The sequence below is a fragment of the Centroberyx affinis genome, unplaced genomic scaffold (genome assembly GCF_046629955.1).
Source record: "Centroberyx affinis isolate AG114_WGS23_722 - 3 ecotype Tasmania unplaced genomic scaffold, CSIRO-AGI_Caff_v1 ptg002042l_1, whole genome shotgun sequence".
Taxonomy (NCBI): domain Eukaryota; kingdom Metazoa; phylum Chordata; class Actinopteri; order Beryciformes; family Berycidae; genus Centroberyx; species Centroberyx affinis.
The window spans coordinates 47,620-169,780 of record NW_027280377.1 but is presented as its reverse complement, the minus strand read 5'-3'; the positions used below and the strand labels follow the sequence as shown (position 1 = coordinate 169,780).

The window sequence follows — 122,161 nt, the reverse complement described above, 5'->3', positions numbered from 1 at the left end:
AGTAGTATTTTTGCTAGCAACAAGCTAAACACTTCAGCACATATAATTTGCATCACCCGCTGGCAGTGGGCTTCTACTCTGAGTCTATAAGTTGCTTAGCAACCCTCACTGCTTCCACATGTTTAGCTAGCTAGCAAAAAATACTTGATTGACTAGAATTGAAGAAACTAACAACGAACAACAATTAACAACAATGATATATATATACATTATATATATATATATATATATACAACTATAATTTAATAGAAATATTTACAGTATAAAACATGGAAATCAAAGATATGCAATCGATTCAGCAAACCCATGTTTGCTGAATCGATTGCATATCTTTGATTTCCATGTTTTATACTGTAAATATTTCTATTAAATTATAGTTGTATATATATATATATATATGGTGTAGGTGCTCAGATGAGAGAGAAAGAGAAAGAGAACGTTGAGAAAGAGGGAGAAGGTCTGCCGGGGGGAGACCTACGCTACTGCCACCAGCAGGTGACGCAAATTACATGCGCTGAAATGTTTAGCTTGTTGCTAGCAAAAATACTACTTGGACTAGAAAACGGTTACAGAAATCAACGGACTCAGTGCCATTAGAGACATAAATATACAAAGATAAAAACGGACCGACTTTGAAAATCCTGCATTAAACGTAGACTGTGACAGAGATGATTATGTGAAACCCCATTCATTTTCCCTACAGAGAAATCGCTATGGAACCGTGAGCCATATATGGGCAAGGCTGACATCATTCGGGTGTCAGACTTATGAGGTCTATACATGTCATTGGTCAAAATTTGGCATCATAGAGGTATATTTTTTTACTCATGAAACTGTCAAGTGAAGAAATCATGGTGAAATCATCCATTTTAAAATCCCTACTATATCAATGCAAATATATGTCACAGGGTTTTTCTCAGGATATGAAGTATTGATCGTAGGAGGTCCAGAGAGCTGAGGCATATTCAAGCACTTTCAACGCCACCCATTCATTTTGAAAAACTTTTTAAGGCCTCATTATATTTTTCTCAAATCCACAAACTCTCAAGGACTTTCAAGGCCCATGGGAACCCTGATGAAATGCAATACAAAAGCAGCAAAAAAATACATGATTTGACTGTTCAAAAATTTGTAGCTGCAGACCACTACATAGATGCAATTAGGGCCCCTTGCCCTGCCCATAATCGGTTAGAATAGAGTGATATATCAACCATGTTACTCACAATGTGAACAGTTGGTGTCTGCTAATGTTGCCTATATTTAATTTAAATCTGATGAAAACAAAGAATTGCATTTGACAGTATTCTAATGTAGCAACTAATATCGATGATGGGAAACTTATACAATACCAGTGGGTATGACATTGCTGGGAAATGATGGTTATAGCCAACATTATTTGCACCTTTTTCATAACTAAATGCACACTAGGAAAGGCTTATGGCCCAGGATCAGTATCAGCAGTCGTAGGATTAGGGGTTAGGATTAGTTGAGGATAGTATGTACTTCTTGAGACCTAGACCAGGTCAATGTCGTTTACACTGCTGACGTTAAGGTTAGGGTTAGTATTAGTGGTCGCAGTAAAACTTAAAGGTTAGGTGAAGGGTTAAGGTGAGGTGGACTTACTTCTAGAGACCTGGACCAGCTCAGTGACGTTGAAAACTCCTGACGTCACAAAACTCTCCTGGAACTCTGGACCATCTATAGAAACACAGCAGAAGTTTATGTATGGTTTGCCCTACTTGCCCAATTCTGGTGTTGGTATGTTTACTGGTAGGAAATCGTCTCCACACAGGAAGTGACAAATCAAAACATAAGAGTAAAATCCAAAAGAGCTGTCCAGAGAAGGCTGGACTAACCAATGATGGCTTCACTACCTCCAACCCCAGCACACACTAAGAAGACATTTAGCTTGCTGACATCACAGGAATTCTGGGTAATGGGTGCAGAACTTGGTCTATTCCAATAACTATCATCAACGTGCCATTAAGCAAGGCACTGAAGCTTCAAATGCTCCAGTGGAGCTGTTCAGTGGCCAACAGTAGGTTTTACTGGGCAACTCCCAGAAGCCAAAGTTAGAAGACTGTAAGTACCAAAATGTGGTTGTACTGGGCAACCCCTGGTGTGAGTGTGTGGAACAGTATGAATGTGAAGCAGGACAATGCTGTAAAAGTTCATGGAGCTCAGTCGACTTCCTCTGGATAAATAAATATTAAACACAGTTTCTGGTTCATTAGGAACCAAAACACTATTGCTTGCGTGGCTGCCATGTTGACGCTCTACTGAAACCCAGCACCTAGGACAGCACCCACCCCCAGCTAGAAACCAGTGGGTGAGTTGATTAAAGGAAAAATCCACCCTCAGATCTTCTCACACTGTTATTTATCATCATTTTGCCATGTTCAATGCATTTCTGATGTTATTTTGTGATGAAGTGTTGTAAGTTACCTTTTTGGTATACCCACTTTCCTTCAACCTGCCTCATCTACCTCTACTTCAGTTAGTGATTTCCCAGAATGCCTTTTGACAACTCCCAGAGAAGGGGTGTGAACTTGTTGCTTTCAATCAAAGGTGGGGATATATAGCTAGCTAACCGACTAATTCATTGGGCGCATGTCTATGATCGTACTCAAAATGCAACAGCAACATGTTTTGTGGCTGTATTTCATTCGGGTCTATTGAGTTTACTATTGGTGGAGAAATGGGTATTCCTGTCTCTTCTACAATGGATTTCTCCCTGCATGACTGTTGAATGTAGGCGCATAATGGTGGGTCTAGAAAGAAGCCCTTGCTCTTTGATTCTGAGGGGCTGACACCAAAACCTGATGTTTGTCGTTTACAATTTTAGTAATATGCTGCTGCCTCCCTTTAAATAGCCAGAGGACGAGTACATGAACCAGAACAGTTCATAGTTTTGGACCAAGGAATGAGACAACGAACAGGACTGAAAAATCCCACAACTGTCGCACCTCCTCACCAATGGCCGAGATAAGGTTCCTTCACACGGTGGCTGGCCTCACTCTGCATGATAGGGTGAAGATTTCAGCAATCCAAGAGAACCTTGGTATCGAGCAGCTGCTCCTCCACATTGAAAGGGGCCAGTTGAGGTGGCTCAGGCACCTGGTAAGGATGCCTCCTGGGCACCTCCCCCTGGAGATGTTCTGGGCACGACTGGGAGGAGACCTCAGTGTAGACCCAGGACATGTTGGAGGGACTACACCTCCCAGCTGGCCTGGGAGCACTTGGGGATCACCCAGGAAGAGCTGGAGGAAGTTTCTGGGGAAAAGGACATCTGAGCTGCTTTGCTCACTCTGTTGCCTCCGCAACCCTGAACTGCATAAGGCACTCGAAAATGGATGGATGGATGGACGTTGTCCTGAAATGCTAATCCCATCTGGACAGGGCTATGTTATGTGGTCCTGAGATAAAAATGACCAATCACCAGACCTCTCCTGGTAATACTGATACCATCCAGAGAGGGGGAAATCTAGGGAAAGGGATGTCTGGTCACCCCAAACTAGCATAGTAATGAGCATAGTAATTGCTACACTATTGTATAGTGTAGCAAGAATGTAGCTAGCTCTTCTGTGTGCCGTTTCTTAGTTATAGATGTAGGATCAATAGATGTAGAGTCTGACAGTCCTGGGTTACAAATCATTACCACTAACTAATCTTAATAGATTAGGTCAGTTTCCAACTTTAGTCTTCTTCAATCCAGCTCCACTCCTTGTCAACACAGGCGTCCTGCCCTCACCTTACTTATAGGCGCGCCTGGAGGCGGAGCTGCTGCACTTCACTCCACCACCCATAATGTTTACAAAACAAGCAGAATGGGGCAATGCAGTGGGGATGAAGATCCATCAACTGAGGATTGCACTTTATAGACCCCATGAAATGGCATCTTTACTTCCTTCATTTGATGCATTTCCTGTTGAAACATGATGTTGGGGCAGGTCATAATGCAGTGAGGGATCATTCAAAAGTCTAAACCAATGGAATATGAGTCAGGGAGAGAAAGGCAATTTTATTTGATGGGAGGAATGTGGAGGGGCGGGACTGTCCAAAAATCAACGGTTTTATTGGTTAGAAATGTATATTTACGTCTAATAGAGCAGCATGAAGTCACCATGAAAGATACTCTGTTTTCCAAGAAGTAAAAGTAATGGGAGTTCATGGGGACTTTAATTGTTTATGGTATTGAGAATGCTTGTTTATTTATTGGATATATATTTATATTAATACTGGTTGATAGTTCTATGGCAAAATGTTTTCTGTTGAAACCAACACCTACAACAACCACAATAACTACAACAAGCGAAGGTTATACGCAAGTTCAATAGATGAGTTTCCCGTTTACAGTGGAGGATGCGCGTGCAGCTCAGGGGCAGAAAAGCCGCTGTGGCTATCGTAGCTATAGCAACTTATATAGCTATAGTAGCTGTCATTTTCACACTGATAACAACAAACAAACGGACAACAATGGTGTACCTGGCTAGTTTATCAGACTCTGATTGTGCAGATTATTTAGAACAACGTCTTTTTAAGAACGGGTGAACGACTGCCGCACCTTTATTCAATCCCAGCTGATGAATGGCTAGTAGACATGGGCAAGTGGCCACCCATCCAATGGCCAGACATTGAAAAGCCTAGCGTATACATACAAGTCTCTCGATGCTGTAAATTACATAGTATGTGGGCATGTGCAACAAATTAGACATTACATCTCTGGTGAGTTTTGTGTGTTAAGAGCAGAGGTCTTACCCAGCCAGAATCAAAGTGTGAAGGCAAAGTTAAAAGTTTGTTACTAAGTGTCAACCAGGGGGTATACTATGAAGCTAGCTAACTGAGTTAGCTGGATTGCTACTCCAGTAGCACCCAGCTGCAAACCCGGAGAAGCACTTGGCTAGGCAAGGCGAGGTTAGCGAGGGGCTGCAGCTGGACCCTACTGTAACTGCTGATTTTGGGGGTTGCTTTTATTCTTTCCAGTCTAGGGTGCAACTAGCAACTAGCAACTGCGATGCATGATGTTAAAATATATGGCCACTTACTAAACTAAAATCTTTGCTATCGCTTCTGGGATTACTAACTAACGTGAACTGAGTGGGTACACTTTATGTGACGTTGCTCGGAAACTCATCTAAAAGGAAGACTACCTAAAACCACCTACCTCTCTCTAGCTTCATTCATGCGTTCTTTTTTCCCAATCAGAGTTGGTGAACAGTTTCCCTCATTTTCCAGAGAACCGATCAGAGTTAGCCATCACTTTCCCTCTCTTTTTCAGACAGCCAATCATCTAAGTGGCCGGGAGTATATACACATCACCTACTGTGCTATTATGCTAATCACAGAACTATGCTGTATGCTGCTGTCACTCCAGTCGCTTCACCCCTCCTCCACCCCAACACCACCGACGTCAAGGCTCCAGACGAACTCCCCAGGGGGGCATTCTAATTCCTACATCCATCCACGGATGTACTCTAAACTTCATGAATGGGAGGATAATTTGAGCATTCAACCTAGTCTCTCCTGATTGAACTACACCAATAGCATCCTAAAGCCAATTGCAAAATTTTTATGTGGAGTAATCTTCTAAAGAAAATTACAGAAATGAGTGACATTTTACGTGCTGGTAAAACATCTCTTCTTTGCAACACAGAGCTCTTTTAGGTTGTCTCTGCCACCAACACTTCCAACTCCACTGGAGAGAAATCTGCGCTCCATTTGCCCATCATTACGTTGCCGCAAATGGGCTATTGTGTGCATTGTTTGGCCCTTATATTTGCGCAGTCGCAGTCTAATTAATTATCTGCGCCTCCACTCATTTGTGTGTCCTACTTTAGTCAATACCTTGTGCTTGCGGTACAAATTTCACAAGTAATTGCTTTTGCTTTTGTCGATCCGGGCCCTAGTGTCTCACACCCTGCCCCAGAAACCATGTTGACGTCTCTGCATCCAGAGAAGATCACCCCATCATGGAAAAACTAGAGTCGGTGTTCATCCTCCACCCTTTTCTCCACCATTATATAATAGACTGTTTGTTTGGCAGTGAGCATCGCCTGAGCTTCCACACTTTTTACCAACAGGACACATGTCCATCACAAATGACACAGTCCCACTCCAGTAACAAATATGTCTACTGTAATGGCTTATAAATACCACTTCAAGGAAAGTATTACAGATTATTTTTTGTCAAATAAAATGTCCAGGCAAATTCAAGGTTGTTGGAATTTTTTGAAATTTGAATTTTTTTATAATTCCAGCTGTATTAACCATATATTAACAACCAAATTCTGGATTTAGTATGTTTTTTTTCTACAAGCAAGTAGAGTTGTGTGGATTGACATTTTTTGTACTTTCATAATGTTTCCCACAAAGTGGTAATTATGAGCTAAGGCAAACGCTGGTGTGTGTGTGTGTGTGTCATCCTTTATCTTACCCATGGTGGCGGTTCGACTGTCCTCCTGATCAGAACCCACCCCTGTACGACTGGGACTGCTGGTCTGCTCTGCCTCTGGAGAGAGAGAGAGAGAGAGAGAGAGAGAGAGAGACGGATAAACAGACAGAGTGACAGAGACATAGAGAGACAAGAGAGACAAAGAAAGACAGAGAGAGAGACAGAGGAAGAGAAATTTCATAATTTTAGCATATAGATACAAAGAGGTGGGGCGAGGCAAAGAAAACCCAGAACAACACACCAGTGACACCACAGATTGTCAGATTGTCTGTGAACTACTACTTTCTAAATACTAACAATAATAAAGAGAAGACTTGTAGCTGTCCGCCACAATTATCTGGATGGCCCATGGTTTATCAATAGGACATTATCCAGTAGTTAGGTGAGAAAACTTACAAAACCTTAATTATTGCCCCTTTAAATATAACATGGTACTTTGAAAGATTTCTTTCTCTTTCACATCACTAACTAAATGCTCAAAATTGTAAACACTACTATACTCCACTGGACTTAACTCAACTCAGAAACCTGATCTGTACCTTGGGTTACACTTACATCATTTAGGACAAAAAATGAGTAATTGTAATACTGTGATTGTTACTGTTGCTAAGTTGTTCCTGTTGTTTCTGAGGAAGATGTGTGTTTATAGAGGTAATTTTTTTGGACTTGTGTTTTTTGGCAGGAGTTTTGTGTGCAGAGGAGTGAGCTGCTGGCAGACAGTCCTGTTTTCTTACATAGTCTCTCTGTCACTCTCTCTCTCTTCTGTTTGTCTGCATGCCAAGAAGGAAAGACTGACCCATAGAAAGAGAGACACTGACAGACTGAGAGACAGAGGGAGAGGGAATGAGGTTTGTCTGTTGAGTAAACATTCTGCTGTAGTAATACTTTGCTACATTTTCAAATAAATGTCCATTTTGCTACTCTCTATCACTGATTGCTAAAACATAATAGTGATTCAACCTACAGCCAGTTCATGAAAGCTTTAACATTTGCTGTTCTAAACACCCGGTGTCTGGTAGGTCTTTCCTGGGAAAATCATCTGGTGCACAGGAAGTGATGCATCTTACATTTCTGGTTTGTTTGTAATACATCATCAACAGAAAATCCAAGGAAAAAAATGTCACAGCACTGGCCGCAATATTTTATTGAAATCACCACAGCAATGAGAGACAAAATAAAATAAAAAAAACACCACAGCAATGACTGCTTAGCACAAAAGATGGAGACAAAATAAAAAAAGCACCACACCACTGACTGCTTAGCACCAAAGATGGAGACAGTAAGTAAGTAAGTAAGCCCAAGGACACTAGGGCTGCAACTAACGATTATTTTCATTGTCGATTCATCTTTCGATTATTTTCTCGATTAATCTATTAGTTGTTTGGTCTATAAAATGTCAGAAAATGGTGAAAAATGTGGATCAGTGTTTCCCAAAGCCCAAGATGACGTCCTCAAATGTCTTGTTTTGTCCACAACCCAAAGATATTCAGTTTACTGTCATAGAGGAGGAAAGAAACCAGAAAATATTCACATTTAAGAAGCTGGAATCAGAGAATTTTGACTTATTTTTCTTAAAAAATTACTCAAACCGATTAATCGATTATCAAAATAGTTGGCGATTAATTTAATAGTTGACAACTAATCGATTAATCGATTAATCGTTGCAGCTCTTCTTGATAACGGTGAGTTGGATAAAGATCTTTGGGATGCTAGTAATGGCATAGCCTTCTAGCGTGCCTTTGGGGCTAAGAGTAAACATGGCACAATTCAAGCTTTGACTAATCAGGACTAATGCAGACAATCACAGAACAATGTTTCTCTACCTCAGTACAGACTGCTGTGGGGTGAAAATGCATTACTGGCCGCGTGATCTAGTTTCATGGACTGGTCAGGTCAGACTGTAAACAATTGCACATGGTGCCAGGTAGAGTTTGGGAGAAGACTAGTTTGCATGTTCTCCCCGTGCTCACCTGGGGTTTCCTCCATATAACACCGGTAAGAACCCCCCCCACTAAAAACATGGAAGAAGTTCGTCGCCTGACCAGTGATGGTCATGGAGCCAGGATGGGATAAATGCGGAGGACATATTTCACGGCATTGGAAAGAAGCATGTGTGTGTGCGCAAAGCCGCCGTGCACGTGTGTGTGTGAAAAATGGTTGCTCGTGACAGTAATAAAGACGGGTTTGTCCGTCCTGTTTATATATAGGTCCAAAATTGCCGACCTTATCCTTTAATGCGTGGCTGTTTTGCAGCTACAGGCTGTGTGAATTAAGATCTGACATGCACAACTCTCTGTCGGACCACAGATCTCCCCATGCCACCTTGTTTGAGGACACACGCTGGCTTGAAAAGCTGTCCTATCTTGCAGATATACTCAGCAAACAGAATGAACTGAATGTGACACTTAATCTGTATGGGTGGGTGAAGCATGTGGAGAGGGGGATTTCACCTGCATTCCACCTGAGGAAAGCAGGTGAAACCCAGTGACGATGTGGAGAGAGCTCCACTGAAGTCAGTAATAGAGGAACATTTGGCCAACTTGGTTTTCATTCTTACTTCACTAATATTTAAGACAAATCTGCACAGCTGGGCTGGGTGAGAAACTCATTTCTGTTGTCGGAAAGCAAAAGAAAGGAGGAAGGAACACCCTGAGCTGGGAAATAAAGCTTTGGAGGAGATACTGCCCTTTAGATCCACTTATATGTGCAAGAAATCCTTTTCTGCAATGACCCAGATCAAAATGAAGCAAAGAAGCAAATTATACCTGGAAAAGAGCCTGATCACTGCAGCTGCCTCCCTGCCACCCAGAATGACCAAAAACTCATAAGTGAAACACAAGCCCATGTGTCTCACTAAATTGTTCACTAAACATGTTCATGTTTCCACTGCCAAATAACACACACATCAATTATTTATGTTCATTTTCCTTTTTTTTTCTCCCTAAAATGTGTCGTGCTGGTGAAAGGGGTACTCGGCTGAAAACATATCTAGGGGTAGTGGAAATAGTTTGAGAACCACTGCTCTAAATGATAGATCCTGTCTAATGAGAGTAGCACACCCTCCTCCACCTCCTTCCTCCCTATCACAGTCAATTGCAACATAGCCATGTACACTAAAATCCACATTTGACCTCTTGCAACACATGCAATGTCAGGTTTGCTTGGTGTATCATCAATAAACTTAATAACCTGGATTAAATTCTTGTCCATTAGCCAATGAACGTCTAGCATTCCACTGTAAAATTAACACCATAGTCCATATTAATAAAACCCATGACTGACTGACCTCAGTAGTGGCATTTATTACCCCAGCAATGAAAGTCATTCTAATGTCTCCAACCTGATTTCTCAACGCAGTCTTCAACTTCACAGTCTTCTCATCAATCATCCTCATCCTCACTTTCTCCCCCTATGCTCCCCACACTCGTTCCCAGTTCTTCTTCTTGTGGATTCATCTCTCCTTTTTGTCCTTTATTCTCTCATTGCCCTGGATTGCTACCTTTTAACAGAAAAATTAAAACGGCAATCTTATGGGCTTCATGTATGAAAGGGGCTTATGGTTCTCACTCCTTATTTTGTTCTAATAGGCCCTTTTTTACAGAAACCGCCCTAAAAAACAAAGAAGCTATATATGGAAAATAGCTATTGATTATATGATTTTCATTACGGCCCTCTTACCCGTTCCCAAAGTAACAACGGAACATAATCTGGTTAGATTCGTCAAACACAGCTTCTAATACTTTGCAAGACCACATGAATGTGTTCTGTTATTAGCAACATGTTGGCACACCATGTGCTGTTGAATATTTGCTGTCCAAAACTTGTTGCAGATGTGTTGAAAGTAACACATCATTTCTATGACTATAAAATATGCCTAAACACCAAGAATATTTAATTTTCTGTCAGATTACAGGTCATTCAGATTATGCCAATAGATGTTAGATGGGAAACTGGATATCACTCATTCTCCATACTAAATGATGGCGTAATCTGATGCAGCAAATGTTAAAATATTACAACTTTTTTTGCTGTCCTCCAAGGTGGATTTCCAAACTAGGTGTTTAGCCTGTCAAAACTCACTTTCTGGCCTGTATTCTTTTTGGAACAACCCCCCCGCTATCCCTAAAAAGCCTTGTTCTCAAGCCAAATAAGCAAATGACAAAGCTGTATTATTACAGTATAGAGTATTTTACCAGTATTCAGCAGTATATTACCTCTTCACTAGACATTTCTGTTGCATCTCTGCTCTAATTAGCTATCTTACTCCTCTACATTGGGAAAATGTGACTTTATTTGTTGTGTCAATTACAGGCCACTGTAGGCAGCACCAGAGACCTATTGATATTACAATTTCTTGGCTGCCGATAGAGGTTGAGAAAAATTATAGATAACTTCAACCAGGACAGCAGAACTGGAACCACCTAGGACATCCAGTTTGTCAGATGAGTTTCAATCTCATCATCTAGTCAATCATCTAGTTATCTCATCATCTAGTTTACTGTATCTAATTTGATTGCACCAACAATAACTGTGAGCACTACTAGCACCATATTATGTGTGATCAAAATGATCAAAGATACTTGTCAAAAAAATAATAAAGATTTAAAGTGGATACAGACAACTTTTCAACTTTCCCCCCGTTGTCCCCCTCTAGTGTTTCCAAGTGGTATTTTTGTTTGCGCCGCTGTCGCAAAGACAACTGGATTGCTTTCTGTTAGAGCCTAGCTCTGTGCAATAGAACAAGCCATATGTCTGCTTATCAATTCCTTGATCATAACACAATATAGTAACTATAGTAACATAGATGTTTGTTTCTGGCTGGTCCTGGCTTCCTTGTAGCTCCTGGTTCGTTTTCTGGCTGCTAACGGTAGCGGCTACCAATAGCTACTGGGGAAAACCTATCCTATTCCTCTTTTGGTTGCGCAGTGGATGACGCACTTCCTTTGTGCCGTAAATCGAGCCTTCATTCTCCCGGGAGATCGTACCCGGTGGCAGACAGAGTTGCATAGTGAAAGCGAGGCTTATAGGGAACCAATCTAAACGCCGATGGTGTCATTATTCTATAGCCATTACACTGTGCAATCAACATTTACTTCATAATGATAAGTTAAAGCAAAAAAGTTGTCTATAGGGTCTTTAAAGCTACACTAAGCGATTTTCCGACCACTAGAGGGTGACAGAAACAGCAACACATTTGTAAAGACGCAGCAAAACTACTGAGCTACAGAAGCCCATAAGGACAAACCGTGCATAAAGGCTAATGGCTAACATAAACGTACCTACGGAGAAGTCTCACCGGTTACCAGTCTCGCTTTGCCAGATTTTTCTCCCACTGAAGGCTACATGTCCCACAATGACAAGTGAAGAAGTAGGTAGCGATTTACTATGTAGCTGAACAAGGTTACTCGCTCGCTTCATCGATTCCGCCATTACAGCAATTCTTTTAAGGGATGGGAGGGGGTGAGAGGCACTTTAAAACAGCGAGGGAGGAGACCAGCTGGTTTTTAAAAAAAGGAAAAGCTACTGCTCGGTCCGAACATGACAACAAGCTTTAGAAAAAAGGTGAAAACAGCAACACATCATCACGTCTCACGGGAATCTCCACATAGCACCACAGTTAAGTTTTAGGATTGGTTACAGGGTCTGAAGTCGCTTAGTGCAAGAGAAATGTGTTATAAGCATTAAGACAGAAATATTGAAATTTCAAGCATTTAGTGTGAAAACAGTTTAAAAAATATGAAAACCCAAATGGAATAAAACTCCAAAAATAGGAAAAATAAAAGGGACATATTAAAACAGATTCATATGTCCTTATGATGATTATAATTAATTCTATAAGTACATTCTGATTTCTTTGTTGCACAGAAAGCTTTCCAAAACAAATCTAATGCTAATTTATATCTTGATTCTGACTGTGTTAAATTACACTGGTCTTGTGTGGATTTAAATCTGGATGTTTGAACTATTCAGACTAATCAGTGTTGGCACTGAGGATTTTGGGTGTCTTCACTTGCCTAAAGGTATATTCTAAACCTTGGCTTCTTTGTCTTTCCCATCATTGTAGTGTAAAATCATAGACTTTTCTCCTTTTGAAGTCTTTCTGCTTAGGCATTGCCTTTAAATGGCATGTGCATTTGATTTAGTTTATGTCAGCTGGAGTAACATGTTATTTAGAGCAGTGGTTCTCAAAGTGGGGTCCTTGAGGGGGTTCCAGGGGGTCCCCAGCAAAAAGGGGAATAATTTATTTTCACTATAATTCCATCCATAAGTAACACAATGACAGAATGTATGACTATTTTGGTCATGGGTTCCATACACTTTTTTGTAATAAAACATCTAAAAGCAAAGATCTCATCAGATGGGGGACCCTGGGACAACATCTTATCAAATGGGGGTCCATGGTCTAATTTGTGTCAGTTTAGGGGTCCTTGACGTGAAAAGGTTTGAGAACCAGATTTAGAGCAACATGGAGGGATGTGGGCTGGAGTAACATGTCACCTGCAGTATGCATGCTGGAGTAACATGTTCACTGGAGTAACATGGAGGGATGTGGGGTGGAGTAGCATGTTACCTGGAGTAACAAGGAGGGATGTGGGGTGGAGTAGCATGTTACCTGGAGTAACATGGATAATGAGGCAAATAATGAGGTAAATATTGGACTTTTGGACTCACAGTCCAATTGTATGTTTTGACTTTTTGGAACTCCAAAGAACCAGTTCCCGGCCACTTCTGTTGTTTTGGAGAAAGCTGACATGGAGCTGTGCTAGCTAACTCGCTGTGTGTTACGCGGACATACAAACAGTATTTCGACTGACATTAGGGTGTGTAGATAATGACAAAATGTCCTATTCCTTTAAGTGTTCCCATCCCCCTGCAAAGAAAAGCATCGCTCAATAACATAGCCTAGACTTCCTTGTCTCTACCTGCAAAATCAGGTAAAGACACTACTATTGGCACGACTATTAACACATCTTTAACATGTCATGGTGAAAAAAAAGGTTCTACGTGGGGCATTTTGTGTTTCTCAAAATAAAGACCACATTTCCAATAAACCCCACGGCTTCCTGTCGTGAAGAGAGTGATGCCCTCAATATTTACATTGAAAGCAAATAGCAGAGAAATGGCGCTATCAATATTGCCAAGATTCTGACATGTTAGCTCACTCATCAACACTGAGGTTGCTTTTGCTGAATTCAAGCAAAATCTCATCTAATAAAACGTATCTACAACGGCTTTAAGTGAAACCGGTTAGATTTGTGTCAAAGGATTATGAATGCTTATTTTCTTATGTACAATTTACTTTGAACAGTCACTTTGTTTGCGTGTTTCTGTAATCTGAGCCATGCCTTCAATAAAATAACAAACAGAAAAACTAAAGTGCACATTTTCTGGAGAACAACTGAGAGCTCAGCAATTATGAAAATTACGAGTCACACACTTTTACAAGAATGTTACAGTCACTCTGATCTTTTCCTCTCCCAGTCAGAGAAAGGAGCTTTTATTTGTCCTATCAATATTTTGATCCCCAGCAAAAATGGAGTTAAGGACAATTCTCTGCCGCCTGTGCAGGTGGTCACTGGTAAGACTAGTAAGGTACTTGCAGCTGTGTAGCTCTGCTGCATAACGTAATTTGCATAAAAGCAGTGATTGGACAAGAGGGGTCTGCCAAAGTGGCATAGCTACACTGAGATCATTTGAAACCACTCTGGAATAAATAACTTTGGCATTTATAAAAAGGAACACTCTTTGGTCTGTACAGACACTTTGCTGGGTCTCGATCTGGACCATGGTCCACTAATTGAATATGCGGGTCCTAGAATATAATCTGCGGTGAAAACTGATTATCTGCCGAGGAAAAGTAATAAATTACTGAAACTATAAAGTAACCAGTTCCATATTTAATACCACGATAACTTCCAGGTACTTAAAAGAGGTAGAGATCAACACTTCAGTCAGTTATAGGGGTGCAGAATCCAACAAGGTGTTCGGTTCACTTTCAGTTGAAGAAGTGGATTTACTTCATTTACATGCTGAATGTCTAATAACCACATCACAAGTAGCATATTCAGCCTATTAGAAAAAAAATAGAACCAATTCTCTATCAATAGCAAATTAAATACAATTTCTATTCACATTTTGAATTGATTGCATTGGAAATGAATAGTCCAAGGTCCTTTTTAGAAACAATGACTTTGAAGAAAATGGCAGTATGTCCTTTTAAAGCTCTCATCTTGACTCTGTGTTGCTGAGTTACAGCTGCCTCTACAACCACAATATTAAAACCACAGTCTTCACTCTGTGATGCCAGAGTCGGAGCTCCGTCTCAACAGATCCTGGTATAAGAACCTTTACGTCCCCCAAGCTGACCGTTGATCATGTTTATTCTGTAGTCAATTCATACTCTATTTACTGCTGAAGGGACCTCATTGTGGGTCTTGCCACATCCCATCATGGGTGCCGTTGTAGTTGCACTGCCTTTTCCCTCCATGTTGCTGCCTCTGTGTTGCTGAGCTAGAGTTCTACAGCTCCTAAAACCACAATATAAAAACCAGATGTGAACACTGCGTTCTCTTCCAGTTGTTTTTGGACTGAACTCTGAGTCGCATTAAATATGTTTATACAAAAGGTTTCGACCAACCAATGAGAAAGAAGCACTCTCAGAGAACCTCCTGTAGCACCAACAGCAGCTCTGACTCTACCCTTTAACAACATCAGCGGCTCTGTAAGTATCCTCTATAACAATGCGTCATGGACAAAAGAAAAGCTGTTAATTAGAAAAAGGCATTCTCTACATACAGTATCTTTTCAAGAACCAAGAGAAGCTTTTTCTGAGTATCCTCGCTCGGTAGTTTAAGACAAATATGGCAACAAATTAGGCCAGAGATGCATTGGCACATCACTGCAGTCACGGAAAAGCCTCTTATTTAGATGTTTTCCATATTCTTGCTTGAAGTGAAAATTAACATGGCCATTTATATAGGAAGTCATTTTCATTACATTGGAGTTCATGTATTGCTGTAGCTTACTTGAATTTGCCTTTTTACCATTGAATTTGAACATGATAAAGAAACAGTTTTCTAAAGATTTAGAGTGATTGCCTACTATGTCATTGCCTATTCCATGTATGCGTTTGATTTATTGAAAAATCAATAAATATATTGTTAAAAAAAACAGTCTCATCTTCACTTTTTTTAAAAATCTAGTCTAATCTAGCTAATCTAACTCAATCTACATCAAGGGAAACCTGGAGAGTATCCCCGTTACAGAGTTCAAAAGGTATAAAATATAAAGATTACTTTTTTAAAATTGCTGTCTGTAACATAATTTGCCACAATAGTCAACCTCAGTAATGTAATCTGATCACTTTCAGTTACTTTTGAGCTAGTTTGCTACCAAAATCCCTTCAAACAACTGTGTGTTATACCTATTGCATTATCTTCATAACTATAGTCATAGTAAAGAACACCCTCTTGGGTATTATGGCTGTTTTGCAATGGTAACCAACACATGAGTACTGTCTGAAAGGTTTTCTACAAAGTAGAGTACATACATAACAATAAAAAAGAGTTGGAAAAACAGCCGATAATATTTGACAAAACCCCTTGTCAGATTGAACTTACAGTATGGAAAGTTATCATCATCTAAAACCAATATCAACCATTAATGTGTAACCATTAATGTGCAAAACTACTTGAGATCTATAACCTTACAATCGAAATGCCTTGTCACACGTTTTTGAGTATTCAGTTTCAAAAGCCTTACTATGTTTTTTGGGTTTTTTTTTACACTGAATGTTGCTATTCCCTATAAATGTTAGTTAAAGCAATGCTTTCAGTTACTTTCAAAGTTAAACTGAACCATCCCCCTCCAGCAGCATGACCAGTTCTCCACCCCTCTCTCCTCAGGTCAGAGAAGCTTCATCAAAGAGGAGAAACTTTGTCTTAAAAAGGTCTCCTCCTCCCTACTTCCCTCTCCTCTCCACTCTTCCTCCCTCCTTCCCTCTCCTCCTCCCCTTTGCCTCTCATCTCCTGTGATGTGGAATAGAGTATTAAGTAGTATTGTACACAGTGTTTTCCTCAAACGCCCCTTGGTTCAATACTTACAGTATAAACAGTGTGACATCACACTCTCTCACCCTGTTGTTACAGTATGGTTCAGTCATGTGGTAAACATTAACTTTAAGTTGAAGCCATCTGGACTCTGTCTGAAAAGCTTTTTGAAAAGCTATCCGTCTGAAAAGCTATGATATTTGCCTTGTTTTTTCTTCTCTTTCTCTCTTTTCCTCATCCTCTCCTCCTTCCTCTTCAGGGAATCAGACTACCAGGCTTAGATAGCCTTCTGAAGGGCCTGGGGTTAAAACTAGCCTGGTTAGCTCAGTATCCTCAGAAAATAAGGTCAGATTCTGTACAGTCTAGCAGTGCATTTGTGACAAAAACATATCTAATTAGTGATGTAGTGGTAAATAAAAAGGTCACTACATAACCCCAATCTGTGATTATCATATCATAAGGCATACAACCACCAACATAAACAAAAAACCATCATATTTTAAGAAAACATGAATTTATAATTTTTTTCCTTAAAAAGAAGACATTTTCATATAACTTACATCAGTTTGAACCGACTTACTATGATGTATGCTATAAATGAACTTTTATTAGCCTTCGTAGCTGAAATGTGTTGTGACACAGGTCTCACTTGTAGCACTGTCCAATGTTGAGCAGTTGAAAATGATGGGGGTGGGGGTGGGGGTGGGATTGGGAGTGTCTTGAAACTCTAACGGGTAGGGAGTTTTTGTTCCAAAATGAGTATGGGCCAGAAAGTGGATTTTGGAAGCCCAAAATCTCAGCAGCTAGCTAAGCAATACTTGAGTCATTGGTATTGATCAACAGCCCTATCACCCCCCCCGCAGATACACAATGGCCATTTTTTGCTATGAGGCAGTAAAAATCTTATTGCACTTTTCATTAGATACTGCTGATAATTGAATGATTTTAGGTATAGAGGAAGGATGTAGGATTGATCTAGTTTGATGGTGTCCCGGTATAAAGGAGTGATGTAGTTTTATAGCATCCGGGTATAGAGGAGTGATGTAGCTTGGTAGTGTCCAGTTACAGAGGAGTGGTGTAGTTTGACAGTGTACGGCTATAGGGGAATTATATAGTGTGATAGTGTATGGGTATAGAGTGATATAGTTTGATAATGTACAGCTGTAGATGAGTGATGTAATTTGATAGTGTACATGTATAGAGGAGAGATGTTGTTTGATACTGTACAGGTGTGACATAGTTTGATAGTGTACAGCTATAGAGGAGTGATGTAGTTTGAGTTTGAGTGACAGACCTGAGTTTAGTGCTGAAATGATTAGTCGATTAATCGATAAGTCAATCGACTGATTAATTGATTATAATGTTGATTGATTAATCATTTTAGTAATGTATCAAGTAAAAATACCAAACATTTGCTGGTTCCAGCTTCACAAATGCTAAGATTTACTTGTGTTTCTCTGTTTTATATCATCATAAAATGAATACTTTGTCATTTATTTTTTTGATTAGTGTGACCAGCAGCCAAAAAAAACCCAGATTAAAATTAAAACTGCAAGCAGTGATGAGCGGGCCCTCGCCTCCGTGTGCAAGTCGGGGTGTGTTGCAGCCGCGGGACATGTAGATGTCCTCAGGCCTGGACTCTCGTCCCTCATGTGAAATCCGGTGCAGATCGGACAACGTACGCTCAAGTTCACATAACTTCCTGTCGCCAGTAGACGGCGCTATGGCTATAACCGAATATCGGCACGTAGACGCGTTCAGGCCGGGACTCGCATCCGACATGTGAAGTTTGGGCCAGATTTGACCACGTACAGTCGCGTTACAACCCACTTCCTGTTTGGTGTCGCCAGTAGGTGGCGCAATGCCTATGACTCCCAATTGGCCTGTAGATGTCCTCAGGCCTGGACTCTGGACCAGCATGTGAAATCCGGTGCTGATCGGACGACGTACACTCAAGTTAACGCAGCTTCCTGTGTCACGGCGAAGCATCGAAATTCGCCGCGCCGCCATGGCAACGCCGTGTGACGAACGCTCCCGATCTTCACCATGCAGCGTCATCAAGGTCCTACGGCTTTTCTGACCACATTTGAGGTGGATCTGGTCAACCCGTTAGTAGTAGCACACCCCAGTATAAAACATGTCATTTCCTGTCGCCAGTAGGTGGCGCTATGACTATGACAGAATATCGGCACGTAGACGCGTTCAGGCCGGGACTCTCATCCAACGTGTGAAGTTTCGGCCAGATGTGACCATGTACAGTGGTGTTACAAGCCACTTCCTGTTTCGTGGCGAAACACGGAAATTCCACGCCACGCCACGCCCACGCCGTGTGACGAAAACTCAAGCTTTTGATAACTTTTCATCGTCCAGGTCTTTTATACACGCTGACCAAGTTTGACGTGGATCCGATCATTCGCCTAGGACGAGTTCGTTAAAGTACAACCCCCGCAAATGGCAAAATATGCCCCAAAATGTCGCAATCAATTAAAAATGGCCGACTTCCTGTTGGGTTTAGGCCAGGGCACCAAGAGACTTTTTTTTAAGTGTGGACATGATACATGTGCATACCAAGTTTCGTACGTCTAGGGGAAACAGAAAGGTGGGGGCTTTGGTTTTGAAATTTTGTAGGGGGCGCTATCGAGCCATTTTGCCACGCCCATGTCCAAGACCCATAAAAGACTTGAATTTTCACCAGTTCTGACGCGTGTGCAAAGTTTGGTCCGTTTTCGAGCACCTTTAGGCCCTCAAAAATGCGATCAAACAATAAGAATAAGAATCATAATAATAATTAAAACTGCAAGCAGTGATGAGCGGGCCCTCGCCTCTGTGTGCAAGTCGGGGCGTGTCGCAGCCGCGGGACGTGTAGATGTCCTCAGGCCTGGACTCTTGTCCCTCATGTGAAATCCGGTGCAGATCGGACAACGTACGCTCAAGTTCACACAACTTCCTGTCGCCAGTAGGCGGCGCTATGGCTATAACCGAATATCGCCACGTAGACGCGTTCAGGCCGGGACTCTCATCCGACATGTGAAGTTTGGGCCAGATTTGACCACGTAGAGTCGCGTTACAACCCACTTCCTGTTTGGTGTCGCCAGTAGGTGGCGCAATGCCTATGACTCCCAATCGGCCTGTAGATGTCCTCAGGCCTGGACTCTGGACCAGCATGTGAAATTTGGTGCTGATCAGACGACGTACACTCAAGTTAACGCAGCTTCCTGTTTCTAGGCGAAACATCGAAATTCGCAGCGCCGCCATGGCAACGCCGTTCGACGAACGCTCCCGATCTTCATCACGAAGTGTCATCAAGGTCCTACGGCTTTTCTGACCACATTTGAGGTGGATCTGGTCAACCCGCTAGTAGTAGCACACCCCAGTATAAAACATGTCATTTCCCGTCGCCAGTAGGTGGCGCTATGACTATGACAGAATATCGACACGTAGATGTGTTCAGGCCGGGACTCTCATGCAGCGTGTGAAGTTTGGTCCAGATGTGACCATGTACTGGCCAGTTACAAGCCACTTCCTGTTTCGTGGCGAAACGTGGAAATTCGCCGCCTCACCACGCCCACGCCCTGTGACGAAAACTCAAGCTTTTGATAACTTTTCATCGTCGAGGTCTTTTATTCACGCTGACCAAGTTTGACGCGGATCCGATCATTTGCCTAGGAGGAGTTCGTTAAAGTACGACCCCTGCAAACGGCCTAAAACGCCCAAAAATGACACAATCAATTCAAAATGGCGGACTTCCTGTCGGGTTTAGGCGCATGGTACCTACAGACTTTTTTTTAAGTCTGGACATGATACACGTGCCTACCGAGTTTCGTATGTCTAGGACAAACGTACGGCGTGGAGTATTTCGTTGAAATTTTGTAGGGGGCGCTATCGAGCCATTCTGCCACACCCATGCGCGAGACCCATAAAATATATAATTTTTTGCCACTTCTGACGCGTGTGCGAAGTTCGGTGAGTTTTCGAGCACGTTTAGGCCCTCAAAAGCCCGATTTATTTGAGCGAAGAAAAATAATAATAATTAAAACTGCAAGCAGTGATGAGCGGGCCCTCGCCTCCGTGTGCAAGTCGGGGCGTGTCGCAGCCGCGGGACATGTAGACGTCCTCAGGCCTGGACTCTTGTCCCTCATGTGAAATCCGGTGCATATCGGACAACGTACGCTCAAATTCACACAACTTCCTGTTGCCAGTAGGTGGCGCTATGACCATAACCGAATATCGGCATGTAGATGCGTTCAGGCCGGGACCGTTATCAAACCTGTGAAGTTTGGGGCAGATTTGACCATGTACAGTGGCGTTACAACCCACTTCCTGTTTCCTCTCGCCAGTAGGTGGCGCAATGCCTATGACTCCCAATCGGCCTGTAGATGTCCTCGGGCCTGGACTCTGGACCAGCATGTGAAATCTGGTGCCGATCGGACGACGTAAACTCAAGTTAACGTAGCTTCCTGTTTCACGGCGAAGCATCGTAATTCACCGCGCCGCCATGGCAACGCCGTGCGACGAACGCTCCCGATCTTCATCACGAAGCGTCATCAAGGTCCTACGGCTTTTCTGACCACATTTGAGGTGGATCTGGTAAACCCGCTAGTAGTAGCACACCCCAGTATAAAACATGTCATTTCCTCTCGCCAGTAGGTGGCGCTATGACTATAACCGAATATCGGCACGTCGATGCGTTCAGACCAGGACTCTCAGCCAACGTGTGAAGTTTCGGCCAGATGTGACCATGTACAGGCCAGTTACAAGCCACTTCCTGTTTCGTGGCGAAACGTGGAAATTCGTCGCCTCTCCACGCCCACGCCCTGTGACGAAAACTCAAGCTTTTGATAACTTTTCATCGTCCAGGTCTTTTATACACGCTGACCGAGTTTGACGCGGATCCGATCATTCGCCTAGGACGAGTTCGTTAAAGTACGACCCCTGCAAACGGCCAAAAACGTCCAAAAATGTCAAAATGGCCGACTTCCTGTTGGGTTTAGGCGCATGGTACCAATAGACTTTTTTTTAAGTCTGGACATGATACACGTGCCTACCAAATTTCGTACGTCTAGGGGAAACGTACGGCGAGGTATCGTCTGTAGGGGGCGCTATCGAGCCATTTTGCCACACCCATGCGCGAGACCCATAAAATATATAATTTTTCGCCACTTCTGACGCGTGTGCAAAGTTTCGCAACTTTCCGAGCACGTTTAGGCCCTCAAAAGTCCGATTTTTTTTAGCGAAGGAGAAAAATAATAATAATAATAATAATAATTCCTTCAGTTTCAATAGGGCTTCGCACGAAGTCGTGCTCGGGCCCTAATTAAAACTGCAAGCAGTGATGAGCGGGCCCTCGCCTCTGTGTGCAAGTCGGGGTGTGCCGCAGTCGGGGTGTGTTGCAGCCGCGGGACATGTACATGTCCTCAGGCCTGGAGTCTTGTCCCTCATGTGAAATCTGGTGCAGATCGGACAATGTACGCTCAAGTTCACACAACTTCCTGTCGCCAGTAGGTGGCGCCATGACTATAACCGAATATCAGCATGTAGATGTGTTCAGGCCGGGACTCGCATCCAACATGTGAAGTTTGGGGCAGATTTGACCATGTACAGTGGTGTTACAACCCACTTCCTGTTTCCTCTCACCAGTAGGTGGCGCAATGACTATAACTGAATATCGGCACGTAGATGCGTTCAGGCCGGGACTCTCATCCAACGTGTGAAGTTTGGGGCAGATTTGACCATGTACAGTCGCGTTACAACCCACTTCCTGTTTCATGTCGCCAGTAGGTGGCGCAATAACAATTACTCCTAATCGGCGTGTAGATGTCCTCAGGCCTGTACTCTGGTCCAGCATGTGAAATCTGGTGCAGATCGGACAATGTAAACTCAAGTTAACGCAGCTTCCTGTTTCACGGCGAAGCATCGAAATTCGCCGCGCCGCCATGGCAACGGCGTGCGACGAACGCTCCCGATCTTCATCACGAAGCGTCATCAAGGTCCTACGGCTTTTCTGACCACATTTGAGGTGGATCTGGTCAACTCGCTAGTAGTAGCACACCCCAGTATAAAACATGTCATTTCCTCTCGCCAGTAGGTGGCGCTATGACTATAACCGAATATCAACATGTAGATGTGTTCAGGCCGGGACTCTCATGCAGCGTGTGAAGTTTGGTCCAGATGTGACCATGTACAGGCCAGTTACAAGCCACTTCGTGTTTCGTGGCGAAACGTGGAAATTCGCCGCCTCACCACGCCCACGCCGTGTGACGAAAACGCAAGCTTTTGATAACTTTTCATCGGCCAGCTCTTTTATACACGCTGACCGAGTTTGACGCGGATCCGATCATTCGCCTAGGACGAGTTCGTTAAAGTACGACCCCTGCAAACGGCCAAAAACGCCCCAAAATGTCGCACTCAATTCAAAATGGCGGACTTCCTGTCGGGTTTAGGCGCATGGTACCTATGGACTTTTTTTTAAGTCTGGACACGATACACGTGCCTACCAAGTTTTGTACGTCTAGGGGAAACGTACGGCCGTGAGTATTTTTTTGAAATTTTGTAGGGGGCGCTATCGAGCCATTTTGCCACACCCATGCGCGAGACCCATAAAATATCAAATTTTTCGCCACTTCTGGTGCGTGTGCAAAGTTGCGCAACTTTTTGAGTACGTTTAGGCCCTCAAAAGTCCGATTTTCATTAGCGACTAAGAAAAAAAAGAATAATAATAATAATTAAAACTGCAAGCAGTGATGAGCGGGCCCTCGCCTCCGTGTGCAAGTCGGGGTGTGCTGCAGCTGCGGGACATGTAGATGTCCTCAGGCCTGGACTCTCGTCCAGCATGTGAAATGCGGTGCAGATCGGACAACGTACGCTCAAGTTCACACAACTTCCTGTCGCCAGTAGGTGGCGCTATGACTATGACTGCTAATCGGCCTGTAGATGTCCTCAGACCTGGACTCTGGTCCAGCACGTGAAATCCGGTGCAGATCGGACAACGTACGCTCAAGTTCTCACAACTTCCTGTCGCCAGTAGGTGGCGCTATGACTATAACTGAATATCGGCCTGTAGATGTATTCAGGGCTGGACTCTAGTCAAACGTGTCAAATTTGGGCCAGATGTGACCACGTACAGTCGCGTTACAACCCACTTCCTGTTTCGTGTCGCCAGTAGGTGGCGCAATGCCTATGACTCCCAATCGGCCTGTAGATGTCCTCAGGCCTGGACTCTGGACCAGCAGGTGAAATCTGGTGCTGATCGGACGACGTAAACTCAAGTTAACGCAGCTTCCTGTTTCACGGCGAAACATCGAAATTTGCCGTGCCGCCATAGCAACGCCGTGCGACGAATGCTCCCGATCTTCACCACTGAGCGTCATCATGGTCCTACGGCTTTTCTGACCACATTTGAGGTGGATCTGGCCAACCCGCTGGGAGTAGTACACCACAGTATAAAACATGTCATTTCCTGTCGCCAGTAGGTGGCGCTATGACTATGACCGAATATCGGCACGTAGACGTGTTCAGGCCGGGACTCTCATGCAACGTGTGAAGTTTGGTCCAGATGTGACCATGTACAGTGGTGTTACAACCCACTTCCTGTTTCGTGGCGAAACGTGGAAATTCGCCGCCTCACCACGCCCACGCCGTGTGACGAAAACTCAAGCTTTTGATAACTTTTCATCGTCCAGCTCTTTTATACACGCTGACCGAGTTTGACGCGGATCCGATCATTCGCCTAGGACGAGTTCGTTAAAGTACGACCCCTGCAAACGCCCCAAAACGCCCCAAAATGTGGCACTCAATTCAAAATGGCGGACTTCCTGTCGGGTTTAGGCGCATGGTACCTACGGACTTTTTTTTAAGTCTGGACACGATACACGTGCCTACCAAGTTTCGTACGTCTAGGACAAACGTACGGCCGTGAGTATTTTTTTGAAATTTGTAGGGGGCGCTATCGAGCCGTTTTGTCACACCCATGCGCGAGACCCATAAAATATCAAATTTTTCGCCACTTCTGACGCGTGTGCAAAGTTTCGCAACTTTCCGAGCACGTTTAGGCCCTCAAAAGTCCGATTTTTTTTAGCGAAGGAGAAAAATAATAATAATAATAATAATAATAATAATAATTCCTTCAGTTTCAATAGGGCTTCGCACGAAGTCGTGCTCGGGCCCTAATTAAAACTGCAAGCAGTGATGAGCGGGCCCTCGCCTCCGTGTGCAAGTCGGGGCGTGTCGCAGCCGCGGGACATGTAGACGTCCTCAGGCCTGGACTCTCGTCCCTCATGTGAAATCCGGTGCAGATCGGACAACGTACGCTCAAGTTCACACAACTTCCTGTCGCCAGTAGGCGGCGCTATGGCTATAACCGAATAACTCAAGCTTTTGATAACTTTTCATCATCGAGGGCTTTTATACACGCTGACTAAGTTTGACGCGGATCCGATCAACCGCCTAGGAGGAGTTCGTTAAAGTACGACCCCTGCAAATTCACACAGCTTCCTGTCGCCAGTAGGTGGCGCTATGACTATAACTGAATATCGGCACGTAGACGCGTTCAGGCCGGGACTCTCATCAAACGTGTGAAGTTTGGTCCAGATGTGACCATGTACAGTGGTGTTACAACCCACTTCCTGTTTCGTGGCGAAACACGGAAATTCGACGCCACGCCACGCCCACGCCGCGTGACGAAAACTCAAGCTTTTGATAACTTTTCATCGTCAGACTCTTTTATACACGCTGACCAAGTTTGACGCGGATCCGATCATTCGCCTAGGACGAGTTCGTTAAAGTACAACCCCTGCAAACGGCCAAAAACGCCCCAAAATGTCGCACTCAATTCAAAATGGCGGACTTCCTGTTGGGTTTAGGGCATGGCACCAAGAGACTTTTTTTTAAGTCTGGACATTATACATGAGCATACCAAGTTTCGTACGTCTAGCTGAAACCGAAAGGTGGGGGCTTTTGTTTTGAAATATTGTAGGGGGCGCTATTGAGCCATTTTGCCACTCCCATGTCCGAGACCCATAAAAGACTTCAATTTTCACCAGTTCTGACGCGTTTGCAAAGTTTGGTCCGTTTTCGAGCACCTTTAGCCCCTCAAAAATGCAATCAAACACGCGGAATAAAAATCATAATAATAATAATAATAATAATAATTCCTTCAGTTTCAATAGGGCTTCGCACGAAGTCGTGCTCGGGCCCTAATAATAATAATTCCTTCAATTTCAATAGGGCTTCGCACGAAGTCGTGCTCGGGCCCTAATTAAAACTGCAAGCAGTGATGAGCGGGCCCTCGCCTCCGTGTGCAAGTCGGGGCGTGCTGCAGCCGCGGGGCATGTAGATGTCCTCAGGCCTGGACTCTCGTCCAGCACGTGAAATCCGGTGCAGATCGGACAACGTACGCTCAAGTTCACACAACTTCCTGTCGCCAGTAGGCGGCGCTATGGCTATAACCGAATATCGGCACGTAGACGCGTTCAGGCCGGGACTCTCATCCGACATGTGAAGTTTGGGCCAGATTTGACCACGTAGAGTCGCGTTACAACCCACTTCCTGTTTGGTGTCGCCAGTAGGTGGCGCAATGCCTATGACTCCCAATTGGCCTGTAGATGTCCTCAGGCCTGGACTCTGGACCAGCATGTGAAATTTGGTGCTGATCGGACGACGTAAAGTCAAGTTAACGCAGCTTCCTGTTTCACGGCGAAGCATCGAAATTCGCCGCGCCGCCATGGCAACGCCGTGCGACGAACGCTCCCGATCTTCATCACGAAGCGTCATCAAGGTCCTACGGCTTTTCTGACCACATTTGAGGTGGATCTGGTCAACCCGCTAGTAGTAGCACACCCCAGTATAAAACATGTCGTTTCCTCTCGCCAGTAGGTGGCGCTATGACTATAACCGAATATCGGCACGTAGACGCGTTCAGGCCGGGACTCTCATCAAACGTGTGAAGTTTGGTCCAGATATGACCATGTACAGGCCAGTTACAAGCCACTTCCTGTTTCGTGGCGAAACACGGAAATTCGACACCACGCCACGCCCACGCCGTGTGACGAAAACTCAAGCTTTTGATAACTTTTCATCGTCCAGCTCTTTTATACACGCTGACCGAGTTTGATGCGGATCCGATGAACCGCCTAGGAGGAGTTCGTTAAAGTACGACACCTGCAAACGCCCAAAAACGCCCAAAAATGTCGCAATCAATACAAAATGGCCGACTTCCTGTCGGGTTTAGGCGCATGGTACCTACGGACTTTTTTTTAAGTCTGGACATGATACACGTGCCTACCAAGTTTCGTACGTCTAGGACAAACGTACGGCCGTGAGTATTTTTTTGAAATTTTGTAGGGGGCGCTATCGAGCCGTTTTGCCACACCCATGCGCGAGACCCATAAAATATATAATTTTTCGCCACTTCTGACGCGTGTGCAAAGTTTGGTGAGTTTTGGAGCACGTTTAGCCCCTCAAAAGTCCGATTTTTTTGTCCGAGTAAGAAGAAGAAGAAAAATAATAATAATAATTAAAACTGCAAGCAGTGATGAGCGGGCCCTCGCCTCCGTGTGCAAGTCGGGGTGTGTTGCAGCCGCGGGACATGTAGAAGTCCTCAGGCCTGGACTCTCGTCCCTCATGTGAAATCCGGTGCAGATCGGACAACGTACGCTCAAGTTCACACAACTTCCTGTCGCCAGTAGGCGGCGCAATGGCTATAACCGAATATCGGCACGTAGACGCGTGCAGGCCGGGACTCTCATCCGACCTGTGAAGTTTGGGCCAGATTTGACCACGTAGAGTCGCGTTACAACCCACTTCCTGTTTGGTGTCGCCAGTAGGTGGCGCAATGCCTATGACTCCCAATCGGCCTGTAGATGTCCTCAGGCCTGGACTCTGGACCAGCATGTGAAATCCGGTGCTGATCGGACGACGTAAACTCAAGTTAACGCAGCTTCCTGTGTCACGGCGAAACATCGAAATTCGCCGCGCCGCCAGGGCAATGCCGTGCGACGAACGCTCCCGATCTTGACCACGAAGCGTCATCAAGGTCCTACGGCTTTTCTGACCACATTTGAGGTGGCTCTGGTCAACCCGCTAGGAGTAGCACACCCCAGTATAAAACATGTCATTTCCTGTCGCCAGTAGGTGGCGCTATGACTATAACCGAATATCGGAACGTAGATGTGTTCAGGCCGGGACTCTCATGCAGCGTGTGAAGTTTGGTCCAGATTTGACCATGTACAGGCCAGTTACAAGCCACTTCCTGTTTCGTGGCGAAACGGGGAAATTCGACGCCATGCCACGCCCACGCCCTGTGACGAAAACTCAAGCTTTTGATAACTTTTCATCGTCCAGCTCTTTTATACACGCTGACCGAGTTTGACGTGGATCCGATCATTTGCCCAGGACAAGTTCGTTAAAGTACGACCCCTGCAAACGGCCAAAAACGCCCCAAAATGTCGCAATCAATTCAAAATGGCCGACTTCCTGTCGGGTTTAGGCCAGGGCACCAAGAGGCTTTTTTTTAAGTCTGGACATGATACATGTGCATACCAAGTTTCGTACGTGTAGGTGAAACAGAAAGGTGGGGGCTTTGGTTTTGAAATTTTGTAGGGGGCGCTATCGAGCCATTTTGCCACGCCCATGTCCGAGACCCATAAAATATCAAATTTTTCGCCACTTCTGACTGGTGTGCAAAGTTTGGTCCGTTTTCGAGCACTTTTAGCCCCTCAAAAATGCGATTTAAGAGTCAGAATAAAGATAATAATAATAATAATAATAATAATAATAATTCCTTCAGTTTCAATAGGGCTTCGCACGATGTCGTGCTCGGGCCCTAATTAAAACTGCAAGCAGTGATGAGCGGGCCCTCGCCTCCGTGTGCAAGTCGGGGCGTGTTGCAGCCGCGGGGCATGTAGACGTCGTCAGACCTGGACTCTGGTCCAGCACGTGAAATCCGGTGCAGATCGGACAACGTACGCTCAAGTTCTCACAACTTCCTGTCGCCAGTAGGTGGCGCTATGACTATAACCGAATATCGGCCTGTAGATGTATTCAGGCCTGGACTCTAGTCAAACGTGTGAAGTTTGGGCCAGATTTGACCATGTACAGTCGCATTACAACCCACTTCCTGTTTCGTGTCACCAGTAGGTGGCGCTATGACTATAACCGAATATCGGCCTGTAGATGTCCTCAGGCCTGGACTCTGGTCCAGCATGTGAAATCTGGTGCAGGTCAGACAATGTACACTCAAGTTATCGCATCTTCCTGTTTCACGGCGAAACATCGAAATTCGCCGCGCCGGCAGGGCAACGCCGTTTGGCGAAAGCTCTCGATCTTCACCACGAAGCGTCATCAAGGTCCTACGGCTTTTCTGACCACATTTGAGGTGGCTCTGGTCAACCCGCTAGGAGTAGCACATCCCAGTATAAAACATGTCATTTCCTGTCGCCAGTAGGTGGCGCTATGACTATAACCGAATATCGGCACGTAGATGCGTTCAGGCCGGGACTCTCATGCAGCGTGTGAAGTTTGGTCCAGATTTGACCATGTACAGGCCAGTTACAACCCACTTCCTGTTTCGTGGCGAAACGTGGAAATTCGCCGCCTCACCACGCCCACGCCGTGTGACGAAAACTCAAGCTTTTGATAACTTTTCATCGTCCAGGTCTTTTAAACACGCTGACCGAGTTTGACGCGGATCCGATCATTCGCCTAGGACGAGTTCGTTAAAGTACGACCCCTGCAAACGGCCAAAAACGCCCCAAAATGTGGCACTCAATTCAAAATGGCGGACTTCCTGTCGGGTTTAGGCACATGGTACCTACGGACTTTTTTTTAAGTCTGGACACGATACACGTGCCTACCAAGTTTCGTAGGTCTAGGACAAACGTACGGCCGTGAGTATTTTTTTGAAATTTGTAGGGGGCGCTATCGAGCCATTTTGCCACACCCATGCGCGAGACCCATAAAATATCAAATTTTTCGCCACTTCTGACGCGTGTGCAAAGTTTCGCAACTTTCCGAGCACGTTTAGGCCCTCAAAAGTCCGATTTTTTTGTCCGGCGAATAATAATAATAATAATAATAATTCCTTCAGTTTCAATAGGGCTTCGCACGAAGTCGTGCTCGGGCCCTAATAATTCCTTCAGTTTCAATAGGGCTTCGCACGAAGTCGTGCTCGGGCCCTAATTAAAACTGCAAGCAGTGATGAGCGGGCCCTCGCCTCTGTGCGCAAGTCGGGGTGTGTCGCAGCCGCGGGACATGTAGATGTCCTCAGGCCTGGACTCTTGTCCCTCATGTGAATCCGGTGCAGATCGGACAACGTTCGCTCAAGTTCACACAACTTCCTGTCGCCAGTAGGCGGCGCTATGGCTATAACCGAATATCGGCACGTAGACGCGTTCAGGCCGGGACTCTCATCTGACATGTGAAGTTTGGGCCAGATTTGACCACGTAAAGTCGCGTTACAACCCACTTCCTGTTTGGTGTCGCCAGTAGGTGGCGCAATGACTATTGCTCCTAATCAGCCTGTAGATGTCCTCAGGCCTGGACTGTGGACCAGCATGTGAAATCCGGTGCAGATCGGACGATGTAAACTCAAGTCAACGCAGCTTCCTGTTTCACGGCGAAACATCGAAATTCGCCGCGCCGCCATGGCAACGCCGTGCGACGAATGCTCCTGATCTTCACCACTGAGCGTCATCAAGGTCCTACGGCTTTTCTGACCACATTTGAGGTGGATCTGGTCAACCCGCTCGGAGTAGCACACCACAGTATAAAACGTGTCATTTCCCGTCGCCAGTAGGTGGCGCTATGACTGTAACCGTATATCGGCACGTAGATGTGTTCAGGCCTGGACTCTCATCCAACGTGTGAAGTTTGGGCCAGATTTGACCACGTACAGTGGCGTTACAACCCACTTCCTGATTCATGTCACCAGTAGGTGGCGCAATGCCTATTACTCCTAATCAGCCTGTAGATGTCCTCAGGCCTGGACTCTTGTCCAGCATGTGAAATCTGGTGCAAATCGGACGACGGACACTCAAGTTATGGCAGCTTCCTGTTTCACGGCGAAACATCGAAATTCGCGGCGCCGCCAGGGCAACGCCGTGTGACGAAAACTCAAGCTTTTGATAACTTTTCATCGTCGAGGGCTTTTATACACGCTGACTAAGTTTGACGTGGATCCGATGAACCGCCTAGGAGGAGTTCGTTGAAGTACGACCCCTGCAAATTCACACAGCTTCCTGTCGCCAGTAGGTGGCGCTATGACTATAACCGAATATCGGCACGTAGACGTGTTCAGGCCGGGACTCTCATCAAACGTGTGAAGTTTCGGCCAGATGTGACCATGTACAGTGGTGTTACAACCCACTTCCTGTTTCGTGGCGAAACACGGAAATTCGACGCCACGCCACGCCCACGCCGTGTGACGAAAACTCAAGCTTTTGATAACTTTTCATCGTCCAGGTCTTTTATACACGCTGACCAAGTTTGACATGGATCCGATCAACCGCCTAGGAGGAGTTCGTTAAAGTACGACCCCTGCAAACGGCCAAAAACGCCCAAAAATGTCGCAATCAATTCAAAATGGCCGACTTCCTGTCGGGTTTAGGCACATGGTACCTACGGACTTTTTTTTAAGTCTGGACAAGATACACGTGCCTACCAAGTTTCGTACGTCTAGGGGAAACGTACGGCCGGGAGTATTTTTTTGAAATTTTGTAGGGGGCGCTATCGAGCCATTTTGCCACACCCATGCGCGAGACACATAAAATATATAATTTTTCGCCACTTCTGACGCGTGTGCAAAGTTGCGCAACTTTTCATGCACGTTTAGGCCCTCAAAAGTCCGATTTTTTTTAGCGAAGGAGAAAAATAATAATTCCTTCAGTTTCAATAGGGCTTCGCACGAAGTCGTGCTCGGGCCCTAACAAGTTGGGGTGTGTTGCAGCCGCGGGGCATGTAGACGTCGTCAGGCCTGGACTCTCGTCCAGCATGTGAAATCTGGTGCAGATCGGACAACGTACGCTCAAGTTCACACAACTTCCTGTCGCCAGTAGGCGGCGCTATGGCTATAACCGAATATCGGCACGTAGACGCGTTCAGGCCGGGACTCTCATCCGACATGTGAAGTTTGGGCCAGATTTGACCACGTACAGTCGCGTTACAACCCACTTCCTGTTTGGTGTCACCAGTAGATGGCGCAATGCCTATGACTCCCAATCGGCCTGTAGATGTCCTCAGGCCTGGACTCTGGTCCAGCATGTGAAATCCGGTGCTGATCGGACGATGTACACTCAAGTTAACGCAGCTTCCTGTTTGACGGCGAAACATCGAAATTCGCCGCGCCGCCATGGCAACGCCGTGCGACGAATGCTCCCGATCTTCACCACGAAGCGTCATCATGGTCCTACGGCTTTTCTGACCACATTTGAGGTGGATCTGGTCAACCCGCTAGGAGTAGCACACCCCAGTATCAAACATGTCATTTCCTGTCGCCAGTAGGTGGCGCTATGACTATAACCGAATATCGGCACGTAGATGTGTTCAGGCCGGGACTCTCATCCAACGTGTGAAGTTTGGTCCAGATTTGATCATGTACAGGCCAGTTACAAGTCACTTCCTGTTTCGTGGCGAAACACGGAAATTCGACGCCACGCCACGCCCACGCCCTGTGACGAAAACTCAAGCTTTTGATAACTTTTCATCGTCAAACTCTTTTATACACACTGACCACGTTTGACGTGGATCCGATCAACCGCCTAGGAGGAGTTCGTTAAAGTACGACCCCTGCAAATGGCAAAATACGCCCAAAAATGACACAATCAATTCAAAATGGCCGACTTCCTGTTGGGTTTAGGGCATGGCACCAAGAGACTTTTTTTTAAGTCTGGACATTATACATGTGCATACCAAGTTTCGTACGTCTAGCTGAAACCGAAAGGTGGGGGCTTTTGTCTTGAAATTTTGTAGGGGGCGCTATCGAGACATTTTGCCACGCCCATGTCCAAGACCCATAGAATATCAAATTTTTCACCAGTTCTGACGCGTGTGCAAAGTTTGGTCCGTTTTCGAGCACCTTTAGGCCCTCAAAAATGCGATCAAACACGCGGAATAAAAATCATAATAATAATTAAAACTGCAAGCAGTGATGAGCGGGCCCTCGCCTCCGTGCGCATGTCGGGGTGTGCTGCAGCCGCGGGACATGTAGATGTCCTCAGGCCTGGACTCTCGTCCAGCATGTGAAATCCGGTGCAGATCGGACAACGTACGCTCAAGTTCACACAACTTCCTGTCGCCAGTAGGCGGCGCTATGGCTATAACCGAATATCGGCACGTAGACGCGTTCAGGCCGGGACTCTCATCCGACATGTGAAGTTTGGGCCAGATTTGACCACGTAGAGTGGCGTACAACCCACTTCCTGTTTGGTGTCGCCAGTAGGTGGCGCAATGCCTATGGCTCCCAATCGGCCTGTAGATGTCCTCAGGCCTGGACTCTGGACCAGCATGCGAAATCCGGTGCCGATCGGACGACGTAAACTCAAGTTAACGCAGCTTCCTGTTTCACGGCGAAGCATCGAAATTAGCCGCGCCGCCATGGCAACGCCGTGCGACGAACGCTCCCGATCTTCATCACGAAGCGTCATCAAGGTCCTACGGCTTTTCTGACCACATTTGAGGTGGATCTGGTCAACCCGCTAGTAGTAGCACACCCCAGTATAAAACATGTCATTTCCTCTCGCCAGTAGGTGGCGCTATGACTATAACCGAATATCGGCACGTAGACGTGTTCAGGCCGGGACTCTCATGCAGCGTGTGAAGTTTGGTCCAGATTTGACCATGTACAGGCCAGTTACAAGCCACTTCCTGTTTCGTGGCGAAACACGGAAATTCCACGCCACGCCACGCCCACGCCGCGTGACGAAAACTCACAGTTCGCACAACTTTGCATCGTCGAGGTCTTTTATACACGCTGACCGAGTTTGACGCGGATCCGATCATTCGCCTAGGAGGAGTTCGTTAAAGTACGACCCCCGCAAACGGGCCAAAACGCCCCAAAATGTCGCACTCAATTCAAAATGGCGGACTTCCTGTCGGGTTTAGGCGCATGGTACCTACGGACTTTTTTTTAAGTCTTGACACGATACACGTGCCTACCAAGTTTCGTACGTCTAGGACAAACGTACGGCCGTGAGTATTTTTTTGAAATTTGTAGGGGGCGCTATCGAGCCATTTTGCCACACCCATGCGCGAGACCCATAAAATATATAATTTTTCACCAGTTCTGACGCGTGTGCAAAGTTTGGTCCGTTTTCGAGCACGTTTAGGCCCTCAAAAATGCAATCAAACACGCGGAATAATAATAATAATTAAAACTGCAAGCAGTGATGAGCGGGCCCTCGCCTCCGTGTGCAAGTCGGGGCGTGTCGCAGCCGCGGGACATGTAGACGTCCTCAGGCCTGGACTCTCGTCCCTCATGTGAAATCCGGTGCATATCGGACAACGTACGCTCAAGTTCACACAACTTCCTGTCGCCAGTAGGCGGCGCTATGGCTATAACCGAATATCGGCACGTAGACGCGTTCAGGCCGGGACTGTCATCCGACATGTGAAGTTTGGGCCAGATTTGACCACGTAGAGTCGCGTTACAACCCACTTCCTGTTTGGTGTCGCCAGTAGGTGGCGCAATGCCTATGACTCCCAATCGGCCTGTAGATGTCCTCAGGCCTGGACTCTGGACCAGCATGTGAAATCCGGTGCCGATCGGACGACGTAAACTCAAGTTAACGCAGCTTCTTGTTTCTAGGCGAAACATCGAAATTCGCTGCGCCGCCATGGCAACGCCGTTCGACGAACGCTCCCGATCTTCACCACGAAGCGTCATCAAGGTCCTACGGCTTTTCTGACCACATTTGAGGTGGATCTGGTCAACTTGCTAGTAGTAGCACACCCCAGTATAAAACATGTCATTTCCTGTGGCCAGTAGGTGGCGCTATGACTATGACAGAATATCGACACGTAGACGTGTTCAGGCCGGGACTCTCATGCAACGTGTGAAGTTTGGTCCAGATTTGACCATGTACAGGCCAGTTACAAGCCACTTCCTGTTTCGTGGCGAAACGTGGAAATTCGCCGCCTCCCCACGCCCACGCCGTGTGACGAAAACTCAAGCTTTTGATAACTTTTCATCGCCGAGGTCTTTTATACACGCTGACCAAGTTTGACGTGGATCCGATCATTCGCCTAGGACGAGTTCGTTAAAGTACGACCCGTGCAAATGGCCAAAAACGTCCAAAAATGTCAAAATGGCCGACTTCCTGTCGGGTTTAGGCACATGGTACCTATGGACTTTTTTTTAGGTCTGGACATGATACACGTGCCTACCAAGTTTCGTACGTCTAGGGGAAACGTACGGCGAGGGATCGTCTGTAGGGGGCGCTATCGAGCCATTTTGCCACACCCATGCGCGAGACCCATAAAATATATAATTTTTCGCCACTTCTGATGCGTGTGCAAAGTTCGGTGAGTTTTCGAGCACGTTCAGGCCCTCAAAAGTCCGATTTATTTGAGCGAAGAAGAAAAACAAAAATAATTAAAACTGCAAGCAGTGATGAGCGGGCCCTCGCCTCCGTGTGCAAGTCGGGGTGTGTTGCAGCCGCGGGACATGTAGAAGTCCTCAGGCCTGGACTCTCGTCCCTCATGTGAAATCCGGTGCAGATCGGACAACGTACGCTCAAGTTCACACAACTTCCTGTCGCCAGTAGGCGGCGCAATGGCTATAACCGAATATCGGCACGTAGACGCGTGCAGGCCGGGACTCTCATCCGACCTGTGAAGTTTGGGCCAGATTTGACCACGTAGAGTCGCGTTACAACCCACTTCCTGTTTGGTGTCGCCAGTAGGTGGCGCAATGCCTATGACTCCCAATCGGCCTGTAGATGTCCTCAGGCCTGGACTCTGGACCAGCATGTGAAATCCGGTGCTGATCGGACGACGTAAACTCAAGTTAACGCAGCTTCCTGTGTCACGGCGAAACATCGAAATTCGCCGCGCCGCCAGGGCAATGCCGTGCGACGAACGCTCCCGATCTTGACCACGAAGCGTCATCAAGGTCCTACGGCTTTTCTGACCACATTTGAGGTGGCTCTGGTCAACCCGCTAGGAGTAGCACACCCCAGTATAAAACATGTCATTTCCTGTCGCCAGTAGGTGGCGCTATGACTATAACCGAATATCGGAACGTAGATGTGTTCAGGCCGGGACTCTCATGCAGCGTGTGAAGTTTGGTCCAGATTTGACCATGTACAGGCCAGTTACAAGCCACTTCCTGTTTCGTGGCGAAACGGGGAAATTCGACGCCATGCCACGCCCACGCCCTGTGACGAAAACTCAAGCTTTTGATAACTTTTCATCGTCCAGCTCTTTTATACACGCTGACCGAGTTTGACGTGGATCCGATCATTTGCCCAGGACAAGTTCGTTAAAGTACGACCCCTGCAAACGGCCAAAAACGCCCCAAAATGTCGCAATCAATTCAAAATGGCCGACTTCCTGTCGGGTTTAGGCCAGGGCACCAAGAGGCTTTTTTTTAAGTCTGGACATGATACATGTGCATACCAAGTTTCGTACGTGTAGGTGAAACAGAAAGGTGGGGGCTTTGGTTTTGAAATTTTGTAGGGGGCGCTATCGAGCCATTTTGCCACGCCCATGTCCGAGACCCATAAAATATCAAATTTTTCGCCACTTCTGACTGGTGTGCAAAGTTTGGTCCGTTTTCGAGCACTTTTAGCCCCTCAAAAATGCGATTTAAGAGTCAGAATAAAGATAATAATAATAATAATAATAATAATAATAATTCCTTCAGTTTCAATAGGGCTTCGCACGATGTCGTGCTCGGGCCCTAATTAAAACTGCAAGCAGTGATGAGCGGGCCCTCGCCTCTGTGTGCAAGTCGGGGTGTGCTGCAGTCGCGGGACGTGTAGATGTCCTCAGGCCTGGACTCTTGTCCAGCATGTGAAATCTGGTGCAGATCGGACAATGTACGCTCAAGTTCACACAACTTCCTGTCGCCAGTAGGTGGCGCTATGACTATAAGTGAATATCGGCCTGTAGATGTGTTCAGGCCTGCACCGTTATCAAACGTGTGAAGTTTGGGCCAGATTTGACCAAGTACAGTCGCGTTACAACCCACTTCCTGTTTCATGTCACCAGTAGGTGGCGCAATGCCTATGACTCCTAATTGGCGTGTAGATGTCCTCAGGCCTGGACACTAGTCAAACCTGTGAAGTTTGGGCCAGATTTGACCACGTACAGCCACGTTACAACCCACTACCTGTTTCATGTCACCAGTAGGTGGCGCAATGCCTATGACTCCTAATCGGCCTGTAGATGTCCTCGGGCCTGGACTCTCGTCCAGCATGTGAAATCTGGTGCAAATCGGATGATGTAAACTCAAGTTATCGCAGCTTCCTGTTTCACGGCGAAACATCGAAATTCGCCGCGCCGCCAGGGCAACGCCGTGTGACGAAAACTCAAGCTTTTGATAACTTTTCATCGTCAAGGTCTTTTATACACACTGACCAAGTTTGAAGTGGATCCGATCAACCGCCTAGGAGGAGTTCGTTAAAGTACGACCGCTGCAAATTCACACAGCTTCCTGTTGCCAGTAGGTGGCGCTATGACTATAACCGAATATCGGCACGTAGACGTGTTCAGGCCGGGACTCTCATCAAACGTGTGAAGTTTCGGCCAGATGTGACCATGTACAGTGGTGTTACAATCCACTTCCTGTTTCGTGGCGAAACATGGAAATTCGACGCCACGCCACGCCCACGCCGTGTGACGAAAACTCAAGCTTTTGATAACTTTTCATCGTCCAGGTCTTTTATACACGCTGACCAAGTTTGACGTGGATCCGATCAACCGCCTAGGAGGAGTTCGTTAAAGTACGACCCCTGCAAATGTCCAAAAATGTCCAAAAATGTCAAAATGGCCGACTTCCTGTTGGGTTTAGACGCATGGTACCAATAGACTTTTTTTTAAGTCTGGACATGATACACGTGCCTACCAAATTTCGTACGTCTAGGGGAAACGTACGGCGAGGGATCGTTTGTAGGGGGCGCTATCGAGCCATTTTGCCACGCCCATGCGCGAGACCCATTAAATATCAAATTTTTCGCCAGTTCTGACGCGTGTGCAAAGTTTGGTGAGTTTTGGAGCACGTTTAGGCCCTCAAAAGGCCGATTTATTTGGCCGGCGAAAAAAAAGAATAATAATTAAAACTGCAAGCAGTGATGAGCGGGCCCTCGCCTCCGTGTGCAAGTCGGGGTGTGCTGCAGCCGCGGGGCATGTAGACGTCCTCAGGCCTGGACTCTCGTCCAGCATGTGAAATCCGGTGCAGATCGGACAACGTATGCTCAAGTTCACACAACTTCCTGTCGCCAGTAGGTGGCGCTATGACTATGACTCCTAATCGGCCTGTAGATGTCCTCAGACTTGGACTCTGGTCCAGCACGTGAAATCCGGTGCAGATCGGACAACGTACGCTCAAGTTCTCACAACTTCCTGTCGCCAGTAGGTGGCGCTATGACTATAACTGAATATCGGCCTGTAGATGTATTCAGGGCGGGACTCTAGTCAAACGTGTCAAATTTGGGCCAGATGTGACCACGTACAGTTGCGTTACAACCCACTTCCTGTTTCGTGTCGCCAGTAGGTGGCGCAATGCCTATGACTCCCAATCGGCCTGTAGACGTCCTCAGGCCTGGACTCTGGTCCATCATGTGAAATCCGGTGCTAATCGGACGATGTAAACTCAAGTTAACGCAGCTTCCTGTTTGACGGCGAAACATGGAAATTCGCCGCGCCGCCATGGCAACGCCGTGCGACGAACGCTCCCGATCTTCACCACGAAGCATCATCATGGTCCTACGGCTTTTCTGACCACATTTGAGGTGGATCTGGTTAACCCGCTAGTAGTAGCACACCCCAGTATAAAACATGTCATTTCCTGTCGCCAGTAGGTGGCGCTATGACTATGACCGAATATCGGCACGTAGACGTGTTCAGGCCGGGACTGTCATCAAACGTGTGAAGTTTGGTCCAGATTTGACCATGTACAGGCCAGTTACAAGCCACTTCCTGTTTCGTGGCGAAACGTGGAAATTCGCCGCCTCACCACGCCCACGCCGTGTGACGAAAACTCAAGCTTTTGATAACTTTTCATCGTCCAGGTCTTTTATACACGCTGACCGAGTTTGACGCGGATCCGATCATTCGCCTAGGACGAGTTCGTTAAAGTACGACCCCTGCAAACAGCAAAAAACGTCCAAAAATGTCAAAATGGCCGACTTCCTGTTGGGTTTAGGCGCATGGTACCAATAGACTTTTTTTTAAGTCTGGACATGATACACGTGCCTACCAAATTTCGTACGTCTAGGGGAAACGTACGGCGAGGTATCGTTTGTAGGGGGCGCTATCGAGCCATTTTGCCACACCCATGCGCGAGACCCATAAAATATATAATTTTTCGCCACTTCTGACGCGTGTGCAAAGTTTCGCAACTTTCCGAGCACGTTTAGGCCCTCAAAAGTCCGATTTTTTTGTCCGGCGAATAATAATAATAATTAAAACTGCAAGCAGTGATGAGCGGGCCCTCGCCTCCGTGTGCAAGTCGGGGTGTGTTGCAGCCGCGGGGCATGTAGACGTCGTCAGGCCTGGACTCTCGTCCCTCATGTGAAATCCGGTGCAGATCGGACAACGTACGCTCAAGTTCACACAACTTCTTGTCGCCAGTAGGCGGCGCTATGGCTATAACCGGATATCGGCACGTAGACGCGTTCAGTCCGGGACTCTCATCCGACATGTGAAGTTTGGGCCAGATTTGACCACGTAGAGTCGCGTTACAACCCACTTCCTGTTTGGTGTCGCCAGTAGGTGGCGCAATGCCTGTGACTCCCAATCGGCCTGTAGATGTCCTCAGGCCTGGACTCTGGACCAGCATGTGAAATCGGGTGCTGATCGGACGACGTAAACTCAAGTTAACGCAGCGTCCTGTTTCACGGCGAAACATCGAAATTCGCCGTGCCGCTAGGTCAACGCCGTTCGACGAACGCTCCCGATCTTCACCACGAAGCGTCATCAAGGTCCTACGGCTTTTCTGACCACATTTGAGGTGGCTCTGGTCAACCCGCTAGTAGTAGCACACCCCAGTATAAAACATGTAATTTCCTGTCGCCAGTAGGTGGCGCTATGACTATAACCGAATATCGGCACGTAGACGTGTTCAGGCCGGGACTCTCATCTAACGTGTGAAGTTTCGGCCAGATGTGACCATGTACAGTGGTGTTACAACCCACTTCCTGTTTCGTGGCGAAACGTGGAAATTCGACGCCACGCCACGCCCACGGCGTGTGACGAAAACTCAAGCATTTGATAACTTTTCATCGTCCAGGTCTTTTATACACGCTGACCAAGTTTGACGCGGATCCGATCATTCGCCTAGGACGAGTTCGTTAAAGTACGACCCCTGCAAACGGCCAAAAACGCCCCAAAATGTGGCACTCAATTCAAAATGGCGGACTTCCTGTCGGGTTTCGGGCATGGCACCAAGAGACTTTTTTTTAAGTCTGGACACGATACACGTGCTTACCAAGTTTCGTACGTCTAGCTGAAATAGAAAGGCGGGGGCTTTGGTTTTGAAATTTTGTAGGGGGCGCTATCGAGCCATTTTGCCACGCCCATGTCCAAGACCCATAAAATATCAAATTTTTCACCAGTTCTGACTTGTGTGCAAAGTTTGGTGAGTTTTTGAGCACCTTTAGCCCCTCAAAAATGCGAGCAAACTATAAAAATAAAAATCATAAATAATAATAATTCCTTCAGTTTCAATAGGGCTTCGCACGAAGTCGTGCTCGGGCCCTAATAATTCCTTCAGTTTCAATAGGGCTTCGCACGAAGTCGTGCTCGGGCCCTAATAATAATTCCTTCAGTTTCAATAGGGCTTCGCACGAAGTCGTGCTCGGGCCCTAATTAAAACTGCAAGCAGTGATGAGCGGGCCCTCGCCTCCGTGTGCAAGTCGGGGCGTGTTGCAGCCGCGGGACATGTAGATGTCCTCAGGCATGGAGTCTCGTCCCTCATGTGAAATCCGGTGCAGATCGGACAACGTACGCTCAAGTTCACACAACTTCCTGTCGCCAGTAGGCGGCGCTATGGCTATAACCGAATATCGGCACGTAGACGCGTTCAGGCCGGGACTCTCATCCGACATGTGAAGTTTGGGCCAGATTTGACCACGTAGAGTCGCGTTCCAACCCACTTCCTGTTTGGTGTCGCCAGTAGGTGGCGCAATGCCTATGACTCCCAATCGGCCTGTAGACGTCCTCAGGCCTGGACTCTCGTCCCTCATGTGAAATCCGGTGCAGATCGGACAACGTACGCTCAAGTTCTCACAACTTCCTGTCGCCAGTAGGTGGCGCTATGACTATGACTCCTTATCGGCCTGTAGATGTCCTCAGACCTGGACTCTGGTCCAGCACATGAAATCCGGTGCAGATCGGACAATGTACGCTCAAGTTCTCACAACTTCCTGTCGCCAGTAGGTGGCGCTATGACTATAACCGAATATCGGCACGTAGATGTCTTCAGGCCGGGACTCTCATCCAGCGTGTGAAGTTTGGGGCAGATTTGACCATGTACAGTCCAATTACAAGCCACTTCCTGTTTCGTGGCGAAACGTGGAAAATCGCCGCCTCACCACGCCCACGCCGTGTGACGAACACTCAAGCTTTTGATAACTTTTCATCGTCGAGGTCTTTTATACACGCTGACCAAGTTTGACGTGGATCCGATGAACCGCCTAGGACGAGTTCGTTAAAATACGACCACTGCAAATTTCGCAATCAATTCAAAATGGCGGACTTCCTGTCGGGTTTAGGCACATGGTACCTACGGACTTTTTTTTAAGTCTGGACACGGTACACGTGCCTACCAAGTTTCGTACGTCTAGGGGAAACGTACGGCCGTGAGTATTTTTTTGAAATTTTGTAGGGGGCGCTATCGAGCCATTTTGCCACGCCCATGCGCGAGACCCATAAAATATGTAATTTTTCGCCACTTCTGACGCGTGTGCAAAGTTTGGTGAGTTTTCGAGCATGTTTAGGCCCTCAAAAATGGAATTCTTTCGGAGGAAAAATAATAATAATAATAATTAAAACTGCAAGCAGTGATGAGCGGGCCCTCGCCTCCGTGTGCAAGTCGGGGCGTGCTGCAGCCGCGGGGCATGTAGACGTCCTCAGGCCTGGACTCTCGTCCAGCATGTGAAATCCGGTGCAGATCGGACAACGTACGCTCAATTCACACAACTTCCTGTCGCCAGTAGGCGGCGCTATGGCTATAACCGAATATCGGCACGTAGACGCGTTCAGGCCGGGACTCTCATCCGACATGTGAAGTTTGGGCCAGATTTGACCATGTACAGTCGCGTTACAACCCACTTCCTGTTTCATGTCGCCAGTAGGTGGCGCAATCACAATTACTCCTAATCGGCGTGTAGATGTCCTCAGGCCTGTACTCTGGTCCAGCATGTGAAATCTGGTGCAGATCGGACAATGTAAGCTCAAGTTAACGCAGCTTCCTGTTTCACGGCGAAACATCGAAATTCGCCGTGCCGCCATAGCAACGCCGTGCGACGAATGCTCCCGATCTTTACCACTGAGCGTCATCAAGGTCCTACGGCTTTTCTGACCACATTTGAGGTGGATCTGGCCAACCCGCTGGGAGTAGTACACCACAGTATAAAACATGTCATTTCCTGTCGCCAGTAGGTGGCGCTATGACTATGACCAAATATCGGCACGTAGACGTGTTCAGGCCGGGACTCTCATGCAGCGTGTGAAGTTTGGGCCAGATTTGACCATGTACAGGACAGTTATAAGCCACTTCCTGTTTCGTGGCGAAACGTGGAAATTCGCCGCCTCACCACGCCCACACCGTGTGACGAAAACTCAAGCTTTTGATAACTTTTCATCGTCCAGGTCTTTTATACACGCTGACCGAGTTTGACGCGGATCCGATCATTCGCCTAGGACGAGTTCGTTAAAGTACGACCCCTGCAAACGGCCAAAAACGCCCCAAAATGTGGCACTCAATTCAAAATGGCGGACTTCCTGTCGGGTTTAGGCGCATGGTACCTATGGACTTTTTTTTAAGTCTGGACACGATACACGTGCCTACCAAGTTTCGTAGGTCTAGGACAAACGTACGGCCGTGAGTATTTTTTTGAAATTTGTAGGGGGCGCTATCGAGCCGTTTTGCCACACCCATGCGCGAGACCCATAAAATATAAAATTTTTCGCCACTTCTGACGCGTGTGCAAAGTTTCGCAACTTTCCGAGCACGTTTAGGCCCTCAAAAGTCCGATTTTTTTTAGCGAAGGAGAAAAATAATAATAATAATTAAAACTGCAAGCAGTGATGAGCGGGCCCTCGCCTCTGTGTGCAAGTCGGGGTGTGCTGCAGTCGCGGGACATGTAGATGTCCTCAGGCCTGGACTCTTGTCCAGCATGTGAAATCTGGTGCAGATCGGACAATGTACGCTCAAGTTCACACAACTTCCTGTCGCCAGTAGGTGGCGCTATGACTATAAGTGAATATCGGCCTGTAGATGTGTTCAGGCCTGCACCGTTATCAAACGTGTGAAGTTTGGGCCAGATTTGACCAAGTACAGTCGCGTTACAACCCACTTCCTGTTTCATGTCACCAGTAGGTGGCGCAATGCCTATGACTCCTAATTGGCGTGTAGATGTCCTCAGGCCTGGACACTAGTCAAACGTGTGAAGTTTGGGCCAGATTTGACCACGTACAGCCACGTTACAACCCACTACCTGTTTCATGTCACCAGTAGGTGGCGCAATGCCTATGACTCCTAATCGGCCTGTAGATGTCCTCAGGCCTGGACTCTCGTCCAGCATGTGAAATCTGGTGCAAATCGGACGATGTAAACTCAAGTTATCGCAGCTTCCTGTTTCACGGCGAAACATCGAAATTCGCCGCGCCGCCAGGGCAACGCCGTGTGACGAAAACTCAAGCTTTTGATAACTTTTCATCGTCAAGGTCTTTTATACACACTGACCAAGATTGAAGTGGATCCGATCAACCGCCTAGGAGGAGTTCGTTAAAGTACGACCGCTGCAAATTCACACAGCTTCCTGTTGCCAGTAGGTGGCGCTATGACTATAACCGAATATCGACACGTAGACGTGTTCAGGCCGGGACTCTCATGCAGCGTGTGAAGTTTTGGCCAGATGTGACCATGTACAGTGGTGTTACAATCCACTTCCTGTTTCGTGGCGAAACATGGAAATTCGACGCCACGCCACGCCCACGCCGTGTGACGAAAACTCAAGCTTTTGATAACTTTTCATCGTCCAGGTCTTTTATACACGCTGACCAAGTTTGACGTGGATCCGATCAACCGCCTAGGAGGAGTTCGTTAAAGTACGACCCCTGCAAATGTCCAAAAATGTCCAAAAATGTCAAAATGGCCGACTTCCTGTTGGGTTTAGACGCATGGTACCAATAGACTTTTTTTAAAGTCTGGACATGATACACGTGCCTACCAAATTTCGTACGTCTAGGGGAAACGTACGGCGAGGGATCGTTTGTAGGGGGCGCTATCGAGCCATTTTGCCACGCCCATGCGCGAGACCCATTAAATATCAAATTTTTCGCCAGTTCTGACGCGTGTGCAAAGTTTGGTGAGTTTTGGAGCACGTTTAGGCCCTCAAAAGGCCGATTTATTTGGCCGGCGAAAAAAAAGAATAATAATAATTCCTTCAGTTTCAATAGGGCTTCGCACGAAGTCGTGCTCGGGCCCTAATAATAATAATTCCTTCAGTTTCAATAGGGCTTCGCACGAAGTCGTGCTCGGGCCCTAATAATAATTAAAACTGCAAGCAGTGATGAGCGGGCCCTCGCCTCTGTGTGCAAGTCGGGGTGTGCTGCAGTCGCGGGACATGTAGATGTCCTCAGGCCTGGACTCTTGTCCAGCATGTGAAATGTGGTGCAGATCGGACAATGTACGCTCAAGTTCACACAACTTCCTGTCGCCAGTAGGTGGCGCTATGACTATAAGTGAATATCGGCCTGTAGATGTGTTCAGGCCTGCACCGTTATCAAACGTGTGAAGTTTGGGCCAGATTTGACCAAGTACAGTCGCGTTACAACCCACTTCCTGTTTCATGTCACCAGTAGGTGGCGCAATGCCTATGACTCCTAATTGGCGTGTAGATGTCCTCAGGCCTGGACACTAGTCAAACCTGTGAAGTTTGGGCCAGATTTGACCACGTACAGCCACGTTACAACCCACTACCTGTTTCATGTCACCAGTAGGTGGCGCAATGCCTATGACTCCTAATCGGCCTGTAGATGTCCTCAGGCCTGGACTCTCGTCCAGCATGTGAAATCTGGTGCAAATCGGACGATGTAAACTCAAGTTATCGCAGCTTCCTGTTTCACGGCGAAACATCGAAATTCGCCGCGCCGCCAGGGCAACGCCCTGTGACGAAAACTCAAGCTTTTGATAACTTTTCATCGTCAAGGTCTTTTATACACACTGACCAAGTTTGAAGTGGATCCGATCGACCGCCTAGGAGGAGTTCGTTAAAGTACGACCGCTGTAAATTCACACAGCTTCCTGTTGCCAGTAGGTGGCGCTATGACTATAACCGAATATCGGCACGTAGACGTGTTCAGGCCTGGACTCTCATCAAACGTGTGAAGTTTCGGCCAGATGTGACCATGTACAGTGGTGTTACAATCCACTTCCTGTTTCGTGGCGAAACATGGAAATTCGACGCCACGCCACGCCCACGCCGTGTGACGAAAACTCAAGCTTTTGATAACTTTTCATCGTCCAGGTCTTTTATACACGCTGACCAAGTTTGACGTGGATCCGATCAACCGCCTAGGAGGAGTTCGTTAAAGTACGACCCCTGCAAATGGCCAAAAATGTCCAAAAATGTCAAAATGGCCGACTTCCTGTTGGGTTTAGACGCATGGTACCAATAGACTTTTTTTTAAGTCTGGACATGATACACGTGCCTACCAAATTTCGTACGTCTAGGGGAAACGTACGGCGAGGGATCGTTTGTAGGGGGCGCTATCGAGCCATTTTGCCACGCCCATGCGCGAGACCCATTAAATATCAAATTTTTCGCCAGTTCTGACGCGTGTGCAAAGTTTGGTGAGTTTTGGAGCACGTTTAGGCCCTCAAAAGGCCGATTTATTTGGCCGGCGAAAAAAAAGAATAATAACAAGCAGTGATGAGCGGGCCCTCGCCTCCGTGTGCAAGTCGGGGCGTGTCGCAGCCGCGGGACATGTAGACGTCCTCAGGCCTGGACTCTCGTCCCTCATGTGAAATCCGGTGCAGATCGGACAACGTACGCTCAAGTTCACACAACTTCCTGTCGCCAGTAGGCGGCGCTACGGCTATAACCGAATATCGGCACGTAGACGCGTTCAGGTTGGGACTCTCATCCGACATGTGAAGTTTGGGCCAGATTTGACCACGTAGAGTGGCGTTACAACCCACTTCCTGTTTGGTGTCGCCAGTAGGTGGCGCAATGCCTATGGCTCCCAATCGGCCTGTAGATGTCCTCAGGCCTGGACTCTGGACCAGCATGCGAAATCCGGTGCTGATCGGACGACGTAAACTCAAGTTAACGCAGCTTCCTGTGTCACGGCGAAGCATCGAAATTCGCCGCGCCGCCATGGCAACGCCGTGCGACGAACGCTCCCGATCTTCACCACGAAGCGTCATCAAGGTCCTACGGCTTTTCTGACCACATTTGAGGTGGATCTGGTCAACCCGCTAGTAGTAGCACACCCCAGTATAAAACATGTCATTTCCTGTCGCCAGTAGGTGGCGCTATGACTATGACAGAATATCGACACGTAGACGTGTTCAGGCCGGGACTCTCATGCAGCGTGTGAAGTTTGGTCCAGATGTGACCATGTACAGGCCAGTTACAAGCCACTTCCTGTTTCGTGGCGAAACGTGGAAATTCGCCGCCTCACCACGCCCACGCCGTGTGACGAAAACTCAAGCTTTTGATAACTTTTCATCGTCGAGGTCTTTTATACACGCTGACCGAGTTTGACGCGGATCCGATCATTCGCCTAGGAGGAGTTCGTTAAAGTACAACCCCTGCAAACGGCCTAAAACGGCCAAAAATGACACAATCAATTCAAAATGGCGGACTTCCTGTCGGGTTTAGGCGCATGGTACCTACAGACTTTTTTTTAAGTCTGGACACGATACACGTGACTACCGAGTTTCGTACGTCTAGGACAAACGTACGGCGTGGAGTATTTCGTTGAAATTTTGTAGGGGGCGCTATCGAGCCATTCTGCCACACCCATGCGCGAGACCCATAAAATATATAATTTTTTGCCACTTCTGACGCGTGTGCGAAGTTCGGTGAGTTTTCGAGCACGTTTAGGCCCTCAAAAGCCCGATTTATTTGAGCGAAGAAAAATAATAATAATAATTAAAACTGCAAGCAGTGATGAGCGGGCCCTCGCCTCCGTGTGCAAGTCGGGGCGTGTTGCAGCCGCGGGGCATGTAGATGTCCTCAGGCCTGTACTCTTGTCCCTCATGTGAAATCCGGTGCAGATCGGACAACGTTCGCTCAAGTTCACACAACTTCCTGTCGCCAGTAGGCGGCGCTATGGCTATAACCGAATATGGGCACGTAGACGCGTTCAGGCCGGGACTCTCATCCGACATGTGAAGTTTGGGCCAGATTTGACCACGTAGAGTCGCGTTACAACCCACTTCCTGTTTGGTGTCGCCAGTAGGTGGCGCAATGCCTATGACTCCCAATCGGCCTGTAGATGTCCTCAGGCCTGGACTCTGGTCCAGCATGTGAAATCCGGTGCAGATCGGACGACGTACACTCAAGTTAACGCAGCTTCCTGTTTCACGGCGAAGCATCGAAATTCGCCGCGCCGCCATGGCAACGCCGTGCGACCAACGCTCCCGATCTTCATCACGAAGCGTCATCAAGGTCCTACGGCTTTTCTGACCACATTTGAGGTGGCTCTGGTCAACCCGCTCGGAGTAGCACACCCCAGTATAAAACATGTCATTTCCTGTCGCCAGGAGGTGGCGCTATGACTAGAACTGACTATGGGCATATAGCTGTGTTCAGGCCTGGACTCTCATCCAACGTGTGAAGTTTGGTCCAGATTTGACCATGTATAGATCAGTTACAAGCCACTTCCTGTTTCGTGGCGAAACGTGGAAATTCGCCGCCTCACCACGCCCACGCCGTGTGACGAAAACTCAAGCTTTTGATAACTTTTCATCGTCCAGGTCTTTTATACAGGCTGACCGAGTTTGACGCGGATCCGATCATTCGCCTAGGACGAGTTCGTTAAAGTACGACCCCTGCAAACGGCCAAAAACGCCCCAAAATGTGGCACTCAATTCAAAATGGCGGACTTCCTGTCGGGTTTAGGCGCATGGTACCTATGGACTTTTTTTTAAGTCTGGACACGATACACGTGCCTACCAAGTTTCGTACGTCTAGGACAAACGTACGGCCGTGAGTATTTTTTTGAAATTTGTAGGGGGCGCTATCGAGCCATTTTGCCACACCCATGCGCGAGACCCATAAAATATATAATTTTTCGCCACTTCTGACGCGTGTGCAAAGTTTCGCAACTTTTCGAGCACGTTTAGGCCCTCAAAAGTCCGATTTATTTGTCCGGCGAAAAATAAAAATAAAAATAAAAATAATAATAATTAAAACTGCAAGCAGTGATGAGCGGGCCCTCGCCTCCGTGTGCAAGTCGGGGCGTGCTGCAGCCGCGGGGCATGTAGACGTCCTCAGGCCTGGACTCTCGTCCAGCATGTGAAATCCGGTGCAGATCGGACAACGTACGTTCAAGTTCACACAACTTCCTGTCGCCAGTAGGTGGCGCTATGACTATGACTCCTAATCGGCCTGTTGATGTCCTCAGACCTGGACTCTGGTCCAGCACGTGAAATCCGGTGCAGACGGACAATGTATGCTCAAGTTCTCACAACTTCCTGTCGCCAGTAGGTGGCGCTATGACTATAACTGAATATCGGCCTGTAGATGTATGCAGGCCTGGACTCTAGTCAAATGTGTCAAATTTGGGCCAGATGTGACCACGTACAGTCGCGTTACAACCCACTTCCTGTTTCGTGTCGCCAGTAGGTGGCGCAATGACTATTGCTCCTAATCGGCCTGTAGATGTCCTCAGGCCCGGTCTCTTGTCCAGCATGTGAAATCTGGTGCTGATCGGCCGACGTAAACTCAAGTTAACGCAGCTTCCTGTTTCATGGCGAAACATCGAAATTCGACGCCACGCCACGCCCACGCCGTGTGACGAAAACTCAAGCTTTTGATAACTTTTCATCGTCCACCTCTTTTATACACGCTGACCAAGTTTGACGTGAATTTGATCAACCGCCTAGGAGGAGTTCGTTAAAGTAGGACGCCTGCAAATTCACACAGCTTCCTGTCGCCAGTAGGTGGCGCTATGACTATAACCGAATATCGGCACGTAGATGTGTTCAGACCGGGACTCTCATCAAACGTGTGAAGTTTGGTCCAGATTTGACCATGTACAGGCCAATTACAAGCCACTTCCTGTTTCGTGGCGAAACGTGGAAATTTGACGCCACGCCACGCCCACGCCCTGTGACGAAAACTCAAGCTTTTGATAACTTTTCATCGTCAAGCTCTTTTATACACGCTGACCGAGTTTGACGCGGATCCGATGAACCGCCTAGGAGGAGTTCGTTAAAGTACGACACCTGCAAACGCCCAAAAACGCCCAAAAATGTCACAATCAATTCAAAATGGCCGACTTCCTGTCGGGTTTAGGCGCATGGTACCTATGGACTTTTTTTTAAGTCTGGACATGATACACGTGCCTACCAAGTTTCGTACGTCTGGGGGAAACGTACGGCGAGGAGTATTTTTTTGAAATTTTGTAGGGGGCGCTATCGAGCCATTTTGCCACACCCTTGCGCGAGACCCTTAAAATATATAATTTTTCACCACTTCTGATGCGTGTGCAAAGTTTCGCAACTTTTCGAGCACGTTTAGGCCCTCAAAAGTCCGATTTATTTGGCCTAAGAAAAATAATAATAATTCCTTCAGTTTCAATAGGGCTTCGCACGAAGTCGTGCTCGGGCCCTAATAATAATAATAATTCCTTCAGTTTCAATAGGGCTTCGCACGAAGTCGTGCTCGGGCCCTAATTAAAACTGCAAGCAGTGATGAGCGGGCCCTCGCCTCTGTGTGCAAGTCGGGGTGTGCTGCAGTCGCGGGACATGTAGATGTCCTCAGGCCTGGACTCTTGTCCAGCATGTGAAATCTGGTGCAGATCGGACAATGTACGCTCAAGTTCACACAACTTCCTGTCGCCAGTAGGTGGCGCTATGACTATAAGTGAATATCGGCCTGTAGATGTGTTCAGGCCTGCACCGTTATCAAACGTGTGAAGTTTGGGCCAGATTTGACCAAGTACAGTCGCGTTACAACCCACTTCCTGTTTCATGTCACCAGTAGGTGGCGCAATGCCTATGACTCCTAATTGGCGTGTAGATGTCCTCAGGCCTGGACACTAGTCAAACCTGTGAAGTTTGGGCCAGATTTGACCACGTACAGCCACGTTACAACCCACTACCTGTTTCATGTCACCAGTAGGTGGCGCAATGCCTGTGACTCCTAATCGGCCTGTAGATGTGTTCAGGCCTGGACTCTGGACCAGCATGTGAAATCTGGTGCAAATCGGACGATGTAAACTCAAGTTATCGCAGCTTCCTGTTTCACGGCGAAACATCGAAATTCGCCGCGCCGCCAGGGCAACGCCGTGTGACGAAAACTCAAGCTTTTGATAACTTTTCATCGTCGAGGGCTTTTATACACGCTGACCAAGTTTGAAGTGGATCCGATCAACCGCCTAGGAGGAGTTCGTTAAAGTACGACCGCTGCAAATTCACACAGCTTCCTGTTGCCAGTAGGTGGCGCTATGACTATAACCGAATATCGGCACGTAGACGTGTTCAGGCCGGGACTCTCATCAAACGTGTGAAGTTTCGGCCAGATGTGACCATGTACAGTGGTGTTACAATCCACTTCCTGTTTCGTGGCGAAACATGGAAATTCGACGCCACGCCACGCCCACGCCGTGTGACGAAAACTCAAGCTTTTGATAACTTTTCATCGTCCAGGTCTTTTATACACGCTGACCAAGTTTGACGTGGATCCGATCAACCGCCTAGGAGGAGTTCGTTAAAGTACGACCCCTGCAAATGGCCAAAAATGTCCAAAAATGTCAAAATGGCCGACTTCCTGTTGGGTTTAGACGCATGGTACCAATAGACTTTTTTTTAAGTCTGGACATGATACACGTGCCTACCAAATTTCGTACGTCTAGGGGAAACGTACGGCGAGGGATCGTTTGTAGGGGGCGCTATCGAGCCATTTTGCCACGCCCATGTGCGAGACCCATTAAATATCAAATTTTTCGCCAGTTCTGACGCGTGTGCAAAGTTTGGTGAGTTTTGGAGCACGTTTAGGCCCTCAAAAGGCCGATTTATTTGGCCGGCGAAAAAAAAGAATAATAATAATTCCTTCAGTTTCAATAGGGCTTCGCACGAAGTCGTGCTCGGGCCCTAATTAAAACTGCAAGCAGTGATGAGCGGGCCCTCGCCTCCGTGTGCAAGTCGGGGTGTGCTGCAGCCGCGGGGCATGTAGACGTCCTCAGGCCTGGACTCTCGTCCAGCACGTGAAATCCGGTGCAGATCGGACAACGTACGCTCAAGTTCACACAACTTCCTGCCGGCAGTAGGTGGCGCTATGACTATGACTCCTAATCGGCCTGTAGATGTCCTCAGACCTGGACTCTGGTCCAGCACGTGAAATCCGGTGCAGATCGGACAATGTACGCTCAAGTTCTCACAACTTCCTGTCGCCAGTAGGTGGCGCTATGACTATAACTGAATATCGGCCTGTAGATGTATTCAGGCCTGGACTCTAGTCAATCGTGTCAAATTTGGGCCAGATGTGACAACGTACAGTCGCGTTACAACCCACTTCCTGTTTCGTGTCGCCAGTAGGTGGCGCAATGACTATTACTCCTAATAGGCCTGTAGATGTCCTCAGGCCTGGACTCTTGTCCAGCATGTGAAATCTGGTGCTGATCGGACGACGTAAACTCAAGGTAACGCAGCTTCCTGTTTCATGTCGAAACATCGAAATTCCACGCCACGCCACGCCCACGCCGTGTGACGAAAACTCAAGCTTTTGATAAATTTTTATCGTCAAACTCTTTTATACACGCTGACCAAGTTTGACGTGGATCCGATCAACCGCCTAGGAGGAGTTCGTTAAAGTACGACCCCTGCAAATTCACACAGCTTCCTGTCGCCAGTGGGTGGCGCTATGACTATAACCGAATATCAGCACGTAGAACTGTTCAGGCCGGGACTCTCATCAAACGTGTGAAGTTTCGGCCAGATGTGACCATGTACAGTGGTGTTACAACCCACTTCCTGTTTCGTGGCGAAACACGGAAATTCAACGCTACGCCACGCCCACGCCATGTGACGAAAACTCAAGCTTTTGATAACTTTTCATCGTCCAGGTCTTTTATACACACTGACCAAGTTTGACGTGGATCCGATCAACCGCCTTGGAGGAGTTCGTTAAAGTACGACCCCTGCAAACGCCCAAAAACGCCTAAAAATGTCGCAATCAATTCAAAATGGCCGACTTCCTGTCGGGTTTAGGCCAGGGCTCCAAGAGGCTTTTTTTTAAGTCTGGACATTATACACGTGCCTACCAAGTTTCGTCCGTCTAGCTGAAATAGAAAGGCGGGGGCTTTGGTTTTGAAATATTGTAGGGGGCGCTATCGAGCCATTTTGCCACGCCCATGTCCAAGACCCATAAAAGACTTCAATTTTCACCAGTTCTGACGCGTTTGCAAAGTTTGGTCCGTTTTCGAGCACCTTTAGCCCCTCAAAAATGCAATCAAACACGCGGAATAAAAATCATAATAATAATTAAAACTGCAAGCAGTGATGAGCGGGCCCTCGCCTCCGTGTGCAAGTCGGGGTGTGTTGCAGCCGCGGGACATGTAGAAGTCCTCAGGCCTGGACTCTCGTCCCTCATGTGAAATCCGGTGCAGATCGGACAACGTACGCTCAAGTTCACACAACTTCCTGTCGCCAGTAGGCGGCGCAATGGCTATAACCGAATATCGGCACGTAGACGCGTGCAGGCCGGGACTCTCATCCGACCTGTGAAGTTTGGGCCAGATTTGACCACGTAGAGTCGCGTTACAACCCACTTCCTGTTTGGTGTCGCCAGTAGGTGGCGCAATGCCTATGACTCCCAATCGGCCTGTAGATGTCCTCAGGCCTGGACTCTGGACCAGCATGTGAAATCCGGTGCTGATCGGACGACGTAAACTCAAGTTAACGCAGCTTCCTGTGTCACGGCGAAACATCGAAATTCGCCGCGCCGCCAGGGCAATGCCGTGCGACGAACGCTCCCGATCTTGACCACGAAGCGTCATCAAGGTCCTACGGCTTTTCTGACCACATTTGAGGTGGCTCTGGTCAACCCGCTAGGAGTAGCACACCCCAGTATAAAACATGTCATTTCCTGTCGCCAGTAGGTGGCGCTATGACTATAACCGAATATCGGAACGTAGATGTGTTCAGGCCGGGACTCTCATGCAGCGTGTGAAGTTTGGTCCAGATTTGACCATGTACAGGCCAGTTACAAGCCACTTCCTGTTTCGTGGCGAAACGGGGAAATTCGACGCCATGCCACGCCCACGCCCTGTGACGAAAACTCAAGCTTTTGATAACTTTTCATCGTCCAGCTCTTTTATACACGCTGACCGAGTTTGACGTGGATCCGATCATTTGCCCAGGACAAGTTCGTTAAAGTACGACCCCTGCAAACGGCCAAAAACGCCCCAAAATGTCGCAATCAATTCAAAATGGCCGACTTCCTGTCGGGTTTAGGCCAGGGCACCAAGAGGCTTTTTTTTAAGTCTGGACATGATACATGTGCATACCAAGTTTCGTACGTGTAGGTGAAACAGAAAGGTGGGGGCTTTGGTTTTGAAATTTTGTAGGGGGCGCTATCGAGCCATTTTGCCACGCCCATGTCCGAGACCCATAAAATATCAAATTTTTCGCCACTTCTGACTGGTGTGCAAAGTTTGGTCCGTTTTCGAGCACTTTTAGCCCCTCAAAAATGCGATTTAAGAGTCAGAATAAAGATAATAATAATAATAATAATAATAATAATAATTCCTTCAGTTTCAATAGGGCTTCGCACGATGTCGTGCTCGGGCCCTAATTAAAACTGCAAGCAGTGATGAGCGGGCCCTCGCCTCCGTGTGCAAGTCGGGGCGTGTTGCAGCCGCGGGGCATGTAGACGTCGTCAGACCTGGACTCTGGTCCAGCACGTGAAATCCGGTGCAGATCGGACAACGTACGCTCAAGTTCTCACAACTTCCTGTCGCCAGTAGGTGGCGCTATGACTATAACCGAATATCGGCCTGTAGATGTATTCAGGCCTGGACTCTAGTCAAACGTGTGAAGTTTGGGCCAGATTTGACCATGTACAGTCGCATTACAACCCACTTCCTGTTTCGTGTCACCAGTAGGTGGCGCTATGACTATAACCGAATATCGGCCTGTAGATGTCCTCAGGCCTGGACTCTGGTCCAGCATGTGAAATCTGGTGCAGGTCAGACAATGTACACTCAAGTTATCGCATCTTCCTGTTTCACGGCGAAACATCGAAATTCGCCGCGCCGGCAGGGCAACGCCGTTTGGCGAAAGCTCTCGATCTTCACCACGAAGCGTCATCAAGGTCCTACGGCTTTTCTGACCACATTTGAGGTGGCTCTGGTCAACCCGCTAGGAGTAGCACATCCCAGTATAAAACATGTCATTTCCTGTCGCCAGTAGGTGGCGCTATGACTATAACCGAATATCGGCACGTAGATGCGTTCAGGCCGGGACTCTCATGCAGCGTGTGAAGTTTGGTCCAGATTTGACCATGTACAGGCCAGTTACAACCCACTTCCTGTTTCGTGGCGAAACGTGGAAATTCGCCGCCTCACCACGCCCACGCCGTGTGACGAAAACTCAAGCTTTTGATAACTTTTCATCGTCCAGGTCTTTTAAACACGCTGACCGAGTTTGACGCGGATCCGATCATTCGCCTAGGACGAGTTCGTTAAAGTACGACCCCTGCAAACGGCCAAAAACGCCCCAAAATGTGGCACTCAATTCAAAATGGCGGACTTCCTGTCGGGTTTAGGCACATGGTACCTACGGACTTTTTTTTAAGTCTGGACACGATACACGTGCCTACCAAGTTTCGTAGGTCTAGGACAAACGTACGGCCGTGAGTATTTTTTTGAAATTTGTAGGGGGCGCTATCGAGCCATTTTGCCACACCCATGCGCGAGACCCATAAAATATCAAATTTTTCGCCACTTCTGACGCGTGTGCAAAGTTTCGCAACTTTCCGAGCACGTTTAGGCCCTCAAAAGTCCGATTTTTTTGTCCGGCGAATAATAATAATAATAATAATAATTCCTTCAGTTTCAATAGGGCTTCGCACGAAGTCGTGCTCGGGCCCTAATTAAAACTGCAAGCAGTGATGAGCGGGCCCTCGCCTCCGTGTGCAAGTCGGGGTGTGTTGCAGCCGCGGGACATGTAGATGTCCTCAGGCCTGGACTCTCGTCCCTCATGTGAAATCCGGTGCAGATCGGACAAAGTACGCTCAAGTTCACACAACTTCCTGCAGTCAGTAGGCGGCGCTATGGCTATAACCGAATATCGGCACGTAGACGCGTTCAGGCCGGGACTCTCATCGGACATGTGAAGTTTGGGCCAGATTTGACCACGTAGAGTCGCCTTACAACCCACTTCCTGTTTGGTGTCGCCAGTAGGTGGCGCAATGCCTATGACTCCCAATCGGCCTGTAGATGTCCTCAGGCCTGGACTCTGGACCAGCATGTGAAATCCGGTGCAGATCGGACAACGTTCGCTCAAGTTCACACAACTTCCTGTTGCCAGTAGGTGACGCTATGACTATAACCGAATATCGGCACGTAGATGTGTTCAGGCCGGGACTCTCATCCAGCGTGTGAAGTTTGGGGCAGATTTGACCATGTACAGTCCAATTACAAGCCACTTCCTGTTTCGTGGCGAAACGTGGAAAATCGCCGCCTCACCACGCCCACGCCGTGTGACGAACACTCAAGCTTTTGATAACTTTTCATCGTCAAGGTCTTTTCTACACGCTGACCAAGTTTGACGTGGATCCGATCAACCGCCTAGGACGAGTTCGTTAAAATATGACCCCTGCAAATGTCGCAATCAATTCAAAATGGCTGACTTCCTGTCGGGTTTAGGCGCATGGTACCTATGGACTTTTTTTTAAGTCTGGACATGATACACGTGCCTACCAAGTTTCGTACGTCTAGGGGAAACGTACGGCCGTGAGTATTTTTTTGAAATTTTGTAGGGGGCGCTATCGAGCCATTTTGCCACACCCATGCACGAGACCCATAAAATATGTAATTTTTCGCCACTTCTGACGCGTGTGCCAAGTTTGGTGAGTTTTCGAGCACGTTTAGGCCCTCAAAAATGGAATTCTTTCGGAGGAAAAATAATAATAATAATAATAATAATTCCTTCAGTTTCAATAGGGCTTCGCACGAAGTCGTGCTCGGGCCCTAACAAGCAGTGATGAGCGGGCCCTCGCCTCCGTGTGCAAGTCGGGGTGTGTCGCAGCCGCGGGACATGTAGATGTCCTCAGGCCTGGACTCTCGTCCCTCATGTGAAATCCGGTGCAGATCGGACAACGTACGCTCAAGTTCACACAACTTCCTGTCGCCAGTAGGCGGCGCTATGGCTATAACCCAATATCGGCACGTAGACGCGTTCAGGCCGGGACTCTCATGCGACATGTGAAGTTTGGGCCAGATGTGACCACGTAGAGTCGCGTTACAACCCACTTCCTGTTTGGTGTCGCCAGTAGGTGGCGCAATGCCTATGACTCCCAATCGGCCTGTAGATGTCCTCAGGCCTGGACTCTGGACCAGCATGCGAAATCTGGTGCCGATCGGACGACGTAAACTCAAGGTAACGCAGCTTCCTGTGTCACGGCGAAGCATCGAAATTCGCCGCGCCGCCATGGCAACGCCGTGCGACGAACGCTCCCGATCTTCATCACGAAGCGTCATCAAGGTCCTATGGCTTTTCTGACCACATTTGAGGTGGATCTGGTCAACCCGCTAGTAGTAGCACACCCCAGTATAAAACATGTCATTTCCTCTCGCCAGTAGGTGGCGCTATGACTATAACCGAATATCGGCACGTAGATGTGTTCAGGCCGGGACTCTCATCAAACGTGTGAAGTTTGGGCCAGATGTGACCATGTACAGTGGTGTTACAACCCACTTCCTGTTTCGTGGCGAAACGTGGAAATTCGCCGCCTCACCACGCCCACGCCCTGTGACGAAAACGCAAGCTTTTGATAACTTTTCATCGTCCAGCTCTTTTATACACGCTGACCGAGTTTGACGCGGATCCGATCATTCGCCTAGGACGAGTTCGTTAAAGTACGACCCCTGCAAACGGCAAAAAACGCCCCAAAATGTCGCACTCAATTCAAAATGGCGGACTTCCTGTCGGGTTTAGGCGCATGGTACCTATGGACTTTTTTGTAAGTCTGGACACGATACACGTGTCTACCAAGTTTCGTACGTCTAGGGGAAACGTACGGCCGTGAGTATTTTTTTGAAATTTTGTAGGGGGCGCTATCGAGCCATTTTGCCACACCCATGCGCGAGACCCATAAAATATCAAATTTTTCGCCACTTCTGATGCGTGTGCAAAGTTGCGCAACTTTTTGAGTACGTTTAGGCCCTCAAAAGTCCGATTTTCATTAGCGACTAAGAAAAAGAATAATAATAATAATAATTAAAACTGCAAGCAGTGATGAGCGGGCCCTCGCCTCCGTGTGCAAGTCGGGGTGTGTTGCAGCCGCGGGACATGTAGAAGTCCTCAGGCCTGGACTCTTGTCCCTCATGTGAAATCCGGTGCAGATCGGACAACGTACGCTCAAGTTCACACAACTTCCTGTCGCCAGTAGGCGGCGCGATGGCTATAACCGAATATCGGCACGTAGACGCGTGCAGGCCGGGACTCTCATCCGACCTGTGAAGTTTGGGCCAGATTTGACCACGTAGAGTCGCGTTACAACCCACTTCCTGTTTGGTGTCGCCAGTAGGTGGCGCAATGCCTATGACTCCCAATCGGCCTGTAGATGTCCTCAGGCCTGGACTCTGGACCAGCATGTGAAATCCGGTGCTGATCGGACGACGTAAACTCAAGTTAACGCAGCTTCCTGTGTCACGGCGAAACATCGAAATTCGCCGCGCCGCCAGGGCAATGCCGTGCGACGAACGCTCCCCATCTTCATCACGAAGCGTCATCAAGGTCCTACGGCTTTTCTGACCACATTTGAGGTGGCTCTGGTCAACCCGCTAGGAGTAGCACACCCCAGTATAAAACATGTCATTTCCTGTCGCCAGTAGGTGGCGCTATGACTATAACCGAATATCGGCACGTAGATGTGTTCAGGCCGGGACTCTCATGCAGCGTGTGAAGTTTGGTCCAGATTTGACCATGTACAGGCCAGTTACAACCCACTTCCTGTTTCGTGGCGAAACGGGGAAATTCGACGCCATGCCACGCCCACGCCGTGTGACGAAAACTCAAGCTTTTGATAACTTTTCATCGTCCAGGTCTTTTATACACGCTGACCGAGTTTGACGTGGATCCGATCATTTGCCCAGTACGAGTTCGTTAAAGTACGACCCCTGCAAACGGCCAAAAACGCCCCAAAATGTCGCAATCAATTCAAAATGGCCGACTTCCTGTCGGGTTTAGGCCAGGGCACCAAGAGGCTTTTTTTTAAGTCTGGACATGATACATGTGCATACCAAGTTTCGTACGTGTAGGTGAAACAGAAAGGTGGGGGCTTTTGTTTTGAAATTTTGTAGGGGGCGCTATCGAGCCATTTTGCCACGCCCATGTCCGAGACCCATAAAATGTCAAATTTTTCGCCACTTCTGACTGGTGTGCAAAGTTTGGTCCGTTTTCGAGCACTTTTAGCCCCTCAAAAATGCGATTTAAGAGTCAGAATAAAGATAATAATAATAATAATAATAATAATTCCTTCAGTTTCAATAGGGCTTCGCACGATGTCGTGCTCGGGCCCTAATTAAAACTGCAAGCAGTGATGAGCGGGCCCTCGCCTCCGTGTGCAAGTCGGGGCGTGCTGCAGCCGCGGGGCATGTAGACGTCCTCAGGCCTGGACTCTCGTCCCTCATGTGAAATCCGGTGCAGATCGGACAACGTACGCTCAAGTTCTCACAACTTCCTGTCGCCAGTAGGCGGCGCTATGGCTATAACCGAATATCGGCACGTAGACGCGTTCAGGCCGGGACTCTCATCGGACATGTGAAGTTTGGGCCAGATTTGACCACGTAGAGTCGCGTTACAACCCACTTCCTGTTTGGTGTCGCCAGTAGGTGGCGCAATGCCTATGACTCCCAATCGGCCTGTAGATGTCCTCAGGCCTGGACTCTGGACCAGCATGTGAAATCCGGTGCTGATCGGACGACGTACACTCAAGTTAACGCAGCTTCCTGTGTCACGGCGAAGCATCGAAATTCGCCGCGCCGCCATGGCAACGCCGTGCGACGAACGCTCCCGATCTTCATCACGAAGCGTCATCAAGGTCCTACGGCTTCTCTGACCACATTTGAGGTGGATCTGGTCAACCCGCTAGTAGTAGCACACCCCAGTATAAAACATGTCATTTCCTCTCGCCAGTAGGTGGCGCTATGACTATAACCGAATATCGGCACGTAGACGTGTTCAGGCCGGGACTGTCATGCAGCGTGTGAAGTTTGGGCCAGATGTGACCATGTACAGTGGTGTTACAACCCACTTCCTGTTTCGTGGCGAAACGTGGAAATTCGCCGCCTCACCACGCCCACGCCGTGTGACGAAAACGCAAGCTTTTGATAACTTTTCATCGTCCAGGTCTTTTATACACGCTGACCGAGTTTGACGCGGATCCGATCATTCGCCTAGGACGAGTTCGTTAAAGTACGACCCCTGCAAACGGCCAAAAACGCCCCAAAATGTCGCACTCAATTCAAAATGGCGGACTTCCTGTCGGGTTTAGGCGCATGGTACCTATGAACTTTTTTTTAAGTCTGGACACGATACACGTGCCTACCAAGTTTTGTACGTCTAGGGGAAACGTACGGCCGTGAGTATTTTTTTGAATTTTTGTAGGGGGCGCTATCGAGCCATTTTGCCACACCCATGCGCGAGACCCATAAAATATCAAATTTTTCGCCACTTCTGGTGCGTGTGCAAAGTTGCGCAACTTTTTGAGTACGTTTAGGCCCTCAAAAGTCCGATTTTCATTAGCGACTAAGAAAAAGAATAATAATAATAATAATTCCTTCAATTTCAATAGGGCTTCGCACGAAGTCGTGCTCGGGCCCTAATAATAATAATAATAATAATTCCTTCAATTTCAATAGGGCTTCGCACGAAGTCGTGCTCGGGCCCTAATAATAATTCCTTCAGTTTCAATAGGGCTTCGCACGAAGTCGTGCTCGGGCCCTAATAATAATAATAATAATAATAATTCCTTCAATTTCAATAGGGCTTCGCACGAGATCGTGCTCGGGCCCTAATAATGGTTAGTTGCAGCCCTACCTGAGTTTCCCTCTTACCATAGACCATAATAGCATGTGAACCATGAAGTATTAGCTTCCCATTAGTATTTTCCCTTATGGAAAAAACACTCAGATGAGTTAGCCTCCTTACAGTTAGCCTGGTTAGAAAATCAGATCTAGGTCTTCCCTCACTGTTTCCCTGGTCTGCAAAACGCAGCAAAGCTAAAAATAACCTGGGAGCCCACATCAATACTCACACTGCTGAGACAGACTGACACACAGGCACACAGGCCCACAGGCACACAGACACACACACACAATGGACCTAATTCAGCCAATATTCATGTATGAGATAAAGAGGAACATGTGTATAAAAATATGGTGGAAATGTGATCACAGTAATGGAATCATGCAAAAGTATTTGGAATCAAGAGAAAGTGTGTGTGTGTGTGTGTGTGTGTGTGTGTGTGTGTGTGTGTGTGTGTGTGTGTGTGTGCGTGTGTGTGTGTGTGTTGGTTTGACAGGCTGATCAGTCTACTCTCCTCGTCCCTTTGGGCTCGCTGGGTGGGATAGGGTCTGGCTGGGTGGGGCTCACTGAGGTGGGGTCTGGTTGTCCTGCTTGTGTGTGGTTGCTCCTGGTCTTGCTTCTGTGTCAGGAGGGTCAGCTCTCTCCTGGTGTTCTCTCTGTCTGTCTTAAGCTCCCTCACTTCCTCTGTCAGCATGGCTGTGAGGCTCTCTCTCTCGTTAACCTGCAGCTCTCTCATCTCCACTCTCAGCTCATTTAGTTCTGCCCTGTAGTTGTTTCCCTCTTCTTTTAATTAACTTTAGTCTTAAGGAAAAAAAGTAGGAAAAATGCTCAAAAACAGTTCTTATATATTTTCTTAACTTTCTTCTTATGTTGCTTCCTAAGAAAATACTTAGGAATAAATGGTATTCTTGAAATGAAAGTTCTCACATTTGTTCTTGATTTTTTTCTTAACTTTAAGACGGCCCTTCACCTGTCTTAAAACTCCTACAGTGAAAAGGTAAGCCTCTAATATCATATATTTAAACACATTTTAGACAAGTAGGTTATAGTTCAAAGTCTTCATAGGTTCCCCTACACCTAACATTAAGATTAACATGTATTGTAAAGCTTTATTTGGTGTAGGGCCAGGTAGGCCTCTGTCTCATGTCTGCTGAAAATAAGCTGCAAATTTTACAGTTACCAACAGCAACCAATGTTTAAATCTTTGCTCTAGTTGCCCTAAATAGGTTTTTCCCCAATTGTTTTGTCTCCTAGCCTCAGTGATAGTAAGCATAAAGTTTATTAACCATAATTAATTCAGGCCCTATTTTGAGTAGTTCTTAAGTAGGAAAATTAAAGAAATTCATAAGAAATGAGACTGTACTAAGAAAATATTGAGGAATTGCACCTAAGAGCCTTCTTAAGAACTTCCTCAATTTTCCTCTTATGTAATTTCTTAAGATCTATCTTAAGAACACATTGGTGAATCCGGCCCCAGCTCTCTTATGTGCACAAGCACCATCTCAAGTTGGGAGAATTTTTGTACTTGTGTGTGTGAGAGATCACATTCCATTAGTGGCTGGTTGTGTTTGGTGCAGCTGGGGCTACAGCTGCTGGCTGTAGGTAAACTGTTATGGACACTGTTGATAGTTTTCCCCTGCTGTGCCATGTCCTTGATCTTGTAGAAGTCACTCTGGAATTGTCATAGACTGCCCTGCACAACTACAGTTGCAGTTTTGTGGAGGTTAACAGTAGTGTTGACTTGGGAGTCAGGGTATTCTTCCTCCTTAATCTTCAGGCTCCAGCCATTACAGAGACCTTCTCTCTTAACAGAGGGGTATATTGCATTCTGATGGCAGCGTGCCATGCAAGTGGTTGATGAGTGAAGAAAATCAGATTACTGACGTCCCCAGCTTTATAAAGGTCTGCAAACAGAGTTTCTGGCTCTGCATTAAAAACCTTCTGTTTGTAGGCTTTATGTGCATTGAGGATGGGTCTTCAGTCTGCTGCTGCTCTGTTGTCATATTGCAGTAAACTGGCTGTTGGTTTATGAATAAGAAAATGTCCCTTGTCCAATGTAATTTGATTGCCTAGCTTTGTTAGCTTAATTTAGCTTAGTTTAGCCTTGACCGATCTCTCTAAACTTTGTTTTAGGTAAAAAAAAACAAAAAAAACATACTAAGGCTTCTAGGCAAGGATTACTCACATCAATGTTGATTACAGTTAAAGCTCAGTGCTCTGGTCTTTTGTTCACTTGCTAGTTGGCATGTTAGCTTGTTGACAGTTGGCAGTTTCCTTGTTCACAGTTGACAGTTAGCTGGTTAGCAAGGTCTTTTGCTTCTTGGTTTTTCTTTAGATCTCTTACGCCATGCTGTTTTGCTGTATTAAATTTGAGATATTATTGTTCCAGGTCACCTTTATTCCTGGTATGATCAAATGATTCTTCACTTATCTCATTTTAAACCAACAAAAACAAAAATACTCTATACAAGATACAAGATACTTTATTGCCCCACAACCAGGTTGGTGGTATTTGATTTCAGTACAGTGTGTTAGCTCTGAATGAAACATATCTACATTTACCCCCCTTCCCAACAATAAATACATAAATACACACAAAGACAAACCAAACAGTAGGATCCGTCAGGGGTCTAGGTAAAAACTGTCCTTGAAGCGGGTGTTTTTGGAGTGTAGAGACCTGTAGCCTCTACCTGGGGCCTGGGCTGAAATAGGTAGTGTGCTGGGTGGTAGGGGTTGTCAGCAATCCTGCCAGCGCGAGTGGCTGTGCGGGTGGTGAAGAGGGAGTCCAGAGAAGGAAGGTCACACTCTGTGATTTTGGAGGCCTTGTTGACTATTTGCTGAAGTTTGTGTTTGGAGTAGCTGTCTGTGGTTCCGTACCAGACTGTGATGGATGAAGTGAGTGTGCTCTGAATGATGGCGGTGTAGAATCGGACCAGCAGGCGTTGTTTGACCCTGTACTTCCTCAGTTGCCTCAGGAAATACAGTCGCAGCAGGGCCTTCTTCATGATGGTGGTGGTGTTGATGTCCCATTTTAGATTATTGCTGATGTGGGTGCCGAGGAATTTGAAGGAGTCGGTCAGAGTTATGGGTTGGTCTGAGATTGTTATTGGCTGTTTGGGTGTCTTTTTTGTGGTCCTGAAGTCGATGGCTATTTCCATGGTTTTGGAGGTGTTGAGCAGGAGGTTGTTGTCGGAGCACCACATCACTGCCCTGTCCACCTCTTGCCGGTATGGGGACTCATTGTTATCTGAGATGAGGCCAACGATGGTGGTGTCGTCAGTGTACTTGAAAACCCAATCTCAGAACCCACCGTCTATCGGTCTGACGACGATTAGACTCTGGGGGTGACGGACAATATTTCGGGGTTCCCGGTGTAGCCAGCCAGACGCGAGAATGGAGTTGGAGTTGAGAGACGACGTCTCATATGCAGATATCTGTTTATAGAGATTAGCCGAAATGTCGTCTGGACCTAAAACACCTACAAAAAGTATCGACTCTCGTGTCTCAAGTTGCTAATCGGACTGTAAACAATGACCGGCGCACGGAAGAGGAAGTCTTGGCCCGGATGTCCGCTGGCTACACCGGAAACCCCGGAAACCCCGAAATATTGGCCGTCCCCCCCCGAGATTGTTGAAAACCTTAACTGAGCTGTCCAGGGAGGTGAATTGATTGGTGTAGAGAGAGAAGAGCAAGGGGGAAAGGACGCAGCCCTGAGGGGCCCCAGTGCTGAGGGTCAGGGAGCGAGATGTACAGTTGTTCACCTTGACTGTTTGGGTTGTGTTGTTTAGAAAGTCCAGGATCCAGTAGTTTATGGCTGGGTTGATGTTCATGTCCTGTAGCTTGGAGAATAGTTTATTGGGGGTGATGGTATTAAATGCTGAGCTGAAATCGACGAACAGGATGCGAGCGTAGGTGTTAGGGGTCTCCAGGTGTTGAAGTGTGTGGTGGAGTACCAGGCTGATGGCATTCTCTACTGACCTGTTGGCACGGTAGGCGAATTGATACGGGTCGAGCTGAGATGATGTGGAGGACTTGAGGTAGTCGAGGACCGGGTGCTCAAATGACTTCATGGCCACAGATGTGAGGGCAACAGGCCTGTGGTCATTGAGGCAGGTTATTTTGGTGGACTTGGGGACCGGGATGACGGTGGATTGCTTGAAGCACTGTGGGACTGTACACCACAGTAGCTGAGAGATGATCAGGCGCTGCTGCTTTTCTTTTGTTGCTTTTTTTTTTTGAAGACAGCTCTCACCTTGTCCTCCTGGATGGTGAAAGGAGGAGGGGGGGGGGGGGGGGGGTGGCTGAGGTGGGGAGCAGGGAGATGAGCCATGTTTATCAAACGTCGCATAGAGCTCATTGAGTTTGTCTGGGAGGTCAGGGTCCTCATCCGCAACTCATGTTTTCCCTCTCTCTGCACTATTTTAGTCTCTATCTCTCTCTTGCTCTCTCTCTTTGTGTTTCCAGGCTGCTGCCATTCTCTTACTCTTTGTCTTGAACAATAAAATGCTGACTAGTTATTCTTCCCTTAACCTACTTCTCTCTCTCTCTCTCTCTCTCTCTCTCTCTCTCTCTCTCTCGCTCTCTCTCTGTGTGCATGGTGCATGCAGTGCCTTATCAAACAGCCAGGGGTGTGTGTGTGTGTGTGTGTGTGTGTATGTGAGAAGATAAGGTTGTGCGACAGAAGATAGATGAAAGGAAGGAAAGAGATAAAGGGGCAGTATGGAGCCTGGGAGTGTCACCTTGTAGTGAGAAAATGTATTTCAAGGTATCAAAGTATTAACTGATATACACAACATGCTACTGTGTGTATATCATGCATGAAGTGCGCAGTGGAGTTTTTGCTAGTGACAGCCCTAATCTGTGTGCGCACTTCAGTTGTGATGTTGCAGAGAAGCCCATCTATGACGTCTATATCATCTCTCCAGTCTGCATATTGATGACAGTAGAACCCATCAACTGTCAATATCTTTGTCAGCTGCTTCTTACTAACAATAACGCAACATAATACCATCAAAATGCGATTAGTAGGCAATAATTATTACCTGAAGTAAAACTTGATTCACAAATCTCTATCCATTACACTTTATCAAAAACATAATTCAACAAAATCATTTTTTAATCAAGAAAAATTCTGGCGAATTAAAAGTATTATAAAGTTTCTATTAAATTGTGGGCCCATGTTAATACATTTTTTCTCACATGAATGATGAAATTGTGAACACAAAATAATGAAAGGGAACAAATTAACCAAATCAACCCTTGTATGAGCAGAGGTTACCCAGAAAAGAGGAACAGCATGATGGACAAAACCAAGTGCCAGCTTCATAAAAGAGGATTGACCCTGAATGTAATTGGTGACGACAAAATCACAATGGTGGAGCTGAGATTCAATGGCCAGAACAAGTACAAAATAACAATTAACGACCCAAAAATGTGTGTACGTATGTGTGTGTGTGTGTGTGTGTGTGCGTACCTCTCTCTTGTACATAGTAAGCCAGGTAGAGGTCGAGCTCTTTGACGGAGACAGAGATGTGTCGAGGCTGGACGCAGAGGACTGGATTGGAGCACTGGCCTCCTTTTACCAGCCGCTCTCCATCTGTGCTTTCCAATGGGATTCCTTTAAACAGGATCACCATGACCAGGTCCAACCTCCACACCTAGGATAAGACAAAACACAACAGTGGTTATCACTATGACTGAACATAATATAAAGCTAACTCCAACCAGTAGGGGTGTAACAATTTGTGGACTTGTGTCTAAGATACAGCGGCATTGATTCAAACAACTCCAATTGGGCAGAAGTGGAGAATCCCAGCCAAAGCTTTTTTATGTTAGCACCTTATAATGTCATTTATTCTGCGTGTGTTTCACTCGCTCAAAGAAAACAAACTTCCCCCTCCGCTCCGCGCTCCACAAGCTAGTCCACTGTTCCAAACTAGGGAATCCACATTGCTCCTCCTGAATCTGAGGTTCGACAGGTTTGGTGAAAGGCTCCTTTCCAGCACCCTGGCATAGGCTTTCCCAGGGTGGTTGGAACACACCCTCTGGTCTCCTTTTATGAAAATGGGGACCACAACCCTGTCTGCCAATCCAACGGAATTGTTCCCGAAATACACATAGAGCTTTCAGCATTTCAGGACAAAATCTCATCCACCTCTGGTGTCTAGCCACTGAGAAGCTTTCTGACTACCCTAGTGACCTCTGCCAAGGAGATGGGCTCTGACCCCTCCCATAATCTTCCAGCTCTGCCTCCTGTCCTGAGACATGTCTATCGGGTTCAGGAGTTCCTCATCTCCTGACAGTATCCCCAGTTGAGGTAAGTTGAGGTTTCCCCACCCGTGCTGAGAACAGCCTGTGTGATGTCCTGCCTTTGCAGAACCTGTCTGAGGCCGTCATCCTCCAGAGCGTCTCCAAACTCCTCCCACACCCGGGCTTTCACTCCTGCAACTACTGCTGGCCTGCTGGTACCTCTCTGCTGAGTCCAGAGTAGCCCGTGTCATCCAGGCCCAGAAGGCCTCCTTCTTCATCTTGACAGCCATTGCCCACCAGCAGCTGTTGTCCTCCCGTAGCTTCTGGGGTTGCTGCAATGACAAACCCTGACCACCTTTTGGCCACAGCTCCTTGCAATCACTTCCATGACAGAGGGTTTGAACAGGGCCCATTCCGACTCCATGTCCCCAACCTCCGCCCAAATACAGTAAAAGCTCACTCGGAGGTGAGAGTTGAAATCATTCTGGACAGAGTTCTCCAACAGGCGTTCTCAGCAAACCCTTACATTTGAGTCTACCGGTGCTGTCTGGCAGCCTCGCCTGCCATCTGATCCAACTCACCACCAGATGGTGATCAACTGATAGCTCAGTCCCTCTCTTCACCTGAGTGTCCAGAACATATGGCCTCAGGTCTGAAGAAAAAACTACAAAGTCAATCATCGACCTTTGGCTGAAGGTGCTCTGGTACCATGTATACTTATGAGCTGTTTGTTATGTCCGTTCAAAAAGCTGTGATGGTGATACTGATTGGAATTGTTATGTAAACCTACTGTACAGTAAACCTACCAACTTATTTAACTTATTCTAAAGAAGCTGCATTTTTTTTTTATCTGTTTGCCTATTCTGAATAAGCGTTTTTTATCTGTTAAGCTTTTATAAATAACCTGTTGTGATCTGTTAACATATTCTGAATGTTTTTTCATCTGTTAAACTATTCTGAATAAGCTGTGTTTATCTGTTAACATATTCTGAAAAAGCTGTTTTATCTAGACGACCAGTGTAGAATTGATCTATTCTACAATAAATACTGTATGTAATTAATCAAACTGCATCATATCCACCATATCAGAAATGGAGGACAATGAGTGGCTGATATCTGATTTTAATAAAAGGACAATATCTCGATTTCTGGAACTATATTAAATTGACAAACTTATAATATGCCCTACGTACGGATTCCCTTCCTATTCATTTATTTACTTGTTTAGTTGCTTTCTATTGTTTTTTGAGATGTATGCCATTTGGAATTTTCATTTGTACTGTAAACCACAAAGGTTGAAACAATAAAAATTTGAATTACCAAAAAAAAATAAAAGGACAATATCTGCCCCATGTACCATTCTAACCCTAACTTGTAGCCCCGAATCATATTCACCTGCTCAACTTCCAACATGTTTTGCTCCCTGGTGAAAACATAACTCTGGAAGAAAACTTTTTAGACTAAGCATCTAGCTAGGAGTTGTATCAACAGGGTTTAATTTACCTTGTCAGCTTGTCGGAGACAGTCAATGCGTCTCATCTTGCCTTTCTGGTCGGGGTTAGATAGGACGCAACACGCTGCCTTCTTCCCTGTGATTGACAGGACAAAGTCTTCTCTGCATTCAGGTCTGATGTCCTTTCTTAGCTTGGCCAAAAGACGGCTGGCCCACTTCTGTTTCACCTGGAAATAAAAAAACATTGGAAAAGAAAAATCACTCAGTAGCATACTGTTTTTGGATGAATATCTAAATTTGGTCTTTTTAATGCCTTCATGACTTTCATCATGATTTTAAAGATCAGACCAAATCCAACCTACAATTTTCCAGTGTTAATAAGTGATTATTTTTCAGTGATACTTTTTTGGAGTTGACAAGCATTAACTGGAGAGTTATTTGTCCAGTCATAGAGCTGATATGGCTCTGTAATAGCTGTTCAAAACTATCAAGTGTTAAAGGAATAGTTCACCCAAAAAAGAACATTCAGTCATTATCTACTCACACCCATGCCAGTAGAAAATCGGGTAGAGTTTGTTGGTCCATACAACAACTTAAATTAACTCTGATGGCTGTGGACTTATATACACACTAGCATAGTATTCATTTTTACACTCTCAGAGTTAAAGGAACAATCAGATATATTTTACTAGCTCGTTGCACAGAATAATCATAATATATCAGCGGGGGATCGCAAGCAGTCTGGCCCATACTCTATGCTTTGGGGGAAATTATCCACACACCCCCTTCCGTTGGAACTTTTTTAAGTTTCATTTGCGTAACCATGCAAGAACGTACTGCAACAAAGCCTCAAAAGCCCGACAAAGCCCACAATGACAAACCCCGCACCAAAACCAGAGTGAACATTACTGCAGCATTTCAAAGGTAGAGGTAGCTTAGGACTCTGAAAAACTTAAAGACTGATGCAGAGTCGACCTTACATTTGTTGGACGGGTAAGCAACCTATGACGTAGCTAACGTTAGCCACACAAGCTACATAGCAAACAGCTCCAGTGTATACAAATACATTTGATTAAAAAAAAAGTCACAAACAACCTGTTGCTAGTAAGTGGCTAAAGGCTATCGGGACTTCTGGAGGATGACACACAATTGCCGATGTTGTTGTAGTTCCTGTGGCTGCCGTTTGATGTTACTAAAGAGTCCATATTACTGATTGTTCCTTTAAAGTAACACTGATGATTTTGCTGTACTGGAACAAATGAAAATCTAGTCTTTCTAAAGCTTAAGTATTGGGACAGAGAGCTAAACAATGTTAAAAATTGTTCTTTTAACACTGTTAGAGGCCAATGAAGACCCATAATCAAAACCAGCCAGTCTGTTCTTTCCATATTCATCTTTTGATGTGGAATCCATATTACACTGTAGGTGTGTCAACAGTGATCGAGAAGACTTTCCTTAGCTTAGCTCCTTACCTACATATAACTGATTGTATGTCATTAGGTGGACATTTTCCTTACAATGCCCACACATTTTTGCATGGTGGGTCCAACCAGAATAGGATACCAAGAGGTTCAAATCCCTGTCTCATTATCTCCCTAACCACTAGCAATGGGTATGAGTAGTCAAATCCCAGATTAGCTTTAATGGACATTGAAATCAACTTTTGACATCTGGATATTATTTCTTAAAGAATGGATAACACACAATAATTACTTCAATTATTTACTAACTTCAGTTACATAAAAAGCAAAGTCCTGACTAAAATACATTGGTCCCTTTTTAAAAGCAAATCAAGTTTATTTATATAGCCCTTCATCACAAGCATGTCTCCAAGGACTTTACAGAGAACAAGCCTGCCTAGATCTAACTGATTAACAATCGATGATAAAACAAAATGATGCAATACAGCATGCAACAAAATAAGACACAAGGAAACAAAACAAAGCACAAGACACAAAGTAGATGGGTGGTGTGGATCATGTGGTTAGTTGGCTAGAAACATGTGTGATTTGTATGCTAGGGTGCTTGAGCCCATTTAAGCTGGTATGACTGATGGAGAGCCAACCCTCAAAATCACCACAGATACTGTATATTAACACTCTTTTTGAGGAATAATACTGTGCTAAATGGGAACGTTAGACTTGATATACACCTGGTATTAAAATGTGATCTGCATCTGGATATGCTGTTTGAATAATGAACAATCAGCTCATGCCGATTTCCATCTGGTCGTGTTGGATGTCTGCTTTTTGTCTAATTTGTGATTGTAATTTTTTGCAAAGCAGGCAAGTAGAAGGGGAGGAGAAGAAAAACTGACGTGGCTCCTGTTGCTGCACAGCCTGGTCTTACTTTTCCTTTGTTTTCCGTGGTGATACTTCTACCCACGGTGATAACGTTTCTACCTGCAGTGATGACACTTATATCCACAGTGATTATGTTTCTACCTGCGGTGATGACATTGCTACTTTCCCTTGATGATGTTTCTACCTGCGGTGATGGCATCTGTACCTGTGGTGAAGACGATGTTACCCGAAGTAGATGATTTGTGTCTTTGGTAATGATGTTTCTAACCATGGTGATGACGTTTCTACTTAAGTTGATGTTTCTACACACGGTGATGACAGTTCTACGTGTGGCAGTGATGTTTCTACCCACGGTGATGACACTTATATTCACAATGATGACATTTCTATCTGCGGTGATGATGTTTCTACTTGTGTTGATGATGTTTCTACCTGCACTGATGATGTTTCTACCTGCATTGATGATGTTTCTACCTGCACTGATGATGTTTCTACCTGCATTGATGATGTTTCTACCTGCATTGATGATGTTTCTACCTGCACTGATGATGTTTCTACCTGCATTGATGATGTTTCTACCTGCATTGATGATGTTTCTACCTGCACTGATGATGTTTCTACCTGCATTAATGATGTTTCTACCTGCACTGATGATGTTTCTACCTGCATTGATGATGTTTCTACCTGCACTGATGATGTTTCTACCTGCATTGATGATGTTTCTTCAAGCGGGGATGACATTTCTACACCCAGTGATGACATTTCTACATGAGCTTATGGCGTGTCTACCTGCAACAATGTTTCTACCCATCAGTGTGTGCTGTAGGGCTGGGCGATATGGACCAAAAATCATATCTCGGTATTTTTAGGCTGAATGGCGATACACGATATATATCTCGGTATTTTCTACAAAGTGGGCTAAATGTTCATTTGTAAGTAGGGCTGGGCGATATGGACAAAATCAAATATCACAATATTTTTGACCAAATACCTTGATATCGATATTGCGACAATATTGTAGGGATGACTATTGGTGCTTTCACAAAATATTTACACAATGAGATTTTTGATAAATAATCATCAGTAATGTGGATATAATGACTAAGTGGGTAAAGGCAAATAATAGAACAGCTAGAACAGTCTGGTAAGTTCAGAAAATGACATCACTTTACTGTAATGCAGCCTTTAAAACCAGGAAAAGACACTTATGCCATATCACGATATTACGATATCCAAAATCTAAGACGATATCTAGTCTCATATCGCGATATCGATATAATATTGATATATTGCCCAGCCCTAGTGTGCTGTGTGCATTTACACCTTGCATTGACATGGGCTTTTCCCTCTGATCAGGCCTATTTACATTGCTACATTGCAAGACACTGGTGTGACTATTCAGTTTGAATCAGAAATTCATGCCGCTATTCGATTTGTGAAACAAATCAAATTCAAAAGTCCCATCTCTACAATCCATCTATCTACTTATCCATCCCACCTCTGCTTTCTCCCCTAGGAGTTCGTCTTTGACAGCTCTCTCTTCTTCTTTAGTCATCCTTTTCTCGTGTTTTTTGAAGTACTTCCTTTTTCTGGCCTGGAGGTTGAACCAGGTGTAGGCGAAGGCACGGACCTGGGGCAGCAGGGCCTCAATGAACGGATGAAACTCATCCTATATGACAGATATAGATAGACAGATATAGATAGATTGACAGAGAGAGAGAGAGCGAGAGACAGAGAGACAGAGAGAGAGAGAGAGAGAGAGAGAAAGAAAGAGAGAGCTTCTTTAGCTATAGCTTCATTACTACTAATTTAACCAGGCACTTGAAGAAACAACATTTGAAGGGGTACAAGTTCTCACAGATAGTAGCTTGAGAGAAGTCTGCGCCCAGGCAGCAAACATTAGAAGATGCACTGAAAAACAAGATAAATTACACCACAACAGCAGAAAAAAGGAGAGAGAGGATTATTGAATTTATTGCCCTGGATGACCAGCCCCTCTTGGTGGTGGCGGTTTAATGGAGCATTTGGAGCGACTGCACAACAAGGTATGTGAACGCCTCTTTTGAACCATCTTTAGACAGCTGGCCCAGTGTAAAATGCAAGAGTAGAGTCGCGATAGAATTAATAATAATAATACATTTCCACAAGCGTCCTTTATCCATCTTTTACCTGGTGCAATCATCTTTACACTGTGGGAGGGGGATCTGCGGGAACCACTGTATCTCATGGATGATTGTTGTTTGATATTTTAAAACTAGGCCATTTATACATCCGGTAGATTCAAGATGTTACTGTTAACAGTTTTGCTAACTAAAATGCTTGAATTGAAACAAAGTCTCCATTAACCTAAATAAGGCAAGTGACTGTTTGCCACAACTTACATTACACAGAATTTTTAGCCAGGACAGATTCAGCTTTATGCCATTATACATTCTCTTTGTAAAGATGCCTTTGGATTGACTGAAAGATGTGAGAAATTTGGATTTCAGACGTCAGCCCCATGCCACTCCTGATGTGACCGCACACTGGATTGATTTGTGCTTTCACAAAGTGTTGAAAAGTAAACACTTCATTTAATTTATTTTTATTTATTTATTTTTATTTAACCTTTATTTAACCAGGTAATATCTCATTGAGATTAAAAGGAAATCTCTTTTACAAGAGCGACCTGGCCAAGAGGGCAGCATTGAACAACAGCACAAAGTTACATACAAGGACAACATAACAGCATAACAGGAACAACAGTTAACACACACACATACATTTAAAACAGACACTGACCGATCAAGTTTTCCTCCAAGTCTTTTAACACTGATTTGAATTCTCCTAAAGAAATCAACTCAAGACAAAAATGATGGATCAGTACTCGGCCAGTCACCTTCCACCCCTCCTGATCGACAAGCTGAACGACACAGAAAAGATGCAAGAAAATGTAAAAAAAAAAAAAAAAAAAAAAGCAAATATTTTTTACTAATATTTATACAATAATAAATATATGTATATATTTATTAATTACAGTAAAACCCATTTATCCAAACCTCAGAGTTCCGAACTAGTCAACCGAACTGAACGAGGAAATGCAGTATTTAATGTCACTGAGCGTCACTGTTGTTTAGCAATGCTTCCCTTCACCACCCCCTACAACTACTCCAATTATGGTATTTAATTTCTTTTTGATAGCAATTGAGACACCTTTTATTTTGTTTGTGGCACAAGAATAAGAAATTACTTTCACCCTGTCCGGCAGTTCCAGCACTACGTGCTTGGACCCCTAATAAATAGGGGTGGAATAATAAAAGAGGGCGGAAGGCGGAAGCTTACAATTAAAGTCCCCATGAAATGAACTCCAATTACTTTTACTTTCTGGAGTATCTTTAATGGTGACCTCATGCTGCACCAGTAGGTGTAAATATAAATTTCAACCAATAAAACCGTCACAGATTTTTGAGCAATCTTGCCCCTCCACCCCTCCCATCAAATAAAACTGCCTTTCTCTCCCTGACTGATATTGCATTGGTTTAGACCAGTGGTTCTCAACGTGGGGTCCGGGGACCACCAGTGGTCCTTGAGGGGGGTCCCAGGGGGTCCCCAGTAAATTGATGAATCGTTAAACTCCATTTACAAGAAGTTAACACAATTAGAGAAAGAATGACTGTTTTGATCATACTATAGTTTCTACCTACAATACAGATAGTCATGGAATTCTGGACAAAATCATATCTAACAATAAAAATATTCTCAGATTTGGGTCCGAGTGGTGGACTGTCCAAATGGGGGTCTGTGGCTCTAATGTGGACTAAATTAGGGGTCCTTAGGGGATATGAAAAAGGTTGAGAATCACTGGTTTAGACTATTGGTTAATATTTGCAATGTTATTACAATTGAAGCACTGTATTGCTTTGCAACATATGACTCTTTCCTGTCATGCCAATAAAGCTGATTTGAATTAGATTTTGATTTTGAATTTGGTTTAGACTTTTGAATGATCCCTCACCGGTTTGGGCAGAGCACCCTGCAAACCAAGTGCTAGTGTACAGCAATTTGACAAGCATTCCAATACAATTTGTGAAAAGGTAAGCAAGGCTACAATCCAGGCCTGAAGCATAGATCAACAAAATAAATAAGTAAATAGATCAGGGGGAGGACATAGCCCAGCTCAATGGTTGGCTGAACAGCAGCAAGAGTAGCAGTAGCCTCAAGGATAACAAGGTAACAGTGAGGAACATAAAAGCACAACTGATGTCTTCTTTGTGGCTGAAGCCAGCACTAAATCAAGCTCACTCTATCTATTTGCATCATCCTCATCATTCACAATGATGATGATCATAATCGTCATCATCATCGTCACCACCACCATCATCAACTGTTTCCTATAGAAGATTTAAACAAATTACAATATATAGTAACCATGTCAAAGTATACAGGTTTTTAAGTGAGTAGAGATCATAGTAGTCTTGCTAAAACAGCGACAACTTAATGTTTACTTAGATACAGTCTTTTATAGATAAGGATACCATGCTATAGAGAAAAAAAGGGGGGGGGTGGCGTAGGATACACATATTGTCCATATTTGCGTCAATCATTTTATGAAGATCAGCCTATATTGCCGGACAGGGTCTTAAAATACTGAGCTAGGTTGGTGACCTCATTGTCAATGGGAGATATTAGATTTTAATTTCAATGGCTAACATCAAGAAGTCTGATGAATAATTAACTCTAAATGGCCTCCACTTGACTGGAGGCCACTGAACGTTACTTTACTTTGCGTTAAATTAAAGTTAAATTAAAGTTAGTGTTTCCATCTCAAGTTGTGACGTTTTTCATCTTGCACACCACTTCATCTAAATTCGCTGGCTCTCCTTTTTCATTAGGTCGATATCCGAAATGCTGCCAAATTACAGCAGTGGATTTTTGTTTTTGGGTGAAACGTTGTTATTCATTCTCCGACCACAGGGGTAGCTTGGTTATACACTGTGAATGGAAAAACAAGCCTAGAATCTTGGTTGCAGAATGATAAATGGGGGAACATGCGCGCATCTATATTGTATTAAGAAAATCTGATTGGGATCGCTGTGGATGACCTTCACATCACATACAAATGGTAAACATTGCTCTCATGTGCTAAGCTACGTAACATTGTTTGCCAGCTAACCTAGTGGCGCACTGTGTCTACATCATATGATTCGTTGTTCTAATTGGTTTGAATATTTACATAATGCAAGCCAGTGAGCCAGTGTCACTATTCCTAAAGAATTAGCTGGAATGATGGAAAAATGATTAAGAATCCGCACTACAGACATTCTGTCAGCTGGTCGATAGCAACAGGGTTGCTCAGTGCATGTAAGTGAACGTAAAAGTTCCAACTGCAACCAGCAAATGTTTTGTAAATACGACGATAAAATACTTGTGTGAAAAGTTAAGGCGTCTGGTTTAATAAATAATAATCTAAAGTAAAGACAAACAATTATGAACATACTGACAATGACCATTGATTAATCCAAAGTTTTACCTTAGAAAATTAACTACAAAGGTGAGCGGGCTACTCAACTAATAGCACATTACAATGGCTTTTCCAAATTTCACATACATTTCACTGCACAGTTTAACTGTGCTAAGAATGTATATATGCAGTACTGATCACTGTAATTTCCAAGAGGCTGGATTTTTTTTTTCACAGGGAAAGGTATTCCAGACGGCCTCAAATACAAGGTATTCTTGTCAGGTGCAAATTTTTTCTTGGCCTAATTTAAGGTTGCACATCATAGAAAAATGTTCCTTACATTCAAGTAAAGCAAATACTAAGCGTTATCATCTCCATAAAAACAATTTAATCGGTTAATACTGTTAAAGGACAAACAAAGGACAAATGTAAAGCTCTCTGCAGCCAGTAAAAATAAATGCATTTTTGAGAATTTTACAGCTGTCAATCTGTTCCCTCAATTAAGATATTAACCATATCTACTTTAAACATTCCTAATTAAATAGCTTTATAAATACAAGAAAATTACTTTAAGCTTACAAACCAGAAGACCAGTCAACGGTCTGTCACTGGACATAGTCACTGTCAGGGATGGTGAGTGGTGGATTAATAGGATTACTGTACTTTTTATTAGGTATGTAATGTAATCTCCAAGAGTTCAACACTGCCTCAGAAAACAAGATGCTAAAATCTGATGAGAAAGTTCATTGAACAGGTAAAACAGGAGTAATCTATAATCTGTAATAGATTACATTATGAGAGTAATTTTCCCAACCGTAGTGTTCAGGTGTAATTTAAGGTCACAGCCAACAGTGCTACTGGCTCACTGCCTGGCCAACAGTAACACAATCACAATCGCGCACGCACACACACACACACACACACACACACACACACACAGGCCTGCAGTCTATTATCTCTTTCTAAAAGCAATGTGAGTGCAGTAAGGTTAAAGCTGAGTGGAGAGACATTAACAGGTCTAGCCTACATGAAGAAAATTATGAAAATATGCACTTCATATTGATATGTTGTATTCAAAGTATTTCACCTGCTTTAGTCATATTAATCACAGCCTTTATCATACTGGTTCTGAATTACTGGGCTGACAAAGCAAGAATTAAGTCAAGCAATTTAAAGATCCAGTTCAATGACTTAATTTGTCAGGAACAGCTCAATTTCTACTGCCATTAGGCCTAGATCCTGGAGGGGTGTCACTTATTCAGTTTTTGATAGTTCATCTAGCTTTAGTAGCCCTAAGTAGCCCATGCTTTAGAAAAGAGGTGAAAACAGCAACATAGCTGGATTGTGTGGATTTTGATTAATATGATTATGTCTCAGTGGAATCTCCACATAGCACAAATTAGTTTCAGGGTTGGTTATATAGTCTGATATTGTTTATTGCAGGTTTAAAGTCCATAGTAAAATTGGTGGCAAAGTAAATTCTTTTTCCTACTGTGAAACTACTGTAAAGCCTACTGTGAAAATATTTTAGGTGCCACAAGTCAAATTCCATACCAAATATTAAGTACAAGTTAGGGCTGGGCAATATATCGATATTATATCGATATCGTGATATGAGACTAGATATCGTCTTAGATTTTGGATATCGTAATATCGTGATATGGCATAAGTGTTGTCTTTTCCTGGTTTTAAAGGCTGCATTACAGTAAAGTGATGTCATTTTCTGAACTTAACAGACTGTTCTAAAACAGGGAAGGAAACCCTGTCTTTGCATTTTATTTTGATCACAGTCTTGTTTTAATAAAAGTGCTTGTGACATCTCACATGTGGCTTTGACTTACAACTGAACATTTAGCCCACTTCGTAGAAAATACCGAGAGATATATCGTGTATCGCCATTCAGCTTAAAAATACCGAGATATGATTTTTGGTCCATATCGCCCAGCCCTAGTACAAGTCAAGGGTTAAAACAATACAAGGGTTCTCATTTAATTGAGGTAAGAAGGTCTGTCATACCATGTTAATTTACTTTACACCATGGATGATTATATCACTTTACTGCTGGGCTCCAGAGTGCAACCATTTAGCTGCATTTTGCGACTAAATGGTAGCAGAGATGGTGCGACTAAAATTTGTAACTAGGAGCAGAGAGAGAGAGAGAGAGAGAGAGAGAGGGACTAGAGTGTGGAGCTACCTATTTCTATACTGTGCGGGAGTTTTGTCTAGTTGGTAAGAGTGAGATGAACAATGAAAAGAACAATCGATTCATTTAAAGAAAAGACCTTCCTGGTACCACTTTGTTGAGGAGGGGGACAAATCAGATGAAGAGTCAACAGCAGGTGATTGCGTGAAAAAGACAAAGACATACACTTTCCAACATGAATGGCTCACACAAATACATGGCTGAGATACTGCAACAAGCACTGATCCTGTACAGGTCCACGGCGCGTGTTCAGTTCAGTTCAGTTTAAGTTCAAGTAAATGCATTGAAGCATTGCCACACAAATTAAGTTCAATTACCTAATTCCACTAACTTTACTTAAATACCACAAGGTAATAACGTTACCGTTAAGGTTTGTAGGGCAGCAGAAGCCGAGTTATCAAGTTACTGTTTACAAATCCTGTTCATGAAGCAACAGATGACTGACTGGCTGGTGCTCCTAAAGATTTCCACACCAGTGCTCCTAGTGGACAAAGTTAGTCTGGAGCCCTGCTTTACTGAGACACATGATCAGAGCAACCAGAGACTGCAGACTGTCCAACAACTGCTAAAATGCTAGTAACAACAGGAAGCTTGAAAAATGCTTATTAGCTTCAGGGTTACCACTTGTTAACAACCCATTAAATGTTATGTATTGCTGTTGTCAAAAATCACTTTTTTTTAGGCCATTCATCTCATTCACACAAAACTTAATGTGGGCCATCTTGGGACCATCCTCCATAAAAGTTGCATAAAGATAATTGATAGGCCAAATGGTTTGGCTTTTATCAACCTTTGAACTTTTAACGGAACACAGCCCAACACAAAATTGGTCATAACTAATTGACAAAACCAAAATTTGAAACACATGTTGAAGCAACACTGCTTGAGCACACCCACAAAGGCATTCTGAGTTCTAGGCCTACACCTAGTGGGTGCTACAAATGCTACAAATGTTTATATCTTATAATTGACCGCATAGATTTCTATGACATTTTCTTGACTTGGACATGATCCTACATCAATCATGCCAACACCTACATCAATCACGTCTCCAAGTTGTGATTGATTGATCTTGATTGCATTAATAGGACATGTAGCCTATAGCCCATAGTCACGTTTCTTGGACTGTGACCAAATTGCGCATGTGTCTAGTTCACCATGTGAAGGTGAAAGTTAATTGTAGTCATACTGAGCTAGATTAGGTGGTTATTCTTACCAGTGTCTGACAATGTGGTGCGCATTTCAAAATACGCACATCAACCAATGAGGGTACCTTGATTTAATATCGCATAACCAGCATCAGGCTCTTGCCAAATAGGTACACAAACTTCTGTGTTTTTGTGTAAACCAAACTGGTAGGCTATTCCACCGCTTCCAAGTTTCTACAGTGCAAATCATCAGGAATACAGGAGACGGTGACATCCTGGAGACACATTGGATACAGCGGTTCACACAGCTCCATCCAGACACACCGGGCCAGGGGAGCAACAACTGCATGCATTGTCTTGTCTCCTTCTTTCAAACACGTTTCTCAATAGTAAAGCCTGAATCATGCCATTTTGTAATTGCAATAGAGATAGGCATATGGCTGTGACAAACAATATCATGTGGTAGAGCACAATCATGGCTGTAGTTGTTTTGATGAAATTTTTGATAAAAAGTTATTTTCATGGCTAGCCTGTATCCCATTTCCACAATTCTCTCTGTATAATCGAACTAAGTGCTTCAGTCATGTAAACGGGATTATACTGGGGAGTTGTCAGTTTATGCAATCATGTAAACAGCTTAATCAGACTATTGCCTTAATTGCAGTATTGGCAATAGTCACATTATTGTGCGCATGTACACGTAGTCAATGTTGTCCTCCTAAACTGTAAGTTACAGAAAAAAAACATGATTTTTCAAAATTGACATATTACTAAACAGACAAAAAATCATATTGTTATCTTGAAAACTGAGCATACAGTAGATCAAACTGTCCCGCCAATAGTTTGATAAATTGACAATGTGACAGGTTCAACATAGTTTGATCAATCTTTATCAAACAAAAGACAAATGATGCCTGTACGTAATCTCAAGATGACCTAGTAAAGCCATGTTTACATTTATTAATGCAGGGCACTAATACAGTTATAATATTCTTTCTGAGGATTTCAACATAGGTGGGACATATCCCTTTGTTTTGTTTCCCCACTCTGGCACACCAAAGTGGAAGTTGGCGGAGTGGTTAAGCACAGGTCTTCAGAGCACAAGCTTGTGAGTTCAAGTGGCAGACCTACCGCCAGCCATGAATAGCAAACTAACAAACAATACTGTCAGGATGATGTGTAAGGGCTCATTTTGATGTTTACTGAAAGAGTAAATCAACACCAATTCACATTGTGCAGAAAATGAATCAAAGCCAATTCAAAGCAGCTGTTTGGCATCATCTGTCAAAGACAAAATACCTGATTACCTGAATACCTGACATCACTGATTGGGGTGTGGCCAAAAGTGCAACACGCTTTAAAGTTTCAACCCACAGAGAGCAGTGCAGCAGCAATTTTCTACCCCATGTGATTGAGTATTGATTCATCCGTCAATAGAGAGCAAAATAAAGTTGTATGTGGTTAAGTGGTTAGGACTGTTAATCATAGGCTGTAGTATCAGAGTGCAGAGTTTGACTCTGTAGGTAAAGCATCAGGATTCTGGGTTTAAACCCAGGCTTGTCCCAAGTCACAAGTCATAAACTGCCAGGAGCAAGGGTCATATTTTCCAGAAAGTTTGGCTATTGTGAAAAACTTGAACAATGTGCGATGAACAATATGGTTACAATTAAATGATAAAGTTACACAAATTACAGTTAAATGATATCCTTGACAAACCCTCTAGTGGCGACAGGCGGTATAACCGGTATGGCCGGTGTTGAGGAGGGAAACTACACCGGTGTCAAAATGGCACCGTGGCAACTCTAACCCGTCTGTTCCGTATTTTAGCCATATAAATGTATATAAATGCCACGATTTTTCTTACTGTGGTCATTTATTACCATGTCAGTAAACAAAATAGATGAATAAACAAAAACCAACGTTGCTTAGATATATGTTGGAGATGAGGTTGTCTATGGATCCGAGGAGAAGCTTCTATTAGGCAACAGCACGCCCACACCACACTACATATTAGTATCCTAGGTTACACTACATTAAAGTTACTCACGGTACAACTTGAGCTGGCTGGAAAAAAAGCAAAACTATTTAACTGTGCTCACTTACCCATATGTAAAATGTAGATAGGCTCAACACAAGGGGCAGACCGCAGACGGAACAAGAACAGAGTTAACGGCGATTTACTCAATATATATATGTATATATTAAAAAAAAGTCGCTAGAAGTGGGCAGATGACATCATATGCTACTTTGCATATCAATATAACCTACAGGCCCCGCTCTCAGCGGAGGGAGGGGGGCAACACTGTGTGTGGGAAGCGTTGTGATCATCAGACCTCTCTGGATTAGAAAAAGCAAGTAGAGCAAACCGGTAAGCCGTACCAGTTTATTGCCAAATGCTCTAGGATTCAACACATTAACACTGTTCCCCTTGGTCAGAAAAAGTTGCCAGATTTGTCACTAGTATAAATGCCTTATTTTATATTTTATTCAATTTATCACGGTATCCACAGTATTGAAAATCCATATCATGGTGTTGACTATGACACCGTCATACCGCCCACCCCTACTGTCTCTCTGTCTACCTCCTTCCATAATGTTTTGTCTGTCTGTCTTTTCAAAGTGTGATTGGACAATCGCCACTTGTGGCTATATTTCTAACTGCAAATGAAGGATTGTATGTTCCTCTATGGGTTGAGAAAATTCTACAACCCTTGGGCTTATGAAACCCTTTCAAAACCTAAAAACAAGCCTGTTTTTCTTAGTTCCTGAAATGTTGACATTTTAGAGAGAAGTTTTTCATCTGACAGCGATCAATATATTATAATTGTGTGTTACACACACACTGTACTAAGACACTACTGAAATGTCCCAAAGCAAGAAGTGATTGATGGATGGATGGATGGATGAATGGATAATACCAAATAGAAAATATCAAAAGTGAATCTACAATATTTCATTTGACACAACAAATGAGAACTAAAGCAAGTGCAGTCAGTCACTGCAAAGTGACTGACTGGAAGTGGTCTATGTTTGAACTGAGCTATTAAAATAGAGAGAATCTCACCATGCAGCCTGTTGGAGCTGAGAGGCTTGGGATGAACTGATGCAAAACTTGAGCAGACATCTGATGTGATGTGATGTGATGTGATGTGAAAGGCTCTATTAACCAGCAGAGCCTTCAGTCTGATCAACTACTCCCCTCTCCCCTCCACCTCTCCTGTCAGTCATTCTGGCCCATGTCAAGTTGGAGGGAGCTGCTCCAGTTAAAGCCTCGTCCCCATTTATACTTCCTGACACCAATAAACAAGACTCCTCAAAACTCCTAAAAGTCTGTAGCCTCATTAGGCTGCTGTCAACAGCCATGTACACATCAACTGTCCAGCATTGAAACTGTTGGAGAAGACGTGTAAATGTCCAATCAGGACGCACATTGGCTCTGTTCACTTCATTCATCGGTAAAAAGCCGTGACACAGGAACAGCTTTTTCCAACATGATCTCACACAAATACGTGAAATGAACATGAACTCTGAAACACAGATTTAGGTGCTGTGGACACAGATTATTACCACGTATTGAATTACGTACCTCCACCACGAAATGAATTACATTCCTCCACCACATATTGGTTTCTGTGACAATAACACAAATTGGACATGGCATTTTCAGCTAAAGGTTGGGTAACGCTTAGGCTAAGTTTGGGCAATTGGTTGCGTGCTGGTGGCTCAGTGGTCTACGGCATGTACCATGTAAACGCAACGTTCTGGGTTCCAATCCGGCCCAAGATCTTTGTCACATGTCATCCCTCTCTCCCAATCTTTACTGTCTCTCTCCATTTATAACTGTCTAATAAAGGTGAAAATGCCCAACAAAATAATCTTAGAAGGTTTAGGCAAGTAAAACAACTTGGTTAAGGTTAGGGATAGGCTTTGGCCATGGTTAAATAAGAAAAACTTAGCTAAAAATTAAAATGTGACTCATGGTAGAAATGTCCTTCGTAAACGCTGGGAATTGAAACCCAGTCGCCAGCATTGAAGGCAAACCAAGCGGCCAAAACCACAGGTTCATTTTGAAGCCAATAGGGAAGTGGTGGCATGAAGCAATTCCTCTAACGCCCCTACTCCATGCAAGTCAGTGGGACCACGACCCAACTTCTTGCTAAAATTATAAAGTCAATACATTTTTTCGACATGAGGTTATGGCCTCAGTATGCCAATTCTTCTAATGTGTGTCCTTTCAAAATAATTGTGTTATTAACAGGATATCGCGGATATAATACAGGGTTGTTTCCCTAGTGAGTGACAGGTCGCCTGTCCAGTGATCGACAAATCACAAAAGTACTACAGCGCCTCCAGTTTCTCAAGAGGCTGAAACCATTCTCACTAACTTCTACCGGTGCACTGTTGAAAGCACCTTAACAGGTTGCATTAGTTTGGTATGGACAAGCTAAAAGAGAAAGAACGTAAGGCTATACAAAAGATTGTCAAAACTGCTCAATAACTTAAAAACTCTGTTCTTCCACCCATTGACATCTACCACAGTCGTTGCCTGAGCAAGACAAACATCATCAAGGATTCCTCCCACCCTGCACACACCTGCCATCAAGCAAGCGGTACTGCAGCGTACAAACAAGGACCTTAAAGGATAAGGCTGGTGTTTTTTAATGCATTGCTCACTGTCAACAAATCCTATGAAAATAACAAAATCAACAATGTGTTTGCTCTGCTCCCGTTACTTTCTGACTTCCCACGTACCGTTTTTAGCCATCAACCCGGTAAAGTAATTGGCTCCAATTGTAAGCTAAAAATCTTGAAATACAGCTCACAAAGACATAGTTTACATTTTAAAAATCGCTAACTGTTACCACGAAAAGTCAGACTGTTAGTTAGTGTAGTTATTACCAAATCAAATTCAAATGGGAACAAATTCTTCATTACACCGGGAACTATTTTCGGTGCTACGGAACTACTTTCCTGAGATCGCGAAGTGTTTACAGCCGGCTTATTAAGTTGTTTGAGGAAAAAGTCGGCCGGCCCGGTGCATTGTGATGATGAAATATGTTGCCCAGAGCAGCAGCATGGCTCTGTGACATGTTTTTAATCCTTTTTTTAATACAATGGAGTTCTATGGCTGCTGGGACATGGCTGTGTTGGGCACCGGCTACATGGACGAGATTTGGCAAAACAAAATCATTGCTGATTTTGTTATTTTCATAGGATTTGTTGATGGTAAGCAATGCATTAAAAAACACCAGACTTATCCTTTAAGCTTTAAGGACAGCTTCTTCCCCCAAGCCATTCATATGCTCAATAACAAATAGCTGGACTAATGCACTCACACTACTGCACTGTGTAGACTGCACTGTATCTTGCACTTTATTAGTATTATTTTCTGTTATTATGACTCATTGAGTGCGTTGTGTGTGACCATACATATGTCTGTGTTGCTGTTTTGCACCCCCGCCAGACACTAATACCACATTCATGTTATGTTGGATTTACTGTAAATATGAGCTGCCAACTAGGAAAAAAAACATTTAAATAATTTGTATGTAGGCTCACTTGGTGTCACAAATTGCAGAAGTGTATCAACACAGGCAGCAAACGGCAGCGAAACCACTTATGTCAGCAGTCCAATAGAAATTATCAGTTATATTCACAGTAATACAATAAACTGTACATATGAAAAGCGAGCAAAATCTGCTGCAGTTTGTTTATGGTTGATTTTAAATTGATAAGTCAAAATGATTTTGGACGTTGGGCATTCCAGTGATTTTAACGCTTGAGTGCTTCCGAGTTCAATGAGATGTCACCACGTGCTTCCACTTCTCATATCAGAGATATGACATTAACATGGCAGAAGACAAAGATATTTAGTTTACTGACATCACCTTACAGGATTTCTGGGTGATGAAGTCCTCAAAATTCAAACAGCTCGCTGCCATTTGGGGGCGCCAACATGCAATGGTGCCTGGTGTGGCTGTAACACCAGTCAAAATGGCATTAAGAATGACTGGAGCATACTAGACCTAAAATGCCTCAGATCAGCAGCCAATTCAAGACCTCCGGGTGCAGCGTCCACTTCTGACTACCAGTGGGGAGTTTAATGTGACCCTAACAGAATGGAAATTATTCTATTTTATAAGGTCAGTCCAAATCAATTTGTCAGTTCTTAAAAGGGACAAACATTAATGTAGTTTGGAGACAAAACTATATCTTAAGTTACTTTTCAACACACGTCAATAGCAGCACATATTCTTCAAGGATGGTTTCCCTTTTCAGGTTGTTTTCATTGGATTATCAGAAGAGGCCTAGCTGAAAACGAATCAGTATTTCACAAGAAAAAAGCAACAACTTGAGAAAAAATAGACCCGATAATAAATTTGTATAGTAGCAATATGTTTTCTCCCTACACGATTAAAAATCTTGCGACCCTCCAAAATTATCTCACAACCCCCTGGGAGGTCCTGACCCCCGGGTTGAGAACCACTGTATGAAACTACCCACACTGATGTGTTGAAAATGATACATCCTTTCTATGAGTGCAGTTACCTGATATTTAGCTGAAATGAATGAAAAATGTGAGGTTGGTTATTTCAATCTGGATACTAAAGGAACATGGAGGAACACTGGCAGCAAGTGTCGCCTCAAACAAAAAGGCAACATGGGATTTGAGTAACGAACATAACCCTCATAATCATTTCAGTTGTATTTAGAAATGTACAGTGGATTTCACAAGTCTACACAGCCTTTCAAATTTTCTTGTTTTTATAGCCTTGAGGCCTTTAATGAAAACCCATTTCATCAGAGGCTTTTTTTTTTTAACAGTTTTTGTTACAGTAACCAGCAAAACCAACAATAAGGCTACTCATTTCTGACAATATATTAAAATGGAAAACCAAAACACCTGGGTTGTGTAAGTGTGCACACCCTTCCATTAGCTTTAATGACAGCAGTAAGTCTGTTTGGAAATGTCTCTACCAACTTAGCACATCTGGATTCAGGAATTTTCTCTCATTTGCAGAAAAGATTACATTCACTCTAATTGCAGGGGGAGCTCCAATATACACTCCTCTTTAGGTCAGTCCACAGATTTTCTATAGGATTGAGGTCTGGGCTCTGACTGGGCCATTCCAGGATATTAATCTTCCTTTTTTCAGCCATTCCATTGTTGATTTGGCTGTGTGCTTCAGACCGTTGTCATGTTTAAAGATGAAATTCTCATTTAACCTGTTCTTTTTTGCAGAGTAGAGTAATAAAATAAAAGCCCATTTGTAGCTTGCAACATGCACATGCATGCCCATGATGTTTTTCATGATTCCTACAAGTTATTACATTATTAATCGATATTATTATTGTTGCATCAGCAGTTAACATGTTTCACCCCTTAATAAGTAATAAGCAACAGTCATTATAATTATGTTGTGATATCATACAATTTAGAGTTCAATTCACCTGAATGCATATCTGGAAACTGGGGAAAACCCTCGCAAGCACTGGGGGAGAACATGCAAACTCCACACAGAAAGTATATACAACACAGAAACCTTCAGTCAAATCCTGGTTTTAATTGATCTAATTAGAAACACTCAAGCAAATCAGCTTTGTGCTTTGGAATGTGATTAGTTAACTGGAACACAGTTCCAACCCCCAGCTATAAGGCAAGCAAGGTGCTTTCATTTTCCATGTAGGAAATGATTAGTCTTTTGTTTTTCGCTTGATTTACATTGTCCAAATGAAAGTGAAAAAGTCTGATTTAATGGGTTTGCATTTCTGGCTTCAAGGCACATTTGAAAGGTTTGTAGACTTTTGACACCCACTGTAAATATTTATTTCATTAGATTAAAAAAAAAGGGTATTTGACTGTGGATGGAAAATAAGCAAGTTATATAATGAAGTGATGAGGTTGGTATTTGATGTAGTTGTGGTATATTCCTGATTCAGTTAGCAGAGTGTAGATATTATGAACGCTGAGATCTGGCCTCAAACCTGGCAACACCATCTTTATTGCAGATTATCCATGCTGGGGGTAGACTAAGGTATCAGTTTGTATATATATCAGCCCAATATTATCCTTTTATTAAAATGGGATCTGGTCCAGTCTGATATTATGTAGTAATAGCAATAGTAGTAGTAGTAGTAGTAGTAGTACTAGTAGTGATAACAGCAGCAGCAGTACAGTAATAGTACCTAGTAGTAGTAGTATCCTGGTTTTCAATGGAGAGTTAACGTTCCATGGTCTAAGTTCTGTTTCAGAGGCTTTACCACCCTGACAAAAAAAAAATCCTGGGAGAAATGCTGAATACTTGGCATGTTTTGTAAGTTTGTTTTGTCAAATTTAAAGATAATGAATATCGACGGAAAAATCTGCAGCTTCAGTCTAAAAATATCAGTACTGGCTTTTAAAAACACCTATTGGTCGAACCCTGATCCACGCCTCTTACTCCCATGTCCCCTGTTTCTCTCCACTGTATCCTAAATAATAAAGCTGAGATGCCCCATTGGCTCAACACTGACAAACTCCTGGTTGTTTAAACTATGGTTTGGGACTTAAAGTGGGTCACACGCCGATTGCTGGTAGGTCTGCATATGTCATAAGTGGCAGTATGTTATAATAAATGTGGCAAGCGACAAGGTGCGAGACTACATTCAGAGCCAAGAAGCCTTCGTTCAATACAGTTAGTAATATAGACACACACATGACATAGTATACCCAGTGCAAGGTTGGGGTCAATTCATGAATGAACTCAACTGCAATTCAGCTGAGGAATTGGAATTTGGAAAAAAGTTCAGAAAACAGAATTGGAATTGAATTAGAATTTCATGATGTTGAATTTAAATCATTGAAATTCTGTGAAATTACATGTTTTGTTAGTGTTACTACAAGTGTTAGTTAGTGTTACTACTACAATACTGAATATCATAAAATGTGTTACCTTTCAGGTGGTATTTGATGCATAACGTGTAATTGTAATACATACATTTGATTTGATTCATAATGTCAAGACAACCTCTCTTAGAAGTGGAATTTCATGGAATTTCATGGAATGTCAATTCTGTTTCCTGTCAGCTGGGTGAACCTTTACAGCTCTATTAGAGGCTTTCTGTTGGCTCCCCACAGCAGAAAATGAAGAAATTATAGGTTGACTTTATCTATTGCATTATTTACATGTTAACAAAATGAGAAATTCTCTCTCTATTTGGGCTGCTGACCATGGAAATATTTCCCAACACAAAACACACACACAAGCAAAGAAGCAGACAAGCTGACTGACATATAATGCAATGCAGTGTCTATGATTCAAACACTCCTTTAACCAGTTCCAACTGTCAACCCGCACAATCTGTGTTACTTCAAGCCCCTCACTGCCCAACAGGCCTTGAACAGTCATGGATACTATGATTCAAATCTGCACCTCTTCACTCTGGTTACCTGTTCATTACATGAATCTATGATTCACATCCTGGCCTGTCCTACACTGTACAATGACTGCAACTGCTAATTGTTGAAATTTTACTACTTATGTAGAAACTGCATTGTCCAATCCTATCCACTAATAAATTCAACTCAACTCTATGTCATGAATAAACATTTTACTACAACATAAATTGATTCCTATGTAAGGTATAGGCTATCCTCTGACAGTGCCAGTCAAATAAAACAACAGTCACAGAGATGCACAGTATAGTTTTACCTGAGACAGAGGGAGAGGAGAAAACATCATATTGACGAGAAAGAGCCGAGTCGAACCAGGCTTTACTTTAGCACAAACATCCCTGGGCTGGAAAAAATTACATTTCCATAGTGTCTTCAGTGGTTTTGTCAGAATTAAACAGAGCTCTTCTCCACTGCTCCTGTTCAGCAGCGATATCTCCGGGTTAGAAAGAACCCGCCTGGATTTCCTGGGTCGTTTAACTGGGTTTTTGAGAAATCTAGATATGAGAGAGCTCCGGTCGCCTCGGATGACTCTACTGCGTTAACTCCAGAAATGATGACACGCCAGAAAAGTTGAGACCGAGGAAAAATCCCCCGCAGAGGAAAAAAAAACACACAGAGAGAAACTTTATAATAATTTGAGGAGAATATGGCCGGAGGTGTAACGGAGCCAGGCCGCCTGTGTCATTTAGAGAAGGAAGGAGAGGAGGGAGGCGAGGAATAAAAGAAAGAGAGGGCTGGAATGACGTTATGAATACAGCCCATCCCAAACAACAGGCTTAAAGCCGCAGCAGCTGCTGGACTCTGACTCCCCAAACTGGCCTTATAACACGCACACTATCACATTATTTATCAATGCATCACAGGACCATCTTTACTACATCACATCTTTACTCTGTCCACAGTATTAGCCTATACAATATGCTATGGACTTAATAGCCTACATAGCTTTGCGAAATTTCTAGGGGCGCATAATACCCATCGATTGCACTTATGATGCCTCACAGTGTAGCCCAAGTAATGTGTTAATAGTTCCGATACGTCCGTTCTCTGTATGGTAAGACGCGAGGCCAAGCTCCTCCACAAATCTGACAATTTAACATAACTTTGCTTATCGGCAAACATACACACTTCGCAGAACATCACTTCATAGTTTCACAAAATATTAGGATCTACTCTTCAATTCGGCATACGTCCAATACACAAATCAGCGCTTATTTAGATACCATTTCTACATTTAGTATCGGTTCGCCCGTTATTCCCATAATCTTCTTCCACACAAAACACACAGTGGTGAACTATGAAGAGGACTATGAACTGCTCTTAAAAGTTGACAGTTATTAGAATAAATCAGCTGCTTCGTTGATTATCTACATACCGAATTTATTACAGGACGATATGATTCCGAAAATGGCTTAAGTCATGTTCTTTCGGGTATGTTCCTTTGCCGACAAGCAAGGCAGCATTTAACTGCCCGACTATTTGGAATGACGTTCTCTCCATCCAAGAGAGAGGGGACGTAATGGGGCTAGATATTAGCCAGCATTTCCAAGGGAGGAAGGGTATGAATGAGAGTTCTCTAGCCTCAAGGCAAAACTCATTTACACACAGACAGAGAGCACAATACATCCAAAAACATCCGACAAGGTCACAGACATTCGCAGAGAAACATATATAGTACAGTTCGCCAGCACACACACACACACAGTATGGTGTTTTCTTTCCACAGCACTGGGTTTTAGAGCCAAAAACTGCTGTTGACCCTGCACTACCTTATTTTAAGGTAGGATATGTATCAGGGTATTTATACCCATCATTGGTAGGTATCCTATAATCAGATAACCTACTATCCATAAAGATTTTTTCATACCATTCTATCCAGCCGTGTCAGCCACCCCTTACTGATAACATATCTTTAGCAACTGTTTTGTTGAAACATAAAATGTTGTCCCAAACTGCACTTACTCCTGTTATGGTGAAAATGACATCCTTTTACAGTAACCATGCATCGTTGTTATTATCATACAGCCTTTTATATAATTATAAAGTTTATTATAATCATTGTTAGACTATAGCTAATATGGCCTGGCCTGGCTACCACTAATTTCCATGGTATACCAAATTATTGATGGCTTGAAAATGTCTAAGTCTCCTATGATCATACAACAGGATCAGCATTATAGTACTACTACTATTACTACTACTACTAGTACTACTACAACTACTACTATTAATAATAATAACAAGATAATAATAAGAAGAAGAACTGTACAGGAAAACAAAGTTACAAGCTGCGTTACTTGATTGTAAAGATGTGATTACAACATAATTTCTTATCTTACTTCCCCGCTATGATTTTGTCAGTCCTGTTGTGTTACAAATGTGGGTAAACTACGACCCATCAGTGATCATCATAAGGCAAATAACCACCAATAGAAACAAAAACTAGTTGTATTTTCATAAAATGTTAATTTATACTTCATCACAAAAAGATTCTATCCTCATATAACCTACAGTTGAATTTAAATATGCCTAATAAAGATTTATTTAAGCCCAAAAGGGTGTGTAAACTGAGTTTAGGAGGGTTTAGCCTCCACAATATTCCTGAAATGAATGTAATACAGTCTATCTATAGTCTAGTTTTATCTGTGTTAGGCCTATGTCTTATCTAATTGAGCTGATGTTGGTAGAGGAGCAACATTAGACATTAGTCCAGATTTGTCTTATCCCAGCTGATGTCATGTGGCTCATTGCAGAACTTGATCTGGACTCTTCCAGTGAGTGTTTCCAATAGGACTGTAGTTACAGGAAGACTGTCTCAGCCAGCTGCAGCTCTGTATTTATCCTAACGGATCTCTGCTCCGGTAGTATCCCGGGTCAGGAGGCCCTCTGTCGGCCTGCCATTCTAACTCAGCCCGCTGGCTCCAACTGCGGCCATTTTCTGCTGACTGACAACAAACACACACACACACACACACACACACACCGGGAAACGGAGGCTCGAGCTGAAGTTCAACTTGGCCTTCCGCCGTCCCGCGTGACGAACGGAGCGGAACGAGGGCAGACGGGCCTGCTGCTGCACGCGCTCACCACAAAGCCAAAAAAACTGAACAACTTTCACCCGCCACTGCACGCGCTGACAGACACACCGAAGGCACGTTAACGGGTTGTCTGCCTCCTCACGCGCCTCCAGGGTACAGAAACGGCGTTTGGCTGTGTGGCAGAGGGCGAGTAGCCCCAGTACGTCCCGTTCCCTTGTACGGAGGGAACGTCACTCCAAATTCCATTCAAAACTCTGGCAGTTTAATCTTGCCCCGTTAACTGACAAACGCACACACCTCCTAGGTGATGACATAAGACCTTTTGCAAATCAGTGGAGTCTTCTGGTAAATTCGGCATAAATATAATCCACCAAAACTGCGCTTAATTGCAATGAAATCTCAACTTTTACAATCACACTGCTCGCTTCCGCCCTCCATGGTGTGTTTTGGCGGAAGACGACTATGAGAATAACAGGCGAACCAATTCTAAAAGTTGAAATTTTATTGAAATAAGTGATGCTTCGTGTATTGGTTGTATGCCGAATTTAAGGCTGGACCCCGATAATTCCAAATAGCTCTCAAGTCATGTTCTACCAGGCGTGAACCCCGGCCAGTAAGCACGGGAGCATTCATATGTCACATTTTTAATAGTTTGGCAAGACATTCTCACCATACAAAAGAGAACTGAACGTACCGGACTACAGCGCGAGCTGTTCGGACAAGACGGAGAGGGGAAAAAAGGAGAGAGAAGAGATAGAGAGGTTGGCTAACAGTGGGGGAAATGGAGGCAACTACCGCCGCTTTCTGCTCCACTTTAAACTGCGTAGCTACCATTCTGCTCCTCGCATTGCGTCTTTTTTGGAAAACACTGAACCACACACCGGTAGGAACGGACCCACTACTACATTATTATACCGGAACAGGTTTTGTCCTACCATGTCGAAGCGGAGCCGCCACCGGGGGAAGTTAAAGCTGATCTCACCGCCTGCCCATCTCGCGCTGTCGGTCGTTATCATTCCATATTCATTTCTGTTATTATGCGCGTGCCAGCAGGAGTAAATCCGCGGTGCTCGAGACCAGAAACGTCCCGCGCCAAGCCTCGAGCTCCACGGCAGTCTGCCCCCCTCCCCCCTGCCCTCCTCTCGTCGCCCGGTCGGTTGCGGCAGAAGAGAATAGAGCTACATTCACCTTCTACCCCTCTCTACCTCCTCTCTTCCCTTCTCATCTCCCTTTCTTCCTATCTTTCCTGTCTTCCTTCTCCTGTCAGTTCTGTTGTTCTTCTCACTCCCCTCTTTTTATGCATTCTTCCTCTCTTCCACCCCTTTCTTCCTCTCTCCCTTTCTTCCTCACTCTCACTTTCCTTTCTTTCTTCTGTCTCTCTCTCTCCTTTCCTTTGACTTTGTGCACAATACAAATTTGTTAGATCTATAGAAACTGTTCTATCTGTTCCACTAAGTGGAAATACTGTATGTTAGAAATGGATATGGAGGGTGTAGCCCAGAGGTTAGAGAGCCAGGCCTGTGATTGGAAAGTCACTGGTTCAAATCCCTGGACTGACTGGGAAGATGTGGGTTTGGGAAAGTGAATGACTAACACTCCTTTATCTCAACAACTACTGCCGAGGTGCCCTTGAGCACAGCACCGAGCCCCCATCTCCACTGCTGCATTGGAGATGCTCTGTAGCTGACAGTATAAATCAAGTTTACTTTCATTACAACGTAGGCCAGTATTGAAGTGGAGACCACCTAAACTGAGACTGAGTCCAATCCAGACCATGACTGTAATCATAGTGATGGCTCAACAGTTACATCATTTCTCTGCTAAAAATTCCAAAAGAAAGAAAGAAGAAATATTTTAGTAAAATACAAATGGATGTATGTACTCAGTGACAGAAGGCAATCCTTTGATCTGAAACATTGCAATGCCATTTCATTGACCTTTATAAAGGCTCAGTGCAGTAGGCAGAATGAAACAGAAGTGTTGAAACACCTTACTGCAGCTAAATTATGATGAGTCCCCCAAATTGTCACATCAGCCACTGACGGGGATATATATACACTCTGCTGAGTGTTTTTTCCCACAGCGCAGCCGAGGACATCACAAGGCATATTCAGCTCAGGCAGGCGAGCAGTCAGTCCAATGTCTGTCATCAACGCTTCGTGAGATGGCCTCTAGAGGGCGCCTTTGGCTGCGGGATGCAGCGTCTCCTCTGGCCCACCAACTATTTGCACACCTGGTAGTGCAAAAGACCTATAAAGTAGAAATCCCTCTAATAATAATAATGATTCCATGTCAAAACTGAATAGTGTCTTTGTTGCCTATCATTTGTCCAAAAAGCATCCACAATTATAGGCTCATATGGTGTGAATTAGTCTCAATTAAGTGCATTACTGTCTTTTACCAGAGCCCCAATTTGTCCCATTTAATTGCGACAAATTCAAAGCGTTAAAGGAATAGTTCACCCAAAAATGAAAAATCTGTCATCATCTCCTCACCCTCATGCCAGTTGAAACACAGGTGAAGTTTGTCCATATAACACACAGGGAGGCTGCAGCACAACTCCATAGCAGCCTTCTCCAAAACAACTGAAGTCAGTGGGGACCAGTTCTTCAGAGTTCCAAAAAGACCTACAGTATATTTACACCATCATTTAGTGCAAATCTTAACTACAGCTGATTGATTTGCAACAAATAATGTTGTATAGGTCTTTCTATTCACAGTGTGATTGTTTGGCTTTTTTTTTTTTTTAACTCTAAAGAACAGGTCCCCATTGACTTCAGTTGTTTTGGAGAAGGCTGCTACCAAGTTGTGCTGGCAGCCTCCCTGTGTGTTATATGGACTAACAAATTTCACCTGTGTTTCATTTGGCATGAGGGTGAGTAGATGATGACAGAATTTTCATTTTTGGGTGAACTATTCCTTTAAGCAATTGGACTTAATGTGATAAGGTTCTAAAATAATGATGCTGATGCTAGGATGCATAGCCATCCTCTTCAGCCACCTCTTCACCACCAGTCATACCTAGTGTCTGATACCCCAAGTCAGAAAATGCTTTTCCACTTTTGTGCACAACCTCCAAATTATTGATTATCCAAATTGCATTTATTATTTGCATTTATTTGCAGTATATCTATTGTCTCTATTGTTGTATATTATGTTCATTACCTGTATTCTATGTTAGTAGCTATTTCCTTTATTTCTTTATTCCTTTATTAACTGTACTTGACATACTTTACTTTGGTATTGTCCGTGAATTGCTGCTGTGGCACCTGAATTTACCCAAGGGATCAGTAAAGTGCTATCTTATCTTATCTTATCTTATCTTATCTTATCTTATCTTTCAATGTGGAGTCTACGCACAGTTTTATAAATGAGGTCCCTGAGGAGGAGTAACGCTGCAAGTTGAGTGACATTTTTCAGTTTAGGATTAGTTGTGGGTCGATGTATGCGGCTTAACAAAACCTATGCATTTACAAATCACAATCATATACCAATATATTTCATCCTGTACTGTTTTCACGGAACTTTCTCATAAATTAACAATCCTCCATCTGTCTTTTTTAAAGTTTAATATCGCTTTTACCTTAACTTGTAATTGATTTTCTTCCAGTCCCTGCAAATGGATGATAGCGCACCTATTTTTGAGATTCAAAATTCGTATCCAATTCCGGACACTTACTTTCGTCCGTGTCGGTGTATTCATATACTCGATATTAACCCTTTATTAACCCTTCCTGTACCTTCGCAATGTTACAGATACTTGTAAGAAGTGCAGACTATGTACTCAAAGCTCTTATTTTTCCATTTATCAGCCAATACAGATTCTCTACATGAAGTAACTGTCGCCCAAAGTGGGATTTAAGGCTTCCCGCTTCTTGCTCGTGACTAAGTTCGTAACTTAATGTTTTACATGCTTAAATGTGTATAGATATTTATGAAATTTGATACCTAGCTTCTGAAATGTGTATGAATTTACGTCACTTAGCTTTCGGTTGGGAACTCCGTATAAAAATGCCGGTAAACACCGGAAATTACGCGAGTGACCAAGTGGCCGGAATTGGATACAGTGTCCTGAATTGGATACAATTCCGTTAAGTGTACACAGGTAGTATCGCAATGTGTGCTTATATATATATATATATTTTTTATTTTTTTGCTGGCAAACATTTTAGTTACAACTAGATTGAGTTAGCAAAGCAGTTTTGTGTAACAGATGTGGAATTTATTACGTTTGGCCAATGCTAACTAGGGGCATGTCTAGGGAGTGGCCATGGGTGGCACGGGGCACTCCTCAAATCTGATTGGCCACCCCAGGTACCACCCCAAAATCCTGAGTTAGGATTGGCTGATGGTCATGTTAGCGGCGGGACCATCAAGCCAGCACATTTTTTAGAAACATGCTTTCCAGCTATGCTGAGCAAATACCAAACCAGGGATCCTTTAATGCAGTGGTTCTGCAGGGGAACCACTGCAGGGCGTCCGGGGACCACCAGGGGTCCTTGAGGGGGTTCCAGAGGATCCCCAGCAAACTGATGAATTGTTAAACTTCAGCATTATATATAACATTAGAGAATGTAGAAGAATGACTATTTTGATCATAGTTTCACTGTTATCTCTTTACCTACAATACAGATAGTCATGGAATTCTGGATAAAATCATATCTAACAACAAAAATATACTCAGATTTGAGTCGGAGAGACAAAATCTCATCAATTGGGGGTCCATATAGAATATGCTTAAATTCCTACATTGCGCATGGCTCAGCCGGTAGAGTGCATACTATTAAGGCTAAGTCCTAATCATAGCGGCATGGATTTGAATCTGTCCCATGCTCTTTGCTGCATGTCATCCCCTCTGTCTACATTGTCTTTCCTGTCTCTCTCTACTGCAACTGTCCAATAAAGCAGAAATGACACAAAAAAAAAACGTATCCAAAAGAAAAAACAATAGTGAGGAGTTCCAAGGTTTGGGGCATAGTGCCCTTCTCAGTTAGAGCTGAGAATAGAGATAGAAGGGATTTTTTGAGAGCAATTACAGTGAGTAGAGGAAAGGGAATATGATTCAGTGGGGAGACTGTGACAGGAGGTATTTCTAGAACAGTTTGGGTTTTCAGCCTACAATGGAGGATGGAGAGGGAACTGGAGCAGGAAGGTCAAAGGTCAAAGACTGTTACGATCATTTTAGCCCTAAAGATGCTTTTGGGAAACGAGGCCCAGGGCTCACAGCTAGCTCCACTCCCAGGCTTTTGAGAGGGAGGATGGACAATGAGCCTAACATGACAAATGTAAACAATGTCTCAACGCTCTCTGGCAGCTTTCAGGGCAGGGATGAGTTCCGTGCACTTCTGTCTTAAAGATTCAGAGTAATCCTCATTTCCCATGAGTTGTTGGGTAGTTTTCCAGTCCTGTGTGCTCGCTCTAATTCGATCTTCCCACAATCCAGACGCAGCTTCTCAGCCATCACACTCCTGACTATGGCGTTTCAGGAATCCCATCCATAACCACATAATTCCCCTTAGATTGACCCTCAAGGTAACCGGGTTTCTCAGACATGGTCAGCAGAGACTGACAGAATGTGTTGATGTCTGTGCGTGTGGATTTGCACTCAGTCACAATCCTTTAATTATCTCCTTTTGGATCGTCGATGTCTTTTTGAGAAAATTGCAGTCTACTGTTTAGCTCTTGCACCTCTCTTATTAGTTCCATCCATCCCTTTGTTCACATTGTCCACAAATACTTGCATACTGTATTTCCTCTAATATTGACCTTTATTTACCTCAACTGCAGAGGGTACCAGGCCTTTATTGGAAGCAGGCTTATATTAGAGACAGGCCTTTATTTCTAATTCCCCCTGTTTGATAAGTATATTTGCTCATATTTTAATACAAAGCCTCCTTGTTTTCTGATCTGCTTCTGTTGGGGTTTGTTAGGTAGCCGTTTTTTTGTTACTGCAATGCATTACCGATAATTACGGTAATCGATGACGGAACGCTCCAGAGACTTCTTGTGGCATACTGCCATCTTGTGGCATACTGCCATCTTGTGGCACTTGTACGTTACTACAAACTACAGTTACATTATATAACAGGCACCAGGAGTTTACCGGTATCCACCGTTGTTTTTTCCTTTGTTTTTTTCCCCGGCCTGTATTTGGGACCGGCCTTTATTTGTTTGTGTCGACCACGGCCCCAGCCATTATCGGAGATCCGGCTTTTAATTGACTACCGGCCACTATTAGAGGAAATACGGTACCTGCGAGAGCGACACCCATTCCTCCCCTCTCGAGGCTTTGGGAGGCATGGTTAACGATGACAAAAGGGTGATTGGTAGTGATTCTACCAAGTTTTACCAAGATGTACCCATTGGTGATAGTTGTCTCATGTATATAAATCCAATCCAGTCAGGCTACCTGGGACAATCGGCTCCCATCTCCGTGGAATCAGGCACCGCTCAGCCAGAAAGTAGGGCGAAACCTGCTTCCAATGCAATTTTTGGCTCCAATAACTTTTTTTATTACAAATTTGTACAGCCTCCGATCGTGACATTTAAATCAATAAATAAATAAATAATCAAAAAGCATAGAGACAGAAGTTTAGCTGCCAAAACATGCCGACGCATACGCACAATATATGTTCTGGACTATGTCTGTGACAGTGTAATAGCCACACTTGCACAGAGAAGACTGACATAATCCCCAAGGATACTAAATCTCTAGGTACCAAGCAGCAGGGGAACAGCACTCTTCTTTTAATAGCTATCCCCTTCTTCCCCAACTCCCCACGGTGCCACCCACATTAGGGTTAATCTACAATAGAATGGGCAAAAAGTTTGTCAACCCTTGGAATACAACCTGTTGTCTGCCATCTCCAGTGCAGACCAATCAATTTCACTCAGATTTACTCTACAGGTAATGAAAAGTACACATGCCATCATTTCTTCCATCGGCAGACGGGTCAGAAACTACAGAACTTTCACAACAGCAGTCACATGATAGTGGGGAAAAAAAGAGAAGAGTGTGGAAAAAGTGTCCACATTGGTCCACTCATTGGTTTCCAACAGCTAGAGTGGGTGCCAGCTATTCTGAGCAGAGCAGTGTTTGGCTGACTGCTTACCAAGGCCAAACTGGCTGTAATTTCCCACTTTGGGCCATTACTGTAGCTGTGGATGGCAGGGTGAGCCATTAAAAACAACTACCGAAGACCCAGGACAGATTCAGAGTACATTCACCACACCTCTGGCTTGCTCTATATCTATTTCACTGCAGCGGAGACTTTTTGTCATTTGTCAGATTTAGTGACTTAAAAATAATTCACAGCTGTTACATGAAAAACTTGTAACTCCAGCTTGGTACTTTTCTTTTTTTTTTTACTTGAACTGAAACTTTCCATGTAGTATGGCATGCAATATGCTTTGAATAAGGGTCATGACAAGGGTCAAGAAAATTTTAAACACTCGTAAAAATATCTTTTTAAAAAACACATGGGTGTTGCACAGACTGCTTTCGTTAATTCTAGAGAAGTTTAGGCAGGGGCGGACTTAGTGATTTGGGGGCCCTAGGCAAAGGCAAGCATGGGGCCCCCTGAATCCCAACCCTCTCCCTTTTTAATCCATCCTTTCTACATATTACCATCAAGTTGGGGCTGAGAAAACTGTGGCACTTTTTGGGGCACTTTTTGTTGTATTTCAACATTTGTGTAGCTTGCTTTTTTTGTTTTGGGCATTACTTCTCTCTCAGCTACTGATGCAGTGGCAAGAGAAATTTGCTTAAGTACCGAAATAGTAACAAAATAGTAGACAAGTAGCAAAATCGCACTAGAAGTGGAATAACCCACTATAGCCTGACTGATTAGGGTGGGTGACCATGACTGAAGATTGAAATAATTTATTGTAACAAAAAGTACATTTATTTTATATTGATTAAAAATAAGTTTACATTAGTTCTATTCTTGTCTTTTTTGAGGGCCCTCTGGCTGCCGGGGCCCAAGGCAGTCGCCTACCTTTGCCTAATGGTAAGACGGCCCCTGAGTTTAGGAGATATGAGTTTTTGCTGTCATTTGACCACCACCCCTCCCCCCCGCCCCAACCATAGCCAACATTCCTGTCTCTTTGACTTCCCACTGTCTAATAAAGCAGAAATGCCAAAAATATAATGCCAAAAATAAAGATTAAAGAGATCATTCTCATCGGCAAATCTCCATATTATATTACCACCACCACCATCAGATGTCACAACAAACTGACAATATGATAGTTCTTCTATTCTTGCATTTTAATGGAAGGTTCTGGACTGAGTTTGGATGCTGACTGTGAAATTTTAGAGATCTAAAAGCGTTCAGTTTTGCCTGATTTGTGTCACTCTTGCATGCTTACATGCACATGCCATACATTCTAAAGCAGTGGTTCTCAACGTGGGGTCCGGGGACCACCAGGGGTCCTTGAAGGGGTTCCAGGGGGTCCCAAGCAAATTGATGAATTGTTAAACTTCAGCATTATTTAATTTACAAGAAGTTAACACCATTAGAGAATGTAGAAGATTTTGATCATAGTTTCTCTGTTATCTCTCTACCTACAGTACAGATAGTCATGGGATTCTGGACAAAATCATACCTAACAATAAAAAATATTCTCAGATTTGGGTCCGAGAGACAAAATCTCATCAAATGGGGGTCCGTGGCTCTGATGTGGACCAAATCAGGGGTCCTTGATATGAAAAAGGTTGAGAATCACTGCTCCAAAGAGTTCTACAGAGTACCAGAACATTGTTGTTTAGGCTTGCACCATAGCAGAGACCTTTTTGACGCTTCAGAAAGTGGTTTGTTACAAAACAGAATACAACCTTCATGGAACTATAAAGAAGATTGGCCATTTTAAATCAGAGAGTTGTTTGAGTCATCACGGTTCAATGTAGAAAAACCAACATAGAACCCTTGAAGAACCTTCCTTTTCTGTGTGTAGCGCAGCCTACTACAGTATCTTCGCATTGTTGGGAAAATTGCTCAGTAAGAACAGTAAGTACAGTTCAGCATAGTAGAACACAAAGGATACAATATACTACAATACAACAGAGTAGAGTGCAGTAGAGTACTACAGAATGAATAGACAGCACAGTATCTGATTTTCAGACATCTAAACTGACCAGTGGACCAAACAGGCATTATGGACAACATGCTGTGATGTGTGTGTGTGTGTGTGTGTGTGTGTGTGTGTGTGTGTGTGTGTGTGTGTGTGTGTGTGTGTGTGTGTCCTAGAACAAAAGAGGAGCAGTTGCTGACTCAGCCTCCTTAAATCTGCATAGTGACTCCCCCTGGAGGAGCACACACACACGCACACACACACACACACACACACACACACACACACACACACCAAAGCTGTAACTACATCTGTTAAAAGGTGGTTGCTGTGCAGTGCTAAGTCCCTTAATAATAATAATAATAATAATAATAATAACTAGAAGGGCACTCTGCCAAGGTTTATGTTATTATTGCTTGTTCGTGAGTCGGATCCGGATCCGCTCCAAAATTTAATGGGTTCTTCCTTGGCCCATGCTACACCCTTCCACCAAGTTTCATGAAAATCAGGCCAGTAGTTTTTCCGTAATCCTGCTAACAGACAAACAAACAGACAAACAAACGGCACCGAAAACATAACCTCCTTGGCGGAGGTAATAACAATAATAATAATGATAATGATAATGACAATAATGATGATGATAGCAATAATAATAATAATTATTATCATTATTATAACAACAACAATATAAAGTCCCAGGGAAAGCACACCACTGAAGCAAAGAATAGCTGCTATTTCAGTTTATTATTCCATTGAGTCAGCAGACAAAGCCCAGCGTTTCAGCCTCAGTCTGTTTCAAGTGTGCTGCATGGACTGCAGGAGGAACAGGTACAGGCTGGAAGGGCTACAGGTAATGCAGATGGCTGCAGTCACATGATCACAATCAAGAATATCAGAAACAGTGAAGACACTCGGAGAGAGAGAGAGAGAGAGAGAGAGAGAGAATGTGCAGCTCTTTATCTTCCTAAGTCCAATACCACTTGCAGCTGCCTAGCATTAGTATAAATTAGCTTCACTCTTTGGTAGTAGCCTATGTATGGTACTGTACAGCTGAAAGGAAGATAAAGAGGTGCACATTCTCTCTCTCTCTGAGTTTCTTTATTGTTTCTGATATTCTTTTATTTAATAAAAATGATAACCTGGATGTCACATGAACGGACTTAAACTTTGAGCGCCATTTTTCACGCACAGTTTGCTGCTCTGAATCTTTTATTACACATTCACGAAACTATATTTGTTTTCCCTGATTCCTTTTGCGTCCTCACATCTGAAATCGTGTGCGCACAAATTTTACTTGCACATTTGCAAGATGTTGTTCACAACTACAAATCTTCTCTACGCGTTTACAAATTATTTCTGTTGGCTTAGATCTTTTTTACACATTCACACATTTTTTCACATGTTCACAAATGGTGATATACAACTGCAAGTCTCAAATTATTTGCAAAAATCATTTCACAAGCTCAGAATCTTTTTGAGCCTTTATTGAGCCCATATGATGCGTCTAAAAAGGGTCTAGGTGCAGCAGACGTTCCATCAGTATGTGTATGGACTAAGAGTGACTGCTCAAACGGACAACAAGGTGCTACCATGCTACAGAAGCTGCATATTGCTCATCATGGTATGCAACGTACAAAAGCTCATGCCAGGATGCACTTATACTGTCCTGGGATGACGAGAGACATTGAACAGATGGTTGAGGTATGTGGGACCTGTTAGCAGTTCCAACCCAAAGACCAGAAGGAGACACTGATCTCACATGACATCCCTGAGCTCCCCTGGCTCAAGGTGGGAGCTGATATCTTTGAAGTAAAAAGGTCAGTCATTCCTGTTCATTGTAGACTACCTATCAAAATACACAGAGGTACTGAACATTAATGATATGTCTGCACACACAAATGAAATACCAAAAGAGATAGTGGGTGACCATGTTCCCTTTGAAATTAGGAAGTTTACAGTAACCTGGGGCATAAAACTCACTCACTTTAGCTTGGGATATGTGCAGTCAAACGGACTGGCAGAGAGAACTGCAAAAACAGTGAAGCATGTGTTAAAGAAGGCACAACAGACGAACACAGAGCCACATCTGTCACTGCTTTCCATGAGAAACACTCTGGTGACAGGCATGGAGTATTCACCAGCACAAATGCTCATGAGAAGAGTTCCCAGGAGCACACTACCATGCTCCAGAGTCTTCAACCTGCAGTGCCAAAAGATGTACACACCACACTAAAAAACCTACAGGTATGACAACAGCAGTATTACAACATGGGCACTGCCAAAGCCACTTCCAATACTACAACCTGGCACCAGACCTTAGATCGGGCCCCAAAAAAAACAAGCCCGACCCTACCCGAGCCTGTGCACGTTCTGTCTGAGCCCGGCATGGGCCTGTCCCATTGGCTGCATTTATGGGCCCGAGCCCGGTTTAAAACCAAAGTTTTCTTAGTAAGTTGGCTGTTTATAAGTAAACTAATTCCGAGTTGTTTGAATGACAAATGAATTCAGAATTACACACAGGATCTTAATGAATAGCAACATGGAAGCAAAACTTGTTTCAGTTGGTTCAACAAACCCGAGCAGCCTTTGCGCATGCCTACATATATATATATATATATATCCGGGGCCTAACATGATTATCACACCAAATAGCTTACTCCCCACCCCAATTATTCCAAAAAGAAAAAAGAAAAAGACGTTATATCTGACCACGAGACCAGTCTGGCCAGGGCCTGAAGAATGGAGGGGAAATTCCTACCCGACCTCAGGTTCGGGCAGAGAATCAAACCTCTGCCTGGCACTACAGTATCCTTGGAGACTCCTTGAGGATGGCGTCACCTGAGGAAAACACCTCACATTGTCCAGAGGAACACAGACTCAGATCAGACATTTCAGACATTGATGACTCAGTCAGAGTACAGACAGCATACATCCGTCTTCAACAACACCTCAAACCAGGAGCAGCCGTGTTATTTGACCACCAGAGAGATAGAAAGACTTTCTGACGAGCTAGTGGTGAAGGTTGAGCTCCCCCTGAAGGCTTAAGTGCTAGCAACCTCTGGTGCTGATGATATCAATAACGAACTGAAGATCATACTCTCAAAAACTCCCAAAAGTTCATAAATGATAGAGTGACATGCTGTGATGAAATCAAGGTAGAGTTACTTTATTTCTTGTTCTTTATGCTATGTTATGTAGGTTCATACATTGAACTCTATACTTTGAGTATTCATTAAAGGAATAGTTCACCCAAAAATGAAAAATCTGTCATCATCTCCTCCCCTCATGCCAGTTGAAACACAGGTGAAGTTTGTCCATATAACACACAGGGAGGTTGCCAGCACAACTCCATAGCAGCCTTCTCCAAAACAACTGAAGTCAGTGGGGACCAGTTCTTCAGAGTTCCAAAAAGACCTACAGTATATTTACACCATCATTTAGTGCAAATCTTAACTACAGCTGATTGATTTGCAACAAGTAATGGTGTATAGGTCTTTCTATTCACAGTGTGATTGTTTGGCTGTTTTTGTTTTGGAACTCTAAAGAACAGGTCCCCATTGACTTCAGTCAATGGGGACCTGAAGGCTGCTACCAAGTTGTGCTGGCAACCTCCCTGTGTGTTATATGGACTAACAAATTTCACCTGTATTTCATTTGGCATGAGGGTGAGTAGATGATGACAGAATTTTCATTTTTGGGTGAACTATTCCTTTAAGGTACATAGCATAAGTGTCAAGGTATATGGGACTGTTTCAAGTTCCTAAATAGCACTTATTTTCATTATTAAATGTGTTCAAGTTTGAAAACATATTTTCCATATAGAGAAAAAGGGATGCAGTATATAGTGCCACGCACTAATACGTGAATGGGATTGGTAAGGCCACACTGTGGCATGTAGAGCGCCTGGAGTTGGCCAAGGGCGCCACCATGCTGAGGTGAAGCTCTACAATAACGTTATGAGCTTGAAGTCTGAGTAAAGTCAAGATAAAGATGTTTCCTTCGTAGTGCATGTGAGCAATATTACCTGGCAGAAATACATTACACAAACAAGGAGTTGGCAATGACTGTGCCAGAAGTTGGCATATTAAACTAATGAGTAGTCCCTGAGAAGATCAGGTCTTGAATCCTGGTTGGGGATACAGGGGCACTCTCAGGTTCTGTCCAAGGTGAAGACCGATCTAACCTGGGGCCGGATTCACAAAACCCTCTTAAGAAAAAAAATCTTCTCAAGTGCCATTTTTTTCTTAACTTTAGTCTTAAGAAAAAAAATAGGAAAAAATGCTATTCTCAAGAACAGTTCTTATATATTTTCTTAGCTTTCTTCTTATGTTTCTTCCTAAGAAAATACTTACGAATAAATGGTATTCTTGAAATTGGATTTTTTTCTTAACTTTAAGACGGCCCTTCACCTGTCTTAAAATTCCTACAGTGAAAAGGTAAGCCTCTAATATCATATATTTAAACACATTTTAGACAAGTAGGTTATAGTTCAAAGTCTTCATAGGTTCCCCTACACCTAACATTAAGATGAACATTTATTGTAAAGCTTTATTTGGTGTAGGGCCAGGTAGGCCTCTGTCTCATGTCTGTTGGAAATAAGCTGCAAATTTTACAGTTACCAACAGCAACCAATGTTTAAATCTTAGCTATGTTTGGCATGTTTTATATCCCTTACTTGTTATTTATGCATTTAGTTCTTTTTTATTTCCCTCTCTTCCTTGCTGAGTTGTTGATGTCATTCGGTTTGTGTGATCCACTTCAGTCATGTCTTTGTCATCTCGCTTCTGCCTTTCTCTTTTGCAGTGACATATTTTTACGAGCCTCTTGGGGTTTCCTCCTCTCACCCGCACAGTTTGTATTTCCTTTTTGTCTTGTGTCATATACGTGTTTTATCATTGTCTGTGAATCTAAAACCTATAAAGATAACGGAAAGTTCTTTGATTTCACTCTATACAGCTTGTGGATTTATTCAAATCTCACAAATGGGAAAACATTAAACATAAGCAGGTTGTTGTAGTCAACCCAATAACAACCCAATGGCTCCACCTAGTGGTTACAGAAAGCACCAAAAAGATCTCTCATATTATCCACTTACATAATGTTCCTGTTAACTTACCATACAGCCACGTGTCACATGTTTTTCACTATTTGAATTTTACAGAAAATCTTTTTTAATTGGCCCTGTGATTAGATTGACTGTCCACCCTGCGGATGTTTCCTTGAGCAAGACACTGTGCAGGGGGGGCACAGAAAAGACTTATTTCCCTACAAGAATTTCCCTATTTATTAGGGCAGCAGAAGGTTGTGGGTTCAATTCCCAGTCCTTTCTGTGGGGAGTTTACATGTTCACTCCGCCTTCTCCTGGGTTCACTCCCACAGTCAGGTGGATTGGAGTCTCTAAATTGCCCATAGGTATGAATGGGAGTGTGTCTATCTGTGTTAGCCCTGTGATGGACTGGTGAGCTGTGACCCAAAACCATAAAAGAAGGGAGTGTAAATAAATGTCAAAAAAAAATAAAAAAAAAATACGTATAGTCATCGTTATTCATGTCATTTGCCAATACACAGATGTTACAGTCCTCTGCGCCAGACATTGGGCGACTAGTACGTGCATTATTAGATTTAGCACTGTAAACCTGCCACTCGTAAAGTAACCCCCCCCCCCCCACACACACACACACACACACAAGCACACAAAAAAAAAGAGAGAATGGAGAGCTGTTCTTTTGAACGCTGCTGTCCTTTTTGAAGCAGTGGTGGAAGAAGTACTCTGATCCTTTACTTAAGTAAAAGTACCAATACAGCAATGTAACAATACTCCATTACAAGTAAAAGTCCTGCATGAAAAATCCTACTTAAGTAAAAGTACAGCAGTATTAGCAACAAAATGTAGTTTGTAAAGTAAAAGTAGTGGTTTGGTCCCTCTGACTGATATTTTATTATATATGACATCATTAGATTATTAATACTGAAGCATCAGTGTGTAAGCAGCATGTTACTGTTGTAGCTGCTGGAGGTGGAGCTAGTTTGAACTACTTTATATACAGTTAGCTAGTTTAGTCCAGTGGCTCCCAACCTAGGGGTCAGGCCCCTCCAAAGGGTCACCAGATAAATCTGAGGGGTCGTGAGATGATTAATGGGAGAGGAAAGAAGAAAAAACAAATTTCTGATACACAAATCTGTTTTCAGTTTTTGGACTTTTGAACATTTATTGAAATGAAACCATGTGAGGGTTAGAGGGAAAAATCACTATTTGGTGGAGCTGTTAACAACTCATAGACATCTGAAATGTGACCCGACTACACACTGCTTTTTGTAAGACGTCAAAAGCCAAAAAGGTTGGAAACCACTGGTTTCATCTTTAACAATGTGTTGTATTTTAAAAGCTTGTTATATTATCCATTGTGTCAAATCTCCATCTGAAGAGTAACTAAAGCTGTCAAATAAATGTAGTGGAGTAGAAAGTACAATATTTCCCTCTGAAATGTAGTGGAGTGGAAGTATAAAGTAGCATCAAATGGAAATACTCAAGTAAAGTACAAGTATCTCAAAATTGTACTTAAGTACAGTACTTGAGTAAATGTACTTAGTTACTTTCCACCACTGCAAACAAGCACTATCTAGACTTGAAAAAACAAAAAATTGTGACACTAATAACACCAAGATAACTTACATGTAGATACATTCTAGGCTAATGAGAGAACTCCACAGTAAGCTGCAGTTACTAGACTGTGGTGCTCTGGTGGTTCCAGTTGGCCAGACTGCTCCCTGAATAGTGATTTTTAAACCCAAAGCTGCATCAGGGTCAGATTAAAATGATTTCCTAAGTAATTCTAGAGGAGCTGGTGGCTCGAGTTGCTCAAGTATTTTTACAGGACAGTTCTGTTATGTTGAGAAAAAACTATTTTAAAATATGGGTGAGGAGAGAACACCCAGAGTGCATTATGGGGGACTGTAAAGAGCTGTTATAATGCTTGCAAAGTTGTTTTTAAATGAGGCTCAACATGGCTAGTAATTATCTACCTATACTAAGATAAAAGAAAAAAACAACATTGACCATCTTAGTTATTAAGAAAAAAATATATAGTTGATTTTATCCAAATAAATACAGATATAAAAAAAAAAATGTGGGAGAGCTTCCTCTGGTGCATTCTTCAACATAACACTCAAGAGCTGCCAAACCCCTCTCATGGGAGATATTAATGTATAAGCTCTTCACATCAAGGGTACTTAGAATAACATTACTTTTTTAACCAAGCCTTTGTGAATTTTGGGAAAAATAGAGGCATAACAGGATGTTTACAGTTTAGAAAATCATTCATCATTTCTGTAAATCCAGTTCAGTTACTTGAAAAATTTGTTTAAATTAGATGAAATGAAATCCAGTTAGTGTGTGTTTTTATGAATGAGAGCCCACTGGCATTCAGTGTACAATGATTTGTTTCAGCATGCTTGTGTCTGGAGGATTTGACCAGGATACCAATTATCAGATATATTCAAAAGATCCGATTTGGTCCTTTGGCTTGCTTGTGTAAATGCAATCTAAGATCATAGAAATAATATATGCATAATATGCAAATGATGTTTTCAGATGTATTTTCACTTTGTCATGTCTCTGGATAGGATAGGATAGCTTTTACTGGACAGTTGAAGGGAAGGCCAAATCTACTCACCAAGAGCAAACCTAAATACTCTTAGGAAAGATTAGTGCTCGACATATGAAGACATGCCAACATTACTAAAACTTGGGAGTATAAGTATAGCAAGTGATTATTTTTATTGTTTTAGTTATTGCAAGTTACTGAATATTGTGCTGATTTAAAGGCACTGAATTATTTCAAATAAATGTATTGAAACAAGTTACATTATGGTAAGTTATTTTCTAAAGTTACCAGTGCGGCAAGATGATTTTGCTTATAATATATGGAAATAAGCTTGACAAGTCTGAATACAGCACTTGCTAAGCTTGTCATTTTTTGCTACAAGGGCTTCAGTTTAAATCTCTCAGCCTCCAAAGCTCCATCACACCAAGGACCAACAGCCAGAAAACAGCATTACTCTGATTAAACCAGAGTTAGAGTAAAACCCAGAGAGCGCTAGAGGCCTGCAAAGATGTCTGAGTCCTTGGATACATGCACAATACACATTTCCATGCTACCCACAGTTATAACCATATTCAAAACAAGCATTTGATTTAAGGTTTATCAACCTCCCAGGCCTTCAAGACAGGACATTGTAACAGCTGACTTCAGCTGATTCTATTTTTCAAACCTTTACTTATTTAGGGAAAATCGACTGAGCTGCATGCTCAGCAATTTACATTACTAATTTGCCCCATTCCTGCATATTATCATTTACAATTTGGAATCAAAGTATGATGGTTTTCATTTTTTCATAATTTTGATGTCCAGCACCCCAAGACTTCAACATGGCTTACACAGTAAAGGCTTTATTAGCAAAGATGATTGATTGATGAAGGGTTGATAGCAAAAAGGCTACTGGACTGTACTAATTTTGCTCTCAGTTGTGCATTGAAGTAATAATCTGCAACATTTTCATATAAATAACTGTTCGTTTCGCTACTCTCTATCACCAATTAACATAGCACAATAGTGATTCAACCTAAAGCTTTAACATTTTCTGTTCTAAACACCCGGTGTCTGGTATGTCTTTCCTGGGGAAAATCCTGAAGTGATGCATTTTACGTTTCCAGTTTATTTGGAATAAATAGAAGAAGAACTGGGCAGTGATAGCCACCATGGATGAATAGACAAAGAAATATAAGCGCCACCTACAGAAACTCAAACTGCATCAACAGAAAACCAAAGATGGAGTCAAAATTAAAAAAAATTTTAAAAAAACAGAGGATGAGAAACAAGGAAAAATATAGAGGTAGCCTACAGCAGAGCAGGGAGTGAACTACAAAGAAGAGGAGGTGGAAGAGGGGGAGGAGAAGGGGAATAAGAGGAGGTGGAGAAAAAGGAGGTGGGGGAGGAGGTCAGGTTTGCGTGTCTCTCTAAGCATCCAGAGGACAGATGTTAGTGGAGGATTTATCAGGCTATTGGCAGCTTTGCTTTAAGACTGATCAGCTGGGCTTCTGGCTGCATCACAGTCTTTTAGAGCTTGGCCTGTTTCTGCTGAGTCCACACATCACCACAGCACTAGCATGTTTGCTAATGCTTTCTATGACCACCACATCTATAGTGCATGAGGCCATCATCACATAGGCCGTCATCACTTTTTTCCAGAGGTGTGACCAAGTCAACTCTGGTCGAGTCCCAAGTCAGTCTCAAGTCTCGAGGCACAAGTGTCAATTAAGTCTAAATGTAGAACAGCAAGTCAAGTCCAAGTCAAGTCCAAGTCAAGTCCAAGTCAAGTCCAAGTCATTAATGTCAAGTCCCAAGTCTAAATGAGAACAGCAAGTCAAGTCCAAGTCAAGTCCAAGTCATTAATGTCAAGTCCCAAGTCTAAATGTAGAGCAGCAAGTCAAGTCCAAGTCATTAATGTCAAGTCCCAAGTCTAAATGTGAACAGCAAGTCAAGTCCAAGTCATTAATGTCAAGTCCCAAGTCTAAATGTGGAACAGCAAGTCAAGTCCAAGTCAAGTCCAAGTCATTAATGTCAAGTCCCAAGTCTAAATGTGAACAGCAAGTCAAGTCCAAGTCAAGTCCAAGTCATTAATGTCAAGTCCCAAGTCTACATGTAGAACACCAAGTCAAATCAGAACAAATCAAGAGTCAAGTATCAATTTAATATCTTAAAGAAAACTAAATATCTAGGACTTTTCAATGCAATATGGTTTTAATAGGATAAAAACTTGGTAAGAGCATCATGAGTTTGATTTCTATAATCAGTTTCAACTTCAATAAATTCAATCATCTCAGTCATCTGCTGGAACAAATCTCATCACTTTCAATCTAAGTCATTTACACAAACACAAGATCTCAAGTCAAGACTTTAGAAACCTTTTCATCAAAGTCATCAAAGTACAAGTCAAAGTCAAGTCCCAAGTCACCAGAACCCAAGTCAAGTCTCAAGTCTTCTCTTCATGCGTCAAGTCAAGTCTCAAGCAATTAAAACTGTGAATCGAGTCTGACTTGAGTCCAAGTCATGTGACTCGAGTCCCCAGCTCTGCTTTTTTCAGTTGTTTTCAATGGTTAGGTCATGGCAGGCACATCTCCTCCAAACTATACACCTGAGCTGCGTTCAGAATGCTCATGACAGCTGGTTGAAATGTACTCAGGTATCGATTTTAGGAAGTTTTGAACATTAAATGACAAATAAATTGTTGAAATTCTAAATTCTCATGTGCAAGTGTGGTTTTGTTAACTAAGGTGCTGTCTCCTAATTGGGCAGCAAGCTGTTTTGGTTTGGCAAAGAGTAAACTTGTGAGCTAACAGTAGCTAGCTCACAAGCTAGCGACCAAGGACGACTAGCTAGCTACTCTTCTTCTTCTGTACGACACGATCGCATTGCATTGTGGTATACAGAAACTGTAGAGTTGAACTGTAGAAACTGTAGGGTACATCGTCTGTTCACTACAATTTGCAGTGCATTGTGGGTATTTTGAATAGTGAACTAGAAGGGCACTCGGAGAGTGCAGACCTCCGCCAAGGTTCGTGCTATTATTGCTTGTTTGTGAGTCGGATCCGGATCCGCTCCAAAATGTAATGGGTTCTTCCTTGGCCCATGCTACACCCTTCCACGAAGTTTCCTGAAAATCGGCCCAGTAGTTTCCGTAATCCTGCTAACAGACAAACAAACAAACAGACAAACAAACAAACGGCACCGAAAACATAACCTCCTTGGCGGAGGTAACTATATAGTGAATCAAATTAACCGTTGAGAATTCGGATTCGCTACACTAGTAGGCTAAAACATGGCGGAAACACTATATAGTTCACTATTTCTGTAATAGGGAATGGTTCTGCCCTGGCCTCTCCAAGTTGTCTCAACATAAGCTCTGTATTTCGTCAGCGTGAAAATAGCCGTTGAAAACAGCCGCACTGTCTAGGTGGAGCTCTTGGGTGAGATGATAAACTGTGGGTGCTCTGCTCTCCCTAGGAGGACGTCACGTACCTACGTCCTCTGTTTCAGAATGGACTCCTCATCCTCCTCTTCATCAGCAAGCATCACTAACTTTCTCTTGTTGTCTTTGGCATGCTTTGCATTTGAGCACGAGAAAAAAGCTCCTTATAATTGCACTCAGAAGTAAGGGATAATGTACAACAAGCCATAGGCGGATTATGAGACAAAGGGCCCCTGGGCACAGATAGCTACTAAGGCCTTTTCTAGGCCTAAAAAACACTGATTGCCTGCATTGCCCCAAAATCTACTGTATGGCCACACAGTAGCTGCATGGTATATGAGTCAGTGGGCCCTACTTACAGATCAGGAGTGGAAAACAACATTTTGGGGTCTTCGTAAAACATGACTTTACATTACAAGGCCTTTGGACAATAATGCAGAGCTTTACTGCTAAAGCACTATAGATAAACTGAGGGGAACACTGACTGTGACAGAGCCATGCTGACACCTTCAAAACAAATGTTTAAGTTATTATGGGGGAATTTTGGGGCTTTGGTAAATAAATAAATGACAAAGCCCTTCGACTGTGGGGCAGTAAATGTAAAGTTAATGACAGTATCATCATGTATCAGGCTCTGGCTCAGGGGTCCCCTGAGCTCTTGGGCCCCTGGGCCTGTGCCCAGTTGGCCCAATCAGTAATCCATCCATGCAACAAGCCGGTCATTATCACAAGTGCCCGAGGATCACTGCACATTATCCCACTTATTACACAGCTACTGACTAAAGATGTTAATCATTTGACACAGAATATTGATTTCAAACGATTTTATTATTAGCTAAAGTAAGTTACCTCTGCAGTAAACAGAGAAGACAGCCTCTACCAGCCTTTGCATTGCATTTTACATTGTGCTGGACTGCTTTACAGCACAAAACAGGAAGAGGGTGCTGTTCTTCTAGTGCCAACAGAGCTAAACCTTTCAGAGTTTCTGACAGCAGATGGTGGAAGGAGTGAAAAATCACTTCCAACAGGTTTATCCTCTTCAGGGAGGGGGAGGGAGGCTAGGAAGCAACGAGGGTTATGGGAAATGTAGTCTTAATGTGGAGAGTGTGCGATGGAGGTGACCAATCATCTCCACCATGCTCTCATTTGTTTACGGTAGATTAGGTATCACAAATAATTAATGGTTAAAAATGCTACATATAGCAGCTTATCCAGCGTCTCTCTATCTCTCCCTCTCTCTCTCTTGCTCTCTCTCTCTCTCTCTCTCTCTCTCTCTCACCAACATGGTTGTTTGGGTGTTTTTTTTCACTTCCCTCTGCCTATATATTTGCTGCTAATGAATGGCTTCTCTCTCTCTTTCCCCACCTCATCTTTCTCCACCTCCTTGTCTCTCTTCCTCACCCCCCTCTTCTTCTTTAAGCTCCTCATCCTCTCTCTTTTACTGTTTATCTCGGTCGCTCTCCTTCTCTGCCCCCCTTTCCCCTCATTATAAAGATGATTACTGGCCTCCTACTCACTGCTACTCCCCCCTCTCCACATCATTTGCCACCCAGTGAGTTGTTTAAATCTGAACTGGCTGTGATTGGAGTTGCAGGAAGGCATTGGGTCTTCTGTCAGCAATAGGTTTAGTCTGTTGTTTACTAGAAAACTTTGATAAATTAGATTTCTGCTACATAAATGGGCTTTCTCAGCAAAAAGTAAAACTAAAAATAGAATTATCATGCTATTCTGTGATCTCACAGATTAGCCTTATTACCCTGATTTCAAGTTTTGGAAGATATGTTTACAGATTTGAATTTAGACATTCAATATCATGGGGACATCAAGAATAAAAACTATGTTTTACAGTCTTTTTTCCTCTATTTTTTCAGCTATTTTGCTTTTACAGTGTCTGATATTTTGTGCCGATATTAAATATCTTTAAATTGGTTTCCTCCAAAATTCCATTCTTGTCAGGGCGGAAATTACTCTGAAACAGCATTTAGATTATGGGGCACTAAAACTCTCCATTGAATCTTAGGAACCCAAGAATTAGAGTAAGAATAAACATAGAAATAATGATAAAACATATCCATGCATACTTGTGTGGAATCTGATCAAAAATCTATTCCAATTAAGAGCTTCCCATAGACTACCAGTGAAGTATTGATCAATTTTACAATAAATATGTGATCAATAAAATTGTATCATATCCATCATATCAGACTGGACCAGGATCTATTACTATAATATTCTACTCTGACATGGCTGCTCTTCTCTTCAGATCCACCAACCCACCAGATACATCAGCAGACACATGGTATTTTCATATTATTATTCTATCTGAACCAATTATTGATTTGATGTTACTGCTGATCTGTTTTGAACATCAAAACAAGCATTCAAACAAACTTTCACCACTGAACACCAACCAAACTGACTAGCTGTCCAAAATAACTAAATAACAAAAATATGATTTAATTCAAAGGCATAACCTTGGTATAGTTTTGCTGGCTATGAACACATGCTGATACACAGTGGTTTTCACATTTTTAATGCAACTTGGGTTAGGGTTAGGGTTAGGGTTAACCCTTCTGATCTGAGCTATTGGGGCTAAGTGAGCAGAACATTTAGTGAGCAGAACCTTGTTGCTAGTCCCTCACAAAAGAGTCACATGTGAAAACCCACATGTGAATTCAAAGCACATGTGCATTTGGACACATGTTGGTTTTCGCATGTGAACAATTTTTCTCACATTGCATTCTGATGTCATGTTTTTACATGATGAAAAAATGTAAAAAAAATTATGTAAACATTTCAATTTCTAGATGAAGTGTTTTTGTTCCACATGTGATTTCTTTTTCACATTTTCACCTGCCATTAGATATGTCAATATTTTTTTCACATACGAAAACCAACATGTGTCCAAAAAGCACATGTGCTTTGAATTCACATGAGGGTTTTCACATGTGACTATTTTGTAAGGGTAGCTTGGGCCACCAATTTATATAAATCTAAGGAGCCATTTTGTTCTTCCTACCCACAACTAAACTTGTCCCTCAAAACCAGCTACTGACTAACACTTTCTCTGTAGGAGGGTGAGTCAAACTCTTTCTTTGTAGTATACTTCTATAAAAAAATATGCATGGTCACAATGTGAAAATCATCTGACAGATACAAATCATGTACAGGGTAAGACTTTTAAATACATTATATTTAAACGTAGGATTTACATATAAATCATATATATGTAGAGAGGAAAACCTTGACTCAATCCTCTGTATAGAAACATTTATAAATGTTGGCATGAAACCCTTTAAAAAGCCATTGTGTAATTTTAAAAAAGCATTCTACCACTCATCATCATATACAAATCTGGTAACCCTTTACAATAACGGTCACTAAGTTAAGGGTTAGTTAATGCTTAATAAGGGTTAGTTATGCTTAATAAGGATTAACTAACCCTTAATTAACAGTTAACTAATATGTAATTTACTAATGGTGTTCATGTTAACTAAGGTATTAATTTATACATCATTTAATAGTTTATAAAGATGACTATCAAATAATGTATAAATTAATACCTAAGTTAACATGAACACCATTAGTAAATGATTACCAGACACATTAGTTAACTGTTAATTAAGGGTTAGTTAATGCTTATTAAGCATTAACTAACCCTTAACTTAGTGACCCTTATTGTAAAGTGTTACCACAAATCTAAACAACTACTACCACTACAACAACTACTACTACTACTACTAATGATAATAATAATAATAATAATGATAATAATAATAAAATAACATATTCATGCATACTTGATCAAAATGTCTCAAAAGGTTAAGGCCTTCCCATAGACAACCAGTGTAGTATTGATCAATTCTAGAATACATTTTCTAATCAATCAAACTGCATCATATCCATCATATCAGACTGGATTTCAATAAAAGGACAAGATCAGACAACATGAGACAGACAAGATCAGATGTATTGGTTTAACCCTAGGTATATAGGTCAGGGGTCAGAAGTCAAACTCACCATCCACCATGTCTTGGCGGTGACATCATAACACAGTTGCCACTTCACCGAGCTGTCGGCCTCGCCGCAACACCCTGGCGCCGCCGGCGTCGCCATGACAACGGGGAGGGAGCCGCCGAGACGCCGAGCGATCGTCGCTTTAAAAAATTGATAATTTCCCTGAACTGTGGCAACTCAGAGGGACTAGAGGGATTTTGCGTTGCAGCGGCCTCGTGCTTTCAATGCTCTCCTCATCAGTTTCAGTTTGTATCCTGAACCAGTTTCACTCCTCTGTGGTTGGTTCTTGTCCCTATATATAGCTCCTGTAGATCTCTGAACACTGAAAAAGTTGCACCTTAGAGGTACATTTTACTTCTAAATACACATACCACTTAAGGATATTAACCCAGTGACTAGAAACTGCAGCCTCACAGGTGTTATTTAGCTTTCTCCAGAGTCTCTAAAAATAAAAAACATGACCTATACTGTTATTTAAGACAATCCGTACTCTTAGAATATAACATTCTCTTGGTTCCGAACCAGTCTTCTGACCTTCAGAAACCAAAGTGCTTTTCCTCACTCAGAGGCTCAAACCAGGTCTACATTCTACGCTGCTTCATCTCTGTCATCTTCAGTCCTGCTGGATTCCCACTGCCTCAAGATGTTACCAGTTACAGCCTCCTAGTAGTCCCAGTCCACTGTGTGTTTTAGTTCGAGTGCCTGTAGACCGGACTAGGCTAGTCAGGTTTCAGAGATGAGTTCAATAGTTGACTCAAAGTCTCTACCTGTCCCTCTGTGCTGTGGTCCTCTTAGCTCCCAAAGCCTCTCCACACAAAAGATGAATTTTGCTGTAGAAAACACGCAACAGTGAAAAGAAAAGAAAATTTCTCTTGATGTAGCCTCTCTGGCAGGTCACCATGTTTCAGTTTTGGTAGAATTCCACAGGAGTTTGGCATCCTCCGATGATCCCTGCATGTGAATAGTCTTCACAATGCATATTCACATCACATTGATGTTTTTAGTATTTGTCTTGTGTTGGTTTCTAGTCCTGATTAGCTTCCAGTTCCTTTTAAGGATCTCGAGCCTGTACCAGCTCCTCCCAGTACCTGTCCCAGTTCACCAGTTACCTTAGAGCAGAATGGGGTGCTCCCAGTCCAAACAGAGGAGTTGAATCAAATCAAAGTTGTTCAGTCCTAGTCCCTCTGTATCATTTATAGTGGAGAAAAAAGCACCAACCACCAACCAACCACCCCCATCCTGACCATGCTCGATCTCTCACTCAGTCTGTCTGTCTGTCTGTCTATCTGTCTCTCTCTCTCTCTCTCTCTCTCTCTCTCTCTCTCTCCCTCTCTCTCTCATCTCTGATTCTAGTGAGTGGTCTGTCACTCTGAAGGCGAGGATTAGGAACTAGTAGACACACACACACACACACACACACACACACCTCTACCACCACATGCTTCCTGCCTGGACATTGCCAGCTGTCTAAACACACGCACACAAAATTTACAGCAAAAAATAGTTTTTATTGTAGATAATTAAAAAAAAACACAAATAAGAAAATATTTTTTATAATGAGCCTGTCTGTCTGTCTGTCCACCGTGACTCAGTGTCCATTTTAAAATAAAATAATGACATTGACCTTTCTCTCTCTCTGTCTATGTCTCTCACTCGCTTTTTCTCCCTCTCTCTATCTTCCTCACCACACTGTTAACGAAAAAGGTTCTGTATAGCACTAGAAAATGGTTTTTAGGGCTTGTAGGGCAGAACCCTTCACGGTGCTGTAAAGCAGTGACTCTCAACCTTTCTCATATCAAGGACCCCTGATTTAGTCCACATTAGGGCCACGGACCCCCATTTGGTGAGATGTCTCTCGGACCCAAATCTGAGAACATTTATATTGTTAGATATGATTTTGTCCAGAATTCCATGACTATCTGTAGAGAGATGACAGTGAAACTATGATCAAAATAGCCGTTCTATAGCCTTCTACATTCTGTAATTGTGTTAAACTCATTGTAAATGAAATAATGGTGATAATGCTGGGGACCCCCTGGAACCCCCTCAAGACCCCTGGTGGTCCCCAGACCCCGCATTGAAAACCACTGCTGTAAAGAACCCTTTAACAACAGCATGAAATGTTCTAAATCAGCAGCATTAAAAGACTTAACTTATTTCATTTATTTATGTTCCAATCATCAGTATTAAACCATTTTTGCACATTGGCGAATTGAATTCTGAGGACGTCATTACCCAGAAATCCTGTAAGCGGACAACAGTGAACTAAATGTCTGGTGGAGGTGGAGGTGGAGGTGGTGAGGAGGTTCCGCCATTGGTGAGTCCAGCTTTCTCTAGATGGAGCTCGCTTGTTGAAGAGACACTTTGGGAAGTTTCGATTTGTCGCGTTCTGAGTGGAGATTTCCGCCATTGGTCAGGTGATGGGTGGATTCTCTCCTGTTTAGCCCAAACACATTAGATTGAAAGTAAGGCAGTATTTTTTCATGAAAATGTTACATAGTGGATCTGTAAAAAATGTTTTTTCAAAGAGCAAAATGGTCCAAATCAGACGCATTAATGGAGTAATTTAAGTTTTTCCTATTACCATTACTTCCCATGAAAAGTCTAAACCCACCAATGTATTTGGCAGTCAGAAGCTACTGCTGTCTTTTCTACTGCAGGTTTGCCTTACCTCCCAGAAGTCATCGGCTCCCATTGTTTTCAAAAATACATGAAAAACAGCTCAGAGACAAACTGCTGCCTTGACTAACCTCATACATCATGTTGAAACCTCATACATCATGTTGAAACCTCATACATCATGTTGAAAAACATGTGCATTGCAGTTTTTCCTAACATGACTTTATCATGCAGCTTATTATCAAGTTTAAAGGGGACTAGTTTCACCTTTTCAATTACTGCACACTGTGCCTTACTTGTGCAGAAGTCACCTTATGAAGTCATGTTAAATACAAATACATATGTTGTTTAAAATGATGGATTGTGTTTAGGGGTTAAATTGGGATTTGGAAGGTGGAGAACCAGGGAAAGAGGGTGGAGGTGAGGGAATTGACCTTATTCACACAGCGGCCAATTTGAACACTCGGGGTGGGAAATTCTACCTGGAAGATTGGCATAAATACAACGTTACTTCAACACGATAAGTGAGGACTTCAGATAGACGAACAGTTACCAGATTAATGGAATTGTATCCAATTCTGGACATTGTATCCAATTCCGACCACTCGGTCAATCGCGTAATTTCTGGTGTTTACCGGCAGTTTCTGAGTTCTCAACCGAAAGCTAAGTGACGTAAATTCATACACATTTTAGAAGCTAGGTATCAAATTTCATAAATATCTATACACATTTAAGCATATAAAACACAAAGTTACGAACTTAGTCACGAACAAGAAGCGGGAAGCCTTAAATCCCACTTTGGGCAACAGTTACTTCATGTAGAGAATCGGTATTGGCTGATAAATGGAAAAATAAGAGCTTTGAGTACATAGCCTGCACTTCTTACAAGTATCTGTAACATTGTGAAGGTACAGGAAGGGTTAATAAAGGGTTAATATCGAGTATATGAATACACCGACACGGACGAAAGTAAGTGTCTGGAATTGGATACGAATTTTGAATCTCAAAAATAGGTGCGCTATCATCCATTTGCAGGGACTGGAAGAAAATCAATTACAAGTTAAGATAAAAGCGATATTAAACTTAAAAAAAGACAGATGGAGGATTGTTAATTTATGAGAAACTTCAGCGAAAAGTACAGGATGAAATATATTGGTATATGATTGTGATTTTTTGGTCATATGCTGTCCAGAATTGGATACCCTGATGTTAGCTAGCAACATCGACAACTGCCTGAATTTAGCGGGAAGTTAGCTAGTTAGCTTACTAGTTAGTTAGCTACTAGCTAGCTGCCTAGACTAGACTCTGGTAGGTAGAGTGAACCTCCCTCTGATTCTTGAGATATATTTTCTGATATGTTTTTCAGTGTGAATCTTTGAAATACTAAGTGTAGAGCAGCTACAGTCTCCCACCCTGAGTGTTCAAAATGGCTGCCGTGTGGTTTATTGCAGTGGTTCTCAACGTGGGGTCCGGGGACCACCAGGGGTCCTTGAAGGGGTTCCAGGGGGTCCCCAGCAAACTGATGAATTGTTAAACTTCAGCATTATTTCATTTACAAGAAGTTAACACAATTAGAGAATGTAGAAGAATGACTGTTTTGATCGTAGTTTCTCTGTTATCTCTCTATCTACAATACAGAGAATCATGGAATTCTGGACAAACTGATATCTAGCAATAAAAATATTCTCAGATTTGAGTCGGAGAGACAAAATCTCATCAAATGGGGGACTGTGGCTCTAACGTGGATTAAATTAAGGGTCCTTGATATGAAAACGGTTGAGAGCCACTGGTTTATTGAGTCATGGCAGTTCCATGCAGACCCTCCAAAGAACCCTTGAGGAGAGGAACCGTGGTTTTTCAGGGTGTGGTGGCAGTGCGGTCAGGCTAGTGTCTATGTCAGCCCACAGAGCTAGAGCCTTACAGTTAGAGGGTTGGACAGCTGAGGGCTTGAGGTCTCTGGATCAGACCAACCACAGCCGGCTGCCGAGAAGGTCAGGCCTCCTCCACCAAATGTCACACTGCTGTTTTAGGCATGCTTTAAACTAGCATTGGCCTTCATTGGTCTTCATTGTTCTTTTCAATGAGTTTTGACATTATGTCCAGTAGTGCAGTTAAAAAGCAGCTAGCAATGGAGATTTTTTCTCTTGCTGTACATTGCATCTGTAAACATGCAAAATACTCATTTGTTTTGCTCGCGAGAGGACAGGAGGGAGAGGAGGAAAGGGGAGGAGAGAGGAAGAGAGGACAGGAGGAGAGAATGAGGGGGGAGAGGAGAGAGGAGGAGGAGAGGAGATGGGGCGGGGAGGAGAGCATAGTAACTTCCATTGGGTTTTGGTTTGTGTGTGTGTGGTAGGTTGTGTCTACGTAGAAACAACCCACCACACACACACAAACCAAAACACAATCTTCTAATTAGTAGTCCAATCAATCAACCCCAGGCTCCCACCCCCTCAGCCAATTAGCCAATTAGCCTCCCCCAGAGGTGTAAACATCCAGCCAATCAGGCTTAAACACAGCAGCCCTCAGCCAATCATATCGTTAGTCTGGAGGAACAACAGGAGGTAGAGAGAGAAAATTACAGGACAGAATACACACACTCTCTCTCTCTCTCTCTCTCTCTCTCTCACTCACTCACACACACACACACACACACACACACACACACACCATAACCCAAACCCCCATAACGGACCTCACACTGACTAGACAGAGCAGAACAGCCTTCTATGTTTTACACTCACTTGAAGCAGAACTTTTTATGTTGATAAAGAAATAATATGATAAGTAGCAATGGAAAAACATTTGTTGAATAAATAGTAACATGCTTGGCATGATCGGCCAGACGACTGGTTCAGTTTCATTACAGTTGAAAAGTGGCTCTGGACTTTATGAAATATGTTTTGTGAATTATCTGTCCACCACGACCTCCAGCAATGCCTTACATGTTGTTTATAACATGTATAAGTCTCTGTTATGGTTAAAATATGGATAACGTTAGCTGACACTAAAGAACCATAATATGGAAGAGGATTAGGGCCAAGTCAGAATTCTGAGAATGAAGTCACAATTCTGAGATTCTGAGATTAAATTCAGAATTCTGAGAATTAAATCAGAATTATGAGTTTAAAGTCAGAATTCTACGGAGCCCCTAAAGTCCCAAAAGGTGATATTTTTTTTATCTTGTGTGCACAAGTTAATTATCTTGTTCTTATCTTGTGCGCACAAGATAAAGAAATATCACCTTGTGCGCACAAGTTATTATCTTGTGTGCACAAGATAATAACTTGTTCCCACAAGATAATTAACTTGTGCGCACAAGATAAAAAAATATCACCTTTCGGGACTTTAGGGGCTCCATAGAATTCTGAGAAAAAAGTTACAGACATTAATCTCAGAACTCAAATACATTTTTCACATGTGGCCCTAATCATCTTCTGTACAATAACAATTTACTAGTCAACACCAATCAATACTAATTCATACTAATCAATTATTGAAAGACTCTTTCCATTTTACTGTTTTTTTTTAACAGTCAGGAAGCCAACTCCATGGCAGTTTCCAGTGCATGGTCATCAGTGTGAAACAAAAGCTGTTTCCCTTAAAGGGGCAGTAAGTATGGTTTTTAAGTTCAAGTTCAAGTTTGTTTATTTATTTATCTTTATCGGTAACACTTTACAATAAGGGTACAATACAAGGTGTTATTTTATACATATAAATTAATACATTAGTTAACATGAACACCATTAGTAAAGGATTAGCAGACACATTAGTTAACTGTTAATTAAGGGTTA

The 122,161-nt window shown here is 43.8% G+C and overlaps 1 protein-coding gene across 1 annotated transcript; it reads right to left on the bottom strand.

The window, feature by feature from the left end:
* Nucleotides 1-1,623: 1,623 nt before the first annotated feature.
* Nucleotides 1,624-92,672, bottom strand: LOC139654104 (nuclear factor 1 C-type-like; the record flags this gene model as incomplete). Its single annotated transcript, XM_071531140.1, has 6 exons — nucleotides 92,570-92,672; nucleotides 71,868-72,038; nucleotides 68,117-68,293; nucleotides 65,838-66,021; nucleotides 6,434-6,508; nucleotides 1,624-1,698 (listed from the first exon to the last, which is right to left on the bottom strand). Coding segments are annotated over exons 1-6 (763 nt in total), but the record flags the coding sequence as incomplete, so codon positions are not given.
* Between the last annotated feature and the right edge of the window lie 29,489 nt (nucleotides 92,673-122,161).